At 52.9% G+C, this 121,896-nt stretch overlaps 2 protein-coding genes across 5 annotated transcripts; one reads left to right on the top strand and one right to left on the bottom strand.

Annotated features, from left to right (window-relative positions):
* Positions 1-208: 208 nt before the first annotated feature.
* On the bottom strand, positions 209-42,373 carry POLR3A (RNA polymerase III subunit A). The gene is made up of 31 exons (XM_055132362.1): positions 42,134-42,373; positions 39,892-40,027; positions 39,359-39,496; positions 38,094-38,265; positions 37,738-37,892; positions 36,549-36,788; positions 36,298-36,460; positions 35,886-36,022; positions 34,842-34,945; positions 33,753-33,894; positions 32,116-32,256; positions 28,060-28,129; positions 27,177-27,304; positions 26,885-27,023; positions 25,878-26,042; positions 22,845-23,017; positions 18,833-18,944; positions 16,983-17,101; positions 15,484-15,621; positions 13,259-13,429; positions 11,270-11,383; positions 9,716-9,802; positions 9,553-9,635; positions 8,346-8,516; positions 7,468-7,561; positions 6,181-6,273; positions 5,108-5,272; positions 4,862-5,026; positions 4,631-4,762; positions 3,336-3,468; positions 209-1,719 (listed from the first exon to the last, which is right to left on the bottom strand). Exons 1-31 carry the CDS (start codon positions 42,175-42,177, stop codon positions 1,571-1,573), a joined length of 4,173 nt encoding a protein of 1,390 aa, XP_054988337.1. The 5' UTR covers positions 42,178-42,373; the 3' UTR covers positions 209-1,570.
* Positions 42,374-45,158: 2,785 nt separating this feature from the next.
* RPS24 (ribosomal protein S24) lies at positions 45,159-49,851 on the top strand. Of its 4 annotated transcripts, XM_055131185.1 has the most exons (6): positions 45,166-45,238; positions 45,628-45,693; positions 45,870-46,079; positions 46,931-47,041; positions 49,415-49,436; positions 49,772-49,851. In XM_055131185.1, the coding sequence occupies exons 1-5, from the start codon at positions 45,236-45,238 to the stop codon at positions 49,415-49,417; spliced, it is 393 nt and encodes a 130-aa protein (XP_054987160.1). In that variant the 5' UTR covers positions 45,166-45,235; the 3' UTR covers positions 49,418-49,436; positions 49,772-49,851. The 4 variants fall into 4 exon arrangements, with proteins under 4 accessions (XP_054987158.1, XP_054987159.1, XP_054987157.1 ...); XM_055131183.1 differs by lacking the exon at positions 49,415-49,436 and having other exon boundaries at positions 45,159-45,238; XM_055131184.1 differs by lacking the exons at positions 49,415-49,436; positions 49,772-49,851 and adding an exon at positions 47,648-49,074 and having other exon boundaries at positions 45,159-45,238.
* The last annotated feature ends 72,045 nt before the right edge of the window (positions 49,852-121,896 follow it).

The following is a 121,896-nucleotide window of genomic DNA, read 5'->3' as shown; positions in this document are numbered from 1 at the left end:
CACACCGCTGGACCGGAAGCAGGAGCTCATGCGTCAAGCCACTGACACCGGAGCTTCCAGAACTTTCTCCCTCTTCCACAGCCCTGAACTGACTCCTTTATAGGGCTGTAAGGAGCCAGCTGTCATTCTGACCCTTTGTACCAAAGCTGGTGGAGGGCGGAAGCCGAGAGCCTGTGGTCGGAAACGCTATCATTTAAAGGACGAGGCAGGACTTTCAAGTTTTATTTCTTCCCCACAGGCAAGAGCCACGTCCCGTCCCTCCTGGGCCCACTCTGGGCGGGCGCCCCACGGGCCTGGTGTCCAATGCACTGGCTGCAGCAGGGGGTGAACTCTGGCCACGGGCACAGCTCCAAGGGCACTGTGGTGCTGTCCAGTGGCAACACTGCCGAAGGATGTCACTGGACCCCAGCCTGTCCCCAACCAGGCTGGGCAGTGAGAAAGTGAAGGCGGCAGGCTAAGCGTGGAGCAGTGGCTCCGTCACCGTGCACCAACATGGCTGCAGGGAGGCCACACAACCAGATGACAATCTTGTTTTCAGGTCGCCCTGGTGGGACCATGTGGTGACAGGGACTGAACGTGGCTTGGCCCTATGCCAGGCAAGTGCCTTACCCGCCCCCCCGCACAATCTCTGGCTGCTCCTGGATGAACTGAAGACGTTCTCGACCCGAGCACTGGCCTCAGTGGCCAGGCAGGCACTGGGCTTACTCGGGGTCCCGTCGGGATGGGGAGCAGCTTGGGGCTCGCAGAGATGCAGGGATCGGCTGCCTGGGGACAAGGTTGCCCAACAATACCACCCGCCGCCCCCACCCAAGAACAAACAGCTACACTGAGCACCTTAGCAGCATGAACTCAGAACCGGGACACGGCAAGGAAGTTCAAAGAATGTCAGTGTAACCTGAGAAACAGCCACATTCACTGTCTCCCAACATCAAGACAAAATTAAAAACCCAACAAAATGGGCTGGCACACGCTTGTCTTACACGTGGCCCACCTAGGTTCGATACCTGGCACCACAGCCCGAGCGCGGGGCCAGAGCCTCCCCCACACCTGCCCACGGCATTTCTCTTATTCACCCAAGCCACTGCCGGGGAGAGCTCCCAGGGCCGCGTCTGCCCCGACGCAGCGCCACTGGCGGTGCTGTCACACAGGACCTGGCCACTCGCAGGGTCTCCGTCCCCTCGGGCCCACCCTGCCATGCTCCAGGCCCTGGTTAGCCTGGGGAATCTGGACACGGCCACAGCCAGCCTGGGGGTTAGTGTGTGTGGAGACGCCCTGCAAGTGCCCTGCAGGAAGGTCCCCACCGGCGACGGCTGTGAGGAGGTCATGGGTGGGGGTGCTTCTGCAGACGAGACTGCAGGGCGGCCCAGCTCAGCCAGCCGCACCGCGCAAAGGGCAAAAGGTGGCCAGGCCTCTGCCAAGTCAGGGAGGGCGGCAGCAAGTGCAGAGCCAGAACCAGATGTGCCCCCGGTTCTCCCCAGCATGCTGGACACAAGGCCCCCAATCCCAACAGCTGGCCTGGGGCCCGTTCCAGGTGGGGAAGGAGCCGAGGCAGGGATCGTGTCCTCCTGGACTACGTGACCAGGGGGATGTGGAATTCGTTTGTGTCGAAGATGAGGGGCCTCCGTGGGGGATTCGGGTCCCTGTTGGCCTTGTGCAGCAGCTTGAAGAGCCCGGTTCCGATGTTCATGGGGATCCCCATGATGATGCACTCGGACACCCCTGAAAGCAAGTGGGCAGAGGTCAGAGGGCGCCAGAGGGCGTTTCTGCCCGTGGCTGCAGGCTGCACTGTGGCTGGCGGGGGCAAGGCCCAGCCCAGGGACTCGGAGCCTGTCGGCTCATCTCTGCACGGATCCCAAACGATGCTCTGGAAGCCCCAGGTCTGCCATGAGCAGGTACCCCTCCCTATAGGGCGCGGCGTGGCTGAGCAGACGGGTCCCCAGCCCCAGACTTGCAGCTTGATGGGCTTGGAGTGGCAGGAGGGGGCACTGAGGGATGAGCCCCAGCTCTACAGGCCAGTCCTGGCCTTTGGGCGACAGGGGACCGGTGGGGCCCCGCCCACACTCCTGCCTGGGCCGCCCCTCCCCTCCCTCTTCCCTCCAGCTCTCACGGTCGCACATGATTCCTCTCCCCTCCCCTGCAACTGCACCCCTATTGAAAGGAAGAAAGTGTTCACTTCAGGAGCCAAGATGCTCCTAACCCTGTCTGCAAATCCGCGCAGGGGCGAGAGCTGAGGCGGGTCTGGGCAGAGAGGAGAGCAGGCACTGTGCTGGGCGGCCCTCCTCCTCGGTGCTCTCCCAGGCCAGCAGCTTGGTCTCCTGCCCCTCTCCCCTCCCCTCAGGGCCTGTTCCCTCCTGTTCCTGGGCTCAGATCTCCCTGGCAGAGCCTGGCGGTGCTGACAGAGCAGAAACCACTAGCAGGGGGCTCAGCAGCAGGAGGGCCGGGCACAGCGCAGAGGGTGCCCTGACCAGCAGAAAGCCCCTAGGACATCCCTAGTGCCCTTTCTTCTTGGACCCCAAACCACATGACAGGTAGAGGCAGTGATGCGGGATGGCAAGCTATAATGACCTAGTGACCCGCCAGCTCTCGTCCCGTGACCTGCTGTTCTGTGTGTGCATGTATGTGTGTTGTGTATGTGTGTACGTCAGTATATGCACGCGTGTCAGTGTGTATGTTGTGTGTGTCTGTATGTGTGTATGAGTGTCTGTGTATTGTGTGCTGTGTGCATGTATGTATGGTTCTGGGTGCGTTTGTGTGTGTGTGTGTGTGTCAGTGTCTCTGTGTCAGTCTGTATGTATGTATGTATGTGTGTGTGTGTCTGTATCTGGATGTGTGTGCATGTGCGTGTGCCTGTTGGTGTGTGTCAATGTCTCTGTGTGTTTCTGTGTGTCAATGTCTCTGTGTGTCTGTCTGCGTGTGTCAATGTCTCTGTGTGTCTGTCTGCGTGTGTCAATGTCTCTGTGTGTCTGTATGTATGTGTGCGTGTGTTAGTGTGTGTGTGTATGTGTGCGTGCGTGTGTGCATGCCTGTTGAGGGTGTGTGTGTCTCTGTGCTGGGGGATCACCCAATGCCAGGGATCCAACTCGGGACTCCAGCTCTCTGGCTCACCTTGGTGCTTAACACACACAGGCCTCCAGGCTGCGAGAGCTCAGGGTCAGAGTCCCAGCCCGCCACCAACAGACCCGGCCCACTGAATCTGAGCACAGTCAGCTCGGCTGGCTGAACATAGCCGGAATGGCCCCTGAGGCCCCGAGCACTGCTTTGAGGGCCCCGCCCGTCCCCAGGCCTTCCTGGGACTGGAGCTTTGAGCCGGCTGTGAGCACAAGGCCGGAACCTACCGCACACGGAGTCCTTCTGCCCAAAGTAGGCAGCATCGAAGAGGTGGTCGGCAGTCTTCTCGAAGGACGCCAGCATCAGCACACTCTCCTTCATCTTGGCCAGGCCGAAGCGTGTGATGCCCAGGACTTCACCCTGAGGCGTCAGCGGTCAGCTCAGTGGGGCCTGGGGCCACGACAGCCCACCACAGCCCCTCAACTGTCCAAGTAAGGGGGTTTCACCCTTTGTTGGACATGAGATCCCACAGCTATTGTCCCCCGCATCACTGAGGACACAAACCGGTCCACTCAGGGCCAGGGGCTGTTGCAATGAACAACTGAGACTGAGAATTGTGTGCAGGAGCAACACTACAGCGGGTAGAACACTTGCCTTGCATGTGGATGACACAGGCCTGATCCCTGGTACACCATAAGGTCCCCCAGCTTGCCAAGAGTGATCCCTGAGCACTGCCATATGTGACCCAAACACACACACACACACTCACTCACACACACACACACACCCTAGCTTGCCAAGAGTGATCCCTGAGCACTGCCATATGTGACTCAAATACACACACACACACACACACACACACACACACACACACACACACACACACACACACTCTCTCTCTCTCTCTCTCTCTCCCAGGGTCTGAACGGTAGCAGTACAGTAGGAGGAGCACCTGTCTTCCGCATGACTGAGCCGGTTTGATCCCCGGCATCGCACGCTGTCCCATGAGCGGAGTGACCCATCAGAGGAGTAGCCTCTGAGCTCAGAGCCAGGAGGAAGCCCCAAGCACCACCAGGTGAGACCCAAATAACACAAAACCCCAAAACCAACAAGAACATGGCCTCTGGGCAGAGACCTGAGCCCCCGGAAACCCAACTCCAGTCCCAGCCACACAGACAGCGGGTGATGCCCAAGCGAGGGGTCCCAGGAGGGTTGGGGATCCAACATGACGGGCTGGAGCACATGCCCAGTGCGTGGTGGCTCAGCACTGCTGAGCTGGTAGCTCCAGGTCGTCTCCCTGCGCACAGCTCAGGGTCACCCCAAGCACAGGCTGGAGGGCCCTCTGGTGGCCTTTTGAGGTTTTTTTTGGGGACCACCCCTAGTGATATTTAGGTATTACTCCTGGCTCTGCACTCAGGGCTCACTCCTGGCGGTGTTTGGCATATGGGATGCTGGGGATCAATCTGGGTCGTCCCCGTGTAATGCCAGCGCCCCCACGACAGTCTCGCTCCAGCCCCTGAATAAACTGGTCAGCACAGGAATCTTCGAGCTCTAATTTTACTGGGCTTTTGACTCTGCTCACCTTGTAGGTCATCAGGTCCGAGAGCAGCATCACGTGCCTCCTGTCGATGCTCATGCCGTGGTTGACCATTGTGTACTGGATCTCGTTGATGATGGTGGTGCGGGCGGCCTCGATGCCCAGGGTCTTCTCCACCTGCAGACACGCGAGTGAGGGAAGAGCTCCCAGGAGGCTGTAGTGCTGGGGGTGGGGGGAGGGGGCGCGCGGGGGGGGGGGGCGGGGGCAGAAGCAGACCTCGTAGGTGTTGTTGGAGGTGGTGCGGGTGCCCTTCACGCCGTGGGTGGCCATGACGGCCCGCAGGTTGTCGCCCTCCACCAGGAGCTTGTACTTCTCCTTCCCGCTCTGCTCATCGATGTGGATGACGGCCCGGGACACCTCGGGGATCCCCTGCACCACCACCTGGGCAGGGACACAGGCTCAGGGACAGGCGGCAGAGTGCAGAGGGCCGGGAGGGGAGGAGCCCGGGCGGGCGGGGCCCACCTTGGGGAGATCTTCCTTCAGGAACTGCAGCACGTAGTACATGGAGCTCTTGCTGTTCTCCCTGGGGGTCACGCACACCACGGCCTCCCCATGGACGGCCACGTCGCCCGGCTTCACCCGCAGCTTGGACATGCAAATGGAGTAGCGCACCGTCTCGGCGTTCACCTGCCGAGGGATACAGGGTGTCAGGCAGGCCAGGGCCCAGGAGACGGTGCTGGTCTAATCCTGGTGGATTCTCCAGCCCCTCCCTGCGCCCAAACAGCTTTCTGGCTCAGTGGAATCGCGGTCTCTATTGTGGTCACTTGCACGGGCTTCAGTGGAGCTCTGAGGGGACGGGAGAGCGGGAAGCGTCGCTGTCAGCTCCTTAGGGAAGAGCCACATGGAAAGAGGCAGAAAAAGCCCAGGAGCCCAAGAGCGGGAGAAGGCTGTGCGGTCCGTAAGTTAGCCGCCACAAGCCCCAGGAGATGGCACAGGGAGAAGGGGCTGGGAAGGAGCTGGGGTGGACGTGCAGTGCCCAGGAAGACACAGGTACCCGGCAGTGGGTTGGCAGCCTTGCCCAGCGCCCTCTACCCAGGAGTCATGACCGTAGGGGTCAATGGACTTGTCCCTAGAGTCTGGCCAGACCCAATTCTTTTTTTTTTTGGTTATTGGGTCACACTCGGCCATGCTCAGAGGTTACTCCTGGTTCTGTGCTCAGCACTCCTCAGAGGGCTTGGAGGACCATGTACCACGTGGGACACTGGGGACTGAACCCAGGACTGCCACATGCAAAACAAGCGCCCATCGAGATGTGCTATCACTTTGGCCCCTGGACCTGATTCTTGTACTAATTTGCCACAACAGGCAGTGTGGCCCGTGCAGAATTACAGCTTCCTATGAAGCTACAGCTGTTAACTCCTGTGTTGGGATAAGGCCTGGAGAGAGAATGCGAAGGCTCAATGGCCGTCCCCTGTGGCAGATGAAGCCTGTGCAGGACCCCTGCCTCGAACCTCACTGAGACCCACCCGGGTTCGCAGAGAAGCCCGAGGCCTGGCAGAGAGTGGCTATCTCTGCAGCGGGGTCACGGGACTCACCTCCAGCCTCAGCAGTCTGATCCGCTCCAGGGAGAGCTTGACAAGGATGAAGCAGTCGTCAGGAAGAAACACTTCTTCAATGTACTCTGAAATCTGCCGTGTCAAAGACAAGGGTATGACCCACCACCCCCATGGCTGTCTCCAGCGCCACTGCAGTGCTGGGGAGTGACCTGAGGCCTGAGCACGCGTGGTACACTCTACCACGGAGCCTCTCTCCAGCCCCCCACTCTGGTCTTCACTGTCATTATTTTATTTATTTATTTTTTTTGCTTTTTGGGTCACACCCAGCGATGTTCAGGGGTTACTCCTGGCTCTGCACTCAGGAATCACTCCTGGCAGTGCTCAGGGGACCATATGGGATGCTGGGAATCAAACCCGGGTCGGCCACGTGCAAGGCAAATGCCCTACCCGATGTGCTGTCACTCCAGCCCCTTTAAATGAAGATTTTACTATTCTGGGAGGGAGATACATCTGACTGTGGTCAGGGCTTACTCCTGGCTCTGTGCTTGAGGATCAGTCCTGGGGGTATGTGTGAGTATGTGGGGTGCGGGGGGAGCCAACCCTGGGTTGGCCACATACAAGACAAGTGCCATGACCCCTATATTTTTTTGTATGTGTGTGTATATGAGAGTGAGAGCGAGTGAGCGTGTTATATGTTCAAGAGAGAAACGGGTTTGCCAGGGCTGGAGCGACAGTGCAGTGTAAGGTGCTGGCCCTACATACAGCCAATGCAGGTTGATCCTTGACGTCCCACAGGGTCTTTTTTTTTTTTTTTTGCTTTTTGGGTCATACCTGGTGATGCACAGGGGTTACTCGTGGCTCTGCACTCAGGAATTACCCCTGGCCGTGCTCAGGGGACCATATGGGATGCTGGGAACCGAACCCAGGTGGGCCGCGTGCAAGGCAAACGCCCTACCCGCTGTGCTATCGCTCCAGCCCCCCGCACAGGGTCTTTTTTTTTTGCCTTTTGGGTCACACCCCACCCGGCGACGCACAGGGGTTACTGGGGGACCATATGGGATGCTGGGAATCGAACCCAGGTCGGCCGTGTGCAAGGCAAACGCCCTTCCCGCTGTGCTATCACTCCAGCCCCGCCACAGGGTCTTGAGCCCGCCAGGAGTGACCCCAGAGCACAGAGCCAGGCGCAAGCCCTACCCACTGCTGGGTGCAGCCCAAGGGAAATAGAAGAGAAATCTGCCTGTCAAAGGGAAGAAGGTGAGACGACGCATCTCCGGGCGGGGCCTGGACAGTGCAAGGCGGTGGGGCCGTGCTCAGGGCCCCGCTCACCTCCCCGAGGAGGGTCTTCTCGATTCTCCCCTTCACCAGGCGCGCGTAGTCGGCGTCGTCGTCCTTGTCCAGCTGGGCAGTGATGATGGGTGTGCTAGGGGCAGGAGGGGAAACCCACTGAGCACGCGTGACAGGAAAGCAGGGTGCTGCCGGCACACCGAAGGGCGGCTGAGAATCATGGTGGGCCAGGCCCCGGCAATGGAGCAGGCACTCCTGGCACTGAGGTGTGAGCCCGACTGTGAGTTTCCGCTCTGTCTGTGAATGAGCGACTCAGAGAAGACGCTGTGGGACCCATCTCCTCTCTGCTACACACCTGGCAGTGCTCAGGGCTGACTGACTCCTGACTGCATTCAGAGATTCCTCCTGGTGGGGCTTGGGGGACCACGTGGAGCTCTCAGGGATGGGCCCTGGGTTGGCTGCGTGCACATAAGTGCGAGACAAGCACTGAGCCCGCTGTGCCATCTCTCAGCCAGTGTTTCAATCCTCATAAATCCCCCCCAGGCATGGCAAACAGGCGCCCGGCCCACGCACTCTGATGGACACCACCAACACTGCTCCCGTTTCCCTGTGGTCTCGGCTCCTCACCCACATGGCCCTGCTCACATGGCGCTGCTTTGGGCTTAACTGCGTTCAGTCCCATGGGTGGGCTTTGTCACTGCACACCCGGTCGTGGTCCTTATGCCTGCTGGGGCCAGCATCGCCAGGACCGCACTCAACTCGTGGGAGTGGGGGTCAGATTCACGGCATCAGGCCTGCCACAGAGGCCCTTTGCCACTTAATGGTGTGATCCCTGGCAACATGCCTCTCAGGGCTTAATCTACAGCCCTAAAGGACCACAGGGTGCAGGCCAGGAGGGAGGTGACGGGGAAGAGGGGCACCTGATGGCTTTGGAAGCGTTGATGATCTCCTTGATGCGGGGCACCCCCAGCGTGATGTTCATGGAGGCCACGCCTGCGAAGTGGAAGGTCTTCAGGGTCATCTGCGTGCCCGGCTCACCGATGCTCTGGGCGCAGAGGGCCCCCACTGCAGAACCCGGCTCCATCTGGGCCCTGGAAGGAGAGGCAGAGGTGCCAGGTCCAGCGGAGCTGCCAGGAGGCGCTGCCCCTGGGCTGCCTGTCTGCGCTGGGGCCACACACGCAAGACAATCCTCCACTAACCCGGCCCCGGATGTGTCCTTCTCACGGGAGAGCTACAGCTGCTCTGCTGTTCCCCGAGCACCACCTGGAATCACCTTTGAGCACAGAGCCATGAGTAGCCCAAGCACTGCAGGTTGTGGCACAAAAACCAACCAAACAAACACTACTGGGGGCAGGAAAAAGGTGTCAGAGAGGCAGACAGGGAGTGTGGCAGAGCCAGGGATGGGGTCTGGTTCTGTGGATGTGGCAGAGAGGGGGTCTGGCTGGCCTGCAACAGGTGCAGACGAGGGGACACAACGCTCCCTGTTGGGGATGCCTGAAGCCTCAAGGCTGACCCTCAGCTCTGCACGCCCTGAGCCCACTGGACCTGACACGAATTACCGGTCTGCAGAGGTAGGCCACGGCCCGTGAAAGCAGCTGCCAGAGCTGCTCGGCAGGCAGGAGAAACCCAGACGCAGTGAGCGGACACTGCTGAGGCTGGTCAGGGTTGATGGCTGGGCCCAAGCACCTGCTGTCTGAAAAGACCTAAGTGCTTGGAGCGGGAAGGGCTCAAAGGCACCCTGGCACTACCCGGCCCAGGTGTCGCCCGCAGGGAGTGCCGAGCACCAGCTGGGGGCAGCCCCTGCGCACCGCTGGCTGTGGCTCAGAAACCGAAACAAAGCAAAAGCGTGTGTGCTCGAGTAGGTGCTTCTGTATTATTTGGGGTTTTTGGGGGGTTTGTTTCTGAGCACACTGGAAGGAGCTCAGGGGTTACTTCTGGCTCTGTGCTCAGGAATCACTCCTGCAGTGCTCAGGGCACCACATGGGGTGCCAGGATCAAACCTGGGTTGGCTGTGTACAAGGCAAGTGCCCTCCCTCCATACTATTGCAGACGCTGGACCGTGTACCCGAGAGTGAGGTGGGAAACGTCAGAGAAGGGTGCCTGCTTTGGGCATGGGAGAGTGCCCACCTCATGTACTTGTCTCTGCAGGTCTCCAGAAACTTCTCTATTTGGGTGGGGGTGATCCGGTCCAACTGGTACAGCACTCGGGGCTGAAAGAAGAAATGCCATGAGCAGAGTCGGGCTGGCCGTGCCTGGAAACGCCACGGTCCTGCCATGTGCCTGCCATTACCTCAGTTGTGCCGCTGTCATTGATGCCATACTTGTCTCTGGTCTTCTTGATCTTCTCAGAGACCCCCTTAATGAAATTCTTAATCTCCTGAAAGATGGCACAGCAGAACAGCTGGGTGAGTTATTTCCCAATCATTTGGCACGACATGATTCTCTTTAGAAAAGTTAGGAACCAGAGTCTATCCTACTTAGCATTAGCCATAAATATGTCCCGCTGTGGACACGGCAGAGATGTGAATTGTTTTACAAAATGTTTTCCCAAGAAGCCCAGGAGAGCAGACAGGGCCAGAACACAGCCACATCTGACACTGCCTGAGATGTTCTAGGGCCTTCGCAGCCAGTGGATGCCTTAGCAATTAGGTATCACCGTTTCCACTTGGAGGCTGATTTGTCTCTGAGAGTTTCTTCAGCCACTATTTTAATCACTTTAACTGCTGAAGCAAAAGCATAAAGCGGTCTGTGAACACACGTCTCCAACACGCGCTGTGATGGTGTCTTCACCCTCAAGGTAACACTCATTATTGCTGTTCTTGCTTCAGAGGCAGGCTGAGGGCCACAAGGAGGTGTCAAAGGCCCCTGCCCAAATGTGCTCAGTCATACCGAGAGCTCACAACACTCAAGCAATGTTTTGTCTGCTGCAATTTTTTTCTTCCATTTTTGGGTCACAGCTGGCAGTGCTCCGGAGCATATGGGTCGGCTGCGTGTGCAAGGCCAGTGTCCTCCCCTGTACTACCTTTCTGATGCTGCAGCAACGTTTTCTCGAAGCCCGAACCCAGAGAGAGAAACAGAGCCACTGAGGCCCAGGGACTCTCTCCTGGCTTTTCATGGCAGGGCTGTCCCCAGCTTCCATGCCCGCTGCTGCTTCCTTTCTTCTCTAGACCGTTTGGGACAGAGGGTCTGGCACACCCACTACTTCCTGCCTGGCTCCACCTGAGCGGCCGTGAACCCTCCTGGCCCCGAGGCTGACTCTGAATCTCACCTTGTTGGCACAGGGAAGTGGAGCGAGAGGCTGCGACTCAGCAATTCCCATCCCTGCACATGCAGGAATGAGGAGCCACCCCCACCCCACCCGCCACCCCCAGGGCCGTACCAGAGGCAAGAGCTTCCTGCTACAGAAGGTAACACCGAGTTACAGAAGGTCTCCTTCGAGCTGGTGAGGACACGGGATCCCCCCATGCAGACTGGGGGAGGGGAGACAGGGCAGTGGGCAGGCTGTCAATGCACCGCCTCACACCCACCCCATAGCAGGCTCCAAGTATGGGCCTGGGGCTGGGGCCAAGAGAACACCTCAAGGGCGGGCAAGTCTGCTTTGCCCCTCGCAGGTCATCTGAGTGCAGCCCAGGGTGCTCCCGGGAATGGAGACGGAACAAGTGCTCACAGAGTCAAAGGGGACCACATGGGTTTGTGAGGATTAAGCCTGGGTTGGCCATGTGCAAGGCAAGCATCCTACCCATGGTACTATCACTCCAGCCCTTGATTTTGGGGAATTTTTTAACCAAGAAACTCTGGAAATCCCACCCACCTGGGGGGTGGGGGGTGTCAGGGCCCGGCTCACCTGCAGGAAGCTCTCCTGGCAGCACAGGAAGTCGCTCTTGCTCATGATGGACTCGGTGGTGAGTGTCAGCTCGTTCTTACTGAGTGCGGGCTCGCTCCGGCATGGAAAGACTGCCTCGAGTAGAAGGAACGCACACGTGAGTGTCGGCAAGGCAGAGTGCGAGGACGGGGAGAGATAGGACACAGCCGGGCCCCCCTCCCCCGTTTGGGGATGGATTTTTTTTTGGGGGGGGAAATCACACCTGGCAATGCACAGGGGTTACTCCTGGCTCTGCACTCAGAGGACCATATGGGATGCGAACCCGGGTCAGCTGCATGCAAGGCAAATGGCCTACCCACTGTGCTATCATTCCAGCCCGGGGACCGATCTTTTTTCTCTAAATTTTAGTTCAATTTGGATTTTGGGTTACACCCAGCTGTGCATTCCAGCAGGGTTGGGAGGGCACACGTGGTGCCAGGGGCTGACGGCAACCATGTGCAGGGCAAGTACCTCACTTGCTGGATTCTCTGGCCCTATCCTGGATGTGAGGATGGAAACAGGGTAAACTGGTATCCCATCTTGTACAAAGACCTCTGGGCAATTCAGGGGGCACTGTTCTAATTTTCATTCCATTTGGATTGGAATTGAAAAAAATGGGGGGGGGGGGTTTGGGGTCACACCAAGCAGTGCTCAGGGTTTACTCCTGGCTCTGAGTTTAGGAATTACCCCTGGTGGTGCTCAGGGATAATGGGGATCAGATCTGGGTTGGCCATGTGCAAGGCAAAGGACCTCCCTTCTGTAACGTCTCTTGGGCCACAAAACACACACTGCTTTTCAAAACTCCCAAATGGGCTGGAGCGATAGCACAGCAGGTGGGGCATTTGCCTTGCACATAGCTGACCGGGTTCAATCCCTGGCATCCCATATGGTCCCCAAACTCTGCCAGGAGTAATTCCTGAGTGCAGAGACAGTACTAAATCCTGAGCATCACTGGGTGTGACCCAAAAAACTAGAACAACAACATAAACTCCCAAACATTTCAAGAGTGAAGATACTTTGCCACCCCAAGTTAGTGGGATTTCCCTAGTTAATTTTTGGGCGTAGGGAAGGGCCTGAGTTACACCCAGTGGTGCTCAGGAGTTAGTCCTGACTCTGTGCTCACTGGAGCGTATGTGGTGTCGGAGACTGAACCTGGGTCTGGTGTGTGCAAGGCAACCACCTTCCCCACTGTACTATCTCTCCAGTCCTCTCCCACTGTCTCAATAGCTGCCCATAACCCTAAGGTAAGGCCTCTCCACCCTCCAGGGCCAACTCTGACTACCCATATCAAAATACCGCACAAACATTCTTGCACAGTTAGAGCATCTCTGCAGGGCAAATTCTGATAACTGGAAGCTGTTGGGTCAAAAGACTATTTAGTTAGTTATTTGGGTCACACCTGGCAGTGCCCAGGGACCACGTGTGATGCTGGGGAGTGAGGCCAGGCTGGCCACACCAAGGCAAGCACCCTCTCTGTTGCACCATCACTTGGGCCCTGAAGATCCCCACATTTAATTCCAGACCAGAGGCCTGGGAGGGAACTCCAGGGGCTCGTGCAGATGCTCGGCTTGCTGGGAGCCTGGTGTGATCTGGGCCACTGCCTGGTGCCCCGAGCACCAAGCGAGGAATAGCCCTGAGCTTTGCCATTATGGCCCGAAAGGCAAAATTCAGCAGAGTGCTGTCAAACCATGTGCTCAGGGTTGTTCTAAATTAATGTCCTGATAAAGAGTATGAAACGTCCGTGCGCCTCCAGGCCTGACCTGTCGCCAGATGCTTCACCAGAGACGCAGAGAAACCAAAGCTCCCTGGGAGGGGCACTGGATCCTACCCGCACTCGACTCTGACACTGGAAAGCGAGGCAGAGTAACTCTCTAGGAAGATACTCCCTGGGTCGAGTGTGTGCTGAAGCGTTGAGGGTGGTGATGCCACAGGGCCCTGGCGGGCTCCCCCTGACGCGAGGCGCGGCCTTACTCGAATGTTGTCCAGAACCCTTCTGAACTCCAGGGGCTCGTCCTTCCCCTCCATGGCTGCCGGGTCTAAGCCATCCCCTCCGTAGATGAACTGGATGATGTCCCCTGTGGAGCTGCGAACTGTCAGGTCATACTGTGAGCAGAGATCCTCCAGGGACTTGACCAGCCTCCTCTAAAGGGGGACGGAAAGGACATGACGTCAGAGCTGCTCACTCAGCTGAGCTCTCGAAGACAGCATGGAAATACCTTTCAGTGAGCACCTCCTCAGCCTTCGTGCTGGGTCAGAACCTGCCCCAGGCTCTGGCTCTTCTGTGGCCTCTACACAACACACACTCTCCAGACACGGTTTCCTTGGCTGTCTGGCTGACCCCTCCTGCCCTCCCTAAGGTATGGATTAGTGTGATAGCTCTGCATTTCCATACACCTCCGAGTCTGGGATCCTGTGATCGTCAATACGAATGACAGAGGGTCAGGTGCAGACACTGCCCTGGAATGGAAAGGAAAGGGCAGGCCCAGGGCAGTCATTGTGTGCAGAGCGGCGGGTGGCAGCCACTGCACAGAACCTCCTAGCAGCACAACAGGACACCAGGCACTGCCGGATCCAGGAGGAACTGCTCCCACCAGCAACCCCACACACATCCCAAGCGGCAGAACTGATCTGTGGCAGGCTAACACACAGACTCTGTACTTCAAGAAGGCAGAGACTGGAAAAATAAAGCCTAGGGTCATTCTGGCGGGAGCGGGCAAAGGATTCCAGCCTCTGGGTTAAGGACAAAGGCAGCTTCCCACTGACACAGGACGAGAAGCACGGCAAGCTCCAGGGGCTCGGGAGGAGACGGGAACCAGCACCTGCTGCCTAACGCCCACGCCGCCCCCACCGACCTTTCTTTATTGGGTGCTTCCTGTTCTGGTTTTTAGGCCACACCCCGGTGCTCAGGTCAGTCCTGGTGGGCTTGGGGGCCATGAGATGATGGAGTCGAACCTGGGTCGGCCTTGTGCAAGCAGGTGTCCTGCCCACTGTACGGTTGCTCCTTTCTGATGCCCCTTCGTGCACAGCCCTGGTACCTCACTCCCGCCTTCCCGTCCTGCAAAGGGCCACTGCGTCCACCTCGGCTCAGCAGTGTGTGTGGGGGAACAGCAGACACAAGCACCCAAGCTGGTGGCCCAGCTCCAATAAAGCAGCCTCACCTGTTAGCTTTATTGGCATTTTTAGCAGACAAAAACACTAATTTGGCTGGGGTTGGGGGATGGATGGGGAGGAAAGATGATTATAGGGTACAGGTAAAAATGAAAATTAAAGACTGAACCCGAAAAACTTGGCAGATGGGAACACAAAGCAGGGATAAGAGCAGACTGTCGGCCATGAGGGTGTTTCTGAGGCAGCTGAGCTGCCGGGACGGTCCCGCTGATCCCAAGCCCTCTGCAGATCAGTCACATGAGGGATGGGGGTCAGTGGGAAGGGCCTACTCCACAGGCATGGGACCCCGGTTGTCAGCAACAGGCTGCATGCAGAGCGGCTATGGGGAAAGAGAATCCTCCTGAGGTCCCGGGTGGGGAACCAGCCTCACTCTCTGGGTTAGGAACAGGCGCAGGCAGCACAGGATGTGCCCAGGCCCATCCTCCCACCCTGCTGACCACTGCAGGGAGAGCCGGTGATCTGGAGCCTACTTCTTCTCTCTTGGGGGTGGGGGGCAGATCTGGTGCTGTTCATGGTTTACTCTGCGCTCAGCATGACTTTTTTTTCTTTTTTTTTTTTTTGCTTTTTGGGTCACTCCTGGCGATGCTCAGGGGACCATACGGGATGCTGGGAATCAAACCCGGGTCGGCTGTGTGCAAGGTAAATGTCCTACCCGCTGTGCTATTGCTCCAGCCCCTCAGCATTAACATTAAAAAAAAATTGAATATTTGGGTTTATATAAAAATTAAAGAACTGCGATTTTTGATAGCTGAGCTTCAGGTGTGTATTTCAATACGCATCTGTCCAGCAGCGTCAGGAATCAAACTGGGCACGGCTGGGCAAGCCCAGCTCCTCAACTCCTGCACTGGACCTCAGGACCCACATGCGTGATTTCTGAGGCTCCTCCATTCCCAGATGGACACGAATGGACACGAATGGACACTTCTAGCTGCAGCTCGCGTCAAAACATGGTCGACTCTTAGCAGACCCGATCCGCAAAGCCCCACTGGGCTCGCGGCCAGGGGCCCATGTCTCTTTCTGCTCCTTACCTGCATGTAGCCTGTTTCGGCAGTCTTGACAGCTGTGTCCACTAGACCTTCCCGACCAGCCATTGTGTGGAAGAAAAACTCAGTTGGTGTCAAACCGGAATAAAAGCTATTAGCCACAAAGCCTTTGGCAGCTGGGAGCTAACGAGAGACATGGGCAGGGGGAAAAAGAAACAACAGCAGCATTAAAGGTCAAAGTCCACAATTCTGCTGCCCTGAGACTATGGCAGACCTGGCAACACTCCTGTGATACGGAGCTTGACACGTCCTTTCCTGAACCAGGAATCGTTCACCCGTCACCCTTCCAGAGACGAGGGCGAGGACCCGCCAGGGCCACACCAGTGTCCGTGGGGGGCAAGGTCCCAGAGCACCCACCTGCCCCACTCTTGGAAAAGGTCAAAACATCCCATGGGCCACCAATGGCCAACGGGTGGTAAACCAGGGGCTGGGAGACTGGGTGACATCCACACAACTCATGCCTCGTCACACAACTGGACACTCGAAACGGCAAAATGATGGTGAAATGCATCTCATTAGACGTGTAGAAGAAAAACACGAGAGAAACGCCACATGAAATGACACTGCAGTGGCATAGGATCTGGACAGGCTTGAGGGGACGATCCAGATGGAAAAACAGGAAAGAGACCATCTCTCAGCTTTCCTATTTTCTTTTCCTTTTTTTGTTCAGGGCCCAGCTGTAACACCTGGTGTGGGTCAGAGTGTGCAAGGCCAGTGCCCTCCCCTCTGTACTACTGCTCCGACTCTACCGGCGCCTGTTTCTTACGGGGTAGCCAGGATGCCAGTGGCCTTTCTAGGCATGTCTAGGACTGGCTGCAAGGCGAGGGGCGGACCCTGCTGACCAGGGCTGAGAGCACACACAGCATTTAAACCTGTGGACAAATCTACTCGAGGGCCTTGACTCCACAGCTGTCCACTCCCAAGCTCCAGAAAATGCCTCGAGAGGTTTCCAACTCCCCGCCCCGGCCCCCACGCCCCCGGACCTCCTCACTGACCTGGCACCCAAATCAAGAGAGCAAGTGGATCCAGACATCAGTAACAGTCAAAGTGAGAACTAAAGAGAAGCTGGAACTCTTGTTTGTTTCAGTGTGGTTGGTTCAGACAATCACTATTCAAAAATTCTCCATTTCCTATACATGTGCCATCCTCAAACAAGCACACACATTGAACACAGATGTGTGAGTGCGCATGCACACACACACACACACGCGCACGCGCGAGCACACACAGCTTCCCTCTCCTCCCTTTTTCCTTAGTAGTGCAAGGATTAGTCCAGGGCCTCAGGCACACAGGTGAGGGTCCCAACTGAATCCATCCCCAGACCCACATTTGGGTCAGCCTGGAATCGGCCTCCCCGGAGATGACCATCAAAGAGGGGGAAGGTTTGGGTTCCAGCGCCCGAGTCTGGTGCGTGGGCAGCCCCTGCAGGCGCTAGCTGGGCAGTGCGAGCCCACCCTCACTGTCCACGCTGTGGCGGGCCGTACCTTGGAGTGCTTCTCAAAGTGAGGGAGGGACCTGTTCTCGAAGCCGTCTGGCACGCGGGAGCCACTGATGGCCTGCTGCCCCACACAGGCGATCATCTGGGAGATGTTAATGAAGGAACCTGGGAAAGTGTCAGAGGCACAAGGGATGTTGACCCAAGTCATGCGTACAAGCGGCCGAGCCCCGACTCCAGGCCCTGGACAGTCACGGCCACAGAGCCTCCGAGCTTGCCAGGGTGGCGGGTCACACAGGCGGTGGGGATGAGGGCTCAATGTTACAAATGGACGGAGGCAGCTCCAAGGGCAGCTTCGCATGTGGGGCACCAGCATCCCTCAGCACCCTGGGAGTGGCCCCACACCACCAGCATGCTGTCCTGTCCCCACAGAGAGTGGGAGGGGGGTCAGGAATCCCTAAGCGGTAGAAGAATGGAGGGAGAAACTCAAGAATGGCCAAGTATGCTGCACAGGACGGGGCGAAGGGGGAGGAGGGAATAGACAGGTGCAAGTCTGGGAGGGCTCAAGGCACTGGGCTGCACTTGGCAAAAAGATTCACAACAGACCCTTGGCCCCGAGTATAGGGAGGAGAGAAAAGAAAGGGTGGAGGGCAGGGGGAGGTGACCGGCAAGAGGCAGCGGGGCCAGGTCAGGGGTCAGGCAGAGTGGGGGTTAAGGGATGGTGACGCCGATTACCCACAGCACAGAGTCAACAGCCCTGAGATCACGAGACCAAACTGAAACAGCCGAACTCAGAAAGGCACCTATCAGGAGGGCAGGCTGGAGGGGTGGTGGGTGGTACGGGAGGGGACCCAGGAATATTGGCACTAGGAGTGGGATCCGTGTTCTAATATTATATGTCCAAAACTCAACTGTGAGTAACTTCATAAATCACGTCCTTTAATAAAACAAAAAAAGTGTCCAAAACCATATATATTATATATATAAAAACACCAGGACAGGTGCGTCGAGGACTCAAGTGTGCAGGGACTTCAGGTCCCCGCCTTGTCAGCATACGAAAGCAAGCTCCAATCCCCGGGGTCAGCCATGCGATGGGCGTGACCCCAGCAGCTCTTCTGTCTGGACTCCCGAGGCCACAATAGACAGCTGTGACCTAGGCAAGCACACACAGAAAGATGGGCAACTGGCATGGCTGGAGGTCTAAGCGCTGAATCTGATGAGGTAAGCACTGCAGGAGGAGTCAGCACACGCTGCGAACACTGTGCCTGACAAGTGAGGCACCTCAGGGTTCGAGCGCCTCCCCCCACCCTGCGGCAGCCCAGAGAGAGGGGCCTGGGGAAGCTAGAGGAGGGAATGAAAACAGGAGGCTGAAGAGAAAGAACAGGGCTGGCCCCATCAGGAGTGGCCCCCGAACACTGCCAGGTGTGCTAGTCCCTCCCCCACCAAAACAACCCCCCAAACACTCCATCCCGCATTACATAAAGAAATCTTTGGGCTGGAGCAATAGTCCAGCGGGGAGGGCCGTAGCCTTGCTTACGGCTGACCCGGGTTCCACCCTCAGCACCCCATGTGGTCCCCCAAGTCCCGCCAGGGGTAAGCCCTGAGCACGGCAGGGTGTGCCCCCAACCCCCACCCCCCCTACCCAGCACCAAAAGAAAAGAAACACCAGGACCAGCCCGGGGCTTCTGAGTCTGAGCACATGCCATGAAAGGAGGTCTGGAATACCTACGAAATCATGTATTCTTGTACATTATTAAAACAAATAAGCAAAAGACAAACTTTTCTCAGTGTACTCTCCAACTCAGAACATTGCCGATACATTCCTCCGAAAGAGTGAAAGTCTGTGAAACACCCGGGCTCAGTCTCTCCTGGTGAGGTCTGAGGCGCAGGCGCACTCACCTTTGGAGCCGCAGAGCGCCATGGTGAGCGGGCTGTTGCTCTTGTCCAGCTCCCGGAGGCAGGCGCTGCCCGCGTGGTCACGGATCACAGACAGCTCCTTCAGGATCAAAGCCTGCGGGACAGAGACGCACACACCAGGGCTCAGGGCACACGGCCAGGGAAGGCCCAAAGCACTCAGACGCTGCAGGTGAAGGCGGCAGAGCCAGACAGACCCAAGACGCCTGGCCTGTAAGGACCCACATCTCTGACGGTGTTTGTCCTCGATCAAAGGAAGGTTAAGGCTGACAAACACCTCTGAATGTGACCAAGCTACTCAAAGCGATTTCCAGTTCACCACAACCCACCAACACCCCCAGGGCAAGGACCGAGAACCAGTATTTCTAAAGGTGTAGAAAACCATTAAACTCCAGGAATAGGTAAGGGCAATTCTGAAGATGAAGAAGATAGGAGACACCGCATTTCCTGGAGTTTGTACGAGATCCATCTAAGGTAAAGCTGGATGCTCGCATGGAGCAAAGAGTCTCTTCCACAGACAATGCTGTGAGAATTGGTCAATCTCATGGCCCAAAAAGGGAAAACTGGGTTGCTGTCACACACATACAGAAGATTCAATTCCAAATGGATTAAAGTCCTTGAAATCAGACCCGTTTCTACTAAATGAATGGAGAGAAACAAGCTAAACTCTCCAGGAGAAACCCAAGAGGCATCTTCAACAACATAGCCCCACCAGCAGAGGCGCAGATAAAAATAAATGGGATCACATCAAACTTAAAAACGTCTGCACTTGCAAAAGAAAAGAGACCCAAAATTAAAGACACCCAACTGCGGGGCTGGAGGATAATCCAGTGGGGAGGATACCTGCCTGGCACATGGGCTCAAGCCCTGGTACCCCATACGATCCCGAGACACACCAAGAGTGATCCCTGAGAGCAGAGACAGGAATGAGTCCTGAGCACTGCTGGGTGTGGCCCCCAAACCAAAACCAAACAAACATCCAATTACATGAGAAAAAATAGTCCTACATCATGTCAGACAAAAGGTTAATTTCCAAGATACACAAAGCTTCACAAAGCTCAGCAGAACAAATTACCTGCCCCCCATCAAAAAATGGAAGAGGAGCTAAAAGACAGTACAAAGAGACACAGAGATGGTCCACGGGCAAAGGAAATGATGTTCACCGTCACTGATTATCAGGGAAATGTGCAAGGAATAACACAGGTGAGAACAGTCTATAACAGAAGCGGAACAGTCAGTGTTGGGGGACCCTCCCTCACGGCTCATGGGCTGCTGTCTGGCTCAGCCTGATGAAAAAGGGTGTGCAGGCTCCTCAGAAAATAGCAGGTGGGTGGATATCGGAATTGCAGCAGACACCCTGAATGGAATACCATGCAGCCATGAAAATAGATGGACTCAATTCTAGTTTGCTACGAACTGGCTGGAATTAGAGGATGTCGGGTTAAGGAAAGTGACGGATATCCACTTGCTCATCTGTGAAGACAAAGTTCCCAGCAGACAGGTCCCGACAGTGCCAACAGCATGTGAGCTGGGGCTAAGCGAGTGGGTGGGGCGGTATGAGAGGGCAACGGTGGAGGCTCCCGACTCGGTTGGTGGGGATATATGTCTGAAGCTTAACGTGGATGGAAGCTGTTGGAATCCACTTTGCTTCAAGGAAAGAAAAACCCCTGGAACTGTTAAATCAAACAGGATCAGGAGGTAGTTCATAGGGCCAGAGCTTGTGTTCTGCATGAAGGGACTTGGGTTTGACCCTGCAGCACAGCATAGCACAGACACCCCCGACCCTTGTGCACTGTGCCAGGGCAGCCCCAAGTACTGCCCAAGCTCCTTCGCCTCCAAAGCTCGCTGAAACAGCAGGCTCGTGGGGTCAGGGATGCTGCATCCCATCACAACAGGTCTGCTCCCCATCGCTGTCCTCACGTACACGTGTGCTGAATTAAAGCATACGGCATGTTGCAGAGCTGCTTCTGCTTGCTCTGGGGCTAGCTGAGCATGATAAGGGGTGGTCCTCGCTCGTGGCTCAGCAGACCACGTGGCACCACAGTTCAAACCTAGGCCCTTGCATGCAGAGCATGAGCTCCAGCTTGGGGAGATCTCGTGACCCGCCTGGACTATTCACGAAATTTGTCTTTCATTACATTAATTTTTTTAGTTTTGGGGTAACTCCCAGTGATGCTCAGGGTTATCTACTCCTGGCTCTGCACTTAAGAATTACTCCTGCAGTGCTCAGGGGACCCATGTAGGATGCCAGGAATTGAACCCAGGTCCAGTGCATGGAAGGCAAGTGCCTTACTTGCTGTACTATCTCTCCAGTCTCCAAATTTATCTTAAAAAACAAGCAAACTTGCTAGGCACACATCTGCATTGCCACACGTTCAATGTATGAGGAGAGGAGGCTGTAAGAAGCACCATGGCTGTGAGTCCCCGCTTCCCTTCCCGCCAGACCGTCGCAGGGAGGCAGTTGTGAGCCAAGGTTCTAGGGCAAACAAGAATTTCTGACGCTTTGAGTCATTTTCTATGTGAGAAACAGCACTGAGGTGAGGAATGAGCTTGACGGATATGATGTGAAGTGAGTGAGTCAAGCGGGGAAAACAAGCATAGCACAATTTCACCTCTGTGCAGCAGAAGGGCATGCAATGGACGGAGGGACGAAAACCAAGGAGAAAAGACCACCCAGTGAACTCTGACAAAATTGAGGATTAAGAAGAGGGGGAGGAGAAGGAAAACTGAAGGGGGAAAAAGGCTGGAGAGTAGCTCAGATGGTGCGGGAGGCCAGTGTTCACGCACCGCCTGCCCCCATCAGCACTGGGCATGGTTGGCCCCTGCCCTCTCAGCCGGGTGTGGCCCCCAAGAATAAGAAAAAGGAAAAAGATGAGAGAAAAGAGCTGAGCAACTGGGAGGTACTGGGAACAACTCTTTTTATAATACCTTTCTCCCTACTAAAAAAAAGATCTAGGGTTCCTGGAGACTAGACAGCATTAAGCTACACGCCTGTGTGCTGATGGCCTTGGACTGTTCCCTGGCACCACACAGTCCCTCAGATGTCGCCAGGCGCAGGCCCAAAGCCCCAGGCAGTGCCAGCTGGGGAGTCCCCTGAGCAGAGCAGGAGACACCCTCCCCCAACCGAATCATTCCTTTCACGGCCTGGAGAGATTAGTGGCAAGGTTCTGGCCTTGAAGGCGTGAGGTGTGAGTTCTGCTTTCTGGGGACTGTATAGGGTGCCGGGGTTTGAACCTGGGTTGGCCATGTGCAAGGCAAGTGCCTACCCACTGCCCTATTGCCCCGAAGCACAAGGCCGTGAGTGTGATCACTGACGTCACCCCACACCGAGTGCCATGCAGTGGGGGCACTATAGTGTGGATGCCAGCATGTCACAAGAGGGGCACCAGCCCCACGTGGCTCAAGTGTGTGAGTCCTTGGGAGCACCACAACCAAGGAGGTGAGTGTCACCCACACCAACAGGGGGGAGGGGAGGGCGCGGGTCAGGGATGCAGATAACAAAATCCAAGATCCATCACAAAACTTCTCTCGAGTCTAAGAAATGCTTCCGAGCCTTCCCTCCACACCGGGTGCGGCAAAGCAGCTGCACGCTGCGAGGGAGACCCGAGGGAGCCAGGCTGCTGACGGGTGCTCCTGTGTGTGCATGCGAGTGCGGGATCATGCGTGCGTGACTGTGCTCCTGTGTGCGCACATGAGTGTTTGTGGTGTCTGCTGTGTGTGTGCATGTGTGGTTCTAGAGTACCCTGGTGTGTCTGTGTGTGTGCTGGGTGGGTGACTCTTTCCCTCTCCCCTCTCCACACGAGGTGGCTGCTACTCCCCCCACCTGAAGGCCATCAGAACACGGAAGGGTGGATAACCAAGGCACAGGGTGGTGGTGGAACAGAGTTCTGGGCGGCCAAATGAAGAGAGGCCTGAGCGCTTCCTCCCGCAGTGGGACAGAGGATGCAGGGGTCCAGCAAAGGCCCTCCCCGGCGCCCCCCATGGTCCCCTGCCTCACCTCCAGGGTCTCCTCAGCCGTGCAGCCGGGCTGCTGCTGGAGCTTGCCGGTGTTGAGGGCTTCGATGTACTCGTCGCATTTCTTGTAGCCAGCATTCAGCAGCTCGTACTTGGCCTTCAGCAGCCCTTGGCCAGGGGTGACGTCGCCGATCCCGATGGAGAATCCACGGTTAGCTGGGGACGGAGAGTGGGCAGGAGGGTCACGGGCATGTAGTGTGTGTGTTCTCGGGGTTTCCCCTGGGTCCACACACACATGCACCAGCCCCGGGGGTGCCCCCCATGATGGATAAGTGCCATGAGCACTTCTCAGAGATGGGCACAGAGGCCCAGTCAGCACTGAGGGTGCTGAGGAGAGTCGGGGAGTAAGAGACATGCTCAGCCCGGCAAAGCCCAGTGGCACAGAGCCTGCCTTGAAGGCATGAGGCTGAGAGTCTTGACTTTTGGGGACCATCGGGTTTGGGGGATGGAACCCTGGTCAGCCGCATGCAAGGGAAGCGCCACCCACTGCTCTAGACCATGAACCTAGGCTGGCCACTTTGTTGGTGCAGGGGTGACTTGCGCCTTCGCAGGAACCCCGCGGCACAGAAGCAAAGCTCGTCTCTGCAGGGACTCGAGTGAGCAGGAACCAAGTGCGAGTGTGACAGGCGAGGGGGGTGGGGGGGGCATGACAACTGACATGACACTAAGTGTGGCTGCTCACTTAGCCGTGAGCCCGGAGAGGAACATGAGGGCAGACTCCAGAGCAAGGATGACACAATGGTCAGCGTACACCCAACCTGGGCTGGTCCCTGCGCCGAGGGTCCAAACAGCACCACAAACTCAGACCTTTGAACTAAACCCCCAGCCTGGTTGGCTGAGAAAAGCTGGTGGTCGCCCCTCTCCCCCGAGAGAACAAAGAAACCCAAACCAGGCTCCAGGCAGCTCGCTGTGTGGGAGATGGGCCTTCACAGCCCGAAACTCGGGGCCGAGCTCTGGAATGGGGGACACCTGAGGGGTGGAGGTGTGTGCCCAGCAGCCAGGAAACAGCCAGGGGCTCTCAAGGAAGCAAGCCCGGGGAGAGCAGGACAACGTGGGAGTTTCTTCATATAAAGCTGCTCTGGGAAGTGAAAGACATTGGCCAGATGGTTCCACTCACATGCAGGGTGTCAACCACCGGAGCAATGACCTGGCAAAGAACCCACCAGACCCTCTGAGAGTCACTGAGAGGAGGGCAGAGAGGGCGCGCCCCAGTGAGAAAGCTCCCACCGAGAGGGAAGCTAAGCTTGCGCTCTGGCCCGATCGCTAGTCAGACGCCAGGGCCTCCCAGAAGCTCCATTTCCAACCAGGTCTCTAGGTCTCATTCTGACAGGGATGGCCGAGGAACAGAGCACTCAGGCACGTCTCCAATACCCCAGGCAAAAGACGGAGGAAAGAAACAAGGAAATTCGGGAGATATTCACACTAGGGATTAATATTGTCTAAGAGCGACAGAGGTTATGGGGACTGAGGGTCAAGAACTGGAGCTCAATAAATAAATAAACAAACAAATAAATAAATTTAAAAAAATGCCCAAACGAGTACCTGACTACAATCAAGATCAGAGAAAGAAATGGTTGGAGAATCAACCTACTAGAACAAAATCTGAACGCCAATAGGAGAGCTGAAAGACAAGGCGAGGGGCCGGAGAGAGCACTGGGGCAGGTGCTTGTCTTGCAAGGACTTGGGTTTGATTTCCAGTTCCACATGTTTCTCTGAGCTGAGGGCTCCCTGAGCACTGGCTGCTGTGGCCCTCCAAACAATAAAAATAGAAGGTAAGGGACTAGGGGGTAGTCCCAAGTGTCGGAGCACATGCTTGGCATGCAGGAGGCCTGGGGTAGGTCCCTGGTACATGGATACTGATGAGCTGGAATATGGATGGAGGGAGGGAGAGGGGGGGTGGAGAGAAAGAAGGGGGGAAGGGAAGGGAGAGGAAGGGGGAGAGAGCGAGCGAGAGAGCGAGCGAGAGAGCGCAAAGTCGGGCAAGAGAGGGAGACAGCAAGTGAGGGAGAGTGCATAAGAGGGCCACTCCATTCTGCAATTTGCCGCATCCCAGCCTGGGTGGGTAATTTCTCTTTTACTTCATAAAATACTTGAGAATCATACATTCTCCTGAAACTTGGTATCCTCCTGAATTAGTAAGACCCTGAAACTAGTATTTCACTACACACACACACCACCACCACCACCACCACCAAGGCATCAAGGGTACATACCACTGTCAGCTTTCTAAAGACTCAGACCACACAGCATTTAGAGAGCTTCCAGAATGAAAAGATAACTCAAGCATAAGTGGTGAGTAAGGATGGAAACACGCTAGCCTCTTTTATTATTTGGTGTCTGGGCCACACCTGGTTGTGCTCAGGGCTTACTCCTGGCTCTACATCTGGGGATCACTCCTGGCGATGCTGGGCTGGGAGGGGTGGGCGGGGGCTGTGACCACCAGGGTGCTGGGGCTTGAACCTGGGTTGGTCACATTCAAGGACAGTGCCCTGCCCTGTCCTACAGCTCCAGCCCTACTTGACTCCTAACAGCAGCTCTGAAGGCTGAGACAGGGCAGCACCTCTAATGCTCTGGGGAGAAACTTCAATCTAGAATCTTGACCAGATTTCAGGTCGATGGAAATCTCCACCTGCCTTGCTTGGTCTCTGGATAGCACAGCCTCCTGCGCCCAGCCCTGGAGCTGGATGGAGGAGCCCCCAAATCTCAACCCACTTATGAAGGGAACAGGAATAGTGGAACAGAAGGGAAGTGCCTCAGACACGGAGTACCAGAGGGCTCCATGTTTGAACCTGGTCCTGGAAGCTGCCCACTAGGGCCCTGGACGCGGCCACCCTGTGTGGTCTGTGCTGGGGCACAAGCACAGACTCTGAGGGAGGACTGAGGGCGAACTAGGTAGCACCAGGTAAGTCAGGAAAAAGTCCAAGTGATTTAGTCTGGACTAAGGATCATTATTCAAGGAGGGTGTGGGTGGGGTGGAGGGGAAAAATGCCTAAAAGCCCGGGGCCCTGACACTCACAGAGGTACACGGGTGCCAGCCGGGCCAGCCGGGACATGGCGTCTGCAGCTTCGTTCTGGCCCCAGTCTCGAAGCAAGATGTAGAAGATATTGTTCTTGGAGCCAGAACCCAGAGTCCCCTTGTCCATGCTGCCGCTCATCAGCTCGCTGTTCTGGATGGTCACGTCTGCAAGAGCAACAGCAATGACGAGTCTAAACAAACAACTGCTCCTCATGGTGCCTCAATCCAAAAGGAACTCGAGGCAGCTGAAAAATTAAGCGCTTAGATAGGAAGCTAAAGTAGAGCAAAACAAACAAAAAACTCTTCAAATGTTTTGAGGGAGAAAGTGACCCTGGGGCATGGAGGGCTCATTCTCAGCTGTGGGTGGCAAGAGTGCTGTCACCTGTGGGCAGTGATGAGGATGTATAATCTGTCACGCTATTTGCTAGTCCCAGGAAGAGCCTGAACAGCAGCAGAAAGAGAAACTCTGGGGCCAGAGCCAGGACAGCAGGGACGGTCCTGGCCTCGTATCAGCCAACCTGGGCTTGATTTCCGGCATCCCAAACAGCACCCTGAACTCATCAGGAGTGACCCCTGAGCACCACCAGGTGTGACCCTGAAACAAAACAGAAAACCAAACAAAAAAGGCAGAATAAAAGCAATTTTAGTAACTGACAAAAGTCACTTAAGATGAAGCACATTTTCTGTGTCTGTATTGTTTTTGGACCACACCGGGCTCAGAATTTATGCCTAGATTCAGAGATCACTCCTGGTGGTGCTCAAGGAACCATACGGGATGTGGGGGGTGGAACCCGGGTTGGCTGTCTGTACTGTCTCTGCACAGTGCAGACTGTACCCTCCTGTACTATCTCTCCAGCCCCAGACAAAATATGTTTGAAAGATATTTAACCCCTTCGTCCTGCAGCTCCATGATCTCTGCCTTTGAGAGAAATGAGTCATCTTTTCTCCAGCCTTGCTTGGTGCAGGAGTAAAGCTGAGATCAGGGAAGACTAGGCGGCCCCACTCACAAGAGTCATTGACGCAGAGGTCCTCTCCTTTGCCGCTGTACTGCTTGCCCTTGGTCCGGAGGTTGGCCCTCACCGGGTTGTCATCACTGGGTCTGAGGATGACACTGAAGATCTGCTTTCCCGTCCACAGGGTGACAGGCTGGAGGAGGAAGGGAGCCGGAGTGTGAGCCGGTTAGGCCGGGCTCAAACACCCTCCATGCAAGGGCCAGCACAGGCCTCTTGCAGTCGGTGCCCACACGGCGGGAGGCCCCCTGCACACCCCTGCCTGGGTCCACGCGGGCCCTGCATGCACCTTTAGTATCGTTGGAGGTGGGAGGCGGACTTTGATTTTCTCATCCTTGCCAACCAATATTGAAGCAATGATTTGACAAGCCTTGGCTCGGTCAAAGAAAGTGTCCTTCAGAGTGAGGAGATAGGCACCTAAGAGTATTAAGGAAAAAGAAATCAAAAAAAGGAAAAAAAAAGGGAATGATGTTGTGACACTGTGAAATCAAATCCCACTTTAAGATGAATTTGGACAGCTATTGAAACAGCAAGAACAGACAGTGCCAGGCCAGAGGGGCTGGAGGACAAGGTCCAGATGGGGAGGCCTGGGGCCCATCCCTGGAACCACATGGTTGCCCCTAGGTGAGCACCAGGAGTGGTCCCCAAGAATCACACAGAGCCAAAGTACTGCTGGGAGATGAATCAATACTACAATCACAATAAAAAATGTAGGGGCCTGAGTCATAGTACAGCAGCAGGGAGGGTGTTTGCCTTGAGTGCTTCCGGCCCAGGTTTGATCCCCAGCAACCCGAAAGGACCCTCAAATACCGCCAGGAGTGATTCCTTAGTGTAGAGCCAGGAGTAAGCCCAGAGAATAGCTGGGAACGGCCTTCAAACAAACAAAAAAATACAAATAGCCAAAGAAATATCTGGCTGCCTATCGGCCCTTTCAACTGGCCTCAAAGCTCCGCAAGGAAAGGAACTCTGTTGTCTTCACTGCCTGCTCCCAGTGCTTGGAAAGATTTACTCGCTCACAGTGGGAATCAACAATGCTTGCTGATTCGATGAATAACAGTCAATATAAAGAACTGACGTGGGCTGACAATCAAAGTGAGCACACAAGCAGAATGAAACAGGTAATTAAACAGTGCTTCAGTCGTCACATAACTCCCCACACTCCACACACCCACCTGTCAGGAAATCCTGAATCGCAGCGATCAGCGGCTCTCCATTCCTTGGGGTGACAAGGTTTGCTTTTGTCTGAAGGACAAACACATTAATTATTTTTGGCTACACCTGGTGATGCTCAGTGATTACTCCTGGCTCTACACTCAGGAATCATTCCTAGTGGGCTTGGGGATCCATATGGGATGCTGGGGATTGAACCCGAGTCAGTTGTGCACAAGGCTGGCAGCACCCTACCTCTGGCTCCAACTGTGCTATTTTTAACCCTAATATATACTGTGATGATGTTTGTACTAGGGTGCCTCAATGCAAATTCTGACCCTAGCCGCTGCTTGCATGCACAGACTGTACATGGGATGTTCTACTACTGGAACTGGCATTTGGGAGCCACGCTGGGCTTGAGCAGGGCTTCCCCCGGCCTCTGTGTTAGCAGTCGCTGTTGGTGGAGCCTTGGGGAAACCTCCTATGGTCCCCAGGATTGAATCTGGGTCAGCTGTACTCTGAACTCCACTTCCTATTATGAGATAATGTATGTTTGCCACAGGAAAAGAAGGTAAAAACAGAGCAGTATCAAAACAAAACACAACTCCAATCTCCTACCTGTGAGAATGCCGGCAGAAAGGACTGCTGTCGAAGAGTATTTCGCTCTGCTATTAGCGGTTTCACAAATAGCCTTTACTTCTCCCTGAATCATGTCATCGACACAACTTACCACTTGCCTTTAATACACGCAAAGCCACAGCCATTGAAATAGCCACTGGTACTGGACTGGAAGTACATGGAGCAACGGAACAGAACCGAGAGCCCAGAGCTAAGCCAAGAGAGGAACTTTGTAATGGTGCCAAGAGCAGAAACTAGGAAAAGGGCACAGCTCTTTAACAGAGGGGGTCTGGGAAAACCGGACAGGCCAAAGCACAAAACAGAACTACCAGTTCACACCATGAGGACTGGAACGGCGGGGGCCAAAGTGCTGCTCTGGGGGCTTAAGGCACTTGCCCTGTACACAGGTGACCCAGCACCCATATGGCTCCTGGGCCCCAGAGCCAGGAGTGGTCCCTGAGTGCTGCTGGGTGTGGCCTCCACACTACAACAACTCAAGATAAAGACTGGATGCTGGGGCTGCAGGAACCACCCGGGGCTTGGAGCACCTGCTCTGAAAGCACGTGGCTGTGATTCGAATCCTGGTGTTCCGGGGCGCTGAGTGTAACTAGAGCCACAGAGATTCCCTGCTACCTGCTGCCAGGGCGTGGGCAGGTGGCACTGGGAACCCGATGCTGGCGGTAGGAAGTGAAACCTGACAACGTGTGGGGAGCACCACCACTCTCAGCTGAGAGCCGGCCCCACAACAGAAGGAATGCAAATGCGGGGAGAACGCGGCTGTGAGTGCGAGGGCCGGGCCGCCGGGCTGCACAGCTGCCAAAGGTGTGCAAGCAAAACTGCCAGGCATAAGAAAGGGAACAGGAGAGACACCACCTGCCGACAGAGGCACTACCCGCCACAGAGGCACTACTCTCGGCAGACACTACTCTCGGCAGACACTACCCGCTGACAGAGGCACTACTCTCGGCAGAGACACTACCCACTGACAGAGACACTACTCTCGACAGAGACACTACTCTAGGCAGACACTACCCGCTGACAGAGGCACTACCGGCTGACAGAGACACTACTCTAGGCAGAGACACTACCCGCTGACAGAGGCACTACTCTCGACAGAGACACTACTCTAGGCAGACACTACCCGCTGACAGAGACACTACCCGCTGACAGAGACACTACTCTCGGCAGAGACACTACCCGCTGACAGAGGCACTACCCGCTGACAGAGACACTACTCTCGAGAGAGACTCTACTCTCGACAGAGACACTACTTGCCAGTGGGAGCACTGTTTGCCAACAGACGCTCTACTTGCTAACAGAAGCTCTACTCTCGACAGAAGCACTTGCTAATGGAAATACTGGCCTCAGGGAAGTTGTCAGGAGCCAACTCCAGTGGCAAAGGGGAGCAAAAAAGCGAAAATAAACAAACAGGACTGCCTGGGACGCAAAGGCTTCCATAGGGCAAAGGAAGCTGACTCTGGGACACACAGGCAAGCGGCCGGGTGGGAGAGCACTACACAGCATACACCTCACGAAGGGCTGCTCTCCAAACACCACAGCAGACAGCCCCGTCGGAGAGGAGTGAACAGATACTCATGCACAGAACACGCCTCACTGGCAACGGCACGTGAAGAAGTGCTCCTTAGCGCTGGTCATCAGATGCGCAAAAGTAGTAGTGCCCGGGGTGCCTCTCGCTAGTGACGGTGTCTTTGCACAAAGGCCAGGAACAAGCACCAGGACAGGGCGCACAGAACCCCTAAAGAAGGCTGGCTGGAACGTGAATGGGCCCAGCCGCTTCGGCAGAGTCTGTTTTTCGGTTTTGTTTTTGGGTCACACCTGCTGGTGCTCAGGGGTTACTCCTGACTCTGAGCTCAGGAATTATTCCTGGCGGTGCTCGGGGAACAATATGGGATGCTGGGGATCAAACCTAGGTTGGCTGCGTGCAAGGCAAATGCCTTTCCCCCGCTGTACTATCACTCTGGCCCTGGCAGAGAGTCTGTAAACTTCTTAGCAGACTCAAAATGCATGTGCCTTCTGGGCCGACAATCTCACCCAGAGGTTCAATGTGAGCTCATCCCATCCCAATGCTCCCTACTGCGGCTGAGGTCTAAAGTCAAGCCCAGGCCCAATGGGGGTGAGGCGATGAAAAAGCTGTGCTGTGTGGGCGCAGTGGATGCTTCAGAGACACGAGTCTTCTGCTGCAATGTGCGTACAGCTGGGGGAGAGGTCACGCTATCAGCAAAGTGTCGGAAGGAGGGAGATGGCAGGGGATCTCTTATACAGGACACACAGAAACAAAGGGACGATTTCTCTGGGAAAAAACCTTAGATTCTAGCTACAAAGCTGGGCTGATGGGTGACTCAAAGGGTGGAGGGTCCAGTGGACTCTCCTAGGACACTGGCACTTTGGTGGTGGGCAGACGTGGCAACCTGTACCTCTAACACAAAGTCTCGCCAAATGAAATGTCTTTACAAGTAAGTGTTGGGGACGGAGGACAGTAGCGCAGAAAGGGCATTTGCCTTGTGTGCAGCCGCCCCAAGTTCAATTCCTGGCACCTCTTATGGTCGGTCCTCCAAGCAATGCCAGAAGTAAGCCCTGAGCACCGCCAGGTGTGGTCCCGAAACAGGTCGTGACCCAGAGGGAGGGCAGACTGCCAGCCAGCTCTCGAACCCAGTTCCAGGCGCTGCTCTCTGGGGAAGGAGCACCCCTGACTACACCCTCTCAGGGCCTGCTTCAAAGAGGCACACTGGGAAGGAATACAGACGGGGATTCTAAGCCCTCACCTGTCTGGGGTCATTGGGGTTAGGGCTCCCACAGCTGGGGTCTGGCCAGGCATGAACCAGTCCAGATGCCAGCCAAGTTGGGCCTTCCCTGTCCCAAACCATCAGCTGTGGGCAGCGTTTTGGAACCAACTTATGAAACAGACTGAGTCAGGGGCTTCACAAAACAACAGTTTAGTGAGTGATCTATCTGGGTTTGACTGCCTCTGAGGGCTCACACCCGGCATGGGACACAGCCAAGGCGACTGTGACTGCCGCCCAGTGGGCCACACAACGCCAGGGTCAAACTCAGGTCTCACGGGCACCGGGACTAGGCCTCACCGTCTGAGCCACCGTGGGGCTATAGCGAGCCCGAGGGCAGAGCAGAGGGACATGCTCCAGTGTGTTGAGGTGAGGCAGCAGCTCCGAGGACAGTCAGCCGCTGAGGAATGACCTGTCCACACCTGCCTTCCCACCACCTCCAGCAGCCGACACCTGGCTCTTTTGAACGACCTTCTGGGTCTCCTTGCTCTCAGAGGGGCTGCCAGGACCGTGCACGTGACTGAGCCTGGTTCCTCGCCAACACTGCAAGGCCCCTGCATGAATGCTGGCCAGAGTGCCCCCAGAGCAGAGCCGTGTGGGAGTCCCCTGCACACCGCTGTGCACGGTCTCTATCCCCCCATCAGCCCCTCCCCAGCGTACCCCCATCAGGACAAGGGCCTCTGCTTTGGCTTCTTCTGTCTGGGGAAGGTGAAGGTTCATCTCGTCGCCATCGAAGTCTGCATTATAGGGGGTGCAGACGCACTCGTTAAATCTGAAGGTCCGGTGGGGCTTGACTCTGGCCTGTGGGAACAGAAGCACTGAGAGTCACTCACAAGGTGCTTAGGGTCAGGCTGGAGTGACAGGACAGCGAGCAGGGCCTTGCATACAGTCAACCCGGGCTCAGTCCCTGGAACCCTATGGTCCCCCGAGTCCCCTCAAGAGTGATTTCTGAGTGCAGTCAGGAGTAAGCCCTGACATGGCTGGACATGGCCCAAAAACAAAAAGAAAAAGAAAAAAAAAAGGAAAAAAGAAAGCTTTTTAGTGAGAAGACATCTAAATGTGGATTCCTGGCTACAGAGCCCTTAGGTTACGGAGACAGATTCTATTCTGTTCTGGCAGTGAGATCACCTGTGAACTAACCCAAGTGGCTCTATTAAAGCAAACCAATGGAACGATTTTATACTTAAACTGTGGGGCAAGTACCGGCAAAGGAATCTGTTAGAGTCTCCTCTGGTCAAGTCAAGTCTGTCAGTGGGACAGAAAAAGAACTAACGGCCGAGATGGACTAAAACGTGATAAAACCACCACTACCATGCTGGCATGGACAAGGGGGAAAAGGGACCCTCACCCACTGCTGGTGGGACTGTCGGCTGGTCCAGTCTTTTCGGAAGACAGTATGACATTCTTCAAAAAACAAGAATTAAGCTTTCGTATGGCCCAGCAATTCTGCTCCTGGGACTACAGCCCAAAGACCCAAAAGCACAACGCAGAAGAGGCATCTGCACTCCTATGCTCACTGCAGCACTGCCCACAGTAGCCAAAATCTGGAACAATCCAAGTGTCCAAAAACAGATGACTGGATAAAAAACTATGGTACATCTGCACAATGGAATAGGACTCGACCGTAACAAAATGCAATTTGCTGCTACATGGATGGATCTGGAGTCCAGGGTGAGTGATCTGAGTCAGAGAGGGACAGACACAGAATGAACTCTCATGCGGGACACAAATAGTCGGGGAACAACAGATGCTCAAAGGCAATAGTAACAAAGGGGATGAGACTGGTCTTCAGTAGGGGGCTGCCACAGCGGGCGGAGGCGGGGGTCAGGGAAGCTCCCACTGTGACAACGACAGCAGTGGCCACTCTGGACAGGGATGAGTCCTGGAAGGAGGAAAGTGACGTGCGAGAGGGCCTCCTCTGCACAGTGCTGTAAGCCAGTGCCTAGAAAAGCGAGCAAAGGAAACAAAGAAAAAAGTGCCTGCCACAGAGGCAGGCTTAGGGGCGGGAGGGAAACTGGGGACACTGGTGGAGGGAAGTGGGCACTGGTGAGGGACTGGTGTTGGAACTCAGTCGTAAATATCTGTATAACTTTGCCATTCGCAGTGGTTCAACTGAAAAACAAACACCTTCGAAGTGCCTGCAGTCCCACTGCTGAGTTCCACGCCATGCACCCCGCGAACACAGAAGGGAAACGCAGTCTGAGGAAGTCTCACTCTAACCAAGCGAACATTTCCCAGCCTCCCATCACACACACCCGGCCCCTCCCACAGACGGTGAAGGCGAGAGCTGTCCTCACCAGGTGCGCCATGATGCTCAGTTTGTGCAGCGACGGCTGACGATTGAACAGCACCACGTCCCCATCGATGAGGTGCCTCTCCACGATGTCTCCAAACTTGAGCTCCTGAGCCATCTTTTCCCTATTCCCATACTTCAGAAACCTGCACGGAGCACAAAGGCCGCCAGTGAGAACAGTTCCTGCCCAAGCCCCTCACTCGCCCTGTACGGGTCTCAGCACTCCAACTGAGGCCAGGGACGCAGCACAGTGGTGGTCAGGAGCAGGTCATGGACCTGTGTGGCCCTGGGTGTGTGCCCCATAGCTCACGCACACTCACACACAAACTCGCACACAGGGTTTCACACACTGAAACAGGCTAATATACATACATTTGCATGCCACACAGTTGTACGTGCACACACACACATACACACTCCACACACCCACATTCACATATACATTCTCATACACACTCACACACAACCACAGGCTCTACCCACACAGTCACACATATTCTCCACATAACGTGTGCTGAGAGCTTAGGTGTCTGCTGGGCACAGGCCCAACCCACACCAGGCCTGTGAGAGACCCAACGTGGTCTCCCTCAAGAAACAGGGGTGACACATACTGACTCCATGGTGCCCCCCATTCAACTGTGAGAAAGTGACTCTAAATGAGATATCTTCATATTGAAGATTCTAAATGAGATACCTTCACACTAACATATGCATAATGTGTGTTCAACACAGAACGAATGACAGAAACTTAACAAATCAACTTCTCTGTAGGGCATGAGAGGGCCAGAGGATTGGTCCTGTGGGCGGAGACGCTGAAACCAGAGTCTGAGAAACAAGGGCAGTGAAACAGCCCCGAGCCCAGCGGACTCTGCAAATGACCCCCTTTCCTCCTCCGAATGTGTCTGTCCACCTAAGCCCGAGAACACGAATCCCCAGGGACGGATCTCTGGGCCCGGTGTCCCCCAGCTGCTGGCATCCCCCACAGGCACGAGCGCAGCAGAAGCTGTGTTTGGGCCTGTTCCCCAGGGCCCAGCAAGGGTGACCAAGAACTGGGTCTGAGAGGGTGACAGCAGCGACTTGAGTGGAAACTCACCTTTTCATCTGCGTGTGTCTCTGCTGGATGAAATTGGCTCCAGGGTGGACTTCGGGGCCGTTGCGGACCAGTTTCCTCAGGAAGTGGATGTTTGCTTTGTTGACCTGCAGGGCCACATGAGGGAACAGGGACGCCATGAGGTCCCAGGACAGAGCACGCCCCCTCGGGGCAGCAACGACACCTTGGGCGGCACAAAGACCTAGTCACTCAGGTGCTGGCTGGCCCGGTCACCTAGGGGCTGGCTGACTTGCGTCAGCTGCTTCCTGCCCTTGATTATTCCATCAGAAAACTACTGATTCGAACTTTAAAGGCCAGAGAAGCAGAACTGAGGAGTGCCCATCTATGTCCTGGACAACAGTCTAAGCAACGACCTCAGGAGACTGGTCAATACAGGGCGTCTGACAGAAGCTCAGGCCACGCCTCTATGAGGTGGCTATTCTGAAGGGCAAAGACAAGACTGAGGAGTGTCCCCTTGTTCTGTTACCTGCACTTACACTGCCAAAATAAAATAACCCGAAGAAGTCCTTGCGAGCATCAGTTTATAAGAGCGTAATGGGGGACAGCCTTTCTAGGCAGGCATCAATAGCTCTAACATTTTCATGTTTGGGGGCCCCAGCTCAGGCCCTCGGCTTTATCCCCGGCACCCTTGCGCACCGCCTTCCCCACCCCAAATCCAAGTACCTCCGAGTCTTGACTGAAGAATTATAAAGTCTTGAAAAATGCAACCCAAGAAAAGGAACTGGGGTGGCACTGCTCACGGTGAAACCTCAGGTGTGGACCCAGAGACATGCGGGATGCTACGACTCGGGGGAAGCTGCTTAAGGGCACTGAATGCCCATGTGAGCATGAGTCCCCGCAGGTCGGCTGTCTGAGGGGCAGGGGCACACGCCGCAGACCAGCCCTGGGCGGGAGACTGGGTCGCTTGGCCTCTCCACTACCGCACGAAAGCTTAAAGCACAATGTGCAAGACCGGATCCCAGAGAACCACAGGTCCAAACTCAGAACTGTGGATCCCAAACAAGAACCGGACCAACGGGCACTTACCTTCTCAGGAAAAGTCAGAATTTTGGCCACATGAACAGGCACTGCCACCTCATCAATCCGCAGGTTGGGGTCAGGGGAGATGACGGTTCTGCCAGAAAAGTCCACTCTCTTGCCCGACAGGTTGCCTCGAAATCGCCCTAATTAAAGGAAAATGTTATGGATGGGGGCGGCGAGAGCTCAAGGAGGAGCCGAAGTGAGGTCCCCTCCCTGGACCGCAGTCCCTCGAGCACAACCAAGGGACAGCCTTAAACAGAGCAGGGAAGGAGGAGCCCCTAAGCGCCACCAGCTGTGGCCCCCACACCTCCCCCAACGTCACAGGTCATGCAGCATGTGTGGTGTTTGTGAGCCAGAGGTTAGTGTGAAGCCAGCAGTGTGTTGGGAATAACCCCATAAAAAGGGCTGCGGCACGCACCCTGCTTCCCCTTCAGGCGCTGCACGAAGCCCCGGGTCCACTTCTTGGGTGCCATGTTGAGGGGGATGCCAGAGAGCTCGCTGTTGATGTAGAGTGCGCACTGCAGCTGCAGGAAGTCCCAGTCTTCCATGATCATCTGCGTCTTTGCCCCCGAAATCCGGTGCTGGCGGGCAGAGTGGAGAAAGCCCCGGTCAGCAGGCTTGGCCGGCCCCCACGGTCCGGCACCCGGGAAGGCTCAGGGTACCACTGACCTTCTTGATGACGTCGTTGAGGAAGATGATCTCCGTGAGCTTCATTGTCAGGTCGTCTTCGTTGGTGCCTGACTTCAGGTCACTCACGACAGAGGGTCGGATGCACAGAGGGGGCACGAGGAGCCGGGTGAGGATCAGGTCGGACGGCTTCCCCGCGTCGGGGTTCATGAGCAGCAGAGGGACGTCCTCGGCCGGGATGCGCTTGAATAAATTCAGCACGACTAAGGGGTTCAGGTTTTCCTGCGGAGAGAGGACAGATGGGGGGCAGGTAAGGGTTCACACCTGATGCTTCACTCAGGTAAGGAGTGACGGAGCCTCGGCCCTGGCGTGCGGGGAGCCGCACTCAGGCCCATGCCACCGAGTCCGAGGACAGAGCCTGGGCGCAAAGCCAGGGGGGTCCGTATTGGAGCATGTGCAGCCATCAGGAGTGAGGGCTCAGGTGACGCCGCCCCTGGATGGAGCTGCAGGGTCATAGGAACAAGGACAAACCCCGGGAGTTTCCACTGACTCACAAGTGGAACACAGGATGATGTGCGCAGGGACAGATGGGATCAAAGATGGGCTGAACACTGGCTCCAAAGGGACAAACAGGCCAAGGAAGGAGAGAAGGACAGGAAGCAGAAGTCTACCTCACTGTCCATGCACCCATCGTGCCGTCTCCCGGGTGGGCTGGGGCTCCTTTACCTGCTGCCAGTTTTTTTGTAGAGGCCCCAAGGCCCTGGTTTAAGAAGCTTGGCTGGAGATGGTCCCAGGCAAACTGTTTCCATTAGGCGTGGGATAACATGAAACAAGTCACTACAAAAGAGTCTGTCACAGGTCTATGACAGTAACGTACCAGGAGCCAGCGGCAGCCTCTGCCTTGACCCACGTGAGGGGAAGGGCCTCAGGTGGCATGTGCTACGTCTCATGATAAGCCTGGTACACAACGCTTAACTTCGAGGCCAAGTTCACGTGATACCTAACGTTAGACAAGTGCATGTGCGTGCACCAGTGCTCACATGTCACACAAAGATTCCTGGAAACCAGACCCCATGAGCAGCCAGTGGTGTGTGGCAGAGGGAGAAGGTGGGGGGAGGGGTGTGTGTGTGTGTGTGTGTTCAAAGGGAGGCGGCAGAGGGCAGAAGGGCCCTTTCTGGCTCACTGGTGCCAGCACGCATGTACGTATCCACCCGCCCTCCCTGGGGCTCACCTGTGCCCTCCCGAGCAGAGGCTCGACCTCTTTGTTATGCTCGATGGCTGTTTCAAAGGACTGTAGGAAACTGGAAACAATAGGGTCCACCACTTTTTTGTTGCTCTTGTATTTCTCGTGAATTATCTTCAGCAATCCACATTTTTTCACAGTACCTGCAAGAGTCATGTCTGCATTGGGGCTGGGCACGGCAGGTCTTGGCTAGGCCGGTGTCTGGTCAGGGCGATCACAGAAACTGCAGGAGTGAGGAGCCCCTCCAGGGCCCACACTGGCCGGGGCACTGAGCCGAGCGGGCCAGCCCAGCGCGGAGCCCGGGAGTAGCACTGGCAGGAGGTTCCCGAGTGCTCTCTGCTCACCGTTGAAGGCGCCGCAGTGGTGGCAGATGGTTTTCTTCCGGCACTTGTCGGAGATTTTCTTCTTCAGCCCCCGTTTCTGGAGGTAGGTGAGGCCGGGCCGCTTCAGGTGATCCAGGAACTGCTTCCTCTCCTCCTGCGACAGCATGATGTGGCAGCAAGTCTTACATATCATCTGTGACAAACAAAACGGTTATGTGGACACTGGGTCCATTTTCTCACACTATGTTAAAATTTCCTTTTACGTAATTATTATTTTAGTTCTTGGGCCAAACCTGGCGAAACTCAGGGCTGACTCATGGCTCCGCACTCGGGGATCACTCCTGGCAGTACTCAGGGACCATATGGGATGCCAGGGATTGAAGTCGGTTAGCCCTCTGCCAGGGAAGCACCCTACCTACTGTACTATCACTCTGGCCTCAATTCACATAGCTTTCCTCCCACCCCTTTAATTTTTTTTCTCTTTTGAAAAAAGAAAATTAATTAAAACTGAATCACAGAGAGATACACGGTTATGAAGTCACTATGATTGGGATTCAGTGATACAGTGTTCCAATAACAGCTGGAAATGATCACCCTGGACAAGAACTGAGTGTTGAAAGCAGGTAAGGGGTATATGATAAAGGATGCATGATAACCTTTCAGTATCTGTACTGCAAACCATAATACCCAAGGCAGGGGGGGCTGGGGGGAAAGAAAGAGGCGGAAGAGAGGCTGCGGGAGGGGAAATCGGGGGCAGGAAGGGGCAGGAAGGGGCAGGAGGGAAGGTGAAGACACTGGCTGTGGGAAATGTACACTGCTGGAGGGACCCCCTCCTCTCCACCCCTGGGCACAGCAGAGCCGCAGACAGCACTGTGGGGAGCACTTCTGTCCATGAGACCTCTTCCTTTGTGCTAATTATTAGCCCTTGTTTTTTGGTTCATCCCTGGCAGTGCTCAGGGCTCTCTCGTGCTCTGCACTCAGCAATGCACTCGGTCCTGGAGGGGCTCAGGAGAACATATGGGGTGAGGGGGGTCAAACGCAGGAAGGCCGTGTGTAACGCAAGAGCTATCTCTCGGCTCCCTTGTGCTGAACTATTTCATCTTCCTGGTGTTGCTGCTTCGGGGCCATGCCCAGCTGCGCTCACGGATCACGCATGAGCAGCATTCGGGGCCACCTGTGATATTAGGCCAAACCCGGATCCAGAAAGCACCTTTACACTGCCCTTCCCTACTGCTCTGGGACCCTCCTGCTGACCCCAAGGCTCTGTCACAGAAAAAGGCACTCACCTGTAAGACCCCGATGACCGCCCTGAAGTAGCCCACGTGGAAACACGGGAGCTCCAGGTCAATATAGCCGTAGTGGCCCAGGCAGTCGGCCAGGTTCTTGCCACACGTTTCACAAGGCTGGTCCTTCTCACTGGTACCCTGGTGCCACAAACATACACAGGACTCAAGGGACAGCAAAGCACTCTGGAGGAGGGGGCTGGGCCCTGGGTGCAGGGAACAGGAGTGGGAACAGTGACGGATGGAAGAATCGCGGTGTGTGCCTTGCTGGCCAGGATGCGTGCTGCTGGAAATGTGGAGGGAGGGGGGATGCCCGCCCCTTCGAGCAGCTACATCTTTCTGGGTCCCACCCAGTGATGCTCAGGGCTTACTCCTGGCTGTGTTCAGGGTTACTCTTGGTGGATCGTATTGGGATGCCGGGGATTGAACCCTGTTGGCCATGTGCCAGGCAAACACCCTCCCTGCGAAACCATGATTCCAGTTCCCCACGTTGCAACTTTTACAGGAAGTGAAAGTACGTGTGGGCACGCTCTCACCATCCTGTGGTCCAGGACGCCGTAGAGCAGGGGCGCGTGGTGGTTGTCCTGGCTGTATAGGTTCTTGCTCACGACCTGGATGTGGGCCTGCTGCCGCATCTCCTCGGGCGACTTCATCCCAAAGCAGATGTGGCTTCTGCAGAGAGGACAGAGGGCAGCCGTCAGGGATGCGGACACTGGAACTAGCTATGAACATGGGCCCAGCCCCACTCCTGCTCTCCCTCCAGCTGCACCCCTGCCAGCCGAGACCCCGTTTCCACTCCTGTGATGAATGCTGCCCGCCTGCGGCTATAGCCTGGAAGAAGTTGCTTAGGTGACGTCCCTGTACCCCTGACAGGGCCCTGAGACACCCCCTTATCTGGAAATACTTGGTATCTCTTGCCTCTTGCTGGGACCAAATACTGAGTCGTCCCCAGCTGGCTGGTCCTTGGCCTCTCCCATCAGTGGGGACGTGAAGAAAGGTAGGGCACAACAGACGGCTGAACGTTATGGGAGCTGCAAGCTGGTCTACAGGATTGAGCTTCTCAGGGTGGGGGATTGAGGGGACACGACCCGAGATGGAGGGTGTGGGGTTGGAATGCTGGAAAGTTGAGCAGGACAGTGGACAGGGCACCTGCCTTGTGTACAGCAGACCCAGGCTCAATCCCGGCCCCCCCCCACCCCCGTTCCCTGGGCCCTGCCAAGAGTGATCCCTGAGCACTGAGCCAGGAGAAAGGCATGAGCACAGCTGGGTGTGACTCAAAACCCAAAATAAGTAAATAAAAGGTGTCTTTTAAGAAGCTTTACAAAAGGAGTGCTTTCTTTATAATCCTCTCTCTTCCCCAGCCCTGAGGCACTGGCACAGCTGGCTCCGGGTCCCCCTCTCCTGCTCACTGCCTGGCTCTATTCAGGGCACGCTCAGGGCTGGACAACCTGTCCACACCTACTGATGGCTACCCTTTCTGCCCAGCTGGAGACCCTGGGCACCATTTGGGAGCCACACTTGGATATTCACATGCACCGCACACGGGGCACATCTACTTCACTTTATTTTGGGGTGTTTGGGGATCCTTCCCGGTAGGGTGTGGTAGGGTGACAGGGATGGAACCTGGGTGTCTGTGCTACGCAAGCATCCTCCCTGCTGCATTTCTGGCCCCGAGCTGGGGTGGGCCTGCTGGGCCACAATCCCAGCTTACACTGAGTCTCAGAACAGAACCTTTTCTCGCCAAACATGCTCATTTATTTTTCTTTCTGATTTGAATTGGGGAGGGGGAGGGAACCACATGCCATCCGAAGGGACTGAGGAGAGGTGAGGAAACAGACGAGGTCCTGCCAGTGCCTGGCCCAGAGTTAGGGCAGGGAAGCAGAGGCAGAATCTCGGACCAAATCCAGAGAAGGGAAGGGCCAGGAAGCTGGGCCTCCTGCCCTGTGGCCAGAAAAGCATCTGTGAAGATGACATGGAAAGTCAACTCTGCACCATCTGATGCGCACAGGAGAGCGTTTGAAGCTGAGAATCAATGGGGCAGGGACAGAGGCGTTTGGCCAGCAGGAGCCTGGCACTCCCAAGGTGCCTGTGACCCAGAGCACGAGAGCAGAGGAAGCTGCCAGGCAGAGCCAGGGAGGGGGCAGGGGAAGCGCTGGCGGCTCAGAAGCAGAGGTGACCGGGGACCAGTGCCCACTAGAACAAATGACTGGGGCTGGGGCTCACCCACACCCGCACTGCGGAGGGGGGGCATGGCCGGGCAGGATGGAGTCACTCAGGTGAGATCCTTCCACCCAGCTTTGAGCTTTAAGTCTCCTGCTTCCCAGACTCATCCCTACGACGCCAGATCTCAGGAATCAATTTCCCAGTGACTTAGCCCGCCTGCAGCTCTGCAGCACAGCCGAGGGTCTCGCTGCCTCCAACTCAGCGCAGCTCTCCCACCGACTCGTGTTTGCCACTGTGCATCTGGGGCCACGCCCAGAGGTGCTGGGATCCCTCCTGGGGGGGCAGGCACCTCATGGACGGCCAGCGCTACCTGCGGGGTCAGGCACGTGCCAGGTGGGCGCCCTGCCCGCCGCCCTGCAACTGCCCCGACGTTCAGCTTTAGAGACTCGAGGAAAGCCGCCGGTCCCAGCCTGCTCTTGTCCACCGCCACCGGCCGGGCCGGAGGCAGGACGGGGGGCTCCCTCCCGAGGGCCCTGCGAGGCCGCAGCCCGGCTGACCCTCGCCCTGACCCCCGGCCCCGCGCCCCCGCCCTCCGCGCGGCCTGCTCCGACTCACATTTTCTTGGCCACATCCGTCTCCCGGAACTGCTCCTTCACCATGGTGCCGGGCACAGAGCCCCTCCGGGCTACTCCGGGACCCCCAGCGACACCCGCGCGCCGCGAACACCGCGACGGCTCCCGGCCACCGTAGCGCGCCGGCTTCCGCTTCCGCTATCGCTGGCGCGTCTCTGTCAAGAGGGGCAAGGGCCGGCCTCCCTCCTGCACCGCCATCTGGCGGCCACTCGGAAATTGCACCCGCCCGTTTGTGCAGAGGCGCCACAAGCCCGGTTCAGGACTTCTAGACTACCAGACACCCAGAAGTTTTGTCAAGGGGGCAAACGCGTGCGAGGCAAATGCCTTAGCTGCCAATCCATACCCTGGCCTCTTTGCCAGCAAATTTATAAACCAACACATTTCTTGGCTAATGAAGCTTCCGTTTTGTAAGGAGTTTCAATCTTCAGTAAGGCTTTTTTTTTTTTTTTCTTGCAAAAGACGACTGAGTGTGCTTGGAATCAAATCCAGCTGCTGCAACGTGTGAGCATGCTCTCAGCTGCTGGGCCACACACCACATTCCTACAACCAAAAGGTCTTTGTTTCTAAAAGTTTAAATTTTGCTTTGTTTTCTTTTGGGTTTTGGGCTTTCCCCAGCTGTGTTCAGGTCTTACTCCCGGCTTTGTGTTGAGGGATCACTCCTGCAGTGCTTGCGCGACCATAGGGATGGAGAGGGGGCCGCAATTGATGTTGGTGGGCCCCAGGGGTGCCTTATGTGTCACGGGGAGGAGAGAGATGGTCACTTTCTCCCAATCCGCCTCAGCTACCTGGAGCCCCAGCTGGGAAAACTAAGACTAATGAAGTGTATGAGAGCCCTGCTCAGCACCAGCCAGTCTTGCCAGCCCCCGGGGTGGCCCTCAGGCCACACCTGATGTCCGCTTGGTCTCCTTGGCACAGGAGTTGATCTCTGACACCTGATTTCTCAGGAGCCACAGACTCAGGCTGGGATGAGGATTTGCTCTTTGCAGGACAGAAAGGTCAGTCCCAGGCCTTATCCAGGGCTGCAGGGTTCTTGTCTCGCCTCACAGAAAAGAATTTCAGTAGGTAAGCAGTGAAGTAAAAGAGGTTTTATATAGAGGTTTTTTTGAACGTGAGGAAGGGAAGCAAGAAAGTAACACACTCAAGGGAGAACACGGGCTTCTCCAAGGGTGGAGAGAGCGAGCCCCCCCACCCCCCCACCAACCCCCAGCATCAGATATGAAAGCATGAAAGTCCACATCTCAAGAGGGGAGATGCAGGTGTCAGTGTGCTCAGGCATCACATGTGCTTGGCTGATGGGCACGAAAGCAGCACAAGGGCTCAGGCAGCACAGGCGCCCTCCCTTTGTTGAAGGTGGCTTTTATAGGGTTTCCCAAGCTGTCCCCATGTGGGCTTTCTAGCTAGGTGAGAGTTGTTAGGGTTGTTGCTAAGTGACAAGAGTTGGAAGTGGTCTTCTTTGAAACTTCTTTTCTCTTTTATTATTTTGCTTTTTGGGTCACACCCAGCGATGCACAGGGGTTACTCCTGGCGGTGCTCAGGGGACCATATGGGATGCTGGGAATCGAACCCGGGTTGGCCGCGTGCAAGGCAAACGCCCTACCGCCGTGCTATTGCTCCAGCCCCTTTCCTATTTTTTTTTTCTTTTTGGGTCACGCCCGGTGATGCACAGGGGTTACTCCTGGCTCTGCACTCAGGAATTACCCCTGGCGGTGCTCAGGGACCATATGGGATGCTGGGAATCGAACCCGGGTCGGCCGCGTGCAAGGCAAACGCTCTACCCGCTGTGCTATTGCTCCAGCCCCCCCCTCTTTCCTTTAAGTAATCTTTTTATTGCCTGATATTTAACAGCTTTGTCGAGATACCATTTTTCCCCTTTTATTTTTTAAAAAAGCTGTTCATGACTGGATTTCAGTCATATTTCAGTATTCCAACACCCATCCCTCCACCAGCCTACGTTTCCCAGCATCAGCGTCTCCAGGTTCCCTCCCACCCCCCACCACTTGTGTTTATGTCAGGCGCTTTTCTTCTCTCTTCCTCTTCTCTCTCTCCTTTTGGGCACTGTGGTTTGCAATACTGATACTGAAAGGTTATCCAGGATATCCCTTACCTACTTTTAGCCTCGAGCTCTAGTCCAGCGTGATCATTCCCAGCTATTGTCCGAGTGGTCTCTCCTCTCTGGTACCTACCCTCAGCCACACACACTGTGGTTAGCTCCTACCAGTCCTCCTAACCCGTTTTCCCTGGCCATGGACATTATTCTTCTGCCATACGTGTTTTATATACCTAACGAAACGCAGTCATTGTGTATCTGCCCCTCTCCTGACTCATTTCACCCAGCACGATACTCTCCATATCCACCCATTTCTGGCAGAGTTCATGACTTCATCCTCCCCACGGCTGCACAGTGTTCCATCGTGCAGAGGAGGCACAGACACTCTTCTTAACCCTTAGCTCCCGCTGATCTCCCCTGGTCTGGGCCCGCTGAGGGTCAACCAGGCTGGGGGCTTAGTTAGGGAAGCGAGGAAGGCACTGGGGGTCCTCCCAGGGCTGGGGGCTCGGTCACGTTCCAGGCCCTGCACGAACGGGGCCTTCCCCGGGGGAACGACCCTGCATCTGGTCAGCTCGTGCCCACGGCGGCGGCCCGGCCGGGCTGCGGGGCCTGTTCCGGGGCGGAACTCAACGACGGCCCACACCTGGCTCGGGCTTTTTGTTGTGTTTTCGGCCACACCCGACGTCGCTCAGGCCTCACCCCGCGGCGCTCCGGGACGGGACCTGGGCACGGAGTCGCGCAAGCCCCTGCCCTGCCGGACCGGCCGCGCGGCTCTCGCGCTCTCCCGCGCGATTCTCGCTCTCCCCGCGCGGCTCTCGCGCCCTCCCGCGCGATTCTCGCGCTCCTTCGCGCGATTCTCGCCTTCTCCACGCGATCTCGCGCCCCTCACGCCTTTTAGTCAGGCAGCATCGCGGTCGGCCCCGACGCTCGGGCCCCGCCCCCACGCGGCGGCGCCGGGGTCCTTCGGCGCGTTGATATGATTGGCCGGCGCCGGCGGCGCTCTCTTCCTGCCTGGCCTCCCGCAGCCGCGCCGCCGCCATGGTGAGTCCCCGCGAAACGGCGGCGCCATCCGCCGTCTACCCGCGCCATCCTCCGCCCGCCGGCCTCGCCGCCCGGCCCGAGCCCGCCCGGGGCCCCCGCTCCTCGCGCTCGGCCCCGTTGGGCGGACGCCCGGGGCTCAGGGCGCCGCGCGCGGGCTGGCGAGCGACTCCGGGCGTCTGGCGGGGATGGCCGCGCCGCGTCGCGCCGCGCGGGGCCCGACCCGGTTCCGCCCGCCGCCCAGGCTGCGGGGCCGAGCGCGCGGTCAGGACGCGGGACGAGCGTCGGGCGAGCCTCGCGGGAGCGGCTCCTGGGCCGCGGCGGCCCCGCGTCTGCGGTGGGCGGGCTGCGCCGGCCGCGGGCTCGGGGCTAACTCGGTGTGAATGTTCCAGAACGACACGGTCACCATCCGGACCCGGAAGTTCATGACCAACCGCCTGCTCCAGCGGAAGCAGATGGTGAGACTGGCGGGGTCGCTGGGGGTCGCGGGGGACTCCGTCCGCGTGGGGGAGGGTACTGACGGCCCGCGCCGTCAGCCGGGGCCGTCGCTGGGACCCCCGGTGCCGTCCACTCTGCCTCTGGAGATGGGGCCGGTCCCTAGTCCGCCCGTGCCGAGCTTGGGGTCTCTTTCCAGGTCATCGACGTCCTTCACCCTGGGAAGGCCACGGTCCCCAAGACGGAGATTCGAGAGAAGCTTGCCAAGATGTACAAGACCACTCCAGATGTCATTTTCGTGTTTGGATTCAGAACCCATTTTGGCGGTGGCAAGACAACCGGCTTTGGGATGATTTACGATTCTCTGGACCACGCAAAGAAAAACGAGCCCAAACACAGACTGGCAAGAGTAGGTGTCTTCGTGTGTTCGTCGCGGCTGGCGACTGGCTTTAGGAAGAAAGGGGCTGGTGTTGTCACCCCCGTGCGTGCTGTCTGGGGAGGGCCTGCAGATCCGCAGACCCTCGGAAGGGTGGAGAAGGTCTGATGAATGTTGAGCGGATGGGGCTTAGGGTGGGGCTTTTCCCAGTTGCTTGAACCAGGTGAGGCAGTGGTAGGTGATGAGGGGATAGGAAGGGTGGTGTGAAATTTTAAGTGAGGTCTATAGAAACGGCCCGGAGTTGGAGCATAACTCACAGGTAGTGAGCTGCTGGGAGGTATTTGGCCATATTGCGGTGCTGACTCTGGAGGGATGAGCAGGGCAGTATTTCCTGCTTCATCCTCTGCAGAACACGTGCCAACCATCCCTTGGGAGGCAGGGGACCATCGTGGTGAAGAACCTGCTTTTCTCACGAACACTCTAGAATGTCTCTGGCCCTCAAAATGGCAGCAGAAGCCACAGGTGCAAAAGAGGCTGAACAAGTGGAGGATAGAGCAGGGTGATTTCTGGGTGGTGGTTGGTGTCTTGGCATTGACGGGATCACGATGCAGTGGCAGGACACCCCAAAGGGAAGTCTAATGTGGGGACTTAGTGACCTTTGGGTTCACAGTGGACTGTAGCAGCCAATTCTCTGAATTTGGCATGTGTAAATGTTGAGTTTCTCATACGTGCTGCCTGACTTGATGGCTGTTTTAACTCTCGTTCAAGTACTGAGTGTATTTCTTAGTTCGGGACGGCACTTGCTTTCTGCACCAGTGAAGTTGATTTCCGCCCAGATGCATGAACAGTGATCTCCCAAGTGACTTCTACCTTTTTCCCGTTAGCACGGCCTGTATGAGAAGAAAAAGACCTCACGCAAACAGAGAAAGGAACGCAAGAACAGGATGAAGAAAGTCAGGGGGACCGCCAAGGCCAACGTTGGCGCCGGCAAAAAGGTACAGGTCACTGAGAACAGATGTGCTGGTACAGATCTTCACTTTCCAGAAATGTTTTTTTTTTAATGATTTTTCTTAATATTTCTTTCCCCACATATTCTGGCGTGCAGAAGGTAATGTTTGGAGAAGCCCCGTGACGTATTTCTATCACCTGAGTAGAGTAGCTCGCCCACCAAGTAGAGTAGCAGAGGAGCTTTGCGCCCACCCACCCATGCTCTCCCTGCAGTGCAGAGGGGGCCACATTGGTGCCGCATCTGGGGGCTGCTAGAGCCCCTCCAGGAAAAGTCCGTTTTGCTGCTAATTGGCAAAGACTTGGTGTGGGATCTCGTTCCCAAGCTTTTCCTTATTCATACGGACAAGTGGCCTAAGAAAGCGGTTGAATCAATGTGGCCCGTGTTCTGGGCGCGCTGGAGAGGCGGTGAGATGCCCGCTGCTCCTCCAGCGGGCCAGGACTGGGACTCGAGTTTAACCACGAGCAGCTCTTGACCAGCTTTGCTAGCTAATTGTAAATAGTTGAATGGAAGTAAGGCAGCGGGTTGTTCAATTAACAAATTAAGTGTTCTGTGCCCTTTTTTCCTGTACTTTCTTGGATTTCTTGTTCATCAGAAATGAAGTGTCTGGCAGGTACTGAGATTTGAGCACGGTGTGGGGGTGCATCAACTTCACTGAGTTTGCTTTGATGCTCTGCATGTTGATTTTGGGCGGTTTTACAGTGTGTGTTTTACTATGGTACTGGTGTTATCTTTGAACACACTGTACCGTGAGCGAAGGGGATCTTGATGACACTGCTTTTGGAAACGCACAGTGCATGTTAATGTTCTGCTGTGAATTGGTGAGTTGGAGGCAGATGGGGTCACCTTGAGTGCTGAGGGGTGCCTGGGGTGGTGGATGGCTTTAGTCAAAGCAGGACTTGGGAGGGTTCCTCTCCTGCATTCTCTCCCCTGGGCACCCTGATCACTCAGCGGGGTGGTTCTAGTAAGGTGGAGGTTCACCCAGGAGGTCCCTTCTGGCAGTGTCTACACGGAGAGGGCCCTCTTCTACTTCTGAGGGGAGACCTGCCAGGCGGGGGCGGGGGGCCAACTCCAGGGGCTCAGTGCCCAAGTCCAGCAGTGCTGCTGCATGGGACTCTGGTGCCAGGGCTGGAGCAGGCCTCTGCATGCAAGGCCGGAGTGCTGCCAGGCCCTTAGAGCCTCCTTGGCCTGTTGAGGCTTTCTGTTGAGTGCTCTTCAGCTTCCTTCTTCGCTCTTGTTTGCAGGAATCTCCAAGGTAACTGTTCACTTGTAGTAAAACCTGAGAACTTTCTCCACAGCTAATTGGAATGTTTGCCTCATGTGAAACACATTTTTGTACTTGTTTCTTTTGTGGTTTTGTACATTTTGAGCAGCCTTACCCACTAACCTTAAGGGGGGTTGAGTGTGCTGGATTGTGAAGCAGGGTGGGCAGTGTCCTTGAGCGTGCTGCCCATGGCCAGCAGTGGACTGCAGTGCTTTAGTTCCCAGTAGTGGTAGCAGGGCCAGGGAAACACTCCTGCTTGCTTCCTGGTCATGACACTTCTGACGCCCTGCCCTGCAGACAAGTTCCAGATATCTTCTGACTTGGCTTGGGGACATTCCACACTTGACCTGCTGTTCGGGTTGTGTGTTGATGCTCCTTGGTCCTTGGGAGGACTTCGGAGGCCGGGGCTGCCGGAGGCCAGCAGTCAGTAGAGTGCTGTGGGCAGGGCACTTGGCCTTGCTCATAACCTACCCTGGTTTCTGTCCCCGACATCCTATAGGTCCCCTGATCGCCTGCCAGGTCTGACTCCAAAAAACAAATGAGTTTTTATTAGGAGTTTTTGGAATTGTTATGTGCCTCTGTTGGGTGTAGCAGGAAAGTTAAGGAGGAAACTCATCTGATTTGAAGAGCCAAGGAGCATTTTTACTTGAGCTCGTTTCTGCCTTTTGAAATATTGGGGACTAAACGTTGACAAAGCATTGAGCGGAAACCAGCTGCATGGGACTTGCTCATCCCTGCTCCCACTAGGATGAGGGGTTGGGGGGCTGTGGTTCTGTGGGATGGGGTGGCATGGGGTGGGGTCCGAGTCCTCTGTGTCCTTTGCTCACATGCCCACTGGTTGTTGGCAGAGCAGAGAAGGGCAGACTCAGGCACACGCTTCATCTCCAAGCTGTCAGCTCCTCGGGGGTGTTCTTAGCACACAGAGGTGTCTTCTCGCCACCTTTTTCCTAAGAACATAGTGAGCAGCGAGGAGGGATGAGTCGCCTTCACAGTCAGGACAGACCGGCCTCCTCAGCCCCACTGCATGCTGACATGGTTTTGGGTTTGAAAGGGGACTATTAACGAAATGTTTCTTTGCCTCCTCCCACCCCCAATCAGTGAGCTGGAGATTGAAGAACAGGTATAATTCAAGCTTTTCATTGTAGCTCTCTAGACTTAGCTAACTGATAGCAGTAACTTAAACAGAGCATGTGAAATACTTAGGAGTAGAATAGTTGTCTGTAGCCTCTTCTGTACTAATAGTGACATAGATTACTCATTCCTAACTTGAATGTTTGTGTTTTCATTTGTCTTTCACATTTTTCCATCACACGAATGTTAACACCATCCCAGCATCACTAATATTCGTTTTGCATGAGTGTCATTCATTTTGGAAATTGTTGAAGAGTTTTAACTTTGGTATTTTAAAGAGTTAAAGACGTTTGCTGATGTAATTTTTCTTTGTTTGATTCACAGAAGGAGTAAAGATTCTGCAGACTGTCTGGTGATTGTGCAGATTTTTTCACGAGGATTAATAAATTTTAATTAAAACTTAATATATTTGGCTGTTTGAAGTATATTTGAGTTTTCTGGAGTGTTATAGAACTAGCTTGTTCTTCAAGCAGCTTTAGACGGTTCATGTTGGAGCCCGGGATCTGTGAACCGTTGGTTGGTGCTTGTCGGCCGAGATGCAGGGAGGTGCAGAGGGGCTGAGGCCTGGGTGACTCAACAGCCACTTGTCTGGCCACTCGAATCTGAATTCCATTCTGGTCTCCCTACAATCTGCTCATTCCTTGTCACAGAAAATACTTGACCTCAGTGGGAAGTAAAATTAGCGTACGTGACATTTTTCATTGTGAAGTACTTTTGCCTGAAGTATTTGGCCCACATCGCTGACTGCCTGCATTGTAGTTCATAGCTATTGGACCTCTTGGCAGAGCAGGCTGTGCCACCCTCACAACCGGCTGTGTTGCAGTATCCAGGGGGGTCACTGGAAAGTTCTTCCGGGAAGGGGGCCGAAGACCTGTTCCGTGTGGGCGCATTTGCTGACTGTGTGTGGGATAAAAGCACAAGTCTGCTTTTTCTAAACCAGGTGGGTTGGGGCTGGAGCAATAGCACGCGGCCGGCCGGGGTTTGATTCCCAGCATCCCATATGGTCCCCTGACACCGCCAGGGGTAATTCCTGAGTGCAGAGCCAGGAGTAACCCCTGTGCATTGCCGGGTATGACCCAAAAAGCAAAAAAAAATTCAGGTCATTTTCAAGCATCCTGAGGGCCCTGGTGATTCTGATGCAGGTGCGATGTTGGAATTACAACAGAAGCCAAAGTGCACTGCTTTCAGGACAGGGAATAATGGGTGTATATGTGTGGGTCTGTATAGACCTGATAGGCTGGGGCTTTTTTGGTTTGGTTTTGGTTTTGATTTGGGGTCGTATCTTTGCTGCCATGTGGGGAATCCAAACCACGCTGTTGGAATTGCAGCAGCCAAGGTGCCCTTTCAAGACAAAATAATGGTCTGTGTGTCTGTGTGATAGGCTGGGGCTTTTTTTCCCTTTTTTTTTGGCGGGGGGCGGGGGGGCTTTGCTTTGGGTTTTGCTGCCATGTGGGGAATCCAAACTTGGTTAGCTCTGTCAGGGCCAAGTGCTGCCTGCCTTCCTACGCTGTTGCCCAGAGATGCGTATTGCCCCTGGAGCTGGTGTTGGCACATTCAGCAGCGCCTGTGGGTGGCAGACTTGGGAGAACCGCATGAGACAGGACAGACCTGGGTGGGCCTGAGGGCCTGGAGACCAGGGGTGGAGAGGGAAGAGGGACTGCCCATTTTTGGCTGTGCCCGTACTTCCCAGGCCGGGGGGCGGGGGGGGGGCGGGGCTCCTTGCTCAGTGGACTGATTGCCTGGGGCAGAGCCACCCAAAGGGCTAGTGGGTGGTGGCCTGGAGGAGACATTTAAATGAGTGGCCTTGCCGCCGGCCATCAGGGTGGGGGCCCCCAAGTCTTCCTCTGAGGTTCATGAAACAGCCATGATGAGCAAGGGTGTAAGGGCAGGCCTGTGGGGTTGGGAGGTGGGCTGGAGGTGGTGCTAAGGGGCTCCTCTGGCCTGCAGCTGGGAGCCAGAGGGCTGCAGGCTCGTCTGCCTCCTAGGATGGGCCAGGGAGAGTCAAGCTGACCCTCATTTGGATGTCCCTTTTTTTTGGGGGGGGGGTCAAACCCTGCTATGCACAGGGGTTACTCCTGGCTCTGCACTCAGGAGTTAACCCTGGCGGTGCTCAGGGGACCATATGGGATGCTGGGAATCGAACCTGGGTCGGCCGCGTGCAAGGCAAACACCCTACCTGCTGTGCTATGGCCAGGATAACTGATCAGCTCTGGCTTGGCCCGATTGTCCAGGAATTGTTGGGGTCGAATGTTGGGGAAGCTGATGTGTTGGGCTCAGCTGTGTGCTTGGTTGAAACACTGGAGAGTTTTTTCTTAGTAAAGTCCAAGTCTCTGGCCTCTTGACCTGGGAGGAAGAAAGGCTCAGCTGCCCAGGGCCGGGCTTGTGCCCAGACAGCTTCCCCAGCGCCCTGGTGCTCCCACGGCCGCCCTGCACCCTTGCTGTCACTCCATGCTCCCAGCACTGTGGGGAGGTTGGGCCAGGGTCTTCTGGTTGGGTTCACTCAGGGTTTGCTCCTGGCTCAGCACTCGGGCATCACTCCTGATGGGGCTTGGGGGACCATATGTGGTACCAGCAGTCGAACCCGGGTCTGCCACAGGACAAGTTCCCTGCCTGCTTTACTGTCTCTGGCCCTAACTTTTAATTTTGTTGCTTTTGGTTTGGGGCCACACCCAGAGGTGCTCAGGGTTTTCTCCCGTTCAGGGATCACTTGTGGGGCTCGGGGCCATAGAGGGTGCTGGGGATAGTGTGCATGGCCAGCGTCCTTCCTGCTGTCCTGCTGCTCCAGGTCCTCTGTTCTTTCACAGGGTCCCCGCTCTGCACGGGAGGGGGCATTTCTGGCGATACGGGCCTGAGAGTGAGGACCGCTGGCTCTACCCCGGGGCTGTGGGGGTGTAGTTTGGTACTGCAGATCAAGTTCCAGGCTTCACACAGCAGACAGGTGTCACCAGCCAGCTCCCCAACCCTTAACTTCTCTGTAAATGGGGTCTCCCAGGCGCTGCTGTTCCGCTGACCTGACTCAAGGCTGAAATCCCCAGTGCTCAGCAAGTGGCCGGAAGCAACGCCAGCAGGAACTGGCTTTGAATCGTGGACAATTGTGCTATTGAACTAGAGGATTCTTGGGGATTCAGCACTTTTAGGCCCTAACAGTCACCAGACAACTCTTGGCGGGCAATGGGCTTTGAAAGAGCCTCTGTAAAAGCGCCAAATAGACGGGGCAGTAGAGGCAGAAGGGCAGACCTGCCCCTCCACCCTTGCGGGCCTTTATTCTCCATAGAGCAGCTTGTGGGCCACACCCGTCTGCCCAGGGACCATCACTCAGGGCCTAGCTCGGTGCTCAGGGAGCCCGTGGAGCCGGTCCCCTGCAGGCATCTGCCCTGCCGTCCTTCCCCAGAGCAGGCGCCGTCTCGGGGGGGATTGGCTGCCTCTGCAGCGTGCCAGCCCCGCGCCCGGGAGTGCCGTCTGCCCGCGGGAGCCGTGCAATCAGGCTGCAAGTGTCTGCTCTTCCTCTCACCCCGCCAGTTGATTATTTTGGGCTCCCCGTCGAGACAGCACTTAAACACATCCACTCTGGTGGAGCTGAGTATAAACAACTGTCTCCAATCTGCGGTCACCCAGGAGACCCGGCTCCCTGGCAGGTCAGCAGCTGGCCACAGTGGGACACGATAGCCCGGCCCCAGAGTCATCGGTGCATTTTTCACTCACGGGAGCTCAGGAGTCGCAAGCCACTGTTTCTGCAGGGTATGAAGGGTGTGCAGACTCGGGCCCGGGTGCTCACCCGGGGTTCTCAGTGACTTGCCCCCCCAATACCCATTCTCTGAGCCGGGCACTTCCCACTTCTGTTCTAGAAGCTGGAGGCAGGCAGTGTCCTGCCCTCGAAGGGCCTTATGCGGCTTAGCCTCAGTCTCGTGGCCGGCTGACCTCCCCCTAGGGAGCAGCAGACTGTAACTTCAGGGGGCAGTCCGGAGGGGAGGCTCAGGGCGGGGGGTGGCCCCTGGCAGTGAGAGGTGGGAGAACACTCGGGCCGTCCCGCAGGGCAGGGCTGAGCCGAGGCAGCGTGTGGCCTGCTGGGGCTGGGGCGGCTTCCTGGAGAGCTGTACAGAGCACTGTGCCAGAGAAATGCCATGTCAGGAGCAGACTCCAGGTCGGAGCACGAGGGACAGACCTTCCCACTGACCAGCGGGAGCTTCCTCACCCCCAGCTTCCTGTGAGGACTCGGACCCGGTGTCCCCAGCCCGGCTGGGAGCGCCCGAGCTCCTGTGGGCTGCAGGGAGACCGCGGGGTGGATGCTTGCCTTGCATGCAGCCAGCCCGGGGCGATCCCTGGAATACTGTAAGGCCCCCAAGCCCGCCGGGAATGATCCTTGAGCACAGAGCCAGGGGTCAGCCCTGAGCACCGACCCGTGTCGCCTGAAACTAATCCTCAAGTGCAATATCCCCGTGGGAAACGCGCTGTGAAAGCCCAGGAGCCAGCCAGGGCGGCCCTTGGTGCCAGGAGAAGGGTTTCTCCTGGGCAGCCTGAATGAGTCAGGAGGGGCGGAGGCCTAGCCGGGCCCGAGGGTCCTTGTCAGCTGCTGAACCCCGCTGCAGAGGGCACAGGAGCGGCGGGACTGTTCGTCACGCATGCTGGAGTGTCTATGCGGCAGGAGGAGTCGGCAAGCCGCGTCCACACAACCGGAGCCCACAGCGCACTGGGCCAGGCAGGAAAGGGCTGGGCCGGGAGTCCCGAGGCCTCGTTTCTGACTTCACAATGGGACGGGCCTCAGTTTCCCTCTGAAAGGATGAAGTTCATGAGTTGTATGAGTAAACCCTGGGCACTGCGAGTGTCCCCCCAAACCAGAGAGATAGAAAGGCCATGCGCAGACGCAGGAAATCAGTAACATGCACACCAGTGACCTGTTGGTGTGGGGGGTGGGCAGTGTGCTGGGCAGTCCTGGCCCTCATAGCCTCTGCGCTCAGGGTCATGCCGTGGGGCTGGGGGACCCTCAGTGGTGCTGGGAATTGAACCGGGGCCAACAGAGCTCAAGCTCCTGCTGCACCCGGTTTAGCCCGAGCTCCAGTTCCGGGAGCTAGGAGGAGGGGGAAGACGCTCGAGAGGGCGGTGGGGGCGGGTCTGCAGGAGCTGCGGGACCGGCACGCTCACTCCCACTAGGGGGCACTGTGGGTCCAGGCTGGGACCGAGCGGCTTTGTTGTCACGGCCGCTTCCTCTGTGGAAGCTTGAAAAAAGCCTGATGGCACCTCCACCGGGAGGTCACTCTCTCTTCTCAGCAAAGATCTAATGGGGGTGGTAATCTTGTTTATAGGATTCAGCCCGCTGGGGCGCGGGGCCGCGGCGGGCTCTGCTGCGCACGGCTCTGCCTCTGTCCGGGTCTGTCTGCAGATGTGCAGGGGTGGTGCAGGGCTCCCGGGGCTCCCCGCAAGGCTGCGCCTCCCTCCAGCCCCCACTCTTGGAGGCCAGATCGCGGGGCGGGTGGGAGGCCTGTCCAGCCTCTGCCCGGCCAGCCCCCTTCCCTTCCCGCTGGCAGCAGTGGAGGCTGCCTCAGCCTCCTCCCAGCGCCCGGGTGGTGCTGGCGATGTGAAGGCGCCCACTCCACATCCATCTTCTGGTCCGTTCCAATAAACCTTCCAGGGACCCGTGCAAGGCAGGAAGGTGGAACCTATCAAATTGGATTTTTACCAGAGTCCAGATCTTTCGACATCAAGGATTTGTGGTAGATTTCTATCCTGCGTTGCTTGGAAGAGGAAGATTTACACCCTTTGCCTTGTGTGTTATTTGGAAAATGCATTGCTGGTGTGGGGGGGGGGGGCGGGGGGCGGGCGGGCTGTGTCCGTGGGAGCCTCCTGCATCTCAGAGCCGCTGTCTACACTCCTGCCCGCTCACCCGGGCTGGCACCGTGTGCGGAGTGGAGAGAGCGTCCCGGAAGGATTCCCAGATGGGTTAGAGCGACACTGGGCAGGGACCTACCCAGCCAAGGCCTCTTTGTCGCAGGCTGGTGGTCGCACCTGCTTGTGTTTGAGGGGGTTGCTCCCAGCTGTGCGTGGGGGTCGGGCAGTGCAGGGGTCACCCAGCCCTGTGAGCTCTCCTGGCCCCCTCGTGTCTCGCCATGTGGCCTTGCTGGGCAGGGAGAGCTCTTGCCGGTCCGTCAGGCGCGCGGGTGCTGTCTGTGCGTCTGCTGGCACAGGGAGGCCAGGGGAGCTCCAGGCGCGCTGTGGGGAGATGTGCTCCAGCCTCTGCCTGTGTTTTGTTCCTCAGCACGTGAGCGACTGCTATGCCAGAGCCGCCTCCTGTGATTTTCTGAAAGCCTGAGCCCTTCGGTGTCCCCTGTTTGATGGAGATGGGCCTGCCCTGCTAGAGTGTCGTGCTCTGAGCTCTGTCTCCTGGCGCGACCAGCGGAGTGACCCTCCTGCACTCCCATCTTTTATCTCAGGGGAGATCCAGGCTTGAAGCAGCTTCTGAGGAAATGCTGTGGTCCTGCTAGTGAGAGCAACATATATGTATGCCTGTGTGCATGTATGCCTGTGTATGTGCATGTACATGTATGATTGCATGTGTATATGTGTGTGTGCATGCATGTGCATGTGCCTGTGTGTGGATGTACAGACTGAGAGCAGCTGGAGGCATGTGATTGCCCACCACTGCCTGCCATGCTCTCACCTTCTTTGACATGTACACATGTTCTGTTTCTAGGAATTTATTTTTTCTTTTGAGCTTGTAGCCAAATGTGAGATCATGCCTGTTTCCTTCTTCTCCGACTGACTTCACATAACATGCCCGCCGTGTCTGTTGATGCTGTGAATGGTGCGGGGGGGGGCATTCTTTTTACAGCAGAGTAATATTCCACATTTTACGTGTGTCTGGAGCCATTATTGGACACTTCTGTTGTTCCCCTGGAGTGGGAATAGAAATGGAACTAACGATCACAACAGAGGAAACGGCTGCGGACACCACTCTCAGACAGTAAGAGGTCCTGGACAGAGGGTAGTTTCATTGACAAATTATTATGATGATGATGATTTTGGTTTTGGGGTCACACTCAGTTTTCAGGACTTAAGGCTCAGTCCAGCCAGGGTTGGGGAACCGTGAGGGATGTGGGGTTCAAACCTAGGCACTGCTTACAAGGCAGGCCCCACCTGCTGCACTATCACTCCAGCTCCTAGTTTCACATTTTTGAGGCGCCTCTGTCCTTACTACTCAGAGTTGCTGCACCCTTCACAGCCCCCTGTGCCTGGGCACAAGCGTTCTCTCTCTTCTGTTTGGTGACTGCGTCTGACAGTGCGAGAGGATGTCCTCGCTGTAGCTCTGATGTGCCTCTGCATACCCTTCACAGCCAGCGGTGCTGGGCCCCTCCCCAACAGCCTGTGGGCTATTTGCACGCACTTGGGGAAACGTCTATTCAGCACATTGAACTATTTTCAAAATCGAACCCAGGGCTTAGCACCGGCAGGGCAGGTGATTCACACTGAGTAGTATCCTTCACTTTGTTTTGTTTTGGGTCCACACCTGGTGGTACTCAGACTCTGCACTCAGGGACCACCCCTGGCAGGACTCAGGGGACCACATGGGATGCTGGGGATCGAACCCGTGTCAGCTGCAAGGCAAGTGCCGTCCCCGCTGTACTGCCTCTCCAGAGCAGCGTGACTGTTGGGTCTAGTTCTCCTGCCGTAGCGTCCAGTTCTAGCATGACCTGCGTTGGGTGCTGTGTGCTGTGTGAGGCCCCAAGCCTGGCTCCTGGCAACACCAGGGCTCCCCGAGGAGCAGGGGCAGCGTGAGTGGCCCCAGCAGGGTGGGCACAGCAGGCCAAGTGCTTGTACTGAAAATCACTATGTGGAATTCAGAAGGTTCTAGTCTGTTTGGGGTTGAGCAGCTCTTGCCCCTGTGAGCTCTGATGGTTCTCTTTTCCCTCCTCATACCGGAAACAGCTCCCAGTCCGCAGTGCTCACTTCCTCCATCCACCACCACCCGGCTCGCCCCGCCCTTCCCTTTGCTTCTGTGATTTTTCCTGTTCTGTGTGGACTGTTCATATGGATGGAGTTATAGAGCGTGTGGCCTTTGTGAATGGGTTCTTTCATTCACCTTTCCGAGGGCCAGAGTTCTATCTCTTACGATTCCGTTTCCCGGGATATAATTCACCCTCCATGTGACCAGCCCTTTCCCAGTGTGTAGGGGCGGCTGTCTGCCGTGTGTTCACAGGCTGTACAGCACTGTCTAGTTGGAAACACTTTCCTCACCCCAGAAGGGAAACTTGTTACTCACTAGCTGTCACCCTCTCCTTCCTCCAGTCCTCACAGCCACTACTGCTGCTCCGAGGTGTACAGATGAGCCTGTCCTGGCATTTTCCAGACACAGTTACACGAGGTATATGGTTTTGTGTCTGGCTTCTGGCTTTTTTTTTTTTTTTGAGGGTGGGGCAACATCCAGTAATGCTCAGGGTCCTGGTTCAGTCCTGGGGTTGAACCAGGGCTGGCTGCATGCAAGGCAAGTGCCGAGGCCTGGTGCTCCCTGCCTGGCCCCCATGGCTGACTCTTCCACGGGGTCGCATGTTTTTCGCATGTGGCACCATTGCCAACTTGACCCCTGAGCAATCGTCCATCATACACCTGCACCGTGTTTTGTCGATCCAGTCGCTGTTTTGCAGTGTTCAGAATAACTATGCTGTGATGAGCGTTCACGTGCAAGTATCAGTGTGAACCTGTGTCCTTTCTTGGGGGGGGTTCTGGGTGGGCAGTGCCCGAGACCGCTCCTGGCTCTGTGTTTGGGAGACCACCTGTGGTGCTGGAGTGACCTTCTGTCCTGTATCTTGGACCCAGACATGTTTTCATTTCTTTTTTTAAAATTTAATTTAATTTTTATAAAGTAGTTCACAATACTTGATTACATTTAATATTCAAACACCAATCCCACCACCACTACACCTTCCTACCACCATATTTTGAATGTTTCCACTCCAAACACCAACCCCTGACCCAAAGCAGAACCAAAATAATTTATTTTGTGTTTTTTGTTATGAATAAACTGCTGAAAATGCTCCAAAAAACTTTCTTTCTTTAGGGGAGAGTGTGTTTAGGACTTATTTCACCCAGGGGCTAATAAGTCTTTCTATAAGAGATTACTAATGTTATTAAAGGGTCAGCCTTTTGTGCTTATATGTATGTGTATATATATCACTGTCACTGTCATCCGTTGCTCATCGATTTGCTCAAGCAGGCACCAGTAACGTCTCCATTGTGAGACTTGTTGTTACTGTTTTTGGCATATCGAATACACCACGGGTAGCTTGCCAGGCTCTTCCGTGAGGGCGGGATACTCTTGGTAGCTTGCCGGGCTCTCTGAGAGGGACGGAGGAATCGAACCCGGGTTGGCTGTGTGCAAGTGTATATGTGTGTGTGTGTATACATACATATATCTGTAAAAGTATATTTGTATATTTTTCTCTAAGATTGGTCGCCTTTTACTTTAAACCCCATCAAATGTGGTGTACTGCTCTTGGAGTATGAGTGTTGTGAGGTATGAGTTGTCATGCAGCCATGTAGGATATCATTGGTTTGTCCTTTCTCCCTTGCCACAAAGAGCTTAGGTTTATCGGGTCACATCCATCATAGTGCTCCTGAAGCACCTCCATTCCTCTGTGTTTATTGGAATGTAGTTCTAAACATTTTAGGACATTGATATGTCCTGTTCCTCTTGCCACAGGAAGCTTAGGTTTATCACAGTGCTCCTGAGGCACTTCCATTCCACTGTGTTTATCTGTAAACTCCTCTCTATGCTTTCTTCCCCAACCAGTCTATCACCTTTTCCCCCTAATCAGACTCTGTTAACTTGTAAGGTCAGATTCCTCAGAAATACATGATTTTATATGCATGAGGGAAGTGAAATACTGCCTTTCTCCTCTCCTTATGTCTTTTGAATAATTTACTTTAAAGCAATGTCCTTGTCCTTTTTGTATGGACACAGGAAGACAGTTAATATTATGCTTTTGTAACTTGGGATTTAATTGGCTTCGAATATTATTCATTCCTGGGCATCTGCTTTCTTGACTTAAGCCTCAGTTGCCGTTAGTTCCTGGCACCCCAAAAGCAGGGTCCCAACGAGGGACTGAAAGGACCCAGGGCAAGCTGTGAGCTACCCCCCTGGCATCGAGATGGGCCAGGCCAAAGCGCCACAATACTCAACTATAAGTTGAGAGCTTGATCATGGACAAATGCTGTCATGATCCAAAAACAACGACAAGACTAGGACCCTGCTAGGGATAGGAAAGACTAATCTGGCCTGAGCACTGTAGTCTGAGATCGAGATGACCCTAGGAGAGCAATCCTATAAGCTTAATGTATCTCTTATTATGTCCATACAAATTGATCAATATTCTGAATGCTTATATGTTGCTGGACGAGGAGAGGAGAAACACACCCATGGGATTCTGCTCTTGGATGGATGGTCCTGCTGAAAGAGAATCTGTCCTAGAAGCAGCATCCCCTGAGGGAAAGAACTTTACCCCTATTGATTGTGACCACACCTATGTGTAAGCCCCAAACCATCATGCTGGGGGATTTAACTAGGCTGTAAGAGTGGGCTGGGGGGCCCAGTGCCAGATCCAGAGCCAGGAGGAGAAGGAGAATGATGAGAGATGGAGAAGGAGAATGAAGTAGCACGGGGGAGGGAGAAGCAGGAGGAGAATCAGAGGAGAATGGAGATGGGAATGGAATAAACTGCAACTGAGACCAACCAGCCTGGCCCTCGTTCCTTCCTTCTCCTGTCCATTGCCATTGACCTCCCCGGGGTGGGGGAAGCGGCGTGAGACTACTGAACACGGGCGGCGGGAGAGATAGAGCGACGCTGCCCCTTTTTTGTGTTTGCCACGGTCCAGAAATAGGTTCACTCATGGGTGAGGCTTGGCCTGAGCGTGTGGGGAGCGGCTGTGAGCACAGCGGGCTTGAGTACTGGAGGGTTTTGGCTGCCGGCTGGATCCCTTGGGGCGGGAAGGGGCCTCACCTGCTCCCCTCCAAGGTGCCCCGAATGAAACAGACTGGCGCGGGGTCTGGCGGCATGGCTATGGCGAGTTGTTTTATGCTCTCTTCCGAGGGAAGGACAGTGAGCCTCATGTTTTCATTTCTTCTGTCGAGTCTCCGAGGAGAGCTTCTCCGGGCCAGAGGCGAGCCCTGGAGCGTGTGGTTTGTGGGGCTGGGGACTGTCCCACAGAGCCAGCCCTGTCTCACACTCTCCTCAGAGCCCTGAGGGTTTGACTGTCCCCACCCTGTGCCAGCACCTGTCATAATCTGGTCTTTTGATTTTAGTTATCTCGGTGGCGTGATGTCATGTTTCACCATGGCTTTGATTTGCATGTTATAATAATGAGTGGTTGGAGCATCTTCCCATTTATTTATTTACTTTTTTTACGTGTTTTCTCTAGAAAAGAAAGTCTTTAAATTATTTACTTATTTTAAAATGGAGTTTTAAAATAAGTCAGGCCCAAGTGATAATAGAGTGAGTAAGGCTCTTGCCTTGCATGCAGCTGACCTGGGTTTGGCCCCCGTGGTTTCCGAGCACTGCCAGGAGTGACCCCTGACCAGAGCCATGAGTAAGCCATGAACACAGTCAATTATGGACCCATAAAAAACCAACAACCAGGGGGGCTGGAGCGATAGCACAGCCTTGCACGCGGCCGACCTGGGTTCGATCCCCAGCATCCCATATGGTCCCCTGAGCACTGCCAGGAGTAATTCCTGAGTGCAGAGCCAGAAGTAACCCCTGTACATTGCCAGGTGTGACCCAAAAAGCAAAAAAAAAAAAAAAAACAACAACCAGGAACGATCATTGTATGACTGAAATGCAAACATGGAAGTTTTTAAGTTTGTAAATTTGCCCCACGGTGATTCACTAATAAAAAAAAAACAACAACTGGAAGCTTTTGGTACTCCCAAACAGTGCTCTGGGGGCAGGTACCACTTCTGGCAATACGAGGCCTGGCTGTGGGGTCGGATTGTTCCGTGCTCAGGTTGGGCAGTGGGGCCTCAGGGCTGCAGCTGACTGTGCTCAGGGGACCCTGCATTGCTGGGATCTACCCCGGGGTGTCCGCACCCAGGACCCTCTGTCTGCCCCATTGCTTGTCCACACCCAGCAGTGCTCCGGGTTGCTCCTGGCTCTGTGCTCAGGGATCACTCCTGGTGGTGCTGGGGGACTTATGAAATGCTGGGGTTCGAACCTGGGCCGGCTGCGTGCAAGGCGAGTGCCTCCCCGCTGTGCTCTCTCCGGCCCTTTATTGCTGAGTCGTGAGAGTTTTCTTTGTCCTGTGACCGGAGAAACGGTGTGGGTGTGTGAACGTCTCCTCCTGGCAGCCTTTCCTCTCCTTTCATGTATCCGCTTTCGTTGCAGCTCAGGTGACACGATGACGAGTGTCACGCCCATGGTTCCATGGACACCACCCAGCACCACTGTCCTGAGCTGCTTTTAGCTGCCACTGCCGCCTTGCTCCCTTCCCCACTTCTTCGTAAGCCCAGGGCTGCCCTCCGAGGCCCGAGGCCCGGGGCTGGGCCCCACTGTGTTGTCTGTTCCCTGGTCTTGTTCTTCTGTCTGCACAGGAGAGTGAGATCACCCGGTATTTGCTCGCCTCAGCCTGGGTTGCTTTCCTCTGCCCTTCAGTTCTGTCCTTGCAGCAGATGCGAGATGAACCCTTCTCTCCAGCTCCGTGGTAGCCCGCTGTGTATGGCCGCCACGGCTCCTTGTCCACCCCGCTGCCACTGGGCATTGGCTTGTGTCCATAGCAAGTGACGTGCTAAATGCTGCAGTGGACAGAGGCGTGCACGCATCTTCTCAAAGGGGGGTCATGGTGTCCTTTGGGTAGAGACTCAGAAGCAGGATCCCTCGGTCACGTGGGGGATCTGCTTAATGTCCTTGAGACGTCTCTGTGCTGGTTCCTGCCCACAGTCCCTCCTACAGTGGGTGAAGCTCCTTTTCTGTCACATTCCTGCCGACACCGGTTGTTTCCTGTGGTCTTGAGAAAGGCCTTTTTCACTGATGGGAGGCACTTCTCTCTGTTCTGATTTGCGTTTCTCAGAAAAGTGACATGGACACTTTTGCTTTGGGGCCACACCCAGCGGTGCTCAGGAGTTCCTCCTGGCTCTGCACTCAGGGGCCCCTCCTGGCGGTGCTCAGGGACTGTATGTGTGCCGGGGATGGAACCCAGCTAGGGGATCATCCCAGGGGCTGTGGGGTCTGTGATTAGCCAGATAGATGCACAGTGGGGGCTATAAAGCCAAATTTTATTTTATTTTATTTTTTTTCATTCAACAGCCCCACTTTATTTATTTATTTATTTATTTTTTAATTTATTTATTTTTAATTAGAGAATCACCGTGAGGGTACAGTTACAGATTTATACACTTTTGTGCTAATACTTCCCTCATACAAAGTTTGGAACCCATCCCTTCACCAGTGCCCATTCTCCACCACCCGTAAACCCAGCGTCCCTCCCACCCTCCCCAATCCCATCTCCCCCCCACCCCACCCTGCCACTGTGGCAAGGCATTCCCTTCTGTTTTCTGTTAAAGCCAAATTTTAAATTATAACTTCCTTCCCTCCTTCCCTCCTTGCTTCCTTCCTCTCTTCCTCCCTCTTTCCTCCCTTCCTCCCTTCCTCCCTCCCTCTCTTCCTCCCTCCCTTCTTCCCTCCCTCCCTTCCTTCCTCCTTTCCTCCCTTCTTCTCTTCCCTCCTTCCCTCCTTCCTCCTTCCTTCCTTCTCTCCTCCCTCCCTTCCTCCCTCCTTCCCTCCCTTCCTTCCCTCCTTCCCTCCTTCCTCCTTCCCTCCTTCCCTCCTTCCTCCCTCCCTTCCTCCCTTCCTTCCTCCTTTCCTCCCTTCTTCCCTTCCCTCCTTCCCTCCTTCCTCCTTCCCTCCTTCCCTCCTTCCCTCCTTCCCCCCTCCCTCCCCCCCTCCCTCCCTGCCTGCCTCCCCCTGTTGTGGTCAGGTCATCTCAGTGTGTCCTGGCCCTGGGAGTTAGGCTCAGGAGCTCATGCTCATCCTGAGTGCTCCCCAAGCACTGAGCCACCTCCTGAGCATTGTTCTTGCTGGGGTCCCTCGTTGCGGGGTGCCAGGGTCAGCACAGGTCAGAGGGTGTGGCTGCGCTTTAACCCACTGTTACCTTCTGTGTCTTTCTTGCAGGGGACCATGCAGGATCTCCTGATGATTCTGGAGCTTGTGGGGTACGGGATTGGAACTCCCACCCTAGGCCTCAGCGGCCAGGCCAGTGTCTGCCGCATGAGCCCCCTTCCAGGCCCAGGTTTTTTCGCCCCGTCCGCATGGGGTGCTGCCACTCCCTGACCTGCTCTCTCTTTAGCCGTGCTCCTTTCCGGTCCTCCCCCAGCCCTGCTCAGTACAGGAGGTCCCCAAGGATGTTTGACTTTGGCTAAGTAGATCACTGCCATTGGCCAGTGGTCAGCAAACAAGGGCCAGGGGCCTAACCATCCCGCTGCCTCTTGGTAGGAATGAAGCATCGACCCGGTCTCCGGGCAGAGCTCCGGCCTGCAGCCAGCAGCTGCCTCTGAGGACCTGGGTACGAGAGGGGACAGCAGCCCTGCTCTGTTCTCCTGCTGGGTGCGTGGTGGCAGCGGGGGGACGGAACTCAGGCTCTACTGAGCTCCGAGTGCGCTAGGCATTAGCTCTTTGGTGCCAGTCCCGCTGCCCTAGGCATGAAGTGTGTCGCCAGGCGAGGAACTCCCCGTCTGGAGCGTGGCTGGAGTGAGCCGAGGGCAGCTGCCAGGAGCTGCATTTGGCTGGGCGGCAGGAGGTTCTCCAAACACTCGGAACACTGTAGTTTCAGCGACGTGACAGAGAGTGCTCAAGTCCCAGCTTTGGTCTGCACAGTTATTGCCCCTGACAGCCACCAGCGCACCAGGACCCTCCACCACTGTTCCTGCCTCACTTTTATTTATTATGTTTATTTTTATCTTAAAAATTAAGAAAAAACATTTTTTGTGAAGCAAGGACATTTTTACTGAAACTTATTTAGAAAGGTGTGAGGGGAGAGAGAGAGGGAGGAGCACAGTCCAGAGGGAGCCCAGGCTTCTCCAGAGTGGAAGGAGGCAGGCAATGCAGGCAGGCGGGTAGGAAAGGGCTCCCTTGGCAGTGGAATTCCTTGGGAAGCGATAAAACCCACAGCCCTCGGGTTGCAGAAAGCGCGCCTTGCAGACGCAAGAACTAAGGGCTGCCAAGATCCTCACATGGAGTGCACAGACCCGGAGAGGCTGGACCCCCCTGAGAGGAGCTCCAGCGGGAACAGGCCTCGGGAGGAATTTCAAAGACCGACCAGTCCAAACTCTACTTCCTCGCAACAGACTCTTTCCTAGGTAGAAGCCCACGTGGGCAGCATGGGAGGACCCCGATAAAAGCCACCTGGGACAAAGGAAGCGCATGTCTATGCTGCCCGAGCCCGAGTGCTGCCTGTGTCCATGTGTCGTGGCCGAACGCATGTGGTGCCTGAGCTCCTGTGTCGCCGGCCCCTCCCCTCCTGAGACGTGGACTTGCACGCTTTCCTGCCTGACGCTGGGACGTGTGTGGGGCTCTCTCCGCCCTGGAGAAGCCCAGGCCCTCTCTGAGTGTGCTACTCTCTTTTTCTCCCTCTTCTCCTTCCTCAAACCCTTCAAATAAGGGGCTGGAGCGATATCACAGCGGGTAGGGCGTTTGCCTTGCACTCGGTCGACCCGGGTTTGATCCCCAGCATCCCATATGGTCCCCTGAGCACTGCCAGGAGTAACTCCTGAGTGCAAAGCCAGGAGTAGCCCCTGTGCATGGCCAGGTGAGACCCAAAAAGAAAAAAAGAAAAAAAAACCCTTCAAATAAAATCTTTTTACCTCACTGCTCATCTCCTCCTGAAATTCTTTCCTGCCAGAAGGACAAGGACCTGGAAGGCCGGGATACGGCCTAGAACTGGCTTTCCTTTCCTGCAAAGAGCAATTCCTCGCTCCAGCCTGAGTCCGTGGCTCCCCGAGAAATCGGGTGCTGGGGACCAAGGCCCGTGCTGAGGTCAAGAGGGCATCAGGTGCGGCTTGATGGCCACCTGGTGGGGCTGGCAGGGTCTGGCCCGTGTGCTCAGGGGCTCACACAGACTTTACCAGTCCTAGGCTTCGCAGGCGGTCGCAGGGTGGCAGAAGGATGGGGAGCAAGTGGCCGTCTCTCTCCCTGCCTCACAGGAGCCATCCATGGGGCCACTGACTTGGTTTTCACTGATACTTACTTAGAAAGATGTGAGGGGAGAACAAGGGAGAAGTATGTGTTCTGAGCTAGCACAGTTCTCGAGAGTGAAGACAGAATGAGTGAGTGAGGGGGATCCCGGGCTGGGAGAGAACACCCCACTGACTTCTGGAAAGAGCTTTTATACAGTTTTTCCAAATGGACTTTTCCAGGGGTTTGCCCTGCTCGCGGCCTACCTGGGTTTCATCCCCAGCATCCCATATGGTCCCCTGAGCACCACCAGGAGTATTTTATGAGCGGAGAGCCAGGAATATGCCCTGAGCACCGCTGGGTGTGCCCCTCTCCCCCCTAATAAGGCAAAAAGAAAAAAAAACCCTGAAAAACCAAACCCAATCCCAAACCAAATAGGCTTTCCCTGGGGTTTTGCATAGATAAAGTCGGTTTGGGCCTTGCCACAGGGAAGTGTCATACTGTCGAATGTTCCTCCCAGGCTTGTGGAGTCTCCTCTGGGCCCTGCGCATCTCTCGGTGGAGCCTTGGGTCTCTCGTGTGTGCGGTGCTTCTCTCCGAAGAGCTCCGGGTTTGCGAGTCCAGGGGTGTGGTCTTCAGGCTTCTGGGCTACTTCAGGCTCAGGAAATCTCTCTGAAGGTGTTTCTTTGTTTGTGTTTTGGCCACACGTGGCAATGCGTGGGGTTACTCCTGGCCCTGTGCTCAGGAATTACTCCTGGTGGTGCTTTGGGACTGCTCAGGGACCATGTGGGGTGCCAGGAATCAAAAAATCTGTTGGCTGTGTGGAAAGCAATTCCCCTACCCACTGTAGTATCTCTCGAGCCCCTCTGCTTAAGTTTTTTTTTTTCTTTTTGGGTCACACCCGGCGATGCTCAGGGCTGACTCCTGGCTCTGCACTCAGGAATTACTCCCGGTGGTGCTCAGTGGACCATATGAGATGCAGGGAATCGAACCCGGGTCGGCCGCATGCAAGGCAAATGCCCTACCTGCTGTGCTATTGCTCCAGCCCCCCTCTGCTTAGGTTTTTATTATTACTATTTCCCACAGAGTACATTCACCAGGGTCCTCTTACTTACCGGCCCACAACGTCCCCTCACTGAAGATCCACCCTTTAAGTCCCGAAGGCCACGTGGGCGATGGTCTGTCTTCTCTAACTGCTACTTGCTGCCTGGCGGGAGCGACATCCAGGCTCATGCATGGTTTGGTGTCTGAACTGCAGATTTTCATGGCTTAACTACTTCTCTTTGAAGTTCTTCTTCACCTTTGTCTCTTCGTGGTTGCCATTCATGTTGCTGGTGGGGGGCACGGGAGGGAGCCTCAAGAAAGTGATCCCAGGGGCCCGAGCGATAGCACAGCGGGTAGGGCGTTTGCCTTGCACACCGCTGACCCGGGTTCGATCCCCGGCATCCCATATGGTCCCCCAAGCACCACCAGGAGTAATTCCTGAGTGCAAAGCCAGGAGTAACCCCTGAGCATCGCTGGGTGTGACCCAAAAAGCAAAAAAAAAAAAAAAAGTGATCCCAGCCCTCTGCCCAACCCAGCTCGGCCCCCAGCTCGGGGAGATGCCTGTCCTGGGGCCGCTTGGGCACAGCATGGGGTTGCGGGCAGAGGGGGGCGTCGCCTCTCCCTCATGGAAGGAACTCAGGAGGTGGTGAGATGGTGAAGCAAGGGTTTTTTTTTTATTTTGTAAATCTTAAAATTTTTATTTATTTTTATTAAAATTTTTTTATTAGTGAATCACCGTGAGATAAAGTTACAGATTTACAAACTTTCATGATTGAGTTTCAGTCATACAATGATTGAGTACTCATCCCTTCACCAATGCTCATTTTCCACCACCAATGGTCCCAGCATCCCTCCTACCATCCCCACACTGTGCCCTCACCCCGCCCCGCCTCTGTGGCAGGGCATTCCCTTTTGCGCTCTCTCTCCTTTTGGGTGTTGTGGTTTGTAGTAGAGGTATTAAGTGGCGATCGTATTTGGTCTATAGTCTGCTTTCAGCCTGCCTCTCCCATCCCGAGCGGGCCCGCCTAGCACCCTTGAAGCAAGGGGGTTTTCACTGAAGCTTATTTGGAGAGAAATGGAGGAGGCCTTGTTTGAGAGCGAGTGCTGGCTTCTCTGAGTGGAAGAAGGCAACCAGGAATCAGGGACGAGCAGCGAGGCCCGTGTTCCAGGAGAACGTGGGCTTGGAGATCGAGCCCTGGTCACCACCTTTGTCTTTCCTCCGCCGCTTGGTGACCGAGTCCTGCACGCCAAGGCTGAGGGTCTGCCACTGTCCGATACTGTCCAGTCCCTGTTTCCTCTCTCTGTACTGCAGGTGAGGGAGACTGTCCAGCCTCTGTCCTCCTCCCTCTGACTCGCTGGACCTCTGATTCACCATTATGTGACTTGATAAGTTCCATCCACGTTGTGGCAGGCTGCACGGCTCCATCTTTTGGACCGAAGGATGTTTCTGAAGGCGCATGGCCACCGGCAGAGTCCGGGCTCAGCGGGGAGGCGAGCTCCCTCTGGGGGCTGTGGGTCCAGTCGCTGCCCCGTGGGGCTGCCCTAGAGGCTCTTTGGGCTTTTGGTGGAGGTCTGGGAGTGTTAGGGTGACCTGTGACTTTGATTTCACAGGGACTTCCTGACTGGCAGCTGGGCCTGCTCAGTGTGGATTTGTCATGTTGCACTGATCCCTCCCTCCCTCCCTCCCTCCCTCCCTCCCTCCCTCCCTCCCTCCCTCCCTCCCTCCCTCCCTCCCTTCTTCTCTCCCTCCCTCCCTCCCTCCCTCCCTTCCTTCCTTCCTTCCTTCCTTCCTTCCTTCCTTCCTTCCTTCCTTCCTTCCTTCCTTCCTTCCTTCCTTCCTTCCTTCCTTTCGAGGAGGCACTCCCAGCAGTGCTCAGGGCTGACTCCTGGCTCTGCACTCAGGGCTCACTCCTGTTGAAGCTTGGGGAACCGTGTGGGGTGCTGGGATTGAACCTGGGTCTGCCACGTGCAGGGCAAGTGCCCTCCCTGTTGCACTACTGCTCTAGCCCCCTAAGAAGCAGTGTCCCTGCATGCTTCTGGGCCTGTGACGGGGAGACACGCAGGCTCTCAGAGCAGTTCCGATCACGTCCTCCAGCCAGCCCTGAGAGCATCGTGTGGCGAGGTGGCTTTTCCATGAATGCAGCGGCCATGACTCAGATTGCACAGAGCACCTGAGGCTGCTCCGCGCATTTGGCACTGTAGTGGCAGGTTTTCTGTGACGACAGCTGTGACTCCCATTGGTGACCCAGTCCCAGAACCCATCAGACGGCTGGATGTCTCCAGTCATCACCGAAGAAACATGGAGGTCGGGGGATGGAGGCCCCGCCTCCCTCGGCTGACTGTCCACAGGCCCTGGGGCAGCCTGTGGGGTCTGAGCAACAGGCCAGTGAGGAAGGGAGCAGATACGCACTCTCGCGCAGGGAAACTCAGTGCTCCACGACCTCGCACATCTGCCTTCTCGCACATGCTCACACAGCAAGCGTGCACACACAGCTCCTTCCGGCTTAGCACACATGCCGAGACTCAGGCTGGGGGCAGCGCCTGGGGCCCGGCACTGCTTGGAGGAGGTGCTCAGTGCGTGGAGCCCTGAGCAGGAGGCCAGCCCTGTGTCCGGTCTCCATGCTGCCAGCACGAGTCAGGATGCAGGAAGTCCTAAGCTGCTCCCGGGGGCTGGGGACGTGGCTCCCGGGGCCTCGTGTGCAGGTGGCTTATCTGAGCTGGGGGCAGTGGGCACAGGCTCATGCAGGGGTGCCCTCAAAGGAGTGCATTTTTCATTGGTAATGAACATTATGTCTGCAGAAACTAATGGCCCAACCTCCTATTCAGTTTATGTAAAATAAAACAGGCCATATGCTGCTGCTTTCAGAGTTTGGGTGTTTAAATTAAATGTTGTTTAATGAATATTCAAGCCCATTTGCTCCAAAGTTGTGCTCAGTGTGGCGGGCGCTTCCCGCCCCCTCCCACCCCCCCTCCCGGCTCAGTACCCGGGGTATTAAGCCATTAGAACGGGTGTGAACATCCAGGCATCTGTCTTCCAAGGGAAAGTTGGATATTAAAATGCCAGAGCAGATGACAGTATAAATAAAGACATACAGCGAGAGCTGTCTGGTTATTTATTTATTTTTTTGTTTGGTAATTAAGACTGAGGAGGTTTTCACTTAAGTTCCCTCTTCCTGAGGAGTTGGGGGGGCAGAGCGCCCCGCCATGTCCTCTGTCCCCTGCCCAGAGCCCCGGAGAAGCTCCCGCACTGGCCTTCCTGTGGCTGGTTGGTTGTGAGTGTGGATGTGATGGCGGAGGACCTGGCTGGTTTTGTTTCTTCCTGCTAATTCTGGCCAGTGCCTCTCATGTAGCACCACGGGGGCCTGCGGTCTCTGCTGGTCAGAGGGAAACTGTCATTCACAGAACTGTGGGTCACAGAACCTCGATCAATTAAATGACAATGGAGCGTGATGGTTCACCTTGGAGCTGAACCAGCCCTGCCATGGCACTGTGTGTTTGTGTGTCTGTGTCTGTGTGTATGAGTCTGTGTGTATGTGTGTGAGTCTGTGTGTGTGAGTGTGTGTCTGTGAGAGTGTATGAGTGTGTGTGTTTCTGTGTGAGAGTGTATGTGTGAATGTGTGAGTTTGTATGTCTGTGTGAGTGTGTCTGTGTGTGAGTGTGTATGCGAATATGTGTGTGTTTGTGAGACTATGTGTGTAAGTGTGGGAGTGTGTTTGTGAGAGTATGTATGTGTGTGATACATACATTGTGAGTGTGTGTGTGTGTGTGTGTGTGTGTGTGTGTATGTATATTTTGAGTTGGGCCCTGGTATTAGGAGCCGGTTTCAGTTTCGTTTTGGAGAGCCCCCGTCTTTTCACATGGGTAACATGTCAACCTCAGTGTCCAATTCAGGATGACAGGTTGATCCTTTGTCACATACGCTGAGTGGAGTGAGGCTTCGTGCATGGCTGAGGCTCCCTTCTCTCCCACCGTCCTTATCCCTGTGCCCACGGAGCCCTTGTCACTCTGTCCTGGTCCTCGTGTGGGCCTGCTTCCTCCCAAACTCCCCACAGATGCAGCCTGCACACCTTTGCCCTTCTCTCCTCCACAGTCCTGACCCGGCTTCTCTCTGGGAAGAGCTTTCTCCACAGTTTTCTCCACAGCTGCTCCACACACCTAGTGCTGGCCAGGCTCTGGGGTGAAGGGCGGCCGAGAAGGAGCCCAGGAACTCTCGAGGTGAAACTCACATCATACAGTCGGGAGTGCCTGGCCAGCATCGCCTGGGAGAGAGCTTTTTTTTTTTTTTAATTTAGTCCTGGCAGTGCTTGAGGGACCATATGGGAGGCTGGGTCAGCCACATGCAAGGCAAGAGCTCTACCTGCTGTACTATGGCTCTGACTTCTTATTTTATTTTTGTTTCTTTGGCCAAACCCAATGGTGTTCAGGCCCTGCTTACTACTGACTGAGTTAGGGACTGTTGGGGGGATCAGGGGGCCATCTGTGGTTCCAGGCCAAAGCTCACATGATGCAATTTTGTTGTTGTTTGATTTGTTTTGGGGCCACACCTGGCAATGCTCAGGGCTTTTCCCTGGCTCTGCATTCAAAGATCACTCCTGGCGGGCTTGGGGGACCACTCGGGATGCTGGGCATTGAACACGGTGACCATATGCAAGGCAAACACTTTGCCTTCCGTCCCATCGCGCCAGCCCAAGTATCTTAACTTTGTCCTATCTCTCTGTCTCTGCATGGACAATTCTGTACCCTGTAGGGCTGCCTCAGCAAACAGACCACCTGTGGACCCTCTAGGTCTCTGCCTCGTCCACAGCTTCCAACTCCTGGTCCCGCACCTGTCCAGAAGGGATCCTCTTGGGGGGACGCCACTTGCAGTCTCTCCTGGCCCGATCATGGGTGTGGCGTAACTGTCGGTTGAGATTGGTGGGGAGCCAGCATCCAGGCTGAGAACCTGATCCCGGGCCCAGAGAATGTGGGTGTCTCAGCTTCCAGTCTTACCGTGCACGAGTGTGCAGGAATGTTCCTGCCTGGTGAGGAGCAGCCCTGCAGTAGGTGTGAACTCACATGATGCCTTTTAAAAAAAATTTATTGATTCACCGTGAGATACAGTTACAAGCTTACATGTCTAAGTTACAATCACACAACGACCAAGTACCCATCCCTTCACCAGTGCACATTCGCATGATGCCTTTTCATGATAACCAGAACTGAACCTTCCAGGGCCCAGACCTGCTCCCAGAAAACTGTCCCTTTGTGCTCTCACCCTTCCAGGCTGGGCCAGAGCTTACTGGGGGCTTCAGGAAACAGCAGACTGAAGAAGCAACAGCTCCTGTGCCAGAGGGCTCCTGGTCTCTCCCTGTTCTGGGGTGTGCATGTTTAAGGGAGCTGGGCACCGTAGCCACCCACCCCCACAGGACATGGAGGGGCCAGCTATCACAAGATGTGTGTGTGTGTGTGTGTGTGTGTGTGTGTGTGTGTGGTGTGAACGTGTTGCTGTCACTTCTAACGGGAGGCTGGCAGATGGACATCCTCTTAGAATATCTTACACCGCCTAGAGTTCCCAAGTGTCAGCAGTCAGACACTCTGCTCATTGGTGAGGAGGCATTTGCATAACAGAAAGGTGAAGTTCCTTGCTCCCTGGTGGGGGGAGAATACCTAGAGCAGAGGTGGAATTTGAACCTCAGTCCTCTGTGTCTCCAGTAACTTGTTTGGTGAAAGGCACAGCCAGTTGGGAGACATGCCCTTGATTTGGCACTGTGAGATGCTTTCAGCTCCAGGAGTCTAGAACCCAACCCCGGGGTGTCCACGACAGCGAGGGTCCTCACTGGAGGATGGTTAGCTGTGGGAACAGTTTACGGACCATGTCTTGAGGCCCCCAGTGGCATTAGCCAATTCAGGCTGGGGAGGGTGACAATAAGGCCATTTGCAATCCATGGTCCCAAATACTGGGCCAAAAGACCCTGATCCTTGGCACTGGGGAAGTGCCACACCTGGTGCTGTAGGTGGGAAATGTTAGGCCACGTGCAGGCATTCATGTGCTCCTGCACTCACAGGGTTAGTGAGCAGTGCTGGAGCTGAGTGGGGCTGGGAGGCGGCCCGTGGAGCCCAGCTGGGGGACCCCAGGCGCAAGGCAGCTTCCCCTCTTCTCTCTGGCCTCCCTTCCCTCTTGGCCTGTGGAGCCTTTCTGCGTGGCTCCTGAGCGTCTTGCCTGCGTTGTCTCTGCAGGCTGACTCGCTCTCTGCATTCATGGCTCTCCGCTCTGCATCCAGCTTGCTGAAGCGGCACGGCTGACTGTTGGGCCACCTGTGGCTGTGGCTCTACACCACCCCTAATGCCTATCACAAACGTGGGTCAAATTCTTGAGAGAGAAGGAACCCCGCCCGCCACGTGGATTTGATGTGCTTTCGTCAGGGAGCAGATAACAGAGACATGGCCGTACTCTGGTCCCTCAGCGCTCTGTTGCATCAACCCTGAGCTGCTTGGCTCACTCTGGCTATGGCGGGAAGCCATCCTAAGCCTGGCTGTCAGGAGAGCTGACTCCAGGAAGGCTCAGGATAGGGAGGCTGTGCCCCTGGGGGGTCCACGAGACCTCTGGGTGCACTTGACTTTCTCCCCAAGCCCAAGAGATGCCTGGGGGCGGGCACCGTGGGGTGAGGCTCCAGATAGTCAACAGTCTACTAATGCTGAGCTCAGCGTTTCACATGTGGAATCTCATTTAATTCTTAGAACATTGCTAGAGAAGGTGAGCTGATGGCCAGCGTCACACACGCCAGGAGACTCTTTGATTCATTATTTCATTATTTATTATTTGTTTCTTCCTGTGTCCCAGGACTGGGACTGTTACTCTGTGCTGGCCATGGACCAGTGACCACTGGCCTCACGAAAGGAGTTTCGTGGTTCTTTTGTTTTTGGGCCACACCTGGTGGTGCTCAGGGCTTATTCCTGACCCTGTGCGTGCTGGGGAATGAAGCCCAGCTGACCGTGTGCACGGCAAGCGCCCTCCCTGCTGAACTCAGCACCCTGGGGCAGGTGCTTTTGGCCTTTGAGCCTCCGTGGCCCCACTGCCTCTGTTCTAATTGGTCAAACGGAGGCATGAAGAGGGTGATGGGGCCCAGGTGACACACACACACACATCCCCTGTAGCCTGGGCCCCGTTATGGGCTTGCCTGCTTTGTGGCCAAGGCCACTGGGCCTCTCTCCCCACGGTCCTTCGGCTGCTGCCTCTGATGAGTCACACTGGTGTGGCCTCCCCCTGGGAGCGTCCTAAGATGCAGCCTAGATATTGGATACCCAAACCTCCTGTCACCCTCTCCTGGCCCCTCCAGGCTCCCCACATCCCAGGAACGTGCAGTTTGGGGCCAGGCTCCAGACTCCGTATTCACTGCTGGGAGAGGCTGGAAGGGCATCTGTGGAGTGACCATGGAGGACTCTGCATGGGGCTCTCTGGTCCCTCTTAAACACTCTCTTCATTTGGAGGTTGTCGGGGTCCAGGGGAAATGAGAGCACTTTAGCTGGGAATCCCCTGTGAGAAAGTCTTTGTGTGCAGTGAGAGCAAGCCTGTCCAGCCCTCCAGGAGGTGGGGAGGAGGAGAGCTTCGGGGCGAGGCTAGTCCTTTCTTCCCACGCCTGGGCTCCAGCTGAATCCCACCAGCATTTGGCCAGTGCTAGGACCCCAAGATCCAATATGAGTTTTTGGGGCTGGAGTGATAGCACAGCGGGTAGGGCGTTTGCCTTGCACGCAGCCGACCTGGGTTCGATTCCCAGCGTCCCATATGGTCCCCCGAGCACGGCCAGGGGTAATTCCTGAGTGCAGAGCCAGGAGTCAGCCCTGAGCATCGCTGGGTGTGACCCAAAAAGCAAAAAAAAAAAAAAAAAAAAAAAAGATCCAATATGAGTTTTCTCCTTGCCCAGCTGGGCTGTGTTCTGTGTTCTGGCCTATTTGAGCCCATTGCACGCGTGTGCTAGTAGGTCCATTCAAGAGACAAAGAGACTGGGGCTCTCACCTCGCCTCAGCTGGCAAAACAGATTTGGCTCCAGAGTGCTTTGCTTCCTTATTACACTTTTGTTTTCCGCCCTGGAACTCCAGTCTGGGGTGCTCAGGAGAACCTCGACTGTTGCATCTGGCCCAAGCGCGTGCCCTGGGCGTGTCTTAAGCCACTGAATTAACTTCTGGGCTCTTGCTCACAGTGAAGCTCTCGGAATCACTCAGTGTGTGTTTATATGTGTATGTGTGTACGTGTGTGTACGTGTGTACATGTGTGCATGTGTGCGTATGTGCATGTTTGTGTATATGTGTGTATGGATGTGTGTGTGTGTGTGTGTGTGTGTGTGTGTGGCACCAGGGTTTGAACTAGGTGGGTGTTTTGACCCCTACAGCCATCTTCCCTGGTGCCTCCTTGTAATATTAAGGCCCTTTTACTTTTTCTTGCCCACATGGGTGCTGATGGAAAGACCTCCTGAGTCTATAATCAGGACAACCTCTCAGTCCTCACACATCCCCGTTCAAATCCTGAGAAATAGTACAGGGGTTAAGGTGCTTGCTTGGCATAAGACTGACCCAGATCCACCCCCCAGCACCTCATGGTCCTCAGACACTGCCAGGAGTAGCCCCTGAGCACCGATGGGTGTGCCCTCAACCCCCACCCCCACAACAAATCAAATCCCATTTCCTCATTTACTTATCTGGGACATTTTGAACCCTCAGTTCCTATTTTGTTTTTTAGAGATAAAAATGTTTAGTTTATGGGACATTTAGTTTTGGGGTCATAAAGTGCAGAATTCCTTGGAGGGCACCACATACAACGCATGTCAGTGGTAGCCACTACATTTTTATTTTTATTTTATTTTATTTATTTTATTTTTTTTGACACTACATTTTTATTGAAAAGGAGTCAATGTTTGATATTGAGTCATCTTGAAAATCTGAAATTGAGATGATAGACATCATATGCTTAAAACTTTGGTTGAGAAGGCATGGCTGTGGGGGTTCCATCACTAAAGATGGAAGCTAGGCCGGTCAATGCTGCCCAACCCCCCCCCACCTGCCAGTGTTTCCTTCCTAATCCCAGACCTTGTGACTATGCTACTCACACAGCCAACAAGATCTCACAGACCTATTAAGTGAAGTATCCTGAGGTGGGAAGATCGTCCTAGATTCTGAGGGGGAGTCTGGTATAATCCGAGGTGTTCTTCTAAGGAGACATCGGGAGGGGGCTCGGAGCTAGGGAAGCAGATACCAGGATGGAAGCAAAGTTCAGAGAGAGGTTTACGGAGGGATGGCTGTTGGCGAGGAGGATGAGGAAGGGCCACTGGCCACGGGATGTGGGCAGCTTCTAGAAGTGGGAAGGGCCAGGAGAAGGTTCTCTCTGGGCTTCACCCTTCGCAGCAGTGGGTGGAACTCTGCACACCTGACTTCTTTTTTTCTTTTTGGGTCACACCTAGCGATGCGCAGAATTTACTCCTGGCTCTGCACTCAGAAATTACTCCTGGCAGTGCTCAGGGGACCATATGGGATGCTGGGAATCGAACCTGGGTCGCCTGCATGCAAGGCAAATGCCCTACCTGCTGTGCTATCGCTCCAGCCCCAACACACCTGACCTTTATTTAATTTTACTTTTATGAAGCTTTTCACAATAATTTATTACATTTAATGTTCCAGCACTAATCCAACCACCATTACACTTTCCCAACACCATATTTTGAATGTTTCCACCTCGACCCCAAAACCCTGTCCCCAAGCAGGACCTAAATAATTTATTTTGTATTCTTTATGAATAATCTGCTAAAAAAAAGTTTCCTTAGAGGGAAGTGTGTGAAGATTGTTGTATTTCACCCAGGAGCCATTAATCCTTTGTATAAGAGATTACTAACATAGTTAGATGTTGAGCCATGTGTGCTTTATATATATGTGTATATATATATATATATATATATATATATTTATTTATTTATTTTTTCTCCCCAAGATTGGTTGCCTTCTACTTTATATCCCATCAAATGTGGTATGCTTCTCTTGGTACACCAGTGGTATAGAGTATGAGATGTTGCTCCAGGAATTCTAAAATTTTAAATACAGTTATATAGCTCAGGTTATTTATTCATTCATTCATTTATTTTAACTGGGTGGTGACTTTGGGGACCGGAGGCTTCTCTGCAGCGTGTTGCTCTCGTGTTGCTCTCTTCCAAGAGATTTATTTCTGAATCTCTGGATCATGGCCATTAATGAGCTTAGATGGCACCAGAGGCAGTTCGTGGGCATGACTGCCAGGCTACGGGAAGTGCTATGGGGTGGGGGTGGGGAGAGACCGTCCCTTCCCGACTCTGTGCTCGCCTGCAGTTTTCAGTCACAGGTCCCCGGCAATTGAGTTCTGGAGATTTTCGGCTTCTGGGGCTCTGCTGGGGTGGGTGGGGGGACTCACCTTGTCCACCAAGGATGGAGTGACGGGTCCACGCAACGGAGGACCTGCCCTGCCCCTGCCCTGTTTCCAGAGACCCTGTGTTATCATAGATTGTTATTGGTGGGGGGTTGATGTTACTTTTGCCACACCCAGCAGTGTTATACCACACCACAGAGCTCAGGTGTTATTCCTGGCTCTGCACTAAAAAAAAAAAAATCACTCCTGGTGGTATTTGGGTGACCCTTTAGAACTTGGGGGATCAAACGGAGTGGGCTGCATGCCAGGCAAACGACCCACCTGTTGTATTATCTCTCCAGTCTGGGCCTTTGACATGAGCTCATTCCCACTGCCTTCCCCTCCTGTTGCTGCTGCAGTGACGGGCGCCTACCTGCTGGGCCGTCCACCCCCGGTGTCTCATGCTGCCTTGCTGGGCCACACGTGGTGGCAATGCTCATGGGGTCATGCTTTGCACAGACCCTCTGCCTGTGGAGCTCGCCTGGGGCCAACACTGCACCATGGGGTTGCACCTCTGAGTCGTGGGGCCCTAACCTGGCTGCAGCATGCAGGTGTGTTCCCTACGCTGTGGCTGTGCTGTGGGTGCGGGAGACACAGAGCAGAGCTGCCGGGACCCCCTCAGCACCCTGCATGGCAACCGGATTGACCGTGCAGCCTCGGCTGGCAAGGCTGGTGTGCTTTGGCCACCAAGCCAGTCCCTGGATGCCCTTGGATATGGGCTTTGCTGTTGTCATCCCCATGAGGTCCCCGGAGGGGGTGGGGGGCTGGGAAAATGACTCTGGCAGGCTGGAGCCCACATCTCCGCCTTCCTCACACAACCTCTGTCCTCTTCAGAAAAGGGAACCTGGTTCTAGGATGAGCAGACCCCATGCACGGCCCTCTGTTGGGGTTTGGTGGGTTCAAACCCGATTTTGGCCCCAAACCCCCTTTTGTTGTTGTTTTGGGCCACACCTGGCGGTGCTCAGGGCTGACTCCTGGCTCTGCGCTCGGGATCACTCCTGGCGTGCTTCGGGGACTGTGTGTGGTGCTGGGGATGGACCCTGGGCTGGCTGTGAGGAAGGCCAGTGCCCTCCTGGGGCACTATCGCTCTGGCCCCAAGCCCTTTCCTTTCTAAATATGATTCAGATTTGTGAGGAATTGAGGGACCCGAGTTATCGGACCCCACACACACTTGCTTCCAGCTGGTGTCTGAAAACGTAGGAAAGGAAAGAAAACTCGAAGTCTCGGGCTCATGAATAGAGCCCACCCAGCCACCCGCCCTCTCGCATCGGCCAGTCTGTGATTGTCTCAGCAGTCTGAGGGGGGCTTGTCATCCTGCCACTTTGCCAGCCATCCAGTACCCAGGCCAGGACATAGGCCCAGAGCTGACCACCTGGGCCTGCCACAGAGCTTGGCATGTGGCAGAATGGGGTGGGGGCAGGGATTGGCCTTTTCCAGGTGAGAACACTTGAACAGATGAAGGTCGTGCCAGGCCAGACCCCTCCACTGGCGCCCCTGCCGTGCTTGACCCCTGAGCTCTCCCTTCCCCTGGCTGCCCCTCTTAACTGCGGCTCAATCACTCAGGCTTTAAGGACCCCATTACAATACCTGGTTTCTTTTCTTTTTACCATCTCAGAAGCGGCTGTAAAAATATTAAAACCAATTGCCGACATCTTTCAGAACGCCGCGTTGATGAGATGTAGCTTTCAGATGAATGGAGATCATCGGAACTCCCCCCCATTCCGTTCTATGGGGGCATTTCAGATTTATACAATATTTCTGAAAGCTCTTATAATAGGGCATATGCACTTAGGGCATTAATGAAGTCGGCTCAGTGCTGGCTGGCCTCATTTCATGGAGCTAATTGTTAAGTGTTTTGCATGCTTACAATTGAACTAAATTATTCCAAGCTAGCTGGTTTTAGGAAGTGTTAATTATATTTCAGTAAAGGAAAATCAAGGCTAAAAAATCATCCACTTAGAGCTTATCTATTTATGAACATCTCATTCTGGAGATCTCAAACATATATTTTCACGCCATGTGAATATTGAGATTAATATTTTTTTTCCACCAAAGAAACCTTTATTCCTTCCTTGAATAGACCCTCCCTCTGCCCCCCCAGTCCTCCCAGCTTTATTCAGTGCCTAGTCTGGAAGCTGAAAGAATCTTCCTTTGTATTTCTGGCGCCTTGAATCTTTAAGTTGGTTGCCAAGAGCAGCACTAGTTCCATTCATCTCAAGACCAACTGGCCTTCTGGAAACGATATCAAGTAATTCATTCATGGGTCCTGCATGGGCCCCTGAGGGCCAGTAAGCTCCTTGCTTCTGGGTGTCTCGTGGTGGGAGCTGTTTGGAGTTTGGTCCTGAGATTCAGGGTTGAAGAGACCCAGTGCTGGGATCTCCGAGGTCTCAGGAGAGGGCTGGGGGAGAGGGGACAGCGGCAGCCCGGCTGTCCATTCATGCCCGCACCCTCTCACGCCGGGCCCAGAGTTTTGGCAGCTTCACAAGAAGTTCCCCCAGTTCTCTTGCCTCCGCCACTGGCTTTTCTTGCTGTTTGCGCAGAACTTTTGCTCACTCACTCACTCACTCACTCACTCACTCACTCACACGGGCAGCGGTTTGCACACTCGGCGCACAGACCCAGCCCGGATGGCTGAGCCATGCGTGCTCCCTGCCCGGCTCTCAGCACGCAGACCAGGAGGGCAGGAGCCCCTGAGGCTTGTCAGAGACGAAGGGGCTTTCCAGAGTCTATGATTTGGCAGCATGGGTGGGGCTGGGCACACAAGGTTCCCAGGGATACGGCTGAGTCTGGGGGACGGGGTGGGCATCCTGGGGAGGCAGCAGGAGGTACACAGGGCTTCGCAGGCCAGCCCAGAGCTGTCTCGCTTGGTTGCACATAACCCTCTCTCAGAGCCGATTTGGGTTTGGTGGTGCGGCAGTCCAGTTCCCCACAGAAGAGAGAGTTTTTTCCCCCACTCAATATTGCTTTATCTCACAGCGGATGGGCAAACAGGAAGTACCCGACCCACATCGAGAAATGGGCGTGGGGTGGCCAGTGGGTGCCCTGCGTGACCTTGTGCTTGCGCACTGAGGGGTCTGCTCTCCCTGAGGCTCCAGGGGCCGCCTGCAGGTGTGTGTGGGACAGGGTGAGATTCTGGTGGAAGAGCGGCGCTCAAAAGGCCTCTGAGAGCCCACAGGGGCCCGGGCTGGTCTTGGACACTGGAGAGAGGAGGGGTCGGCCCAGGAGGCAGGGGAGGGGGCTATGTGAAAACTCGCCGGGATTTGGAGGATCCATAGGAGTTTGTGGGTCAGGGAGTGAGGGTGGAGAGCACTGTGGGCAGAGCAGATGCCCTTGGCAGGACCCGGGTGAGAAAGGCAAGCTGAGGGGTGTGGATGCCGCTGCCTGTGGGGGAAGGGAAGCTGGGAGCTGTAGCCGCAGCTGGTGGGGCTCCAAGGCCGAGACGCTCTGCTCTGGGGTCCGGGTGGCAGGCGCGTGGGCACTTTATGGATTTATTGGCTTGTTAGGTTTTGGGCCTTGTGCCACATGCTCAGGGCTCACTCCTGGCTCTGCACTGGGGATCACTCCTGCTGGGGGCTGGGGAGCCCCGTGGGGTGCCGGAGACCGAAGACAGGCTCCCTCCCTGTTCCATCCAAACTGTCCCTCCGTCCGGGTCACGGCTATCCTAGCGGGGGCCAGAGACGCCGCAGCCCCACGCATCGGGTCAATGGCGTGGGGCTGTGATCTGGATCCCTGGGGCTGGGTCTCCAGGGCCACACAAGGGTCCGGCACAGCGCTGTCACCAGGAGAGGCCCTGCTGCCGCCGGCACCGGTGGGCAGGGAGGGGGCAGCGGTGCTCTCGGCGGGTGGTCAGTAAGGAAGGCTGACAGGCTGGAGGGGGCTGGTTTGCAGGCAGCGCTGATTAAAGTAACAAGCACAAGAAAACCCAGCAGCGGCGACCGCGTCTGCAGGGCTCCCGTGCCACACGGGGCCGAGTGGACAGAACCTCAGCACTGCGGGATGTTCTGTGGGGGTGAGGGTCTGCCAGGGAGCAGGGGTGAGCGGTGGGAACCTCACGCCTTCACCCCAGGGAGGGCGGGCTGAGGCAGAGGAGGGCCGGAGTGGAGCCCTCCAGAGCTCAGGTGCAGCGGCGGGGACACGTGGGCGCAGCCGGGCTGGGAGGACGTGCCTCAGCAGAGCCTGGCGGTGGTGGGTCTCACAGGAGCAGGTGCCCCGGAGTCCCGCCCTGGGCTGGTGGGACCAGATCCGAGAAGTGTGGTTTTTGTTATTGTTTTTGATTTGGGGGCCACACTGGTGATGCTCGGGTCTTACTCCTGGCTCGGCACTCAGGAATCATGCCTGGCGGTGCTCAGGGGACCCTACGGGGTGCCGGGGACTAAACCTGGGTCGGCCTCATGGAAGGCGAGTGCTCTGCCCGCCGTGCTACACCCTGGCCCCCTCCCCTAGAAATGGGAATGGGAATAAAGTGAGCAGGATGGGGCCTGAGGCTGGGCTGCATGACCAGTGGCTGAGGGCCTGGTCCCTACGAGAGCACGGAAGCAGAGTGACCACAGGCCCTGGCCCTGCCGCACGGAGGCCTCTCCTGCCCAGCTCAGCCCCAACTCCCAGGCGTGGACTCGCCATGGCTGCCGCCCCTCCCAGGCACCAGTCTCTGCAGAGTGCTCCCCGGGTGGTGCTCATGAGGGGCTGGAACTCTGTGCAAGGCTGAGATGGCGGCAAGGAGGAGCCGGGGCTCCCCACCCCCAGGAGTTCAAGGAGCCGCACAGTGGGGTCACCCTCTCCCCCCGCAGCCCCTGGTGCCTGTCTCCCCCTGCTTTCAGGCTGCCCCTTGCAGCCCTGTCCTCTCACGTCCCTGCTGGGGCAGGTTGGAGCCAATTAAAAATGATGGGCCACAGGTCGTGAGCGAAATCCCCAGGATTAATCGGCTCCGCCAAGGATTAATCTGTGTCATGTCTCACGCGGCAAGGTGGAGGCAGGAGGCGCGCCCCCTCCCCCCCCCCCCCCCCCCCCCCGTTCACCGTAAACGCTCTAATTGGTCCCCCTGGGCTGGGGCAGGTGTGGCCCCCACAGCTCTGCAGAGCACTGGGGCGGGCAGAGCTGGCTACTGGACAGCCACCCTGAGCCCCGCCCTCATCTGCGGCAGAGCCCCAGGCCCCCCAGCTGGTGTTCTCACTAGCCTCCTCCTGCGCCCTGCCAGGCAGGCCCCCTAATGGGCTGTCCCACCAGCCCCCAGGACCTGCCGCCGGGGCTTTCTCATTAGAACCCTTCGCGCCCAGCATCCAGCTGGCGGGGAAACAGAGCCACCCCCCACGCCAGTCAAGACGCGAGGCTTGCCCAGTGCTACCGGCCACGGCGCTAGCCAAGGCCTTGGTGCTGGGGTTCAGGGGACCCAGATTTGAGTGAAATTCCTTCTGCCACAGAGAGAACGTTGAGAGAACGTTGTCACCAGGAAAGTTGGGGTGTGCAGGCCATCTGAGTGTGACATCTGTCTCCCCCTTGAGTCCCATGCTCGTGGGCTAAGCTGGCAGGCGGGGTGCTGTGTCCTTCCTGCCTCCCTCACCGACCCGGTATGTCCCACCCGAAGCCGTGTGTTTGGCTCCAGATGACAACCGCCGTTCAGCAGGGCAGGCCTCTGTGTGCGCCAGGTGACGGCCTTCCAAGGCCCACGGACACGGAGTTTCCTCACTCCAGCTAGGCCAGAGCACTGCTCTGAGGAGTCGCCCTGGAGCCCTGAGGGGCTTCAGTGTCTGGCCAGAGATTTGGCAGGGGCAGAAGAGTGGGAAGTGGCTTTCTAGAACTGCTGGGGCTAGTTGGCCCTGGATTCTTCATTTTTTTTTTTTCTTTTTGGGTCACACCTGGTGATGCACAGGGGTTACTCCTGGCTCTGCACTCAGGAATTACCTTTGGCGGTGCTCGGGGGACCATATGGGATGCTGGGAATTGAACCCAGGTTGGCCGCCTGCAAGGCAAACACCCTACCCACTGTGCTGTCGCTTCAGTAACTGGACCTGGATTCTAACCCCTGCCCGATTCTTCACAACCGGCTGCCGAGGGGGCAACCCCCACCTCCTAGGAGCTCGTTTGTTCGTAGGGTGCGTGGCAGGGTTTCAGCATTCAGGGTGCATGCTGTGTAGGAAGTGTTTAGCACCGCGCTCGCAAAGAACCAATTTATAACAAAGTCGCTGAAGTTCAGCGGCAGAGACGAGCAGGGAAATATTAAATGACTGTCAGGCCTGCATTGCTTTCTGAGTGATGAGGCGGGCCCTTTCTCCTGGGACACACACACACCAGGACGTGTGCGATTAGAGGACACAGTGGCCGGGCAGCCACGACGATCATGTCGATGACAAATGCTAGAGATCTTCAAGAATCCAACCCCATGGGGCATGATGGTATTGTAACTGTACCTGGTGTATTTCCAGAACATTCCTCTGTTCACTGGAACACTGTACCCCCCTTGTGTTGGTAAAGGACTTGGACTCCTGGATTTCAGGCGAGGAGTGATAGGGTGGATATTTGGGAACTCTGAGGGTACAGGAGGAGAGGGAGAAACGGGGCTAGTCTGGCCTTTGGAAGCAGCTGGCCCACCCGTCCAGGCCTGGCCGCTCTGAGCATGAAGGGACGGCGGCTGGGCCCTCCTCCCCTCCTCCCTTCCCTTCGTTGTCTGCTGCTGCGATGCCCTCGGGGGTGACACACTTGGTTGTAGGCACGTGCGTGGGTGGGTTTGTGGCCGGTGAGTGCCTGGGACCCAGCTTGCAGCCTCACCTGTGCAGAACAGGCAGGGGCTCTGCCGGCGACCGTGTCCCTGGGCCCAGGAATGATTTCCAACCACAACTTCAAGCTCGTAAAGAGTGGAAACGCTTGGGCTCATCACTGAGCTGAGCGGTCTCAGACGAGCAGCTTCCCTTCTCTGGGCACAGCTGTCAATCCTGGGAAAGGCTTGCAGAGGGCTTCTGGGAGGAGGTGCTGCTTGGGACCTGGGGGATTAGGGGACTGTGGCTACCGTCGGTCACTGTTGGGAGCCCTGCCACGGTGAGTTTACAGGGTGGCTGCAGCACTGGCTTGGATAGCAGCAGGCCCGAAGCACTCTGGCGCAGTCGGACGCCGGAACACAGTATGTTTATGCCGTAAGTGTCCGGCACTGTTCAGGAATGAGGAGAATGGATATGTACTGCTTTGGCCCACACTCAGATACGTGAAGTTTAAAAACAAAACAAAACAAAAAACAACCAACCAGTTCTGGAGCGATAGTCTAGCAGGTAAGGCACTGGCCTCGCACGTGGCCAACTCAGGTTTGAACCCTGGCACCCATACGGGTCCCCGAGTCCTGCCAGGAGTGAGCCCTGAGCAGGCCACATATGGCCCCCAAGCTGGAAAAAAAGGCAGAACAAACCCAAGGTATGCAACATTGTGTTTACTGGTAAGTTCAGTTTTGGGTGGGAAAGGAAGACTCCTCTGAGTGCTAGAGGAGGAAATGCGTGGACTCTCGGGACTGTGTGGAGTCGGGCGGCCGCCCCCAGCCCCTCCCCTTGCCGTGGCCAGGCGCTGCTGGGTGAGGTGGGCACACACGGGCGGGCTGCACTCGAGGGTGCAGGGGTCTAAGTGCACTGGGCCGCCCTTGGCTGTGGTTGTGGTGGCGCTGGGGATGGCGTCCTCATGCTCTACCCTGGGCCACGCCTGGGGGTTCTAGACGAGCCCCATGTGGTGATGAGGCCACACCCTCACTGGGCGTGTCCCCGTTGTGGTTGGCGCGCCCGTGGCGGTGCCTGCTGGCGGGTGGGGTGCTGCTCCTGAGTGAGGGGCTCGGGCATCTGCTTACGCGGTTGCTGTGCTGCTCCCACAGTGCTCTGGGGGCACATCCATGGCGGCGCTCACACAGCTTGAGTCTCAGTGCTCCCTGGACGACACTGCAGGGCTGGTGCCCGCCTGACTGATCACACACTCAGTTGTGCTGTCAAGCGTTGTTGGATGGATCCAGGCTCAGCACTGGGGCTCGAACTCTAGACCACATGTTTGTAAGGCAAGTGCATTTGGTCACTGAGTCCACCCCAGACCCCCCCTGCCCCCCCACTGTTAGAGTGTTTTTTTTTTACGACCACACCCAGCAGGCTCAGGGCTTACTCCTGGTTCTGCACTCAGGGTTCATTTCTGGTGGGGTTGAGGGGGACCATACGGGGTGCTGGGGATCAAACCTGGTCAGCTATGTGCAAGGAAACACCTTTTTTTTCCTTAATTGCATCACCGTGCTATCGCAGTTACAAAGCTTTCATGATTGAGTTTCCGTCATACAACGATCGCACTCCCGTCCCTCCACCAGTGCATATTCTCCACCATCAGTGTCCCCTGCCCCCACCCTGTCCCACCTCACCCCTGCCTCAGTTTCCTTCTTACTCTCTCTACCTTGGGGCATTGTGCTTAAGGCGAGCACCTTCACTTCTGTACCGTCCCTCTGGCCACGGTGTGTATTGTTTTGAGGAGCCTTGTTTCGATCTGGGGCCATACCTGGCAGTGTTCACTCCTCGTGGGCTTGAGGGACCATGGGGGGTGCTGGGCACTGAACTGGGCTCTATCATCTGCAAGGCAAGTGCCCTCCCTGCTGTCCTGGTCTCTTCCTTCTTTCAGGGGGAGGTGGCCAGTCCCCGCCCTCACCGGGGAGCTGGGCTGCATGTCCTTTAGAGCACAGACGCGTCTGTGGCCTTTCACTCTCCTCCACACAGACACCATGAGAGGCGAGGGCCTTGGAGAGAAGCGCGCTGTGTGGCGGGGCGGGGGCTGGGGCTCAGGCTCAAGTGGGCTGTGGTGGGGGGCTCCGAGTGGGGCTGTGGGGGGGTCCCCGAGTGGGGCCGTGCCATCCCCTGTGGGCAGTGGTGGCAGCAGCAACCCACCGCCGTGGTGGGATGCAATGTACAGGGTGCAGGGATTGGCCAGGTGTGCTGTGGGCAGTAGGGAGGGAGCTGCCAACGATGGAGCCAGGGCGGGAGGAGGACAGGCTGGAGTGGGCAATGGAGTCTCTCAGTGAGAAGCAGGTCCGGGGAGGTCGCCCGCAGGCTCCCCTGGGTGTGCTGTGCTGGGGTGCAGGCCTCGGGTGTGGCACCCTTGAGTTCAGTTCCCGAGACCGCAGGCGACCACCCCTTCGGAGTGTCAGCCTGGCGCTCCCCAGATATCCACTGGCCCCAGCTATCATGCCCACAGTGCCAGGCCAGCTGCCCCGAGCCCGGGCAGGCACAGCCTCGGGAAGGGCTGCTGGGTGGGAGGCCTCCGCCCACTGCTGCTACTGTGGGTTGCCGGTGGCTGGCGGGGGTGATGGGCGCTAAGACGGACCAGATGGGAGGCAGACAGCAAAGACAAGACGCCCGGCCAGCCGGAGGGGCCGCTCACGGCCTCATGGCCTGACTCTGCTTCGGGGGCAACACAAGGAGCTGGAAATGTTGCCAGAGCGACGGCAGCCCGGCCTGTAGCCCTGCTGCCCAGCCCAGAGACTGCGCCTCTGGGGAAGGGCACGTCCTGCCCCTCTCAGGGCTACCTGAGCAGACACGCGGGCTGGGCCGGCGGCCATCCAGGGCTGCGTGGGAAATGCCCCCTGCAGCGCCCGGCGACCGCCACCTGGTCTTCGGTGCCAGGTGCCAGTGCTTAGGTGCGAGGAGTTAAGAGCGGGACTAATTTGTGTCATGGAAAGTCGTGGAGAGAGAATGTGGTGGAAATGTTAATCGTTTTCTTAACTCCACATTATGTGATCCGTTAACATTAATATTTAATTTAATGCAGTCAAAAGATTAATGCTTGTGTTTATTTCTAAAAAAAGGCAAGGATGCTTCAGGCTGCTTTTCAGCTTGGTTGAGCTTTGGGGGGAAAAAAAATCCACCCAGCGCAGAAGAAATGTATTCATGCCGTAATAATACAAATACTCTCCCCGACCCGCGCTCCCTCCCCGATTCCTAAAAATAAGCCACGGGGTTCTAATGGGGACACTGATTAAATATTCGGCTCTGTAATTTATGCCCAAGTGAATCCCAACAGGAACAGGGCTTCTGGAAATCTGTTGTGAAATAATTATCCTGAATGACATTGTCGAGATGGTCTGCAAGGGGCTGTCAATAATGCATTAGCCCAAATCTGTTTGAAATACAGCAAGGAAATGACACGATATTCATGGGAACCTGAAAGAATTATCAGTAAACAAATTTAATCAACTTGATGTTATGCATACCACTCAACCTCTTATTATCTGATCATCTAGGTTTAGAACACACGAGGGAATTGAATGATGTGGGATGTGAGGCTGAGGCCGAATGTGTGTATGTGTGTGCATGTGTGTGCTCGAGTGTCCGTGTGTGTGTGTGTGTGTGTGTGTGTGTGTGTGTGTGTGTGTGTGTGCTTGGTAGAACCCGTCTCAGGTCTGCATTTTTTCTCCTTGGCTGCATTTCATTTGCATTTTTCTCTAGGCCTGATGGTGCATTCCCAGATCCCATTCCAGCCTGGCCCCTGAACTCTGTCCCTGGGCCCCCCCGCCCCCCCGCCCCCCCCCCCCCCCTGTGTCAGAGCCTGGCTTTTCAAGTCAACTGCCCACCACCCTGTCCTCCTCCACATGCCTCTGCCTTGTCTTCTGCTTCCAGGGAAGTGCTGATGGCTATGGTGGGCGGGCCGGCAGGAGAGAGGCAGGCTGGAGAGGAAGTGATGATGGAAGACAGAGCACCAGGAGGCTCTGACACGTTGGTGAATGACCTCCCATTTTCATCTCTGGACCTCAGTTTTCCCATCTGAAAAATGGGTCTTGGGCTGGATGGTCAGTGTGATGTTATGAAACCTTGGTAGAAACTTGGGAGTTGCTGGAGACACGGTGCTGTGCTAGAACACATGCCAGTGTACTTGGGTCCTTGGGTTCAACCCCTGCCCCCGCAAACCCTTCCCCGAACTCTAGCTCCAGTGCATCTCCTTTGCTTGGAGTCTTCTTGCTGGAGCTTCAGAGGAACCGTTTTCTTTGGGGAGGGGCATCCTGGCAAGCTCAGGGACCACTCCTGACACTGCACTAAGGAAACACTCCTGGTGGGCTTGGGGACCACATCTGGTGCCGGGGATTGAATCTGGGGTGCGAGCAAGGCAAGCAACCCCCACCGCTGTACTATTACTTGCCTCCAGGAAGGGTTTTCAAGATCCCATGAGAAATGGGAGACAGAGTCAAGATGAAAACTCAGACATACTTCTCAAGATTCCATTGTGCCATGCCCCTATCAATCAGATTACCTTACCTTTTCTTTCTATTTTCCTTTTTCTTTTTGCTTTTGGGGCCACACCTGGTGATGCCAGGGGTTACTCCTGGCTCTGCACTCAGGAACTACTCCTGGCAGTGCTGCTTAGGGGACCCTATGGGGTGGCGGGGATTGAACCTGGGTTGGCCGCATTCAATGCAAACACCCTATCTGTTGTACGACTGCTCTGGCCCCAGGACCTTGCCTCTTCTGCTTCCTAAAGACAGGCAGGTTGGGGAGGGAAGGGAGTCTGTTTCAGGACTGGGCTGGCCTCTGAGCCCGGAGATTGGAGGGTCTTTCAAAACTGTATTCTTCTTTTCCATCTCCAGGCCGCTTCCCTCCGGGTATAATTAAGGGGTCAGGGGTGGGCCTTCATGCACCCTTATTTTGCCTTGATGTGCCACATCTTTAGCTTCCTTCTAAGTTCCTCCTTTGTCTGAGAATCTGTACTTGGAGGAAGGGGCAGCTTCTGTCCCTGCGCCCGCGTCTCTGTGGAGCGTCAGTGTATTCTGGGCACGCCCTTGCAGTGGCTGTGTCAGCCCTCGTCGTGTGGGGGTGGAGATTACTCACTGAGTCCTCTTTTGGGTTTTGTGCCTGCCCTGATGTGAGCACAGCTAATGGAACTTGGGAAATGACTGAGGGAGTCAATAAAACCAATTTATTCAAGTGGTTCTTTTGGGGGAACTGAAGTCTGTTTCTGTATTTGACATGATCTAAGATAATAGTAAAGTGTATGAATTCAGACTATGTACTTAGCATGGAACTAAGCACTTCACATCACAAGCTTTATTTTTAAATTTTTTAGTTTTGTTTTGGGGCCACACCCAGCAGTACTCAGGGCTGACTCCCGACTCTGTGCCCAGGGATCACCCCTGGCAAGGCTCCCAGCGTATGGGACGCTGGGAATCAAACTGGGCCAACCGTGGGCAAGGCAAATGCCCTTCAGCTGGACTGTTGCTCCAGGCCACGTCACAGGTGTTGAGCTCAGTGGACGAGGTTTGCATCGTGATGTCATCATGTAGGAAAGATGAGAGCACCTGCATTATATGCGACATCAACACCAAAGATACCCTCCTAGAAGCTTCTGTAAGAGTGCTTCTTCCTCCACCCAGCACTGCAGCCCAGACTTGGACCCCACCTGAATCCAGTCTTCACAGGTGCAGCTGGCTCTGAGGTCAGGATGGTCGCCGCTAGCCCAGGTGGCCACGGGGACTTGAGATGCAGCGAGTCCAGCTGTGCTGTCTGGGAGAGTTTCACTGATGCTGCTTGGTATTTATTAGAGTTAAAATAGCATTTCAAATATTATATCAAGTCAAAGGGAGCACAATGACGAACATATGGAAATAAAAATAAGACATCTTACCTGATTTTGATTATTTTCATGGGGTGACTAGATTCAAAATCATATAATGCTTTGTATATTTCTAAATACTTAACTATCAAGAGGATTTACCTGTGGGAGTGTGAAGTCCAAGGAGTGTGGGGCGATGGGGCCTTCCTTCTTTCTCTAGGACTGTGGCCAGCACAGGAGCAGAGGTTGTCTTGGCCAGGACCAGGCAGGTGGGCCTGAGAGTCCCCGGGCCGGGTCAGCAGCCACATGGGGAGTAGTCATGCATGTCAGGCAGGCCAGAGAGACAGCACAGCGGGGAGGGCACTCGCCTGGCACATGGCTGATCTGGGTTCGATCCCCAGCATCCCATATGGTCCTCTGAGCACCACCAGGAGTGATCTCTAAACAGAGAGCCAGGAATAACCTCAAGCACTGCTGGGTTTGGGCCCAAAACAAAACAAAACAAAACAAAAGATGTTAGGTGGAGGAGTTTGGCGTTTTCCCTTCAGCCATGGTTTGGAGCGAGGTCTGAGGTGCTATGGAGAGGAAGAGGCAGCTGGAGTCGGGGCCTGTCCACGGAGCCCTGTCCACTGAGCCATTATTGCACTGACAGGCAGAGGGCAGGAAGCGGCTACTTGAGGCCTCCTTCAGGTCCAAGGCCTGGCCAGGGTTGGGAAGATGATGCAGGGAGACGGGAGACAGCCTGGCACTGGGGGCACTGGGATGGTGCCAAGTGGCTCTGATGCCCATGGGTCTTGCTGAGGGCTCCACCCAATTGCTGATGGCATCCTGAGGATGGAAGTTTGCTTTTCCGATATCGAGATGCGGTGAAACCCGCACAGTAGAGCCTGCAAACCCCCCTCCACCTTTACTTTCGCAGGCCCAGCGGGTCGCCCCTGCCTGGGGCACTAGCAGCCATGGACAGTCCTCGGCCAGCCTGTTCAGCCTCGCTTCAGAGAAGAGGGTCCCAGGCCTCACGTTGCCTTCCCGCAGCCCCCTGGGAGTTTTCTCCCTCCTCTTCTCTTGGGAAGGGGCCTATGTGGGGGTGGCGGGCGAGGGGACCCAGGAGCTGGTCTGGTCTGAGCCTGGACTTGTGACCCTCCCTCAGTCAGCTCTGGCGTCTCTGCCAGCGGAGTCCAGAGTCCAGCCTGTTTGTCCTCAGCCGCGCAGTGCCCAGTCCTGGTGGCTCTGTCTCTGCACTCTGTGCTCCTCTCCAGACCCCGCCTGGGAGGTCTCTGGGAGTGCAGCCCTGGGGGAGCTTTGCTCAGTCCTCACCCTGAGGGAGGCTCCTCGCCGTGACTTCCGGGGCTCCCAAGGCTTCTGGGGGTGCAAAGGTGACGTGGCTCTCCCACCTAGTTGGCCTGTTCAAGACGCAGCTGCCCTTTGAGGGAAACGTCAGGCATGCTGGCCCCCCACCCAGCCATCCTTCGCACCCTCCCTCTTGGCTTTCCCTGACCTGACCTCCTGGATGTGAGGGGTTGTGACTTTTACCTTGGGGAAGTGCCTTACCCAGGGCTGTGTTCAGGGATGCTGACCCCACACCTGGTTTCCAGGGACAGAGAGTTGACTCAACGGCCTGGGTTTTTGGTTCAGTCAGAACAAATACTTTCAGGAAAAAACAGACTTTCTTAAAAAATTGGCTTAATAAACTGTTTGTCCTATATGTCTGTCTGTCCACACGTCTACCTGCCTGTCTGCCTGTCCATCTGTCTAGGCAACCGTCTCCTACTAGGGGTGTGAATATATGGCTGATTGTGCTTCGCTCTGTATTAGGCCAAGAGAAACTACAAGTTCAATCTGGGGTGCTAGGGAATGGAGCACCCTACTTTCTGCTCAGCCTTTTCTTAACCTTTCCCCGCTCTCATCTCTTTGTTGTTTATTCTATTTTTTTTTGCACTGGGCACATTCATTCAGGCTGGGGGTGCAAAGTTGGAATGGGATGTTGGAATGGCATGGCCCGGCCGCTGCCCCCGTGGGGGCCACGGGAAGCATCAGAAGGGCAAGAGGGTGGTCTGTGTGCTCGCGAGCAGGGCCTCCCCAGCCTGAGGGTGAGGAAAGGGCTGGCCGCCACGACACCTCGCCCCTTCTGAGATTTTCTGATGCTGTGAGCTCCAAAGAGATGATCCTTTGGCAGCATTCCTCGCCGGGGTCCCACTGCCAGCTGCACCCCGGGACCCACAGTGAAATCCTCACTTGGGCTGAGTGAGAGGACAGCAGGGGCGTACTTGCCCTGTGCTCAGCTGGCCCAGGTTTGATTCCTGGCATTCCATGGGGTCCTGAGCACTGCCGTGAGTGAAATCTGAGTGCAGAGCCAGGAGTAAGCCCTGAGCACCGCTGGGTGTGGCCCACCCCCCCCCCTCAGAATATCCCCATCGTCTTACAGATCTGAGGACCTGTGGCAGCACAGGCTAACGAGACTCTAGGGAAAAGGGACCCAGACTGCCTGGCACTGGGCAGCGGCGTAGATGACATTAGTAGCATGTGACCAGCAGCGGATTGATTGAGTAAGCAGATGTTAAGGTTTGGGCTGATAATGATTCATTACTATTTGGGAAAAAACCTGATAGGGATGCTCTCATTCCAGGAATTAATTAGTTTCTGCTTCATCAGTTGTATTGAACAGAGTGTAAATGGCCCTTCTGAGTACGGAGCTCGCCTGTTCAGGGAATTTGCATTCCTTCCACCCAGCAAGACGTGGGGGCAGGGCACTCCCTCTTCGAGAGGCAGGCAGAGGGGAAGGAGAGGAAGGGGAGGTGCAGGAACACGAACACAGACACACAGACCGGCTACTCGGCTGGGGCTACTCGCCTTCCAGTCCTCGTTGCTTCTTGGCAGGGCATTCGGAGAAAGATCTTTAATGTCGTGTGACTCTGTTTCCTTATCTGTGAAATGGGGAGAAAAAGATGGACTCTGTAAGGCTGTGAAAATCATGTAAGTTGACACAGCCCAAATGCTGAGAATAGAGCCCCCCACAAAGACTGTTTACTGTTTGCTAGTTTTATTTAGTTTGTTTGGTTTTGGGGCCACACCTGGAAGTGCTTAGGGACTACTCCCAGCTCTGTGCTCAGGAACCACTCCTGGTGGGCTCGGGGGACAATATGGGGTGTTGAGATTGAACCCGGGTTGGCCGCTGCAAGGCAAGCGCCCTTCCCACTCTATCTCTCTGCCTCCCCTACTTTATTTTTCTGTTTCTGTGTCAGGGCCACACTTGGTAATGCTCAGGGTTTGCTCCTGCCTCTACACTCAGGGTCTAGTCCCAGCCGTGCTCAGTGGACCCTGGGTAGTGCTGAGATTGATTATGCGCTGGCCATAGGCCAATGCCCTACACCTGTTCTGTTTGTTTCTCTGGCCTCTAGTGGAGACACTTAAGAACTCAGATCTTTGGCACCCTCAGGCCCTGCCGGATCCATCTTACCAATGACTAAATAAAGCACATAGACAGATAGAAACACTGTTTGTGGCTACGTTAGACACAGACTCTTCGCCCTGCGGCTCCGCCCTCCCCTGCCTGTGCCCCCCTCCACCCAGCCTCGCCTCCCGCGGTCTCAGGCTGCTACCACCCTTGCCCTGGCCAGCCCGTGACCTTATGGACTGTCTGTCTGGTTCTGCTTCTCCAGGACTATTTTGGACAGTGCCTGGACTAAGTTTGTGGGCCCCCCGTTGGTGAAGGTTTGTAAACAAATGGCCCTTGGAAGGACCTGAGGAACCACTCTCTTTTTTGGCTCCTGCCCTTGCTGCATTTAATTTGTGTTTGTTTTTGCTGTGCCAGAGAGCAAAGCCAGGGCCTCATGCAGGTGGGGCCAGGGCTCTACGGCAGCCCTATCTCCATAGCCCCTTGCTGAGCTTTAAATAACGTGGAATAAAATAGACGTTGGGGCTGGAGGGATTGTACAGCAGGTAGGGAAGTTGCCTTGCATGTGACTGATCCCCAGCACCTCAGGAGTGATCCCTGAACACAGAATCAGAAGTTACCTCTGAGCACAGCTGGCTGTGCGCCCCCCACGCCCCAATGCCTCTCGCTCCAAAATAGATTTTCCTTCTCTTGGTGTCTTTTCTCCCATAAAAAGTGTGGGCCACTTGAAGGTGAGAACTGTGCTTGTTCATCTCTGTTCCCTCCAGAAAGCTGGTGAAGTACTTCAGACAGGCTCAGTAGAAAGGCACACTCTGAGGATGGGCAACCTGGCTGAAGTCTCAATTCTTTTTTTTTTTTTTTTGCTTTTTGGGTCACACCTGGCGATGCACAGGGGTTACTCCTGGCTCTGCACTCAGGAATTACTCCTGGCGGTGCTCAGGGGACCATATGGGATGCTGGGATTTGAACCCGGGTCGGCCGCGTGCAAGGCAAACGCCCTACCCGCTGTGCTATCGATCCAGCCCCTGAAGTCTCAATTCTAACAGTTTACAACTGTGTGTCCTGGGGTAATGAGATTAGCTTCTCTGGGAATCACTTCCATCAGGGTCTTTTGAGACTCAAATAAGATGTCAAGTCTTGCAGAAACCTAAGGAGATGAGAGAAGATTTCATTAAGGAATGCTGATGATGAAGAAGCAAGTGCCTAGCTGTGTGATGACAAAGATTTCTTGCTGGAAATTTGGGGTTTATAAGCTAAATTGTGGAGCTGGAGAGAGAGTACAGTGGGTAAGCCACTTGCCTTGCATGCGACTAACCCCAGCTCAATCCCCGAATCCCATAGGGTCCCCTGAGCATCGCCAGGAGAGATTTCTGAGTGCAGAGCCAGAAGTAAGCTCAGTGTCACCAGGTGTGACCCCCAAACAAAAACAAAAACAAGCTGAATCACCAAGAATCAACCAGGGAGGCTTTGAAAGAGGCAGGGCATTGTGGGCAGGGCCAGCTTGCGGAATTGTCTGCTAGAAGCGGTAGGCAATTCACTGAGATGGGCTGGATTTTGAGTGTGGCTGATGGGGATGATGACAAAGGGCAGACTGGAAAAGTAGGAGAGCAAGGTTAGGGCTGATGAGGTGGTAAGTTTGGGGTATGTGAGGTGTGGTGCGGGGCTTTCCCATAGGTGTGTTCTACTAAGCAACGAAACATGTGAAACTCTTTTATGAAAGAGCGTCTTGGATGTCATCTGTATTTTGGGGGTGGGGCCATACCCAGATGTGCTCAGGAGCTATTCCAGGCTCTGTACTCAGGAGTGACCCTTGGCGGTGTGTGGGGAACCATATGTGGTGGCAGGGATTTGGACTGGAGGAAGCGGTGTGCAAGACAAGTCCCTTAGCCCCTGTAACTCTCCCCTAGAGCTGAGTGTTGACCCAGGAGAGGATGCAATGTTTGAGAGCGCGGAGATAAAATCAGGGAGTGAAGCCAGGGTGTGGGTGTGAGCTGAAGACTTGCTTTGAATTCTCAGCCGGAAATGGAGCCCATGAACAGAGGCGATGAAGCAGGAGGCTCCTGACTAAGGGCCTGTTTAGTGGAAGCTTCAAGAGAAAGTGCGCTTTACTGACGGGTACCTGATGATAGTAAGAAACGATGTGAGGGCTGGAGGGATAGCACCAGGATTAAGGCATCTGCTTGGCATCCAACTAACCCTGGGTAGATCCCAGGCACCATATTTGGTGCCCTGAGCACTCCTAGGAGTGATCTCTGAGTGCAGAGCCAAGAGTAAACTCTGTGCCCCCCCCAAAATAATCCCCCAAATTATATATTACCTGAAATATTGATACTGTGTTTGCATGTTTTTGGAAGTTCAGTGGGCTGGAGCACATGCTTTGAATGTGGGAGACTGGGTTCAAACCCTGGCACTGAATAGTCCTCTGAGCATTGCTAGAGTGAATCCCAGGTACTGGTTTATGAGTCATCTCCAGGGCACCACTGGATGAGGTCCAGAAGCCAAAAGGATAAAGCTCGTCATCTTTTAGAGATAGATGCCAAAGGGTTCACAGGCTAAATGATATCATGTTTGGTGCTTACATTAAAAGCAACTGTTTGGGGGCCAGAGTGCTAGTACAGTGGGTAGGGCACTTGCCTTGTATGTGGTCAAACTGGGTTGATCCCTGGACCCCATATGGTCTCTCGAGCACCGCCAGGATCATCCCTGAGTGCAAAGCTGGAAGTAAACCCTGAGCATCTCCAGGTGTGGCCCAACCAGGGCCCTGCAAACAAAACAAAACAAAAAACAACAACAACAAAACAAAAAACCAAACAAATCCAAAACTTGCTGGGGCCTGAGTGATGGTACAATGCATAGGGAGTTGGCCTTGCTCCTGCTTTTTTTTTCTCTTTGGGTCACACCCGGCGATGCTCAGGGGTTACTCCTGGCTCTGCATTCAGGAATCACTCCTGGAAGTTCTGGGGGATCATATGGGATGCCGGGGATAGAACCCAGGTTGGCCACGTGCAAGACACACACCCTACCACTGTACTATCACTCTGCCCCCTTGCACCTGTTTGACCCTGGTTTAATCGTCATCACTCTACATGGTTCTCCGAGCACCACCAGTAGTGATCCCTGAGTACAGAGCCAGAAGTAAGCCCTGAGCACAGCTGGTATGGGCCAAAAGCCAAAAATAAAAAAATAAAAGCAACTGGTGTTGGGGCCTGGAGATGTAGCTAGGTAGTAGAGCACTTGCCTTGTGGGTACAAGGGCATTAGTTGAATCCCTGCACTGGCCCATCTGCCCCATGACCCTGCTCTGCTACTGTGGTCCCTGGCCCTCAACCAACTGTGTGAACCCTGGTGTGTGGTGATGGTGACAACCATAACAAAGGGTCAGGAGGGCAGAGCAGCCTGGTGCGCTATTGAAAGAGATGCTTTAGGTTCTGAGATACAAAAGGACTGAAAGTAAAGGATGGCAGAGATATACCGCAGAAGCAGCAGCTGAAGACACTGCTGTTATTAGAGAAACAGGCTGTAATATGTAATGTAACGTGCTGTTAGACAGAAAAGGACATTTTAAAAGGGGTCAATTCATCAGAAAGAGATGACGGTTATAAAATTCTGTATGCCTAGCCATATAATCTCAAAGGGTGACAGAAATGAAGGGAGAAATAGACAACTCAGTGATAAGTGTTGTAGACTCAGTACCCCTCTTTTGTTTATCTTTGGGCCCCACCTGGAGGTCCTCACAGCTTACTCTGTGCTTAGGGGTCCCTCCTGGCCATGCTCAAGATACCATAATGGGGTTTTGGGGGTCAATTCTGGGTAGTACTTCCTGTACTATATGCAAATGCGCTATGCTGTACTATCTCTCTGGTCCAGTACCCGACCTTTTAATGAAAAGAATGAGGCAGAGATCAACAAGGAAACAAAAGGCTTGAACAATACTAAACCAACTAGATGTAATAAATATCTATTGAATATGCTATTCCATAAATACTAAATACATGTTCTCAAGTGCATACAGAATTTTCCCCAGTATAGTCTATATGCTAATGTAAAATAGTAGAACAATCAAGTCAATGATACCAAAACTTGTTTTTTTTTTTTTAAATAAAATGGACAATTCTTTAACTAGATAGGTTTACTAAGGGAAAAGAGAAAAATCGAATGACTTTAACAGAAATGAAAAGGGGGATGTTCCTACTGATTTTACAGAAATTGTTAGATTATAAGGGAATAAGAACACTAGTGATCTTTTAAAAACAAATTGGATCATACAGGAGTGAACAATAATATGCCAACAAATGAGATAAGATGAACATGTGGATAACACAGACAAATTCTGAGAAAGACACAAACCACTGAAACTGACTCTAAGAAATAGGGAATCAGATTTACCTATGATAAAGAGAAATTAAATTGGTGGTTAGATTTCTCATAAAGAAAACATGAGGCCTATTAACATTACTAGTGGATACTACCAAATGTTAGGGAAAATGATACCAAATCACCAACTCAAATAGTAAAACAAGCGGAAGATATCCCAACACACTCTGTAAAACTGGATAGCATAGCTAGGTATCAGAATCAGATAAAGAAAGCACAAAAAATAAAAGTATAGATAAATAGATTCTGTGAATTTAGGTGCCAAAGTTTTTAAGAAGGTGCCAGTAACTCAAATCCAGGAACATATCAGAATGTTACTGTGAAACAGGTGGTCCTTTTTCTCAGGATATAACCCCCAAAGAGGCAACGCAGTGCAAGATTGGGGCTTCACTGAAAGGGGTTTTATCTGGGCCAAGTGAAGCAGTAAAGGGTACAGATTCCAACTGATTTGGTGAGGACTCACAGTGGGTCTTTAATGACCTTTTCTGAGCACATGCAAAGCAGGAGAAGATCTATCAATAAAATACCTAGGAGATGGGCGGTTCTTTTCAACAACTGCCTTCCACCCCTTTTATATATTTAAATATTTTTCACTTTTTTGATTGTTAAAAGTTTATTACAGTTTGGGTAGTTATACTACTGGTTAAAATGTACATTATTGATATACAAAATTACTACAGCCACCCCCCCGCAAGGGCCCACCACCGGCTTCCATGACTGCTCCTACATCACTGCTGGTGGGGTCTCCCTCTCCCCCAACTATCTGGCAGTTGGATTTGTATTCCAGTCCAAGGTTTTGCCATCGTTTGATATTGTCTGTTGCTTTATTTTGTGCCTCTCTATTCCACAGATATGCCTGAGAACATCAGCTATTTGTCCGTATCCCTCTTATTTTGCTCAATATGTACCTTCCAGCTCCATCCAATGGCTGTGAACTGCTTGTCTTCATCTCCTCTTGATGCTGCATAGTTCTCCACTGTGTATGGATGTATGTACACATGTGTGTCATGGCTCCTTGGTCCACCCATCCACTGCTCAATATTTGGGCTGTTCATAACCTGGCTGTTATACAAAGAGCTGTAATAAACATAGGTGTGCATAGGTTATTTTGAAATAATGTTTTGTATTTGGGGATAGATACTAAGAAGCTGGGTCTCTGGGTCATATGGAAGCTCTGTTCTTACTCTTTGGAGAAATTTCTAGACTGCTTTCCATCGGGGCTGAACCAGGCTGAATACTTTTATAAACAGTGAGATATGGTTCCAGATTACTTTTATTTTTTACATGTGGATATTGAGTTGTCCCAGAACCATTTGTTGAACATACTTTTCTTGCTCCACCTCATGACCCTGAATCCCTTGTTGTAGAGTAACTGTCCAAAAATCTGGGAGGTTATCTCAAGGCTCTCAATTCTGTTCCAGTTGCCTAAAGTCTTATCTTTATTCCCATGCCACATAGTTTTGATTACTCTCACTTTATAGTACAGTTTAAAGTCAGGGAATACAATATTTTCCATAAACATTTCCCCCTTAGTATTGCTCTGATTATTTAGAGGTTTTATGATTCCATAAAAATTTTAGTAGTTTGTTCTAAGACCTTAATGAATGTCATTGGATTTTAATGGGAATTTCACTGACTGCTTTGGCTATTTTGGGTATTTTGGCAAAATTTATTTATTCAGGCCATGAACATGGAGTAGTTTTCCACTTCTTGCTACTCTTTTATTTATTTCAATAGTAACCTACAGTTTTCTCTGAGAAATAATGTCTTTACATCCTTTGCTAAATTGATCTCTGGTATTTGGTGTTTTCTGACACTATTTTAAATAGGTTTCTATTTTTAGATTTCTTTAATTCATTACTTTCATACAGAACTGCCACATATTTTTAGGTTAATTTTGTAGTCTGCAAATTTGCTATTTTTTTTATTTTTATTTTTTTTTGCTTTTTTTGGGTCACACCCAGCGATGCTCAGGGGTTACTCCTGGCTTTGCACTCAGGAATTACTCCTGGCGGTGCTTGGGGGGACCATATGGGATGCCGGGGATCGAACCTGGGTCGGCCGCGTGCAAGGCAAATGCCCTACCCGCTGTGCTATCGCTCCGGCCCTTATTCTAGTTTATTTTTAAGATTTCTAAGGTTGCTTTTTTGGTGGAGTCTATAGAATTTAGTATGTGTATTATTGAGTCATCTGCAAACAGTGATAGTTTAACTTCATTCCCAAGTTGGATTTCTTTGATTTCATTCTCTTGTCTTGATTGCTATGGCAAGGAATTCAAAAACTATATTGAATAAAAGTGAGAAAGAGGATATCCTTGCCTTGTGCATGATCCCAGGGTTTTCATTTTTTTCTGTTGAGTATGATATTAGCAGTGTGTTTGTTGTAGATGGCTATCACTGTCTTGAAGCATTTTATGTCTATCCCTATTTTCAAAAATTTTAGAAATTTTTATACCATAAATGAATATTGAATCTTGTCAACAACTTTCTTTATATCAGTTGGTATGATCGTATGACCTTTATTTTTCCTTTTGTCAATGTGGTATATTATGTTAGCAGATTTGCTTATACAGAACCATCCTTGCACTCCAGGATGAAACCCACTGAATCATGGTGTATGATCCTTTTAATATGTTGTTGGATTCAGTTTGTTAAGATTTTGTTGAGGATCTTTGTGTTGATACTTATTGGGGATATTATATCAAATTTTACTTTCTTTTTTTGGGAAACACCTGGTGGTTCTTGGGGGCTATTCTTGGCTCTTTGCTCAGGAGCTACCCCAAGCAGTGTCCAGGGGCCCTGTGTGATGCTGAGAATTCAGACCATGTCGTTGCTGCTGCAGCTGCAAGGCAAGTGCCTTCCCTTTTGTTCTAGTTCTCTGGCCCTTGATCTGTTGTTTTCTTTTTTATTAGTATCTCTGTATGCTTCTTGTATTAAGGTAATGTTGGCTTCATAGAAGCATTTAGGAGGCTTATTGTTTATTTGATATTTTAGAGGAGTTCGAGTAGTATGGAACAATAAATGTTCTTCTTTAAAGTTTTGGTAGAACTCACGAGTGAATCTGTCTGGATGAGGGCTTTTATTCTCTGAATAATGGTTTCACTTTCATTACTGATGATGGTTCTGTTCAGTTTCCGACTTCCTCTTGATTTAATCTTGGGAGAAATTATAAATTGAAAAATTCACCCATTTCTTTTAGGTTCTTTTGCTTAGTGCATAGAGTTGCTCATAATAGCCTCTTATGATATTTTGTGTTTCTGAGGTTTCTGATTTAATTTCTCCCCCTTCAACTCTGATATGATTAATTTTTTTTGTCTTTATTTCCTTCCTGAGGAAAAAAAGTTGTTTGTTTTTTTTTTTATCCCTAACTAAGGGTTTGTCAATTTTGTTTGTTCAACAAGTGTCTGGTTTCTTTTTCAATCCTTTGTTATTATTTTCTTGATTTTTCTACCATTTTTTCTGCTCTAGCTTTTGTTATTTTTGGGTCACATCCGGCGATGCTCAGGGGTTTCTCCTGGCTTTGCACTCAGGGATCAATCCTGATGGTGCTCAGGGGACCATATGGGATGCTGGGAATCGAACCCGGGCTGCATGCAAGGCAAATGCCCTACCTGCTGTGCTATCATTCCAGCCCCTCTAGCTTTATTATGTCCTTCCTTTCACTTACTTTTAGATTAATTTGTTGTTCTGTTTTCTGTTCCTCAAGCTGTGTAATTAGGTCATTGAATTGAGCTTTTTGTTTCTTTTTGATACAAGCCTTGGTTCTGCTAAATGTCCCCCTTAGTACTGCTTTTTCTATGTCTCCCTTTTTTGATAGGTTGTGTTTTTATTCTTAGTCATTTCAAAATAGCCAAGGAATGTAGGAGACTTTGAAAACAGAAATAGTCAAGAGTCCTCAACCCGCCTCTTGCCACAGCAGCCAGCAGTGAAGAATCCGGGCTGGTGGGCATCACAAGCTGGAGAATACTCCGGACCCCAAACTGGGCCAACAACACCAGGGTGCCAAACGGAGAAGGTGCAGGCAGAGTCCCCACCGTCTCCAGATGGAGCCCCGGCGACACTGAACTTCTACTAACAGGTCAGTGGCATGTTGGACTGGGACATCTCTCCAAACCTTTCCTGATATACAAAAAAAAAAAAAAAAAAACCACCAAAAAAACAAATGCTCAGGAACGCTCCGCCACCCCTGAGCGTCCATTATCCCAGAGGCACAGAAACCAATCTCAGAACACAGCAGCTGCAGATATACTTCTGGACTATGAACTAAGCTAAGGCCCCGTGTGGCCCCGGGAGGAGAAGGGTTTCTGTCCCTCGGCCTCTTCCCCTTTGCGGCAGCATGGCGACCACCATCGTTCAGAACCAAGTGGACAGAAAGGTAGGAGCTTGCAGTGATAAGAAGCATGAGGATCTCGCGATGGAGGGGGGCAGAACCGGTCCTGCTTCCTGCCCAAATGAGACTCCGAGCAGTCGCCCATGAACAGCTCCTCCGCTCCTGAACAGCCATGATCCCAGAGGCACACAAACCAATCTTGGAATGCAGCGGCTGCTGACAGAAATACCTCTGGACTGAATACAAGAACCCCAAAACTGGGCGGCCCCTTTCGAGACTGTGCAACATCATATGCTCTTTGCTATCGACAATAGAAACCATATGATCTAATGATGCCATTCAGACAGGTCTGACTGTTGGGGAAAAACTCCAAATAATGATAGTGAGTTTTCAGTCAAACATTGAATGTAATCAAAATAAGGAGAGAGTACAGTGAAAATCATCTGCCACACAGGCAGAGGAGGACTCAGGGGGAGGGTATGCTGGGGTTCTTGTCTTGTGCACTGGTGAAGGGATGGGTGTTTGATTATAGTATGACTGAGACTTGATCCTAAAAGCCCTATAACTGTTCTCATGGTGACTCAATTAAAAAATATAAATTAAAAAAAAAAAGAAACAGGCAAGAGGATTCTCTTAAGTCTTGGGAGGGGCTAATGCCCTGTGACATAATGCTTATGATGTTTGGTCCCCACAGTTATGAGGGAATAGATCATACTTGATGGAAAGACTAAATGCTTTCCTCCTAAGATAGGAAAGTCTATAGTCAGGACAGTTAGGCAAGAAAAGAAAGAAAAGGAGTACAGCCTGTAAAGGAAGAGGTTAATGTTCTTTATTTATAGATCACATGATTTTTGATAGAAAAATTTAAACAATAAAGAAAGCCTATCAGAGGATCTGGAGTGATAGTACAGCAAGCAGGGCGCTTGTCTCACATGTGGCTTGCCAGAGTTCTATCTCTGGCATCCTGTATGGTCCCCAGAGTACCACCATAGTTTTTGAGTGTAGAGCCTGAGCGCTGCTGGGTGTGGCCCCCTCCTCCAAACAAAACAAAACCAAGACAAACCCAGTAGAACTGGTAGACCAGTTTAGCAAGATCACAGACTGTGTGTTCACAAAAGAAGAGGGGGACGGCAGGGCTCTATTTCTCCTGCCGCCCGCATTCGGTAGTCTCACACCGCTTCCCCCACCCCAGGGAGGCTGACGGAGATGGACAAGCAAAGGAAGGAACGAATGCTATACATTCTTACTATACATTCCAGACCACAGTCCTCAGGCCAGGTTAATCTTCCTAATCCCAGCAGGGTCCTAGTCTCGTCGTTACTTTTGGATCATGACAGCATTTGTCTATGACCATGCTCTCAACTTAGAGTTGAGTGTTGTGGCGCTTTGGCCTGGCCCATTTTGATGCCAGGGTAGCTCACAGCTTGCCGTGGGTTCATTCCATTCCTTGTCGGGACCCTGCTTGTGGGGTGTTAGGAACTAAGGGCAACTGAGTCAAGAAAGCAGATATCCAGGAGTAAATATTATTTGGAGTCAATCAACTCCCAAGTTATAAGAGCATAATATTAACTGTCTTCCTGTGTCCATACAGAAAGGATATTGCTTTAAGGTAAACTATGCAAAAGATACTAACTTACAATACAAATTCAGAGTCCTTAGAAGGATCTGATCTTACAAGATAACAGAATCTGATTAGGGAAAAGGTGATTAACTGGTTGGGAAGGAGGGTGCAGAGAAGAGTTTACAGGTTAACAAAGGAATGGGAGTGTTTCAGGAGCACTGTGATGGGTGTAACCCAAAAAACCTAAGTTCCCTGCAGCAAGGCTGAAAGGACAAACCCAATGTTCTCCTGCAATGGACTACAAGAGAAATATGCAAATCAATTAAGTTACATATATCAGCAATGAGAAATCTGAAAATGGAATTAAGAAAACCAATAATAAATTAAGAAAACTTAGAATAACAACAAAATGGTTAATTTATTAGGGAATAAGTTGAACCAAATAAGGCCAAGTATTACACAGTAAAAATTAGATAACATAGTTAAAAAATTAAAGGAAATCCAAATAAGAGGATGGGCGTTCTACGTTAAAACCACAAAAATAGCTTTCTCAAGATGATGTAGCGATTCAACACAATTTCTGTAAAAGTTTTAGCTTATTTACCAACCCTTCCCCCCCAGAAATTGACAAACTATCTTAAAATTCATATGGGAACACAACGAAGCCATAATAAATAAGACTTTAGAATGAAGAACAAAGTTGGAGGATTCATATTTCATAATTTTAAGGTACTAACAATTCACAGTAACCAAGAACATGTATTATTAGTATGACAACATGCATGTAGATCACTGGATAGAGCCGAGAGTCCAGAAGTGAGCCTTCACATTTACAGCCAGTTACTTCTGACCAAAGTGTCATAGCAATTTAATGAGGGAGAGAATAGTGTCTTCAACAAATGATCTGGAATATCAGGATGTCACGTGTAAAGGAATGAAGTTGGATCTTTATGTTATACCATTTATAAAAATGCAAAGATAATACTAAAGCTCAGAAAAAATAACTCTTCAAGATAGATCCTGTGATTGTAGGTTAAACGATAAGTACTCACAAATATCCTGTGATTGATGATGGAAAAGCAAAAAGTGATTCTCTGTATCAAGGAATGTTATTTAGCAATTAAAAGGAATAAAGTGTGGTATACATAGTACAACAAGAATGAATCTTGAAAACATGTTAAGTGAAAGAATTCAGAAAAGCCCACAAATTTGTGATTCTTTTTATACTAAACGTCCAGACGGAGAAATCCAGAGAGACAAAAGTGTACTAGCGATTCCTAAGGGCCAGGAGAGGGTAAGGGAGGAATGACTGACAATGGTGAGTGTTTCTTGGGGAGAGTGATTAAAATGTTTTAAAATTATAGTGATGATGAATATGGAGCTCTTGAAAAACTAAGAACCACTGACTGTATACGTTATAATTTATTTATTTATTTAGCCACACCAGGCTTATTCCTGGCTCTGTGCTGGGATCACTCTTGCTGGGGTCTGGGGAGCCCTACGTGGTGCCGAGGACTGATCCTCGGTTGGCACATATGAGGGGCAAATGCTTTACCTGCTGTACTATCTCTCAGGCCTTGTTAAATATTTTAAATTATTTAGAAAAAAAACATTTGTTACTGACTCATACTCATTACCCCCAAAGTGCTCTGTTGATGCTAGCAGACTGCACAGTGCAGGTCACTGCTGAAAGTACTTTTGGGTGGTGGTTCTGTAGCACTCTTCGAAAGCTTGGGCAAGCCTTGCTAACATGCCCTCCTGACATCAGCCTACAGGCCCTGGAGGTGATACTTCAGGGCATTGGTTGGGATGAAACTGATGAGAAGGTATTTGCATCTTCGTTGAATTTTGTAGGATGCAATACTTAGCTTGGTTTAAAACTCACCAGGCAGGGGCTGGAGTGATAGCACAGCAGGTAGGGCGTTTGCCTTGCATGCGACTGACCCAGGTTCAATTCCCAGCCTCCCATATGGTCCCCAGCACCACCAGGAGTAATTCCTGAGTGCAGAGCCAGGAGTAACCCCTGTGTATCACTGGGTGTGACCCGAAAAGCAAAAAAAAAAATAAAAAAAAAAACAACTCACCAGGCTGAGCTGGGTAAAATGTGCATAAGAAGAGATGAAGCAGATATACCAGAATATCAGATATGGTTATTTTGAGTTCTAAGAATATCAGCCATTTTCCTTCTGGCTTTCCGTGGTGGACTCTACAGCCAGAGTTCTTTGTCCCCACCCCAGCAAGTGATTTAGGTGACATACTCTAAATTCCTAGAAACAGTTGAGAATGATTGCAGTCCTGTTTGGATTTCCTTTTTCCATGAATCCGTTAAACTGATTTGATCTGGGATTTTGTCATTTACAGCTCCCCAAATACTCATTGTGCTAATTTTCTCAATTTCTGTGCCTTCTACAATGTGCACTTATTTCTCCACAAATTGGGAAAATATAAGCTTTAAGAAAACAAATGTATTTAATATTTTAGGTAAAATACATGGGTAGGAGAATTGGTGGACTGTGGGTGAAAGGAGTTGACTGTCAGTTGATAAAGGCTAACACTAGGGGATGGGCCCATGAGTTCATTATATTGTTGTCCCTATTGAAAAAAAATTCCATTAATACAGGAATGGTGATCAGCAGTATTATCTGATGCGGAAGGTCAGAAATGTGTTAATTGACTTGGCAATATTCCAGAAGAGCTTTTTAGGAGAGTGTTGTGGAGAAAATCCAGAAAACAAAAGGGGATAAATGATGTGGATGTATAAACAAGAGGAGAAGCAGAACAAATAAATATAGTTATTATTATTATTATTGTTAGTTTAATTTGGAGGTTTAGGAAACAAATGATGCAAGTTAACAGTTTTAGTTAAGTATTCTTTAGGTGATTCTCAATATTTAATTAATTTATTTTTGTTTTGTTTTTGGGTCATGCCCAACAGTGCTGAGGGCTTACTCCTGGCCCTGTGCTCAAAAATCACTCCGATGAGGCTTGGTGGACTGAACCCTCTGTGCAAGTCTGACCGACTGTACTATCTTATCTCTCTGGTTTCTCTCAGTTTTTTTTTTTTGCTTTTTTTGGGTCACACCGGGTGATACTCAAGGGTTACACCTGGCTCTGCACTCAGGAATTACCCCTGGCGGTGCTCAGGGGACCATATAGGATGCTGGGAATCAACCCGGGTCGGCTGTGTGCAAGGCAAACACTCTGCCCACCATGCTATCGCTTGAGACCCCCTCTCAGTATTTTTTAAAAAGTTTTTTGACTTTGAAGTAAAACTTACAGGTTAAAAACTGCAATAACGATGAGCAGGAAGACTAAATCAAAGGATTTGGTTTGTCTCCCGTGAGAAAGACACCTATTATGAGTGTGGTGGAGACCCTCCAGTTTTTTTTTTTTGATATGTATGCCCAATTTAGGATTTTTTAAATTAAATTAATTTATTTTTTAATTAGTGAATCACCGTGAGGGTACAGTTACAGATTTATACATTTTCGTGCTCGTGTTTCCCTCATACAATGTTCGAGAACCCATCCCTTCACCAGTGCCCATTCTCCACCACCAATAAACCCAGCATCCCTCCCACCCCCCAATCCCATCTCCCCCCACCCCACCTTGCCTCTGTGTCAGGGTATTCCCTTTTGTTCTCTCTCTTCAATTGGGTATTGTGGTTTGCAATAGGGGTGTTGAGTGGCCATTGTGTTCAGTCTCTAGTCTACTTTTAGCACTCATCACTCTTCCCCCGCACGGCCTCCAACCACATTTTGCTTTATGTTCCCTTCTCTATCTGAGCTGCCTTTTCCCCAGAATGTGAGGCCAGCTTCCAAGCCATGGAGTCAACCTCCTGGTACTTATTTCTACTATTCTTGGGTGTTAGTCTCCTGTTATTGTTATTTTATATTCCACAGATGAGTGCAATCTTTCTATGTCTCTCTCATTCTGACTCATTTCACTCAACATGATACTTTCCATGTTGATCCACTTATATGCAAAGTTCATGACTTCATTTTTTCTGACAGCTGCATAGTATTCCATTGTATAGATGTACCAAAGTTTTTTTAACCAGTCATCTGTTCTAGGGCACTCGGGTTTTTTCTAGATTCTGGCTATTGTAAACAGTGCTGCGATGAACATATAAGTGCAGGTGTCATTTCTACTATACTTTTTTGCTTCTTTGGGATATATTCCCAGCAGTGGTATTGCTGGGTCGCATGGGAGCTCAATTTCTAATTTTTTGAGCAGCGTCCATATTGTTTTCCAAAAGGGCTGAACCAGTCAGCATTCCCACCAGCAGTGTAGAAGGGTCCCTTTCTCCCCACATCCTCTCCAAAAGTGGTTGCTTTTGTTCTTTTGGATGTGTGCCAGTCTCTGTGGTGTGAGGTAGTATCTCATGGTTGTTTTGATCTGCATCTCCCTGATGATTAGTGATGTAGAGCACTTTTTCATGTGCCTTTTGGCCATTCGTATCTCTTCCTTGGGAAAGTTTCTGTTCATTTCTTCACCCCATTTTCTGATGGGGTTGGATGTTTTCTTCTTGTAGAGTTCAACCAGTGCTTTATATACCATTGATATTAACCCTTTATCGGATGGGTATTGGGTTAATATCCTTTCCCATTCTGTAGACTGTCTTTGTATTCTGGTCACTGTATCTTTTGCAGTGCAGAAGCTTTTTAGTTTAATGTAGTCCCATTTGTTTATCTCTGTTTCCACTTGGTTGGTCAGTTGCATGTCATCTTTGAAGATACCTTTATCTTCAATACCGTGGAGGGTTTTGCCGTCCTTGTCTTCAATGTACCTTATGGTTTGTGGTCTGATGTTGAGGTCTTTAATCCATTTTGATCTGACTTTTATGCATGGTGTCAGGTCGAGGTCTAAGCCCAATCTTTTGCATGTGGTTGTCCAGTTGTGCCAGCACCATTTGTTAAAGAGGCTTTCCTTGCTCCGCATCACATTTCTTGCTCCCTTATCAAAGATTAGATGATCATACATTTGGGGTTGTGTGTAGGGATATTCCACCCTGTTCTATTGGAGACCCTCCAGTTTTTATGATCTATTCTCTAGTCTTAGATATGCACATAAGGTTCTAACTTAACCACGACTTTTGCTATTATTGTTGTTGTGTTTGGGGCTTGCACCTGTTAAGACGTATACACCTCTTTGTATTCTGCATTTATGCTGAATAAATATTATTCATTGTGTTGTTATAACAACTTTATGGTATCATATCAATTAATTAGAGCATCTCATCCTATCACAGTACTCTAGTGTGGTGATTCCAACTGGGGGTCTTATTCCCCCAGAAGCCCCCAAGATATTCCAAGAGAGCTACACGTGGAAATTGCATAAATGGGGAGCACAGCACGAGACCAGGGACCAAGCAGTGGGATGGGAGTGCCACAGGAAGGAAGCCAGCCAGAAGGGCCACACTGGAGAAGATTGAGTAAAAGTTCTCTAATACAATAATTCCTCTTCCCCTTTTGGGATAACTAGCCTAAGGGATGAATTGAGGAAGGACAGAGTTGAGGGACGAGGGCACCCAGGCAGACTGAGCCCCAGGAGAGCTACTCTAAGGTTTCTATGGGGGGAGTCAATGACTGAAGACCAAGCTTGAGTTTTTGAAGGATTCTGTTGAGCAAAAGCACGTCAACGGGTCTCTGTAAGGTGAGCGAGGGAGTTCAGGATAGCTGGGACGGGGAATTCATTGAAAGAGTTTTCCAGCAAGAATGAGGCGTGCAGCTGAGCATGGCTTACCAGAGGCCAACTCTCCCTGAGTTAATCGTCACTGAAGTCCTTCTTGATGAGAGATAGGATCCTGCTCAGTGTTCGGGCTGAGAGCTTGCTCCATTAGTTAGAATCCTTCATTATACTTGAGAAGTGGATAGCTTTGTGATTAAGAAGGTGGGTACAGGGGCAGCTGCCTGCATCTGAATCCTGGGGTCTGACATTTACTGGTTATGTTAACTCTGGCAGCTCTCTCTCTGCTTGGAAGGACAGTTAGAGGATGGTTTCATTCATATGTGGAATGTAATCAAAGCAAATTAACTGGCACTCCCCTCCCCCCTACCGAAAAAATTAACTTCCAGGCTTGCTAAAAGCTGTGGTAGTTACCAGGGTGGAAAGTGGAGCAGAGGAATGAATAGAAGAGTTTTATTTGGTGGTGGGAGTTTGCTGGAATTTTGATGGTCATTGCAGAACACCTTAAAAATTTTTTTAAGTCGAACCACAGTGAGACACATAGTTATGAGGTTGTTCATGATTGGGTTTCACTTATATAATGTTTCAGCACCCATTCCTTCGCTAGTATACAATGCATCCTTTACCATTTTATTTTATTTTATTTTATTTATTTTTTTTTTGCTTTTTTTGGGTCACACCCAGCGATGCACAGGGGTTACTCCTGGCTCTGCACTCAGGAATTACTCCTGGCAGTGCTCAGGGGACATTATGGGATGCTGGGAATCAAACCTGGGTTGGCCGCGTGCAAGGCAAATGCCCTACCCGCTGTGCTATCACTTCAGCCCCTGCATTTTATTTTTTTGTATGTTGTGGGCCACATCAGTACTTACTCCTGTCTCTGTGATCAGGGATCACTCTTAGTGGGACTCAGGGGCCATATGCAATGCCAGGGATTGAACCCAGGTCAGCTGCATGCAAGGCAAGTGCCCTACTTGCAGTGCTATTATGCAAGATCATTCTTTGTGCCTTTATTTATTTATTTATTTTAAAGATTTTATTATTGAATCACTGTGAGATAGATCTTTACAAAGCTGTTCATAAATAGGTTTGAGTCATACAATGTTCCAACACCCATCCCTCCACCAGTGTACATTTCCCCGAACCAGTGTCTCCAGTTTCCCTCCCATCATCTCCCACCCACCTCCCCCATCTGTCAGCCTGCCTCTATGCCACGCAGTTTTCTTCTCTCTCATTTTTCTTCTCTCTTTCTATTTTTCTTTCTCTTTCAATCTCTCTCTCTCTTTCTCTCTCTCCTTTTGGGCATATATGTGGTTTGCATACAGATACTGAAAGGTTATCTCGTAGAACCCTTTACAAACTTTCAACACTCAGTTTTTTCAATCACCAGCATGATAATTTCCAGCTATTATTGTCATCCCAGTCCCTTCTCTATCTTACCTAACCTCTGCCCCTGACATGCTTATGGTTGATTCAAGCCATTGTCTCTGTTGCCTTTATTGAGTCACCCATTGAATGGCAGATAGATGAACAGTGATATTAACATTGATTCCTAATATCTGTTTGAATTAAATGGAAAAATACAAGTGAAGCATTTATAACAGTGGATAGAACATAATAGACATTAACTCTCATTGTGATTGATTTGGTTGCAGGTGACAGAAACAACACAACGGCAGTAAGGTAGTATGGGGGAATTAAGGCAAATAGAGGGATTTATTGATTCTTGGAACTGAGAAGTACAAGAAAAACAGGCATCACTGAATTTCTTTTATTATCAGGAATAAATACAAGTTAACTAATAATTTATTTCTTTATTTCCCTTTTCTCTTTGTTGTTTATATTGTTGCTGTGACCAGGGGTGATACACTTGGATGTGGAGCTTGAGTGTGGGGATTTCACAGATCTGGTTTCTGTGAGTGATCACACATTTCATGGCCACGTTCACCAGGAGTCACTTCTTTTTGAAAAACAGTAAGTAGTGCCTTGCATGCAACTGGTTCCAATTTAATTTTTTAAAATTAATTGAACTACAGTATTTACAGCCACAAAGTTATTCATGATTGGATTTATGTCATACGATGTTCCAACACCTGTCCCTTCACCAGCATACATTCTCAACATCAGTGTCCTCAGTTTCTCTCCTGCCTTACTCCCTGCCTCTATGGCAGGCTCTTTTCTTCTCTCTCTCTGTCTCTCTCTGTCTCTCTCTGTCTCTCTCTGTCTCTGTCTCTCTCCCTCTCGTTTTGGGCTTTAGGCTTGAAATACAGATACTGAAAGGTTATCATGTATATCACTTTACCTACTGTCAACATTCAATTCCTGTCGAAATGGATCATTTCCAACTATTGTTGTCATACTGGTTTCTTCTCTGTCCTAACTGCCCTTTGTCGCTCCCCTCCCCCAACGTGTGGCAAGTTTCCAACCATGTGTCAGTCACACACTTAAAAAATTATTTTATATAGCAGAGTAGGAGACTAACACCCAAGAATAGTAGAAATAAGTACCAGGAGGTTGGCTCCATGGCTTGGGACATGCTGGGGGAAAAGGCAGTTCAGATAGAGAAGGGAACACCAAATAAGCTCTGGTTGGAGGATCTGCTCAGGAGGGGAGATGCGTGCTGAAAGTCGACTATAGATTGAACACGATGGCCATTCAATACCCCTATTGCAGACCACAACACCCAAAAGGAGAGAGAGAGAACAAAAGGGAATGCCCTGCCACAGAGATGGGGGGGGAGGGATGAGAGGGGGGGGAAGGGGGGATGGGATTGGGAGGTGGGAGGGATACTGGGTTCTCTGGTGGTGGAGAATGGACACTGGTAGAGGGAGGGGTGCTCAAACATTGTATGAGGGAAACACAAGTATGAAAATGTGTAAATCTGTTACTGTACCCTCATGGTGACTCACTAATTTAAAAAATTAAAAAAATAAAGAAAATTATTTTATAATAAAATAAACTGTGATTGAAAATATTGATAATGGCAGGGTTTCATGCATAAACCATCCCTCCCTCAGTCACTGTTCTAGTGTCCCCTTGGCCTTCCCTGGTCTCTCCAGTTCCCTGCAGTGATGTGTTTCTGACTAAAGACCAGTGACCAGTTTGCACTTCTGTTTCTTTGCACTTCATTGTTCCCTCACTATGTTTCTTTATATTCCGCGATGAGAGAGATCATTCTGTGTCTGTCCCTTTCCTTCTGACTCACTTCATTCAGCATAAGACTCTCCAGACCCATCCACGTAGCAGCAAATTACATGAAAAATTGCATCTTTTCTTATGGCCCAGTGATATTCCATTGTGTAGATGCACCATAGCTTCCTTACCCACTCATCTGTTCTTGGGCTCTGGGTTCTTTCCAGGTTTTGGCTATTGTGTAGTGTTGCAATGAACATAGGAGTGCAAACATCTCTTTTGAATAGAGGGTTTGGGACCCTTGGGATAAATGCCAAGAAGTGGAATTGCCGGGTCTTAAGGAAGTTTGATTCCTAGTTTCATAGCTGTGGCACTTGCCTATGTAGGGCTGCTCCCTCTGCAGTCTAGCAGGCATGCTCACCGGTTCGTACCCTTTCAATGGCAGTTCTGGCACATATCTGGAGATTGCTCTTTTGGTGGTGGTGCCAAGGATTCAAAAAGACAGAGCAGCTGGGACCATGATTCAGTGCATGTGGAGATCACTGAGGACTGAGCTTGGGGCCTTACATAGCTGCCCCCAGGTCCCCAGTAATAGCTTCAAGCTTTGATTTTTTTCTCCGTTGGTTCACTTCTCAGGGAAGCTCCCAGAAATATGGCCACCAGCCACTCCCTGCTTATATTCTACTCTACTCACTGGCAGTAGAAGATAGTTCCTTTTCCTTGAAAGCTTCGGCAAAGTGGTTGCAGCTGGCACTGACTGTTGTGGCTCATCCCAGCAATCGTGGCCAGCCCTATGCCATGTTCAACCTCTGGAGTGAAATCACATAGTCTGAGGGTGGGCGTGGGGAGATTGTCCCAAAGGAAATGGGGTCATTTCACCAAAGAAGGGGATTGGATTCTGGATAAGCAAGGGGCATCATTTCTACTATCCCTGGGGAGAGTGGATAAGGGCCGTGGAGGAAAGAAAGTAAGCAGACAGAGAAGCTGGGACAGGTGGGGAAGCCATCAGGAGTGTTAAAGGTGGCATGACAGTTCCCTAAGTTGTTCCACTCAGGGCCACCTTGTAACTCTTCACTATTGTGATGAGTTTTTTTTTTTTTTTTTAGGAGTCAAATTCAATTTTTTTTTAATTCCAAAAGAGCTTGGACTTGAATGAGTCGTATCCACCCATAAATATTTTGATTTGCTAATAGTTAGGCATTGTGGTAGAAGTTGTAGAATATAATGAGAAGAAGCTTATAATTTGATCACAAGGATCTAAGCATAAAAGAAGCTCAATAAGAAAGAGGCGGAGTAAGAAGGGATGTGTCTGCCACAGAGGCAGGGGGTGGGAAGGGGTCGGGTGGCAGGTGGGATACTGGGCACATTGGTGGTGGAGGATGGGCACTGGTGGAGGGATGGGTACTGAAACAGTCTATGACTGAAACAAAATCATGAAAGTTTGTAAGTCTGTAACTATATCTCACAGTGATTCATTAAAATAACATCTTTTAAAAAGCAGTTAATAACTGTGGAATGTAAATAAATTTCAGAAAACATAACAATTGTTCATGCTTAGATCCAAATTTTTTTGTCAACAACTTATAAGAACAAGTTATAAAGTTTCTAGAATTTTGGAGGAGAAATCGCTTCAGGTTAGTATGAGATTCATTTTCTAATTGTAGAACTTACTGCATATACAGCAACACTAGAATTTTTTTTTAATTTTATTTTATTGAATCACCATGTGGAAAATTACAATGCTGAATTTCAGGCTTAAGTCTTAGTCATACAATGCTGAAACAACCATCCCTTCACCAGTGCCCATATCCCACCACCAAAGACAAAAAAAAAAAAAGCCCACAGTACACCTCCCATCCCGCCCACCCCCGCACCGCCCCCCGCCTTGTAACTGATAAATTTCACTTTACTTTCTATTTACTTTGGTTACATTCAATATTTCAACACAAACCTCACCATTATTATTAGGAGCACCCCACTAGAGTCAGACCTGTTGTGAAGAGAAATGAGGTTGTGCGGCCACAGTAGCGGCTGCGCGGTTTTGTATTTCTGTACTTTAACAACTAAGTCCAGGGAGATTTCTTCCGGATATTCGACCATTGCAAGCTTGTAAACCCCATCTGTGGTCGTCATAATATGGCGGTCCCACGCCCTTCATCCCCGGGAAGGGACAGGCGAGAGAAATACCTTTTCCCTCCTGGGTGGGCATGGGGTTTCGGCTTAGTTCTCTGGCTGGAGACAATCTGCTAGGAGCTGCCCATGTTGAAGTTGGTTCAGCTGGGTCTGGATTCACGCTCGTGCAGCTGCGGAGGAGCCCCAGGGTCACATCTCGGCAGCGGTGGGAGGGGCCGGTCTGTGATGAGTTCTGTGGAAGAGAAAATTGGGGAGATTCTGGGTATCTGGGCTCAGGGGTTCTCCTTGCCTTCAACTTTCCTCTGTACCTAGTGACTCTGCAGGATGGAAGTAGAGAATCTGTGATTCCCACACACACGGGACTGCGGAAGCCTTATTCAGTCAGCGCGGCATCTGAGGGCTGTATTCTTGGAACATGTTGTGGGGAGTATGGCGAGAAAGGGTGCTGATGAGAAACCTCTTGCAAGGACGGCACTGAGAGCCAAGGAGAAAAGTCCTGTCCTTCCCGAAGTCGAAGTCGAAGACAAAGCTTTAAAGGCCAAGCAAGCAGGGCTAAACAGTGTTAAAGAAGAACCACACCCGACCTACCTGTCCACCGCCCGAGATTCTGTAGCTGAGAAGAAGCCCAGACAGCCTGGGAAGAGGCCCCCAGGAGGTACAGGCTGGATCACTGATCCCTCATCGCTCCCCTCCCCCCAACACTCGCCACAGAGAAGACAGAAGACAGCAGCACACTTGTGTTCATGTGGACACTGTGGTCAGCAAGTGCCAGATCAAACTCCTGGGAAGAAGCTCCATGACATTGACATGGCCAAGGTTGATCCCCTGATCAGACCTGATGGAGGAGAGAGACCTGGGTTCTGCTGGCTCTTGGCCAGGATGCCTGGTTATTGCCAACAAAATAATAGTTGATACTGAATCGGAATAATCTAAACAGTACACACACACACACACACACACACACACTATATATATATATATATATACACATATATTTAAACCCAAAATGGAGAGAATAGAAATTAGTTAGAGATTTGTAGGATAAGAGACATTCCTCAATATTTTAGGGGTACAGTGCTCTGCAAGGAGCAGTGAGGAGTGGACATTTCATGTTTGAGCTTGGAGTCAGAGAGGTAGGAGAAAGAGTGTATCCCAATGGGACGATGGGGGTCTTGAGGAGGATGAGGGCTGCCACAGGGGAATATTGAGCAGAGCAATGGATCTGGGATGGAGGAGACCCCAGAGTGGTGAGAGGACAGGTGGGAGAAGATTGAAGCTGGGGGTAGGTCCCTATCTTGTTTAGCTCAAATGTTTTGTCTCTATATTATTTTTAAATATTGTTGGGGGGTTTGTTTTTGGGCCACATTTGGCTATGCTCAGTATTTACTCTCTTTTTTAAAATTGAATCACCGTGGAACAGTACAAAGCTTTCCAGTCTAAGTCTCGGTCATACAATGATCAAACACCCATCCCCTCACCAGTGCACATCCTCCACCACCAAGAAACCCAGTATACCCCCCTTCCACCCCTCCTCCGACCTATGTGGCAAATGATTTCCACCTTACTCTCTCTCTCTGCTTTGATCACATTCAATATTATGACAAAAGATTCATCATTATTATTTGGAATTTTCCCCAACAATCAGACCTGCCGAAAAGGCATTGTTAGATAATTTGTTTTCTATTGCTGATATAAAGAGCATTTTGGATTTCTGATATTTTAGTAATAAGTCTGGAGGGATTTCTGCCAAAAGCTGCTGCTGGGTTCCGAGGTTGGTCTGTGTGCCTCTGGGATGATGGCTGTTCAGGAGCCAGGAGCCATTCCTGGGCGGCAACTCGGGGCCTCATTGGGGCAGGGAAAGGGGCTGGTTCCACGCTCCCATCTGGTGAGGCTCCACGTGTCACGTCTCTGCAGTCTCATACCTGGCTGTCCAATAGGCTCTGAAAAGGTGGTGGCCACCACGCCGCCAGGGAGAAAAGGCGGGAGGGACAAACACCTTCCCCACCTGGGGTGGCACGGCGCAGTAGTTTAATGCTCAGTCCAGATGCATTTCTGCCAAAAGCCGCTGGGTTCCAAGGTTGGTCTGTGTGCCTCTGGGATCACGGCCGTTCAGGAGCCAGGAGCCGCTTGTGGGCGGTAACTCGGGGCCTCGTCGGGGCAGGGAGAGGTCAGTACTTACTCTTGATTCTGTGCTTAGGCATCACTGCTGAGGTTCTTGGCAGAACCATATGTAGTAGTGAGGACTGAACTGGGCTTGGCCATATGAAAGGTAAGTGAGTGAGTCATAACCCTGTACTAACTCTTTGACCCCCAAATTACTGACTTATTTCATCCTCATATGAGTTGATATGGGGTCTAAAAAGGGACCCTTAGGAGACATGAGCCAGAGCCTGGAGGACAGATGGTGGGAGCTCCACTCAGACAGAGCTGGATGGGGTTAGGGAGGATGGGGTAGATCCAAGACAAGCAGTAGGATTAACTGGATTCAATCCCGGTCCATGTGAAAGTGAATAGGACACAGGATTCTATCCTGCTACCTTTCTTTGGGGAGGGGACTCTGGTGGTGCACAGGGGTCACCAGGGTGACATGTGGTGGTGCTTGACAGACTGTGCGGTGCCAGGGATTGAACTCTTGCCTGCGTGTGCCACACGTGTTTTCCAGTCTTTTGAGTCATCTCCCCTTCCCAGCCCAAGCGTTTTAGTCAGAATGTTGTCACAGAGCTGATTTTGCCCAGTGTGGCTCTTATATTTGCAAATTCTCCTTGTTACCTCTTTTGGACTCACTTATTGATGGTCTAGATTTGATCACTTAAGAGAGTTTTACTTGTGCTGTTTCCTGACAACTCTGCTGTCATTATATGTGATGGTACTTTGGCTACGTCAATAAAGCATCTTGACTCATCTTCTTCCATTCTTCTCACAACAGTCTGGATTCTGTAGGAATTACTCTTCTATATTTTGCCATTGGTTATTGCGAGAAGGAATATGGAGGCAGCAAGCTTGAATCCCATTTGAGCTGACTGTTTTTGCCATTAGAGGTTATTTTCCTCTTTGAGTACAGACAAGGCAAATGTCAGCCACACCCCTGATCCCCATTGGAGATTTTAGTTCATGAATCAGCTTGAGATGACAAATTGCTCCTTGATGATAAATTTCAAGTCTTCCTCTATTTCAGAATGTTGTTTTCTAGTACATCATTGACTATAATTCAGTGCTACTAGTTCTGATTCCTTTTTAAAAAAGCACCATGTACTGGGGCTGGAGTGATAGTATAGCAGGTAGGACGCTTGCCTTGCACGCACCTCACCCAGGTTTGATCCCCAGCCCCCCATAAGATCCCCCCAGCACTTCCAGGAGTGATACCTGAGTGCAAAGCTAGGAGCAAGTCCTGAGCACAGCTGGTGCTCAAAAGAACAAAACAAAAGAACAAAACAAAATAAAACAAAAGACAAAAGAACAAAAAATAAAACACCATCTCCAGCACTGGATGGCTTTTAACTATTCTTATCTGTCATTTTACTAATAGAGCTGATTTTTATTTTTGGTTTTTAGGTCACACCCGGTGATGCTCAGGGATTACTCTTGGCTCTGCACTCAGGAATTACTCCTGGCGGTGCTTGGGGGACCATATGGGATGCTGGAGATCAAACCCAGGTCAGCCGCATGCAAGGCAGACACCCTACCCGCTGTACTATCGTATAGCTGATATTTTTGCTTCTTTGATTTTACTTTGTCTATTTTTTATTTTTTATTTTTTTTTTTTTGCTTTTTGGGTCACACCCAGCGATGCTCAGGGGTTACTCCTGGCTTTGCACTCAGGAACTACTCCTGGCGGTGCTTGGGGGACCATATGGGATGCCGGGGATCGAACCCGGGTCGGCCGCGTGCAAGGCAAACGCCCTACCCGCTGTGCTATCGCTCCGGCCCTGTCTATTTTTTAGACTTATCTTCCAGTGTGTGTAGCGGGAGTAAGGGGGCTTCTGAGGATTGAACTCAGGGCTTGTATGTGTAAGGCACATGAGTTGTATCCTTGAGCTGTCTTCCCAGTTCAACTGTCTTTCAGATCTTGATTCCATTTCTACTCCTTGCTGCTTCTAAGACAGTTTGCATTTATGTAATTAATCTTATTTTTTCTATTCATTTCCGGAGCTTTAATCTCCTGTTGTCCACTTCAGTTTTGCTTTGGTCTTTTTCAAAGAGTCTAAGTACTTTTTTATTTCTTTGGAAACACACAGCTAGATTCTTGCTTCTTTTGTGAGAGCAGGCAGAGAGAAGCTTCCTTAAAGACCCGGCTTGCAGGAGAAGAGTTGGAATCAGCTCTGAAACATCTATTTCTTCAGATATTGTTCCCAGTCATCATTGCTGAAATTATATGATGAAATCTATTATCAGTTTGGGCTGTTGCAACAAAACACCCCAGAAAAGGTGATTTAAACCGTAGAAATCTATTTCTTACAGGTTCCAGAAGGATCTGTGTATGGTAAGCACTTTCTCCAGGGCTTAGAGATAGTTGCCTTCTCACTGTGTCCTCACACGGCTTTCTTAGGCTCTTGTGGCTGGGGAATGAGAGAAAGAGAGAGTGAGAACAAGAGCAGGGAGAGAGTGCATGAGGGGGAGAGAGAGAGAGGGGGGGGAGAGAAGGTCTCCTTTCAACCTAATTACCTCTCAAGATTTTGTGTGTGTGTGTGTGTGTGTGTGTGTGTGTGTTTCCATTACATTGAGATTTTTGGCATATTTTTTGATTTTTTTGTTTCGTTTTGTTTTGGGGCCATGCTCAGGGGGTTGTTCCTGACTCTACATTCAGGAGTCACTCCTGGGATGCTCGGGGAACCCTATGGGGTGCCGGGGATCAAACAGGGATTGGCCACATCCAAGGCAAGCACCCTACCCACTGAACTATTGCTCTTGCCCAAAGACATGTACATTTCAATATGGTGACAATACTTAAACAGAAAATATTGATTTAAATGTGACAAATTGAGAAAGCACAGGAGCAAGAGCACTGGCCTGGCGTGCGACTGCAGTGGCCGTGACCCTGGTTTGTGCCTGCCACCACGTATGTTCCCCCGAGTGTTGCTGGGGTCACTGCTCAGTACACAGCTGAAAATGGCCCCTGGGCACTTCCAGATGTGACCCCTAAAGTACAAATAAGGAAAATAAAATACATAAACTTAATACAATACTGTATTTAAAAATTACAGAATTATCTGTTTTACTGTCTGCCATAGCTGAATTGGAGAAACCTTCATTCTACGGGGGAAATCAGCAGGGCCCGGCATACAGAAGGGCGGGGGGCGTCCAGGGTCTGTCTTGGGGGTCATGGGAAAATTTCTGCAGGGCGCTGTGCTGGCCATGTCAGCTATCAGGGGAGAGTCTGCCAGTCACATCAGAGTGACTTCCAGAAGGTACAACCCACACAAGGACAGGAGGAGAAAGGCAGACGGCGCCTCCTCTGTGGAGCCCTGCGGGATAGACCCATGCCCCCATTCACAGGTGGAGCCCCCAGGAGCCACCCTGCAGTCCTTTCTGGTGATGAAACTGCCACGTCCACATGCTCTCAGAGCTCTTCAGAAGCTGGTGCCCATGAAGGCACCCCCTGAATTCACAGGAAAAAGAAAGCTCAGGGCTCATTCAGCTCTGCGCTCGTGGGGTGCTCCCGTGCTCGGAGGGTTGGCCATGGACAAGCAAGTGTGTTCCCGCTGCACCGTCTCGTGCTGTACCAGCTCTCCAGCCGCTGGGCTCCTGGGATCTGAAACTCAGGCTGCAAGCCTGCGGGGACAGGCTGGCACCTACAGGGAAATGTTTCCTGAAGGCCTAGGATCCAGCCCTGAAAGGGACCTTTTCTCCTTGTGCTGTTATGAAGGGCCGGAGCTCCCCTGAGCCCACACAAGACCTCTGTGTGCCAAGCACCGCGTTTCTAGGCCGGCGACCTTGGTGACCCCTGCTGTGCTTCACAGAGATATTTTCACCGTCAGTGCAGTGCAGGTTGGGAGAGGGGAAACTGCTCTTGAGGTTGCGCCTCGGGTGAGCAGTTGAGGCAATGCTCAGACACGCTGGTCTGTCTGACGTGCCAGGCCGGGCAGCACATGTGCACGTTCAATAGGCGCCTTGGTGCCCCAAGAAGCAGCTGGCAGTGCACGTGCTCTCCGAGCCCCGAGGATGTTCTGTGGGCCTCAGGCCAGCTTGGGAAGTTTCTTTCTTCATTTTCCCATTTCCCCCCATTTTTTTAAATTAAAGAACTGTGATTACAAAGTTATTGATTGTTGAGTTTTCAGCAAATAGTGAATAACACCAACCTCACCTCCGGTGTCAGCTCCCCTCCACCAGTGTTCCCAGATTCTTTCCTCACCCTAAGCCTTCCCCGCCCCTGCCTGTCAACCTGGCGGGCACATTGCGAAGCTGCAGTGCGTGCAGCTTAGCTCCCGTGTGTTTAGTGCTGTTGAGGCAGTGTCCTGGAAATGCAGCCATCCTGCCCGTCCACCTCATCAGGGTAACTGCAGCCCTGATGCCTGCTCCCCCGCCGCTGCCTGTTCTCCTCTCCTCGAGGTTTCTTTCCTCCTCTTTCTCCTGTTTCAACACTGGGGTCATCCCCATTCGACACTAGGCATCTCCATTTTACCACAGCACAGTAGCACATGGAAAAATGCTCAGCATCACTTATCATCGGAGAAATCCAAATCAAGATGACAAAGAGATACCATCTCATACCAGTGTGAATGGCACACAAAAAATGGTAGGAATAATCTGTATTGGTGAGATTTGCTAAAAAAAGAACTCCTATCCACTGCTGGTGGGAATGTTGTCTGATACAACCCCTGTGGAAAACAGTATGGAGAGTTCCCAGTAAACTTGGAATTGAACTCAGCTTGGAATATGACCCAGCAATTCCACTGGACATCTACCCCCCCAGGACATAAAGACACTCTCTCAAAAGGGCATATGAGGGGCTGGAGCGATAGTACAGTAGGGTGTTTGCCTTGTGCATCGTTGACACAGGTTCGATTTCCAGCATCTCATATGGTCCCCTGAGCACCGCCAGGAGTAATTTCTGAGTGCAAAGCCAGCAGTAACTCTTGTGCATCACAGGGTGTGATTCCCCTCCCTCCCAAAAAAGGACATATGAGCACCATTATTCATTGTTGCACTCAGTATAATAGCTAAGATATGGAATCAACTTAGGTGTCCAATGACAGATAAATGGGCTATGAAGATGTGGCATATACACCAATGGAATACTATACAGCTGCAAAGAATGACAAAATCATGCAATTTGCTGCAATGTGGTTGGAATTGGAAGATATGATGCTGAGCGAAGTAAGCTAAAAGAAAGACAAACACAGGATGATCTCGCTTATTCATGGTATATAGAATGCTGGATGAGGAAATATACTGTAGTCTGTGTCGTTCCCTACAGCCTGGCTGGTGACCTGTGAGCAGGAAGGCACTGGCTTAAGGCTGCGTTTGCACTCCAGCCCACCCCACTGCATGGCGGTAGTGTTCTGTCTGTTCTGCGTCTTCTCTGAGCCGAGGGAGAGATGGTTGTGGGGAAGTGTAACTGCCCCCCTTGTGGCTCCCAGCCAGTCCCCCTGTCTGATGGGCGCCTCATCTCAGCTACCCTTGGTTGTATCTTCCCGTGGGCGCCTCCGCCCAGGAGGTATGCTCCAAAGGGAGGAGAAGAAATGGTGTTACCTGGAGGGAAAAGGGGACTGGGAAAGGATT

Source organism: Sorex araneus, chromosome 3 (assembly GCF_027595985.1).
Source record: "Sorex araneus isolate mSorAra2 chromosome 3, mSorAra2.pri, whole genome shotgun sequence".
In the NCBI taxonomy this organism is placed as follows: domain Eukaryota; kingdom Metazoa; phylum Chordata; class Mammalia; order Eulipotyphla; family Soricidae; genus Sorex; species Sorex araneus.
Note: the sequence above shows the minus strand (reverse complement) of the source record. Positions and strands in the feature narration are given on the sequence as shown.

Excerpts from the sequence above, each read along its gene's own strand:
- POLR3A (XM_055132362.1), bottom strand. The coding sequence starts at position 42,177 with ATGGTGAAGGAGCAGTTCCGGGAGACGGATGTGGCCAAGAAAAT. Across the intron at positions 27,024-27,176 it reads CACCTCCAACGATACTAAAG|CCTGTCACCCTGTGGACGGG; the intron begins GTGCATGCAGGG and ends TTCCTCCTCCAG. Across the intron at positions 17,102-18,832 it reads GGCGCTCTGCGGCTCCAAAG|GTTCCTTCATTAACATCTCC; the intron begins GTGAGTGCGCCT and ends ACACTTTCCCAG.
- RPS24 (XM_055131182.1), top strand. Across the intron at positions 45,694-45,869 it reads TGCTCCAGCGGAAGCAGATG|GTCATCGACGTCCTTCACCC; the intron begins GTGAGACTGGCG and ends GTCTCTTTCCAG. Across the intron at positions 46,080-46,930 it reads CCAAACACAGACTGGCAAGA|CACGGCCTGTATGAGAAGAA; the intron begins GTAGGTGTCTTC and ends TTTTCCCGTTAG.